Below are 144,179 nucleotides of genomic sequence, written 5' to 3' on the forward strand. Positions count from 1 at the left end.
AAATGTAACTAATTCAGTAGCAGTAACAATAGCGTTTTCTCTCAGTCAGGTGATTATTCATATCCATATGAGTGAAGCGGCCTGGATGACATGTTTATTTTTCAAACACAGTTATTATAGAGCGTCGCAGTCCCTCCCCATTTCAGAACGGCGAGTGGCCCAGGAAATGAAATGCAATGCATTCTGACCATAGGATTTTCTTTAAGTATTTATTTAAAGACGGTTACGCCGCGGACAAAGCCAACTCGGATCGTGACAAATCATGACAATGAACACAATATTTTGGGCCGATCAAATCATTAGAAAGAAGAAAATAAAGGCAGGAGACAACACTATTTGTTTTGTTTTTCTTCTTATAAATAAATATATAAATACATTTCCTGGGCCACTCGCCGTTCTGAAAGGGGGAGGGACTGCGACGCTCTATATGAGGCGATCTAAAATCCCCCTATGGGGATTACAATGCAAATAATAAGTACATGGACCCGTAGATTTGCACCCTCTACCGATATTGATGTCAGACTTCGGTGCTCTATTGTGATTTAGTCTCAGTCTTTGTCTTTTGAATAGCACACCATTTAGTTTTATAGACCTATTTTAGTCATCTGAAATTGCAATGTCTCATTCTAGTCTTAGTCAGCTAAATATCAAAATAAAAATGTTAATATTTAGTCGACTAAGACTAGAATATTAAGACTATTGTTAATTTTGACACTGACACTGTTCATTTCGACAGAAATGTATTAGTCTTAGTCTAATTTGAATAACACCATTTAGTTTGAGTCGACCAAATCAACTGTATATTTAGTCAACGGAAACTAGACCAACGCTGAAACATTTCAGATGACTGAGATGTGACTACAACTAAATGTAAATCTCATTCCAAAGACTAAAACGCTATAAACAATTAGCTGTCACAATCAACACTATAGCGAGATTGACTTGCCTGCATAGAGGATGCTCCACGTTACACACACAGTCCAAATCAGCTTCATGGTGGGTGGTGAGTAATGATGAGACAATTAATTATTATAAATTATTATTATAAATACCGTCAGGTAATGGCCTTAAATACCGTCAGCTATTGGCCTTAAATACTATCAGCTATTGGCATTAAATAATAAGCTAATGGGGCTTGTACTGGTGAGGAACTTTGTGTGTGTGTGTGTGTGTGTGTGTGTGTGTGTGTTAGTGTGTGTGTGTGTGTGTGTGTGTGTGAGGTTATAATAGTTAACTAAAACTAACTAAAACACAAAAACTAGAATAAAAAAAAACATTTTAGTTAACTGAAACTAATACAACATAAATATAAATTAAAAAACGATAACTAAACTGAAACTGTATTGTGTGTCGTCAAAACTAACTGAAATTATAGACAAAATACCCTTAGTTTTAGATTTATCAATATTTATATGCCTTTCGGATATTTATAATATAATAGGCGAGTGCACTCCCGGTGTGCAACTGTGGATTTCCCAAACGAACCCCGTTTGAAAAAAGTAGCCGGGGAGCTCGGACAAAAATGCTTTTTATTAAACAACGCGGGACGCAGCAATTCTAATCGCTGGCGCTGCTACTAACTAACACCCGTGGGACACTTTGTGAGTACTTTATATTTGAAATCTGAATGTTTATATACACGGAAATCTTGTAAATGCAGCGAGCGCAAAAAACAGGGCAAAGTTTCTGCATGACTGTCATGATAATCATCATGGCAGTCATGTTCCAGGGCTAGAATTTTACATTCCATAGGGCTGGACCACACATGGACCCCAAAGACGTGCCGGAAGGTGCCGGCACGTAGTGCACGTAGTGCACGAAGTGCTGGCAATAGGCGGAGAATGCATTCAATGAACTCACTCACCTCAGTTGTTTTTGGAAAATGCCCAGTGTTTTTTTCTCCAACCAAGTATTATTATTATTAATAAAGGCTGAGGGTATTTACACACTGACACACATTTCATCATCACGCACCAACATGAAGCTGATTTGGACTGTGTGTGTAACATGGAGCATCCTCAACTTTAGTTTTTTTCAACCACGGTTCATGTTTTAGGTTGTTATTAGAGAAACTAAAAGGTGAGTGTTAATTTTCTTTTATTTGCTGCATTCTTTCGTTTTGGGGATTTTAGCAGTTTTAGACAGGGGGGCGGGGCATTCGAGCATGGGGCTAAATATGTATTTTCTTTTACAAAATATTATGGCAATGTTTTTATTTATTATTTACTATAGTCCTAATAAACCCCAAGAAATTACATCTGGCCACAAAACATCACATGAATGTGACAAACTGACATATTGAGCCTATACACACAGTATAAGCCTTCCCCCAGTAGGCTACCTTCACATTCAGTAGATCCTGTGATCTTCAGGGGCCAGATGTAATTTCCTGCAGGGTTTATTAGGACTATAGTAAATAATAATATATAAAAAAAAAAATATATATAGAATGTCAATAGGACTCTAGGACACATTATATTGATCTTTAAATAAGTTTTAAGCTTTTGAAAAACACTGTTTGCCAATAATTATTCATCACCTCAAAAAATGCAGTCATTTAGTAAGTTACCACATACCAACTGTCAGGCAATCCCTGATCTAAACTTGGAATTAAAGTGAAGCTCAGGTACATTTTAAACGTGCTTAAAGGACAACTTTAGTTTTTTTCAACCAAGGTTCATGTTTTAGGTTGTCATTAGAGAAACTAAAAGGTGAGTGTTAATTTTCTTTCATTTGCTGCTTTCTTTCGTTTTAGGGATTTTAGCTCTTTTTGACAGGGGGGGCGGGGGCATTCGAGCATGGGGCTAAATATGTATTTTTTTTACCAAATTTGATGGTGATTTTTTATTTATTATTTACTATAGTCCTAATAAACCCCAGGAAATTACATCTGGCCACAGAAGATCACATGATCTACTGAATGTGAAGGTATAGCCTACTGGGGGAAGGCTTATACTGTGTGTATAGGCTCAATATGTCAGTTTGTCACATTCAATAGATCCTGTGATCTTTTGTGGCCAGATGTAATTTCTTGGGGTTTATTAGGACTATAGTAAATAATAAAAAAATAAATTGCCATAATATTTTGTAAAAGAATACATATTTAGCCCCATGCTCGAATGCCCCCGCCCCCCTGTCAAAAACTGCTAAAATCCCCAAAATGAAAGAAAGCAGCAAATGAAAGAAAATTTACACTCACCTTTTAGTTTCTCTAATAACAACCTAAAACATGAACCTTGGTTGAAAAAAACTAAAGTTGTCCTTTAAACACTATGACATGCTAAATTATGTTTTATTTTGCCGTTTCATTTCAGCTCCTAAGATCCCGTTTGGGCTTCAAATAAACGGTTTGAAGTGCTTCACCTGCCTTTCACCTTTTGACCTCGTATGTAACCAGTGTTGTGACTAACGCCCTTACATCGCGTTACGTTACATAACATAATTACTATTTGCAGTAACTTGTAACCTAACGCTTTACATTTCCCCATTCCATAACGGCCTTATAGTTATTGTGCGAGCGTTACCCGCGTTATGGTGTTATGTGATCAGTGAAAAAAGTCTCGCCATGCAGCTCCGTGAGTCTATCATACAAGCGTCTCTGTGCTGCTGAAGTGAAGGGGCCGGGGGCAAATAAAGTTGTGAATCGATATAATTCAACTAAACTGCGGGAGAAACACAGATGTACAAGCCCAACACGCTGGGCATTACGACGGTATAGATAACTTGTAGATCTGCTACTTCCAGCGCAGGAAGGGCACATGCTTTTGACGCTCTTTAACTATGCATTCAGCAGCCAGTGACAGACTCACAACACAGAAGTTGACAGAACACACGCGCACTGCAGCAGACACAAATTTATTGCACACATCTGTGCTTTGCCTTTCATCCACGCTTCCATAGCCTTTTAAATCTTATTTCCCATCCACGGGCACAAGCAACGTGATATCAGCAGCTGCAGCTTCCATCCGATCTGTGGTGGTGTTCTGCAGTGTTGACGAGGGAAGCTACTAGCTAGCATGGGAGCTAACGTTAGTTTCACTATGTACTTATCCATCCCCTTCCCCAACCCCTCAGTCACACTCGCTGCTGCGTTTACACGGGCAGACTGTATCGTTGCGTCTGCCCGTGTAATGGTCAGGGTTTCAGGCAGGTTTCAGGCAGACCTGTCAAAACGATGCACTTCCCAAAACAGACAAAAAGAGACATGCCACCACCTTAGAGTATAGGCCACCACCTATAAATTCAAACCCACCTCTGGAATATTGCTATCTCATTCCACAGTTTTTCTCTAATAAAGTTGTTTTTATTTGTTTTCTCATGTTCTCCTTGAAAAGTGTCTTTAGTACTCAGAGAAGCTTTATATAAATAATATTATCACTATTATTACTACTTGTTTTATTGCCTATGCTTATGGAGAAAAAAAGCTCACTGCTCAGGTCAAATAGGCCTATTGATATGCGATTAAAATGTGATTAATTGAGATGAAATCATCACAAAGCCTCCAATTAATTAGATGTTTTTTAATGAAGTCCCAAGTCTCCCAACCATATTCTTTATAGATCTAACTTCAAAACAAAAGTTCCTATATTCGTTTCGGCCGTTTTTTATATTATTATTTTTTAAAGTAAAGTAAAGTAAAGTAAAGTAAAGTAAAGTAGTTACTTTCATAATTTAATGTAAAGTAAAGTAACAAATTACTTTTTTAGATAAGTAACGATAAATATAATTCCTTACTTTTTAAAAGTAACTTCCCCAACACTGTATGTAACAGAATAAACATCTGCAGAGGACGGAGGACGCAGTGTGTAAACTCAACAGGTGAGTCCTAACAGTTTTGCAGAATTACAGTACATCTCAAGCACAACGTTAATTATAAATTGAGTGGGCAAAACCATACCTATATTAAATTAATTATAGGATCAATATAAGCAAAATAATATATGATAACCCTTTATCCTTATAATAAGGGTAGCTTTTTCCATGTTTTTCACTTTTGTAAAAGTAGGTCTACGTGATAGGTACAAATTGTATTCATAGTTATCACCATGAAACTTCCCCAGTTGATTACTTAAACAAAGACAACGATTTATTGTATTACACATTTTCTGAAATTGTACATTTAAATATGCAAATGAGCCTTTATGTAGGAAAATATGCAAAAATAAAATAAAAACTACTACCGTGGAAGGGTTATCATATATTAATTTACTTATATTGACAACTTAATATAGGTGTGTTTTTTTTAACTCAATTCATAATTAACATTCAAATTTTAGAGGTCTAAAGAACTGAACTGAACCGGTTCCCAACCGGTGGAAAAGGTGTCAAGAGTGTTGAGCATGCTTCTCTGCTGTGTGCGTTGCTCTGCGACGGACAGATTCCCGGAAATGCTCTCCTCCGCGGCAGTCAGCCGCGGGGGTGGAGCGTCTTTTCCATCCACCAGCTGTCTAAACACTCGGAAATGACGTAAAAGACAGCTTCTTCTGTCCGCGGCTGTCCACTAAAGTTTGTATGTGTGCAGCCTGCGTTGTGGCTGCCAGTGATATGTGACCCTCCCCTTCCCATTGACCAGAAGGCAGCTTTGCTGTTGGTTGGTGTCCCATTGGCCAGAGGAGCCAATCAGATCCGTCTAACTAGGTGGCGAAGTCGAACATGGGCGATATTAGATCAGGTTTCACCTGAAAATAGATAAAACCTATGTAAAGTATCAATACTGCAATGTAGAAATGCTCCGTTACAAGTCAAAGTTTGCATTAAAAAAATGTGCTAATGTTTTTTTGTGTGTGTGTGTGCGTGTGTGTGTGTGTGTGTGTGTGTGTGTGTGTGTGTGTGTAATAATCTGTAGTGATAGTGCCGGACGGGAGGATCCAGCAGGCTTTTGGCTGCGTCTCCCCGTCATGGTGCGACGGTAAGAACCTCCACCTGGCGTTCTTCAGCCCTCTGATCACGCTGTCCACGTTCATATCCGGACCTAGGTGCTGCAGCAACGCAGACTTCTGCAACGCCGACGCCTCCGTGCTGGCCCCTAATAACCCCCTGCTGTCGGTGAACCCCCAGCTCGCGGCGCCCCCGCCCAGCAGGGAGACCAATTAAATACCTTAAAAATGAGTGAGTAGCCCTTTAAATGACCATCACTGTACCAAAACATAGAAAGACCCCTTAAAACATGATTTGGAGGCAGATGAAATAAAGTTCGGAGAAAGTTTAAGGTTTAACCATTATTTTAGTATAGGTATAAAGTCAATTTACATAGAGAATGTGCTACATGGTTCAGAATATTATTACATCAATATAATTTAGAATAATCAATTGTTGATTCCAAAAAAACCCAAAGCTGAACTGAACTTCGGAACCGAACACCTCTCCACAGTATTGTTCCAGGCTAAATACTGCAGATCACGTCAGATTTGTTGATATAAAGTTCATTGGCTGGAGATGTTTCATGTCCGCAATGTCAGATGACAAGACCAGTGTTGGCGGTCTCTCATTAGTCCAACGCCTAGATGATGAGGATGGCGTTCATCTTCTCTGTCCCGCACATGGATGCCCATTGAGGCCTGGAGAGTGCCTAGGCAGGCGTTGCCAGGCAACCTGTAGATAACTTTCCCTGCACTGAACTTTCGGCAGAGAAAAACACTCCCTGACTCAGTGAGCAGCTTATCTCCCTAGGCCAAGGTCAAATACATGCAGTAGACCTCTCATTATTGCGGGTTTGTGGCTGGAGGCAGACAACATGGAGACTGAATAAGGAGTCAACCCGATATTAAATGGGACAGATGAAAACATATTATGGCCATAAACATCGGTGACATGACATTATGATGATGAGGAGAACAACAGGCAGTAGGTTAAGAGTAAAATGATGATATGAAGAATAAGGTGACAATATCAATGACCCGGCCTGGATCCACGTTCAGGAGGATATGGGACATTGGGTTCAGGTTCAGGTTTATTTGTCATTTGTATAGATACAGAGTATACATACAATGAAATATGATATGGGACATTGACCACTGGACATTAGTTTGTAAACAGATAAGACCCATTTATCTAACACACGATACTTTCAGTAAAGCATTAACTAGAATACCGTCACAACTGTGTGGACATCAGCTCATTACAATGTCAAGGACCCCCAAAAATATATGTAATTGGCCGCTCACACCCATTCAAAAATATGTTGATTTGTGTTAAGAACATTCGCTCTGAAAGAATATACTTTCAATGATTTGCGCCACATTTCCACATTTTTCAAAAATAGCAGATCTTCAAGCTCTTAGCGTGCTATGAGCTTGTAGCTTGTAGAGTTGTTCGTTCAGTTGTTTATTCATTCTCGGTCTGGTGAGTATAGTCAAACATTTTCTGTCTCTCTGTGGGTTGGCAGTTTGGCTATAGGGTTTAGAATTAAATGTCTTCTGGTCGAAAAGGAACAAGTAGTAGTTTGTCTGTTGACATAGGCGAGGCAACACACACAGATCCTGTTTCTCCCACCCTGGCAAATTTAGATTGTTTAACGAAAGTGGAATTGAGCCTGGTTGCCAAAGCCTTTAATATCCAGGTTCCAGCCGGTAGTAACAAAGCCGAGCTAAAGCGGAGTGTTGAGGTAAAACTCACCCAGAAAGCGCTCATGCAGATCGAGCAGCAGCAGCAGCAGCATGTTAGTACATCAGTACAGCCTAGCGGGGGTGCGGCCTCGCACGCCCCGGCATCATCTGACCAGGGAGATGGAGGGGAAGCCTCCACTCTCGGGAGTCCAACGGAAACTGACGCCGCTGCTGGGGGGGGTCCTCGGCACCCGGGGTCTCGAGCTCACGATCCGTCTGAGACAGCTGGAGCTTGACATGAAGGTTAGGGAGGTAGAGGCCCTTCACTTGCGCATCAGGGCGGCGGAGCTCGAGAGGGAACCACTCCCCCAGCGCAGCTCACTGCAGTCGGCAGGAGCTGCTGGAGCGTCTACTACCACCCAGAGTGCAACATCGACCTTCGACATCAGTAAGCATATTTCTCTTGTCCCTCCCTTCAGAGAAGCGGAGGTAGATTCGTATTTTGATGCATTTGAGCGCATTGCTACCACTGTGAATTGGCCTAAAAACATGTGGAGTCTGTTATTGCAATGCAAACTAGTGGGGAAGGCTCGGGATGTGTGTGCGGCCTTGTCTATCGATCAGAGTTTGGGTTATGGAGTGGTTAAAATGACCATATTACGCAGTTATGCCCTCATACCTGAGGCGTATAGACAGCGCTTTCGTTCGTCATGTGAGAAAACTGCCGATCAAACCTATGTAGAAATTGCCAGAGAGAAATCTGTGTTGTTTGACAAATGGTGCACGGCTACTAAAGCAGTGACTGCTCGCCAGATCTGTGAATTGATTTTGTTGGAGGAATTTAAATCCTGCCTATTTGATCGTAGTCTACTCTTGAGCAGAGAGTAGTTACGGTACTTAATGCGGCGTCCTGCGCTAATGAATTTATTTTGGCACATCGATCTCTGTGTTCTTCGCTCCCTTTGTCCGCTGTGACCCTATGGCGGCAGAGTGGGGAAAATTCGACATTTGCTGTGTTAAAGCCCACTTAGTTTTCGTTCTGTTACTGTCTGCTCGGAGGTGTGAGTGTTTTTATTGCCATTTTGAGGGTCTCCTCATTTCGATGTGTCCCGCTCTGCAGCACAAAGATGATCAGAAAAAAGAAAAGAAAAAAAAACTGTTGGGTTGTCCCTTTCTGAAAGGCATTGTTTTATTTGTATCTGTCAGGTTAGGTTGCTGATCACAATCCTATGCCATACGGGAGTTTACAATCTCGTCATAATGATGTGTTGCCTATTTCAGAGAAGTTCTATTTATTTTTTATTTTTTGTGATTGCTCTAGTGTTAGGAGTGGAAATGTGTTCGTTAACGCTCGGTTGCATTTCTGTGGTTTACGTTCGCCCTGGTCTCTGTTTTGTGCTGGTGGGTACTTGTGTGTGTGTTTACCAGATGGCAGCGTTATGTTTGATTTTCGGCAATGATCTAGCTGGGGTGAGATTGTTGGAAAATACTGTGATAAGTTTGGATCAGTCGCTGAGTATGGGTGCCATGGTTATTCTCTGCTTGCGCTTTGACCCGTGCCACGGGTAGGGAAAGGCTGTGGTGAAATGACCTTGAGTAATGCGTTCATGTGTTATGGTCAATCAGTAAATCCTTCTGCCACCAAGCCTAGACAAAAGGTTACTGATGTGCTGCCCATATAGGACTGATTTTGTGTGTGTGATGTGATGTTTGATAAAGAGGCTTTTTGTTCGCACCCGTTGTTGGCAATCTCGGGTGTAGTTCGTTCCAGCAGGTTGTGGTACCTCAATTTTGTTTTTCGTTGTGAAGTTCTGTGTTTTGAAACTTTGTCTGGCCATTTAGGCATTCATAAAATGTATTGTCACATTTTGTTTGTTTCTAGTATTAAGTTGTGGGTAAACCTAACCAGGTTATCCCTCTGATTCCTTTGTTAACTATCCCAGTCATGATAGGTCCATTTGAACATAACATTATTTTGTATGTCACTTCTCAAATTGAAGTCTGTTTGATTGTTGTTTTGGTCCCCTTTTCTCCACTCGAAATACCCTTATAGTGACCCCTTTTTTCCACTTGACATGTCCTTAGACTTAGTGATCTCCTCTTCTTTTCATATTTTTGTACATTTGTGTTAAATGCTTAAACTTTGCCTTAAATTCTAGTAATTCATTCATAAATGTGAAAGGGTATTTGGCATATCCCCACGTATTGTTGAATCTTGGTTACTTTGGTGGTTGATCTGTTTTGAGTATTTTCTCACACATGTAACTTGTCCGTTGTGAATATGAAGAGCCGATACTGTGAAAGCCAATACTGTGATTAAGTGACTAATTAATTAAGTGACTGAAGTGTGACTAATTTATTTCTCTGTTTTCGCCTTTCTGTTCTTTTTGCAGTTGTACGGAGGTACTAATTTCATTTCGATAACTGCTCCTGTGGTGTTCGTGTCTGTTGTGTTTTGTTCCCCAGAAAGTGGTTGCTGCATTCTAAGCTCTAGTAGCTCTAGCTTGCATGATTCTGAGTCTTTGAAAATTCTGTATTTGTTCTTTTGCAGCACCGGATTCCTTGGCCCAATAAGCAGACATGATTAGTTTGATTAGAAATAATGTCATTTTATTTTCAGATACACTGTCTCACACCATTGACCTATCCCTTGATGTGGACGTGGGTGTGAATTCTGCTTTTGGATGATGTGTTTTTATGGCATTTTGTTTAAAAGTGACTAATTTGTTCGTTAGAAAGTGGTCTGGTGGCCTTGTCTGCTGGTGCCAGAATCTAATGGCAGTCAGTGTTTTGCACAGGTTTCGAAGATGTGTTAATGTCACTAAACCTGTATCTTATGATTTGCCTCTTAGGGAGGATGGTGTAAAGTGTGTTGCTGCAAAAATGTGGTTTGTTGAAATTTGTTAAACTTTGTCTGCTCTAGATTGATAACTGGTATTGGCGGGTCCCTTTATCACCTGTGTGTCGGAGATTTCTGCTTTTGTGATTTTTGTTTCTGTTTCTTGATGACTTCTGTGATTCGTACCATACATAATGATACTGGGTTTTGTTTTGTGTGTAGTCCTGTGAAGTTCTCCTGTGTAGCTTGCCTGTCCCAAGTGTCCAGACGCCAGACTAGTTCGAGGCGGATGCCAGTGGCGGTTGGGCCACAGCTGTACTATTACCGAGAATAATGTGGAAACTTGGACCACGGTTACGGACCACGGTCCTTTTGATTATTTGTTATTTGTTTAAGTATAATTATTATTTATGGTGACTATTAAATTAGGATAATAATTATAAGTTTGGTATTTGTTATGATGTTTTATGGCATGTAACAAGTTGTATTTCTTTTACTACAGTACTCAAGTGAATTGACAGACATGGCTATGAGTGACAGGTCCCTGATTGGACCTGCCCAATCTGTCCCTTATTGGTTCTCCCTGACAACACCAGTTTCCTGTTGGCTGGGCACTCTTCCTGTCTCTGTATAAAGTGTCAGTTGAATTATTGCTCTGGAGGGGACAACAGCATTCAGCAGCAGAGAATCGATCCCTCTTGTCCTCTCTTGTGCCTGCCTTATTATTTTGTTTGTTTTGTTTCTGGTTCGTTATGCCGTAAGTTATGATTTGTTTTGTTTAGCCCAGTTTTGTTTTAAGTAATCTTTAAGTTGCCTGTGAGTCTGTAAACTATTATTTATCCTTAAATAAGAAGCCCTGTTCCTACCTCCACCATGTAGGGGTGCCAGGTCTTTTCTTTTGTTAACTAATTGTAATTTTGGTTAGTTAGGGTAGTTAGGGATTTAGTATTGTAATTTTGTTTAACCTTCTGTTAGGGCCTTTAGGTAGGGGTAAACTTTTGATTTCTAGTTAGATTCGTTTTGTTAGAATAGCACCTGCACTCTGAAGCTAAAAAAAGGGAGAATTGTGAACCAGAATAGTACAAATTGTCTCTGCAACTGAAAGAAAAGAGCCGCTCCAAATAAATTGAAGTTCTTTTCACCCTGTCTCCTCTCAAATTGTGTCATGTCCCTTCACCCTAGATGCAGGTCCATAACAGGCTAGTTCCTAACTATCATTTAGCTATGTAACTTTATTTCTATGCCGCCGATGGCCTCCACCTAATCAAGCTGGGTTGCAAAATGCTTGACCAAAATCTCTGTGACTCCGTGGCTCCACAGACACTGCCAAAAGATTTCACCCACGTGTTACCCGATCAAAATCACTGACTAGTATTGTTTACTACAGCTGGCTCTGGCCACGCTCCTGTATCTGCCACTTCCGGTCAGCCCATCCCCCAAGCTGCGTCATCCAGCTCACACAGCCACCAAACCACCTTACACAGCCACAACAGCCCCCCCCCCCCTTGTGGTCGGGAGGGCTTCCACCTCCCATTGCGCCTAGATCTCTGCCTGTCAACCATTTAGACCTAGAAGCTCCTCCAAACCCCATTTCAACTATTTTTAGAAGTAGGAAATATCACCCAAGTAAAAACGGCCTGAATCCTCCATCCTGTGAAAAACTGTTAAGACTGCACTACACAGTACAAACAATCTTAATCAGTTTAAAATTGGCTTCCTCAACATAATATCTCTAAATAGTAAATCCTCTCTAATTTATGATTGTATAATCGACCATAACCTGGACATGATGGGACTGTGTGAAACTCACAGCTAATGATGAACAGCCCCTAATCGCTCCATCTCCACCAAATGCTGTTTTCTCCCAATCAGCCCGCACCACAAAAAGAGGTGGCGGTATTGCACTGATCCATAACTCAAAGTATCCACTCAACCAAAAATCCAATATTATTTTTTTTCATCCTGAGTTGTTATTAATGTCTTCATCACTACCCAGTCAAAATGCCCTCCCCTTTAACATAGCCATCCTATACCGTCCCCCTGGTATACACCCTTTTTCTAGAGGAATTATCTCAATTCTTATCAGATTTTCTAAATCGTGCTGACCATTTGGCCATAATAGGAGATTTTAACTTACACTATAATGACAACTCCAACTCACTTAATAAAGCCTTTACATCACTCATCCCTGAATCCCTTGATTTTTCCCAAACCGTTACAGAACCCACACACAGAAATGGTAATACTATAGACCTTGTCGTGACGCGTGGCATCACGATCCAGAATATATCCGTCTCCATCTGCCCGATCTGTAACCGACCATTGCTTCATTGACCTTACCTTATGATCCCCTTACCCTCCATTAACCACTGCCCCTCAAAAAGCTGCTGCATTAAAGGAGAATTCCATACTAAAAGGCTTTCTTACCTTTCTTTGTAGTCGTTACGTCCCCACCAAAGAGGTCCAGGTGTTATTTTGTGCAAAAGCTCCTTATTGGCTATTTCCCCTACCATGAGCCCTACATGAATTGCATTTAATTGAATGGGAATTGAATGGGGCTATGGGGTGTTGTGCTAATTCGCTTATTTCCATTGCTCAAAATTATAATTTATTTGTATATATCCTCTCTTCATAATGTAAATAATATCCCAAGCGGCACACTTTACTACTTCTTTCGATGGAAATAAGTGAATTAGCATAACACCCCATAGCCCCATTAAATTCCCATTCAATGCAATGCAATTAATTGAGGGCTTATGGTAGGGGAAATAGCCAATAAGGAGTTATTGCACAAAAAAACACCTGGACCTCTTTGGTGGGGACGTAACAACTACAAAGATAGGTAAGAAAGATAAGAAAGCATTCTAGCATGGAATTCTCCTTTAACAATACAGCTAAAATAGCACTAGAACCTGCATTCCTTTCAATAACTACTCTGGATCTCTCGACAATTTCACAAATGGGTTTAATAATGTCCTACTTGATGTTATAGACTCCATCGCCCCATTCAAAACTAGAAAGTGCACATCACAAAATATCACACCATGGTTCAACGACAATACATGAGCCCTTAAACGAACATGTCGAAACCTAGATCAAAAGTGGCTTGAGGTTTTTCGCATGGCGTGGGATGAACTCGTACAAACGTGCTCTATAAGAAAAAAAACACATACTACTCCACATTAATTTAACGATTTACACTGGGCCCTCGTACAAACGTGCTCTATAAGAAAAAAAACACATACTACTCCACATTAATTTAACGATTTACACTGGGCCCACCACTTCTCCATATCATGGACACATGGGCCGACCGACTAACCCATGAGCCACCGGCCGACCCATGCGGCCGACCCATGGGCTGACCGGCCGACCGATGCGGCCGACAGAAAACTGTCAGGATTTACCATTTTGTAGTATCTGGCCTCAGTCCTAAATTGGTTATTCTACCGATGGGAATGGAGCGGTTTGCTGCCATTTGTGGATTTTTGAGAAGAAACGAACAAAAAAAGGGGCTCATCTCCATTCCTGTTGAAAATGGAAACGTAGGTGACCATATACTGTATGAGTATTTCCAAATTTCCATTTCAGGGGGAAATAGTGTTTTACTCTACTACAATTATTTGAAAACCTATAGGTAATAGTTACTTTGAAGATTATTATTATTATTATTATTATTATAAAACATACTGTACATTAACCACTTCAGCCCTATTTAAACTTTGGCTACTTTCAAAATATTGGTATACATTAATCATAACTTGAAATGACACATTTCTACATTTCTACATTTCTACTTTTACTCTGTGTACCTTAAGTACATTCCGATGCCAATACTTTTGTATTTTTGAGCAGAGTACACATTTGTGCAATTTGTGCTCTCAGTTGTCTTTGGAAAATGCCCAGTGTTTGTTTCTCCAACCACTTCAACCACTCCAAACATTATTTCCTCACCAGTAAAAGCCCGGTATTTAAGGCCATCAGCTGACGGTATTCAAAGACATTTTCTCATCATCACGCACCAACATGAAGCTGATTTGGACTGTGTGTGTAACGTGGAGCATCCTCTATGCAGGCAAGTCAAACTCGCTATAGTGTTGATTGTGACAGCTAATTGTTTATAGCGTTTTAGTCTTTGGAATGAGATTTACATTTAGTTTTTGTCACATCTCAGTCATCTGACATGTTTCTGCTTTGGTCTAGTTCAGGGGTTTTCAACTGGTTTTGACCCAGGGACCACCATTCTGACTAGGAGCAGCCTGGGGACCACCACTATTGTGTCGGGTGGGTTCATCGTAGATCTATGGACCCGCCTGACACAATAGTGGTGGGGCATTCATGCACCATGGGTTAAGATTGTTTTTGTTTTCTTCTTACTTGTTACTCACTAATCACACTATCACAGGCTACATTCATGAGCTGGACAAAAAAAAACTATGTTTCAAAATATTTTATCAAAAGTTTTACAAATGTGTTTTTTACTTGTACTAAGCGTGACTCAAAATAAGTATCAAAATAATAATCCATTTCAGTTACACACACACACACACACACACACACACACACACACACACACACACACACACACACACACACACACACACAGAAACAGAGTATATATTTTTCATCTTATTCTATTTTAATAATCTTCTCTTTATTTTAACCAACCTACAACCTGCACTACATTTTACTAGGGCCTTTAACAGTACCTTTCTAACAGACAGAGGGAACTGTTCATTGTGTACCGTCACTTTAAAAGCGTAATACATCATTGTATGACGGTGTCACGCACCAAAAATAGCCAATCTACAAGCTTACATCACACCTGGTTGCATCGCGTTGTGAGCTTGTAGCTCTGCCTTTTCGGCAACGATAGACTGAGAAGTTGCACCTTGAATAAGTCACGTATTACGTGAGACTATTCAATCGATCCGCGGCAGATATTATAACTCTATGGCAGGGAGATTTGACTTTCCCAAACGTATTATTATGAATTGGATGAATAACTTATGGCAACGTCTTACCGTGCTTGCCTTGGGCAGTAAGCACGGTAAGCACAACATGCGTTGGGTTGAAGAGCAGGATGGTTGTTCCGCTGCAGCAGCTGAGCTGACGGCTCCGTCAGCTGCTGCAGAAACAAATTCTGTGCGTGATATGTTTATATCGTGAGTTGAGTTGACTTTTTGAAATGTTAGATTCGACTTAAGTTATTATTATTCACAAACAAGTAAAAAGAGTGCAAATACGTTTTATATATTTAGAAAGGTAAAAAGGCAAAAATACAACTTTTCGGAATGCCTGCAGTACCTGGTGGTCCGCGGACCACCGGTTGAAAACCCCTGGTCTAGTTTCCGTTGACTAAATCTACAGATTTGGTCGACTAAAATGTAGGCCTATTTTGTAGGGATGTCCCGCCCGGTCTGATCACGTGATCAGAAATCGGGGGCCATCCCTAGTATCAATATTATATCCATATCATGATATTACACTGGGTATTGTCTGTGATTTGGGATATTGTTGCCTACTATTGTGATATGGCATGAACATGTTCTATACAAATATAAATATCAGATCGAGAAAAATCAGGAATCGGATCACGAGCCAAAAAGACGTGATGGGGACATCCCCAGTATTTAGCATGCACTTCCGTGCTGAAAATAGCAGATCTACAAGCTCACAATGCGTCGCAGCGTCTCGCATTGTGAGCTTGTAGATCTGCTATTTTCAGCAAGTTAGTTTTTATTTGTCGACAAAATTGTCAATATATGTTAGTCTTAGTTTTAGTAATGGAAGCTTATTTTTTTATTTAGTTTTCATTTAGTTTTCGTCAGTGAGAGGTAGTCAACAGACATTTTTCATCATGGTTTTAGTCGACGAAATCAACACTACAACTACAACAAATTTAATAACGGCTTATGCTGCGAGTAGGTCCGACATTTTAACCACTTTACAGTGTTAATTCTGTTGACTAAGACTAAAACTCAGATGACTAAACTATAGGACTCAAACTAAATGGTGTTATTCAAATTAGACTAAGACTAAATCATTTCTGTCGAAATGAACAGTATCAGTGTCAAAATTAACACTAGTCTTAATATTCTAGTCTTAGTCGACTAAATATTAAAATCTTAATTTTGATATTTAGCTGACTATCGGTAGAGGGTGCAAATCCACGGGTCCATTTGGTTCCATGTGTACACTCTCAGAGTTAAATTTAAGTCAAACATTGGGGGTCCCAGATATTATAAATGCCATTAAATGGGGGGTCTGTAGCCTAATGCATGTCAAACTGGGGGTCCTTGAAATTATGACGGGCTGAGAATCTCTGCTAATCTCTGCTTATTATTGGGGGGTGTGATGATCGGTGATCATTATGAGTGTATGGTTGTGAGAATATGAATAAAGAGTTCTCACATTGTTCTTGACTACACAGTACCAGGGTGGGGGGAGTGGTTGCCTGTGTTCTCCCTAATCCTCCGCAGGTGGACTGATTGATGATTGACACCTGAAGCTGGCCCGTCTGTCAGGGAGTGATCGGCCCTGACTGGCTGTCGGTCTAGAGTGGGAGTGCTCCTGATCATGGCTCTCCCTACTCAATACTATATGAGTCAGTCTGCTCCTGGAAGGCGCCGGGGAGACAGGCCGGAATCCTCTCTCTCCCAGCCGCCACACTAACTGTGGATTTTGCTTATAGTTATTCCTTAATTTGGTCCCTTCGGAAAGGAATTCGTTTGCTTTAGTTGTAGTGTTAATTTGTGTCTGTTTGCTAGGTTTTCTTTTGAGTTTTGATCTGTATTCTGTAAAACCATTCGTTACTTCATCATTTAATTCATCCTTATATAAATAAATGTTCGCATTTTGAAGCTGGTGTCCTGTCGGTCCATTACATGTTACACTTAATTACCCCTAGACTAATTGTGTCGTAACAGGGGGTCCCCTGGCAATGGCATACTGTATCTTTTAAAAAGGGAGGTCCGCGGGTGAATTATTGTCAATTTGGGGGTCCTTAACATGAAAAGGTTTGGGAACCACCGGTATAATGAAGCTCTATATTTTCCTTAATTCAGCTGAAGCTGTCACAGACCTGCAGTGTCATACGTGCGAAGATTTCTCAGACGCTCAATGCGCCGTCACGGTGCTAATGAACTGCACCAACGAGGATGACGTCTGCTTTTCGGGCGTAATCGAGTGTAACGTACAACTTTCTTTCTTTCTGCTACTTATTTGCTTCAAAAGATATACAATTTCTGACGTTTCCTTCCAAGATAAGTATTTTGTGGTTTTATTTTTTCCGTAGCGACGGTGGGTCCGAGGATTATCATCAGGCAGTGTATTCCCATCAACAGGTGCGGAAACAATACACTGAATACTCCATTCGCGCCTCTTCACACAAACATGGGTCCAGGAAACGGCCAGTTAACAGGGCTCTGTTGCAATACCTCATCCTGTAACTTTATGTTCTTTGACGGTACGTCAAATCCTTACCACAATGTTGTGTATTTCATAATTCTTCATACCAATGTTTTCAATTGTGATCAGTAAATTGTACTAAAAGTAGGTCCACTTTTAATTCATGTTCATCTTAGCCTTTTAATCATTATATTTTGTTTGACCAAATTGGGATTTAATTTAAAGGACAACTTTAGTTTTTTTCAACCACGGTTCATGTTTTAGGTTGTTATTAGAGAAACTAAAAGGTGAGTGTTAATTTTCTTTCATTTGCTGCTTTCTTTCGTTTTGGGGATTTTAGCAGTTTTTGACAGGGGGGCATTCGAGCATGGGGCTAAATATGTATTTTTTTTACAAAATATTATGGCAATGGAAATTACATCTGGCCACAAAAGATCACATGAATGTGACAAACTGACATATTGAGCCTATACACACAGTACAAGCCTTCCCCCAGTAGGCTACCTTCACATTCAGTAGATCCTGTGATCTTCTGTGGCCAGATGTAATTTCCTGCAGGGTTTATTAGGACTATAGTAAATAATACAAAAATAAATAAAAAATGTAATGTCAATAGGACACATTATATTGATCTTTAAATACGTTTTAAGCTTTTGTAAAACACTGTTTGCCAATAATTATTCATCACCTCAAAAATGCAGTCATTTAGTAAGTTACCACATACCAACTGTCAGGCAATCCCTGATCTAAACTTGGAATTAAAGTGAAGCTCAGGTACATTTTAAACGTGCTTAAACACTATGACATGCTAAACTATGTTTTATTTTGCCGTTTCATTTCAGCTCCTAAGATCCCGTTTGGGCTTCAAATAAACGGTTTGAAGTGCTTCACCTGCCTTTCACCTTTTGACCTCATATGTCACAGAATAAACACCTGCAGAGGACGGAGGACGCAGTGTGTAAACTCAACAGGTGAGTCCTAACAGTTTTGCAGAATTACAGTACATGACCCATTGACCAGAAGGCAGCTTTGCTGTTGGTTGGTGTCCCATTGGCCAGAGGAGCCAATCAGATCTGTCTAACTAGGTGGCGAATTGGAGGCGAAGTCGAACATGGGCGATATTAGGTCAGGTTTCACATGACAAAAAATAGATAAAACCTATGTAAAGTATCAATACTGCAATGTAGAAATGCTCCGTTACAAGTCAAAGTCTGCATTAAAAAAATGTGCTAAATGTTTTTTTGTGTGTGTGTGTGTGTGTGTAATAATCTGTAGTGATAGTGCCGGACGGGAGGATCCAGCGGGCTTTTGGCTGCGCCTCCCCGTCATGGTGCGACGGTAAGAACCTCCACCTGGCGTTCTTCAGCCCTCTGATCACGCTGTCCACGTTCATATCCGGACCTAATTGCTGCAGCAACGCGGACTTCTGCAACGGCAACGCCTCAGTGGTGGCCCCTAATAACCCCCTGCTGTCGGTGAACCCCCAGCTCGCGGGGCCCCCGATGCCCTCCCTTATCGCCGGCAGCACCGTCCCTCTGCTGAGCACACACCTCCTGAGTATCTTACCTCTGACGCTTCTGCTCTGCAGTTTGATCGTTTAACGGTTAAACGATCAAACTGCAGATTATACGAAGTATAATTAAATGATCACAGGCATTCTAGGTCTAGTTAGGAACCAAATGGACCCTTATGTGTCTGTAACTCAGAGATTGTACTCTTTTATAATTCAAATGTTTATTTATTTTCCAAAATGGTACATGTAAAAATCTTCAGGGGGTCTCCCTGGCATGTCATTTCACATAGGAGGGTCTGCGGGCTAATGAGTGTCAATTTGGGGTTTTTAACATGAGAAAAGGTGCATGTTGAAAACCCCACTTTATTTAATTCAGGACGGGAACCCCTTTTGGTGTTTCTAGCATTATGTTATACTTTAGCAATTGAAAAATAGGTACGTCTACAAGCTCATAGCACGCTAAGAGCTTGAAGATCTGCTATTTTTGAAAAATGTGGAAATGTGGCGCAAATCATTGAAAGTATATTCTTTCAGAGCGAATGTTCTTAACTCAAATCAACATATTTTCGAATGAGCGGCCAATTACATATATTTTTGGGGGTCCTTGACATTGTAATGAGCTGATGTCCACACAGTTGTGACGGTATTGTAGTTAATGCTTTACTGAAAGTATCGTGAACAGTACAGGCATAGAGCATACATTCTGTCAACAACTGTCAACAACTACCACTCGCTTGCCGGCTTCCTAATGATGTCATCGTTCCTCTTAAACCTGTACACTACATCCCTTCCTTTCTTTGACATAGATACATTGTTTTTTCAGAAAACTGTCAGGATTTATAAGGCATTTGTAGAATCGTCCTTGCAGGTCTAAATGGGTTAAAGTTTAAGAATGTATGCTCTATGCCTGTACTCAGTGATGGGCAAGCTACTTATTAACTATAGTTCAGTTCACAGTTCATTTTTTTTAAAGGAACTAATTCAGTTCATAATTCAACATTTTGAACTAAAGTTCATGGTTCCAAAAAATTAACGATTTTAGTTATTATTATAAATTTTTTTTAAATTATTATTATTGCCACAGCCTAGCCATTTGCGCACCAGCTGAGAGACAGGGATTTAGAGAATGCTAGTCTCTCAATTACAATTTACAATTTAGGCATTTAGCAGTATCCATAGCGATACAATAATCAAGAACAAAAGCATGGGAATACATCACAAAAGCATTTATCATAAAACATGCGTAAGCTAAGAAAGTAACAGTGGAATATCTATATTATGAGACTATACATATAAACTATATATATATACAGTACTACTATGCTATACATAAGTACTATGGTGTGCTATGACTATATACAATGCAATTATAGTGCCGTCTACATAACATGCTATAAGTCTGTATCAGATGCTATCTAAGTCTACAGAAATGCTATCTAAGGGGGTAGGGTAAGTGCTATGGGCCATGATGGAGTCTAAAAAGGTGGGTTTTCAGACTACGGCGGAAGATTGGGAGTGATGCTGCAGTTCTGACTGCAATGGGAAGTGCATTCCACAGTTTTGGAGCCAGAAGGGAGAAGAGTTTGGGACGTGTGGAGCGTTGTCCCGGCGTTTTTAGTGAGGGTACTTCCAGCTTCCCTGCGTTGGCTGATCTGAGTGCGCGGGAGGGTTTGTAGGGTTCAATCATACTTGCAAGATATGGGGGAGCCATACCTTTGGTTGCCTTGAATGCCAGCATCAGAGTTTTGTATTCTGTGTGGGCAGCGACCGGGAGCCAGTGGAGGGAGCGGAGCAGGGGGGAGACATGTGAGAATTTTGGCTGGTTGAAGACCAAGCGAGCTGCGGCATTTTGGATCAGCTGGAGAGGCTTAATTGCACATGCTCTCAAGACAGCCTGTTGCCTCGGGGAGGCACTGTTTTACCGAATATTTGAGGATGGGATACTCAGATTGAGAGAATGCTGACAGGCACTTAAATGAGATGTTAATGTCCTGTAGGTAGACTTAGAAATAAAACTAGTGTTGACTAATCAATACAAGTGGCTCTTATTTTGATGGGGCAGTTTCTGCACAAGAAGTCCGTTTGACTTGTAAACAAGCTACGATGAATGAGCTGTCAAAGTACTATAGTCGCTAAACCACGTTAGCGATCAAATTTACAATATGAAAATTTTCACTTAGACAATAATGTAGGTTACACACGCTGGAATTAAACATGGAACCTGCAGGCAGCATTAGGTGAGTAATTCATTGTGTTGTGCTAGAGATAAAAGGACAGCTGCTGCGTGGGATCCTCTTGCTGCTTAACAACATAACTGTGTCAGACTCTTCTTATAAACCAACCAATCATGGATTTTTTCCAGGGATTTCTTTCTCCCACAAAACTATATTTAACAGTCAATTTGTAACGTAGGCCTATAGCTTTTGTTGAAAGTTTGTTGAAAGTTACCCCACCCCCTTAGATAGCATTTCTGTAGACGTAGATAGCATTTGATACAGACTTATAGCATGTTAGGCTATATTTGTTGAAAGTTACCCCACCCCCTTAGATAGCATTTCTGTAGACGTAGATAGCATTTGATACAGACTTATAGCATGTTATGTAGACAGCACTATAATTGCATTGTATGTAGTCATAGCACACCATAGTACATAAGTATAGCATAGTAGTATAGATGTATAGTTTATATGTATAGTTTCATCATATAGATATTCCACTGTTACTTTCTTAGCTTACGCATGTTTCATGATAAATGTTCTTATGTGATGTATTCCCATGCTTTTTTGTTCTTGCTTAATGTAAGTCGCTCTGGATTAAGAGCGTCTGCTAAATGCCTAAATTGTAAATTGTAAATTGTTGAAAGCTACGTCACTACATGGGTCTAAAAATAGCTACACTACAAAAAACGCTACTTGGTTCAAAAGGAGCGACGCTACCATCAAGCTACTGATAAATGTAGTTAAGCTATGTAGCTTCGCTACTTGTAGCTAGCTACTGCCCAACACTGCCTGTACTGTTCACAGTGATGGAAATAAAATATAGGATCCATCTTTTAATATAGATAGTTTAGAAAGGGCTGTATAATTAAGAAACACTGTAAATCTATACCTTCAAATAACCCAGCAGGGAGACCAATTAAATACCGTGCTGTATTTACCTTAAAAATTAGTGAGTAGCCCTTTAACACTAGGAAGTCTGAAAAAATTTCACTACTACTCAGTCGGCTGAAAGGTCAGGGGGACCGTGTTTTTGGTGCGATTTGATTGGCCACTCATCATATATGTTTCTAAACACATGTTTTCACTCCTAAAATGTATAAAACTAATAAAACATGTGAAAAATATATATTTTGCCGTTGCCCGTTAGTGCTATAGGCTATTGCAACATAGCCATGGAAGAGTGTCGCGTTGCTGCCTTTTGTTGTTCTTTTTTTCCTTCCACCCAGCAAAGAGCCAAGATCACTCGTCTTTTCTCGTGTGTTATCGATGTAATTAATATATGTGACCCCACGCGATGTACAGACTGCTTGACTGTAAACATGACATAATTGTATTAATGTTTAAGTGTAATGATGTTATTGACCGGATTGTCCGATTCAGATTTTACAGAGGCCAGTTTCGAATTGCAGCCATCCGTAGGTGCCCTTTGAGAGCGGTTTTGAAGGAGTCAAGGGATTCACATGTCTTAATGACTGTTGGTAGGGCGTTCCACATTTTGGTGGCATAGGAGCGAAAATAATTTAGTCCCTTGTTTGTGCCGAATCTGGGTTGTACATGGTTTGTTGCACTCCCTCTGGTGTTGTGGGTGTGGACTTCGTTTACATTAAGGAAGTATTTAGACAGGTACATGGGTATCTTGGTGGTGTATCGAATCTTGTGGACCAGACCCATTGCAACATGCTGTACTCTGTCGTCGACCCTAAGCCATACAAGTCATACAAGCCATACAACTATACAAGTGAGCCGCGTTATATTTACCTAAATTACCAGCCAAAGTACATTCCAAATAAACAATTATTAGCCACGTTATGTTGTTATATCAGTTGAATTAATAAAAAACATTGCATTTCTTCTTCGTTGGTATAAGGGAAGATGTTGAAACACTTCCGCATTTCTTTGTCCCAACTACATGAACCACGTGACCGGGCTGATTTCTGCCCCCTCAATATCGCAACCCAAATATTTTATAAGATGGCTCTCCGCATCATAAGTGCATATTGCATAATACTTGTTTATTTGGAGTGAACATGACAATGACGAGTAAATAAATATTAACACAACTCCCGTCGATAAGTTATTTAGCCTGGACATTTCTGCATTTAGCTGAAAACGGGCTTAGTAGCCTACTATTATATTTGATTGATTGTGCCAAAGAATCGCGTCGGGTCAAACCGGCCATGCAAACGAAAAAGTTTGGGAGCTGATAAAACACTTTCCGACTTTGTTTTACTTTTGGGTAGGCAAGAATTGCGTGTGTGTGGGGGGGGAACTCTGCAGATGTATTTATTTTCCCCAGATGGTCTAAAAATGAGTTACTTTGACCAACGTATTACCAATCTTGTACACCATTTCTCACGAAAGCAACACCCTTGATCAAGCAGCCTAGTTCACATACATGACGAAATACAACATTAGAGTTATATATTGTCATTTTTATATAGAGGGGGAAACATTATAGGCTACGCGTGTTATCGATGTAATTAATATGTTGTATTCTCGTATAGAAATAAGTGCACGCAGACAAGTCAGCTTAATACCATGTTCACTTCTTTACTTCCTCTTTTCATCTCCTTTGACCTCATGACATCATCAATACAATACCATTCACCTTTTCACATTAGGGCCCCCTAGTCTACCTGAGTGCATTGCACTTTCAGACCATAGGCCTACACAGTATATCACATCTTCCCCTTTTTTAAGAGTATAACGACATCTATGCATAATGGTAATGTAACAGCATGGCATTTCAAATATGGAATAAATGTAACTGAATAGCAAAAATATGAAATACAAATAGCATACATATGAAAAAACAAGTGATTAGTAATCACTGGCACATTCTTAATGAAACAAATCAATTATTCTCTGGCACACGATACACATTCTTTATCAACATGTCTTAGTTTTCTTTTTCTTTTTTAACAAAAACAATATCAATAGCAAAGCTATATTAGCATGCAAAGTGTACCCTGTTTTCATAGTCTCTAAGTTACACAGTCCTTGAGCCAATACGGCTTGTTTCTCACCCTCTGAGGTCTGCCCTGGGCATGATCAGTTGGCTGTGTGTGTGCTCTTACTGTGGGCACAGGGTGTGAGTGATCAGCTGGTGCAGCACTGTTAGATGGGACAGGTTGGGTAATGTCACCTGGACAAGCGCTGTCATAGTTGGGTCATCTGAAGAAGTTCCGTGACCTTGGAGAGCAAACCTTTGTTTCGCAATGGATTTGTCATCTATGAAGGTATATAAAAAAAATTAGCGGGGGTGTACTTCGCAAAAAGGTGGGGAAAATCTTTGAGAGCCCCAAATTCAAAATGGCAGCCCTCAGCCATACTAAAAATTAACTTTTCAATGGTTTGGCCTACAATGCTGCACAGTACATGATTTCTGACATTAATTGGGTCAGGGAATTCATAATTGATGTCATTTTATTGATTTGACCAATTTTACACCTTCAAATTCAAGATGGCTGCCGATTTTTAGCTCCAAAAGGTCCATTTTTCAAAATCGTCAGAAACACTTTATTTTAGGCTTGAATGAAAGATATTCTCATGCTGAGTTAAGTTACAATTACAATAGGCCTAAGTAGGGGTCATCTCAGAGGTCTGGTTAATGAGAAACAAACTGTCATGTCCTGTCTGCTGCATACTTTTATTATGTAGTGATGTCCTAGTGTTTCCTTTTTGCCTAGTTTCTGCTGCCTGTCTTGTCTCACCTCCCTTTCATTAGTTTTGTTCTCCACCTGTGTGCTGTTAGTCTCTTAGCCAATTGTGTGTTAATTACCTTTTGTATTCACCTGTGTCCAGTTAAGCCTGTGTCTATTTAAGCCCTCAGTTCCTTGTTGGTTACTATCACATGTAGCATGGATCCACAGAGACAGAATAGTTAGGTCATCTGAAGACGTTCTGTTCTAGCATTCTACAAATGTCTTACAAGCATGAGCTTGTAGATCGGCTATTTTTCAACAGCAAAACCATTACAAATAATGGTTACAAAAATGTGGCTTGATAGCTATAACACTTAAAAGGTAGTCACCCCCCCCCCCACCCCCCAAGATCAAGCCTGCATGAATGCAGCATTAAAGAGAAAGCACAATGTCGTATCAATGTGTCCTGAAATGTGGCAAGCCTTGCAAGTCCTCTGATACTATCAGCCAAGATAAATGGGATGGCTTACAATTGAAAGCCAATAACTGGTCAGGACTTGACATGTTATCTGTCAATTTCCTCGACACGTTTGATTGAGCAAGCCAGACAACGAGCAAAAAAGCAAAGTGACATTGCTCAGAGCTCAAATTCTGAAATGCTAGACGAGACTCTGTGTAATGAACAGCCAGAGGGGCCATCACCAAAGCGCCTGCGTTCATCCGTGGGTGGGCGTCTACATGACAAATCAAAATGTGTGTGGTGCAATCAGGGTGTGGACATGAGGCATCCAGATAGAACAAATAACCTGTTGAGAATCAGTACACATTCAGGATGGTGCTCCTTCAAGCGCCACACAGTCCTCATAAAAGATGACGAGCTGAGAAACCGTCTCACACGACTCATTCAGTCAACGTCAGCACTGTCATGTACCACAAACCCTGTTGGATGAAGTATATCCACAATACAATCTTCAAGCCAGAATGTGTCCCTCTTCGAGGCAAAGAACCTCTTCTTTAGACATGTCGATTCTGTGAACGTGAGATCCGTTCACTGCAGTCCCTTTTATCAGACTACAAACGAATTATTAGTGAATTTATTTGGCTATGCAGTGGGCGATGTCAAATCATCTTATGTCAAGGGTCTGCTCATTAATGAGTATCAAGATAGAATTGGCTTCAAAGATAGAGCTCAACTTAATAAAAGTGAGTGGGTCTATGATGTTGGGGGAGGAGGTAACTACATTGAGGCTGCAGTGTCATCCCTTGGCATCAGCGATGAGCAGCTTCTACAGAACTTGGCACCACGGCTATCAAAGAAGATAAAAGACACTCCTATTGTCCCTTGGCCCCCGCGCATTGATCATCTTGAGGAAGGCGAACAGTTGTGCGAGATGCTGTTGAAGCTGTTGACTTGGCTAAAATTTGATGGGTTCAATGTACTGCATACTGTTACTGTGTTGAATTAAATTCAAGTGTAATTTGACAAACAATACTGGCACTATTGGCAATTGGTTTTAAGTGCATATGGTTATGGTTAAGTGTGTGAGCAGTTTGAAAAAGATGTCTGGCAAAAGTGAAGCCACAAGGGCATCTTTAAAGGGCCAGCACAACCCAAGGAACCAGCACAAAGGAAAAAGCCAGTTTAACCAAAGCAAATTAAGGAACTAGAGCAAAGTAAAGTTGCTGCAACACAAGTGTCGCTTTTTCATGGATATATCAGTTGATGACAGAATCCAATTTGTACAATATGAGAGATTATGTTTTGGCTGTTTAAATCCAGGTCATCAATCCAAGATGTGCAGGGACAGACTGTTCTGTGACACATGTTCAAGACGTCACCCCACCTGCCTGCACCGAGACCCTTCAAGTGAAAACCAAATTAAAGAGACAAGTTGCAATAAGGAAAGGAGGTCAACATAGACAACACAAGTACAAACGGTTACAGAAGAAATTACAGCCAATAGAATTGTGCAAGATGGTACTAATACCCAAATCTCTGCAATTGTACCTGTGTTTATTTCAAGTTCAGAAGAGCCAACAAAGGAAGTACTTGTTTATGCTTTATTGGATTCACAGAGTGATTGCTCATTCATTCCAGAACAAGTAGCAAATGTTTTGAAAGCACCTACAAATCCAGTACAACTGAAGTTGTCCACAATGTCATCAAAAGGAACTATTGTCAAATTTAAACGGCTAAAAGATGTACAAGTAAGAGGTTTATTCTCAACCAAAAGAATCACAATGCCAACAGTTTATTCAAGGGAATGCATACCTGCTAAACGGTCACAAATTCCAACACCAGAATCTGCCATGGCATGGCCACATTTAGAATGCCTTGCAGATAACCTTGCACCATTACAGGACTGTGAAATTGGTTTGTTAGTTGGTTGCAATTGCTTGCAAGCATTAATGCCTAAAGAAATCGTATGTGGAAAGGATAACCAACCTTTTGCTCAAAGGACAGATTTAGGTTGGAGCGTTATAGGTCATGGTGGGAGCTCATGTGAGTTAAAGGAAAGGAGCAGGCAAGAGGGTAAGAGGAAGCAAAAGGAGGCTCAAAGGGAGAGCATAAGCGCTTCAATTTCTTTCCAGCTCAACAAGAAGGCTGAATGGCCTGTCAAGCTACCTGTTGTCACCAAGGTCCCCAAGAGGGCAGCAGCGACCAAAGAGGCAACAAGGCCTGTGACAGTAAGGGCCCCAGCGACTAAGGGTCCCAAAGACGTAAGAGTGTTCAATGTGCAGGTGAATGCAAACAAGGAAATCAAAAAGAGGAGATGGTGTACTTCGTCACAGGAGCATGTGAATGCAAAGAAAATTTCAAAAGGAAAGAAGTGCTCTTGAGAGATGTCAAGGTGGGAGAGAGGAAAAATGGTAAAGAACCAGACAGATCAAAGGTCAACTTGAAAACTGGTCAAGGTTAAACTCAAAGGTTCTCAAACATGATTTCAGAGTTCAAAAGGTTGGGACAAATGAAGTCAAGTTTTTGTATACATTTAATTAAGGTGTGGTATAAAGGGTTCAACTGCTTGAAGCAGTATTGTGATTTATTGAATTGTGGTGAATTATTGAAAATTAACTTAAGCCTGAACGAAATCCCAAGATGTGATTTGGTGGGAGTTTGGCTGCCAGAAATATGTTTCTGTCATTATTTTGTTTTATTTCACATTATATTGGGAAAGGTAATTTGGAATTACGTCACGTCCGGTGCCATGTCCTTATTTGGTGTTGAACCAGCGATGGCTCACAACATTGTTTGTCAAGCCTCCGTGTAGACGGAAGGACATTAATTGTTTGAGAGAAGCGTGTCATTAACCAAGGTTTGTTTGTTTGTTTCTGAACAATGTTTTACGTTCTTTGTCAACATTTAAGGTGTATGTTTGATTTGTATGAGTTTAATTGATGCGATTTGTTTTTGTTACAGTTTGACGTTTGTTGTTGTTCATATGGGTTTCCTGTCATTCCATTCCCTTCATTCCCCTTATGCAGCCAGTGAGGTAAATCCATGTGTTCATCATGTATGCATTATATTGTCATGTTCGTTATGTTTATTTGCTTAAGTTTGTTCATGTACTGATCGTTGTTTATTCATTGTGTGTTCATCAGTTTTGACGTTGGTCTATTGAGAGTGAGAGCTCAATAAAATCATCAGTAAACAGAAACGACTGACTCGTTCATGGAGGGAGTGACAATCGACCATAACCTGGACATGATGGGACTGTGTGAAACTCACAGCTAATGATGAACAGCCCCTAATCGCTTCATCTCCACCAAATGCTGTTTTCTCCCAATCAGCCTGCACCACAAAAAGAGGTGGCGGTATTGCACTGATCCATAACTCAAAGTATCCACTCAACCAAAAATCCAATATTCATTTTTTTCATCCTGAGTTGTTATTAATGTCTTCATCACTACCCAGTCAAAATGCCCTCCCCTTTAACATAGCCATCCTATACCGTCCCCCTGGTATACACCCTTTTTCTAGAGGAATTATCTAAATTCTTATCAGATTTAATAAATCGTGCTGACCATTTGGCCATAATAGGAGATTTTAACTTAAACTATAATGAAAACTCCAACTCACTTAATAAAGCCTTTACATCACTCATCCCTGAATCCCTTGATTTTCCCCAAACCGTTACAGAACCCACACACAGAAATGGTAATACTATAGACCTTGTCGTGACGCGTGGCATCACGATCCAGAATATATCAGTGTCTCCATCTGCCCGATCTGTAACCGACCATTGCTTCATTGATCCCCTTACCCTCCATTAACCACTGCCCCTCAAAAAGCCGCTGCATTAACAATACAGCTAAAATAGCACTAGAACCTGCATTCCTTTCAATAACTACTCTGGGTCTCTCGACAATTTCACAAATGGGTTTAATAATGTCCTACTTGATGTTATAGACTCCATCGCCCCATTCAAAACTAGAAAGTGCACATCACAAAATATCACACCATGGTTCAACGACAATACATGAGCCCTTAAACGAACATGTCGAAACCTAGATCAAAAATGGCTTGAGGTTTTTCGCATGACGTGGGATGAACTCGTACAAACGTGCTCTATGAGAAAAAAAACACATACTACTCCACATTAATTTAACGATTTACACTGGGCCCACCACCACTCCATATCATGGATCGACTAACCCATGAGCCACCGGCCGACCCATGCGGCCGACCCATGGGCTGACTGGCCGACCGATGCGGCCGAAAGAAAACTGTCAGGATTTACCATTTTGTAGTATCTGGCCTCAGTCCTAAATTGGTTATTCTACCGATGGGAATGGAGCGGTTTGCTGCCATTTGTGGATTTTTGAGAAGAAACGAACAAAAAAAGGGGCTCATCTCCATTCCTGTTGAAAATGGAAACGTAGGTGACCATATACTGTATGAGTATTTCCAAATTTCCATTTCAGGGGGAAATAGTGTTTTACTCTACTACAATTATTTGAAAACGTATAGGTAATAGTTACTTTGTAGATTATTATTATTATTATTATTATTATTATTATTATTATAAAACATACTGTACATTAACCACTTCAGCCCTATTTAAACTTTGGCTATTTTCAAAATATTGGTATACATTAATGATAACTTGAAATGACACATTTCTACTTTTCTACATTTCTACTTTTACTCTGTGTACCTTAAGTACATTCCGATGCCAATACTTTTGTATTTTTGAGCAGAGTACACATTGTTGTCATTGGCAAATGACAGCAATTTGTGCTCTCAGTTGTCTTTGGAAAAATGCCCAGTGTTTGTTTCTCCAACCACGTAACATTATTTCCTCACCAGTAAAAGCCCGGTATTTAAGGCCATCAGCTGACGGTATTCACACACATTTTCTCATCATTACTCACCACCATGAAGCTGATTTGGACTGTGTGTGTAACGTGGAGCATCCTCTATGCAGGCAAGTCAAACTCGCTATAGTGTTGATTGTGACAGCTAATTGTTTATAGCGTTTTAGTCTTTGGAATGAGATTTACATTTAGTTTTTGTCACATCTCAGTCATCTGAAATGTTTCAGCGTTGGTCTAGTTTCCGTTGACTAAATCTACAGTTGATTTGGTCGACTAAAATGTAGGCCTATTTTGTAGGGATGTCCCGGTCTGATCACGTGATCAGAAATCGGGGGCCGATCACGTCAATTTCTAATGATCGGAATCGGATCGGGAGCAAAAAAACGTGATCGGGACATCCCTAGTATCAATATTATATCCATATCATGATATTACACTGGGTATTGTCTGTGATTAGGGATATTGTAGCCTACTATTGTGATATGGCATGAACATGTTCTATACAAATATAAATATCGGATCGAGAAAAATCAGGAATCGGATCACGAGCCAAAAAGACGTGATCGGGACATCCCCAGTATTTAGCATGCACTTCTGTGCTGAAAATAGCAGATCTACAAGCTCACAATGCGTCGCAGCGTCTCGCGTTGTGAGCTTGTAGATCTGCTATTTTCAGCAAGTTCGTTTTTATTTGTCGACAAAATTGTCAATATATTAGTTAGTCTTAGTTTTAGTAATGGAAGCTTATTTTTTTTATTTAGTTTTCATTTAGTTTTCGTCAGTGAGAGGTAGTCGACAGACGTTTTTCATCATGGTTTTAGTCGACGAAATCAACACTACAACAAATTTAATAACGACTTATGCTGCGAGTAGGTCCGACATTTTAACCACTTTACAGTGTTAATTCTGTTGACTAAGACTAAAAGATTGAGATATTTAGTTAGACTTAGTTATATTAGTTAGACTAAAGAATGCCAGATGACTAAACTATAGGACTCAAACTAAATGGTGTTATTCAAATTAAACTAAGACTAAATCATTTCTGTCAAAATGAACAGTGTCAGTGTCGAAATTAACACTAGTCTTAATATTCTAGTCTTAGTCGACTAAATATTAAAATCTTAATTTTGATATTTAGCTGACTAAGACTAGAATGAAACTAAACATTGCAATTTCAGATGACTAAAATAGGTTTATAAAACTAAATGGTGTGTTATTCAAAAGACGAAGACTGAGACTAAATCAGAATAGAGCACCGAAGTCTGACATCAATATCGGTAGAGGGCGCAAATCCACGGGTCCATTTGGTTCCATGTGTACACTCTCAGAGTTAAATTTAAGTCAAACATTGGGGGTCCCAGATATCATAAATGCCATTAAATGGGGGGTCTGTAGCCTAATGCATGTCTAACTGGGGGTCCTTGAAATTATGACGGGTTGAGAATCTCTGCTAGAGCCATACAAATCTTCTCTTATTATTGGGGGGTCCCCTGGCAATGGCATATCTTTTAAAAAGGGAGGTCCGCGGGCGAATTATTGTGAATTTGGGGGTCCTTAACATGAAAAGGTTTGGGAACCACCGGTATAATGAATCTCTATATTTTCCTTAATTCAGCTGAAGCTGTCACAGACCTGCAGTGTCATACGTGCGAAGATTTCTCAGACGCTCAATGCGCCGTCACGGTGCTAATGAACTGCACCAACGAGGATGACGTCTGCTTTTCGGGCGTAATCGAGTGTAACGTACAACTTTCTTTCTTTCTGCTACTTATTTGCTTCAAAAGATATACAATTTCTGACGTTTCCTTCCAAGATAAGTATTTTGTGGTTTTATTTTTTCCGTAGCGACGGTGGGTCCGAGGATCATCATCAGGCGGTGTATTCCCATCGCCAGGTGCGGAAACAATACAATGAATATTCCATTCGATCCTCTTCACACAAACGCGGGTCCAGGAAACGGCCAGTTAACAGGGCTCTGTTGCAATACCTCATCCTGTAACTTTATGTTCTTTGACGGTACGTCAAATCCTTACCACAATGTTGTGTATTTCATCATTCTTCATACCAATGTTTTCAATTGTGATCAGTAAATTGTACTAAAAGTAGGTTCACTTTTAATTCATGTTCATCTTAGCCTTTTAATCATTATATTTTGTTTGACCAAATTGGGATTTAATTTAAAGGACAACTTTAGTTTTTTCAACCACGGTACATGTTTTAGGTTGTTATTAGAGAAACTAAAAGGTGAGTGTTAATTTTCTTTTATTTGCTGCATTCTTTCGTTTTGGGGATTTTAGCAGTTTTTGACAGGGGGGCGGGGGCATTCGAGCATGGGGCTAAATATGTATTTTTCTTTACAAAATATTATGGCAATGTTTTTTTATTTATTATTTACTATAGTCCTAATAAACCCCAAGAAATTACATCTGGCCACAAAAGATCACATGAATGTGACAAAGTGACATATTGAGCCTATACACACAGTATAAGCCTTCCCCCAGTAGGCTACCTTCACATTCAGTAGATCCTGTGATCTTATGTGGCCAGATGTAATTTCCTGCAGGGTTTATTAGGACTATAGTAAATAATACAAAAATAAATAAAAAATAGAATGTCAATAGGACTCTAGGACACATTATATTGATCTTTGAAGCTTTTGAAAAACACTGTTTGCCAATAATTATTCATCACCTCAAAAATGCAGTCATTTAGTAAGTTACCACATACCAACTGTCAGGCAATCCCTGATCTAAACTTGGAATTAAAGTGAAGCTCAGGTACATTTTAAACGTGCTTAAACACTGACATGCTAAACTATGTTTTATTTTTCCGTTTCATTTCAGCTCCTAAGATCCCATTTTCGGTTCAAATAAACGGTTTGAAGTGCTTCACCTGCCAGTCACCTTTTGACCTCATATGTCACAGAATAAACGTCTGCAGAGGACGGAGGACGCAGTGTTTTAACTCAACAGGTGAGTCCCAACAGTTTTTCAGAATTACAGTACATCTCAAGCACAACGTTAATTATAAATTGAGTGGGCAAAACCATACCTATATTAAATTAATTAGGATCAATATAAGCAAAATAATATATGATAACCCGTTATCCTTATAATAAGGGTAGCTTTTTCCATATTTTTCACTTTTCTAATTTCCACCTACAGTAGGTCTACGTGATTCCCCAGTTGATTACTTAAACAAAGACAACGATTTATTGTATTACACATTTTCTGAAATTGTACATTTAAATATGCAAATTAGCCTTTATGTAGGAAAATATGCAAAAATAAAAATAAAACTACTTCCGTGGAAGGGTTATCATATACTAATTTACTTATATTGACAACTTAATATAGGTGTGTTTTTTCTAACTCAATTCATAATTCACTCATTCTTGAGATGAGGGACAAAAGTGGAAAAAACATGTCCCACACATAAGAGCCTTATTTATGTTAAAAGTTAATTAATTCATAAAAATAAAAGCACTTGCAAAGTTAAATGTAATACAGTTTATTATTATGCCATTAATTTCATTATAATTGTTTTCATATGCCATCTGAATTAGTTAAAAGCAGGCACTGTACCCCAAAAGTCCTGTATTTAGCCTGTCCCCAGCAAATGGTCACAATTTCAAACTGCCAAAAAAGTGTCTAATACTGTCACAATCACATAAATATACATACTAAATGAAACATAGCAAACAATATACACAGTTAATTTTAATTTATATTTTCCATTAAATATCTCATATCAAATGTGTGTCCCACGTCTCTGTCAACTCCGTCAGGTTTTTAAAAAGTCTTAAATTAATCCGAAAATATTGTCGACAGATTTAGCCTAGTGGAGCACCTGGTCTGACAAGCATTCAATTGTTTGATATTTTAAACAAACAATGTTGATATCAATGTGGTCATAGTTTTTACATGTCAAATCCGTCAGGACATTATTATAATCTTTGTTAAGAATTCCAAAATAATGTTTAGTGTTTTAGTTTAAGGGTTAGGTTTAGCTAACAACTGAAGAGAGCATGCCTTAGAGCATGCCTTAAGGAACATTTTTGGCTATAGGGCCATCACAGATTTGTCTCATTTTCCAAAATTGCCGCCACCTGATGTTATTTTACAATAACTCAAGTTCTACACCACCTAGGATCTTGATTCTGGTGACTAATCATACATTTTCAAGGATCTGGGATACATTGGTACTATTTAGATTTGTCCTGTGACCATGGCAGCCATTGATTTTCAAAATGGCCGCCACCTGCTGTTATTTTACAATAACTCAAGTTTTAGACCACCTAGGATCTTGATTCTGGCGACTAATAATACATTTTAAAAGATGAGGAATACAGTGGTACTATTTAGATTTGTCCTGTGACCATGGCAGCCATTGTTTTTTCAAAATGACCACCAACCTGCTGTTATTTTACCAATAACTCAAGTTTTAGACCACCAAGGATCTTGATTCTGGCGACTAATCATTAAATTTTCAAGGATGAACTTTCTCTGGGAGGGGTCAGGGCTTATTTCAAGTGCAGGTTGAGTTGCTACTGACGGGACATTAAAAAGAGGTGGGCTTTCTGGCCTTTGACTTGTCCCTTTCAGGTACAGACGCACAGTTTGACTTCACTGGCCACTGCAGTGTGGCGTTGTATCTTGGTGGCCTCCTGCCAGTGTTTCTCCATCCTTCTCATGAGCTCTGTGTTCTGGGGCTCTGGGGCACTTACATTGTCTTGGCTGGAGATTGCTTTCCTCCAGGGTCCAGCCCAGTCTTGTGCAGATGGCTGCTGGCCCACCTGGAGGCCCCAACCTCACTTGTTCGGTTGGTGTGATTAGGTGGGGTGGTCTTCCCCAATAAGGATGAAGGGTTTGACCCTTTCAAACGGCAGTCTGGACAAGTGTCTGTATTTAGTTGTGAGGCTAGATACAGGATACGATTGCTCACCCAGCCCCAGGTGACTTGAGGTGAAGGCTCCTTTGATTTGGTCTTCAGTCTTTCGCTCACTGTTCTGCTCACTGTTCACCTCAAGCAGGTCTTCAAGGTGTTTGCCTTTGCACAGGCTATATGGCTAGGACTCGTGCTTAACCACTCAGAGAACTCACACATGGTGTTGGTTGCTCCTGGGCCGCAGAGCATTGTGCGGCAGAATTCAGCTCTCATCTCTGGTGGCAGCTTGTTGAGGAGTCGTGATTCTGAATGCATTCCAAGCATTAGCTATGCACAAAGAACACTCCTTGGGCTGAAAACGGCCATAGCCATCATCACAAAATGAGGTCAGCACATTTGGGCACATTTGGGCAAGTGGATATATGGCCAAATTTAGCCCAAGGGGTTTGACCTCTAGTTTGGCCATAGACTCCCTAGTTTGGCCATAGCCACTTGGTATGGTACCCAACTTTCAGCAGCTGTCAAAAATTCCCCTAGGGTGGTTCAATAGAAAACAATGTGGGATATGTTAGTAGACACCTTTACAAACACATTGGTGAAGAAAATTCTTGGTAAGAAATGTATTCACAGATTTGACATTATTCTGATAATATTCCCTGACTAAGTTGGTAAAATAATAGCAGGTCCACCATTTTTGAAAATGGCTGCCATTGTCACAGGATAAATCTAAATAGTACAACTGTATTCCTCCTCCTTGAAAATGCATGATTAGTCACCAGAATCAAGATCCTAGGTGGTGTAGAACTTGAGTTATTGTAAAATAACAGCAGGTGGTGGCCATTTTGAAAATGGCTGCCATGGTCACAGGGCCAATATAAATAGTACCACTGTTTTCCTCATCCTTGAAAATGTGGGATTAGTCACCAGAATCAAGATCCTAGGTGGTCTAGAACCTAAATCAGTTCAACTTGTCAACTCCGTCAGATGTTCGTCAACTCCGTCAGACGTTGGTCCCGTGATGTTTTTGTTAATTTCCAAAGAAATAGACGATTCGATGTCAACTCCTTTGTGCTTATGTATTGAAACACCAACTGAAATGATACGTAATGATGATTCTTCTTTTTTTTTTACATGGTTTTCATGTTAGAATATTGAAAATAAAGGTTGAAATGACGGATTTGAGAAATTGGATATTTCATAATAGTGTGATATTGGAACAAAACAATATTAAAATAATTGTATCACTTAACTTGATTACTGAAAGCCATTATAAGATAACTGAGGACTTTATATTATTGTTGAAATTATCAAATTAAAATAAAATGGATTTTAGTGTGTCTGACGGAGTTGACATGAATCAGTGCATAAATGTGCATAAATGTCCCATTTTAGAAAGAAATGTTACGTGAAAAACCTGTTCCTTCTCAAGATTGGTAGTTGAGACCTGTGTATACAAATACATCCATTTGATTTGAATGTATCTTAAAAAAAGAAAAAATCTGATTTGAAAAAAGTTTTGTCCCTTATGAAGAATGGGTGATATAACATTCAAATTTTAGAGGTCTAAAGACTGGTTCTGAACTGAACCGGTTCCCAACCGGTGGAAAAGGGGACTGTGAGTGTTGAGCATGCTTCTCTGCTGTGTGCGTTGCTCTGCGACGGACAGATTCCCAGAAATGCTCTCCTCCGCGGCAGTCAGCCGCGGGGGTGGAGCGTCTTTTCCATCCACCAGCTGTCTGAACACTCGGAAATGACGTAAAAGACAGCTTCTTCTGTCCGCGGCTGTCCACTAAAGTGTGCCAGACGGTTTGTATGTATGCAGCCTGCGTTGTGGCTGCCAGTGATATGTGACCCTCCCCTTCCCATTGACCAGAAGGCAGCTTTGCTGTTGGTTGGTGTCCCATTGGCCAGAGGAGCCAATCAGATCCATCTAACTAGGTGGCAAATTGGAGGCGAAGTCGAACATGGGCGATATTAGATCAGGTTTCACCTGACAAAAAATAGATAAAACCTATGTAAAGTATCAATACTGCAATTTAGAAATGCTCCGTTACAAGTCAAAGTTTGCATTAAAAAAATTAGCTAATGTTTTTTTGTGTGTGCGTGCGTGCGTGTGTGCGTGCGTGCGTGTCTGTGTGTGTGTGTGTGTGTGTGTGTGTAATAATCTGTAGTGATAGTGCCGGACGGGAGGCTCCAGCGGGCTTATGGCTGCGTCTCCCCGTCATGGTGCGAGGGTAAGAACCTCCACCTGACGTTCTTCAGCCCTCTGATCACGCTGTCCACGTTCATATCCGGACCTAGGTGCTGCAGCAACGCGGACTTCTGCAACGCCAACGCTTCCGTGCTGGCCCCTACTAACCCCCTGCTGTCGTTGAACCCCCAGCTCGCGGGGCCCCCGAGGCCCTCCCTTATCGCCGGCAGCACCGTCCCTCTGCTGAGCACACACCTCCTGAGTATCTTACCTCTGACGCTTCTGCTCTGCAGTTTGATCGTTTAACCCATTTAGACCTGCAAGGACGATTCTACAAATGCCTTTAAATCCTGACAGTTTTCTGAAAAAACAATGTATCTATGTCAAAGAAAGGAAGGGATGTAGTGTACAGCTTTAATAGGAACGATGACGTCACTATGAAGCCGGCAAGCAAGTCGTAGTTGTTGACAGAATGTATGCTCTATGCCTGTACTGTTCATGATACTTTCAGTAAAGCATTAACTACAATACCGTCACAACTGTGTGGACATCAGCTCATTACAATGTCAAGGACCCCCAAAAATATATGTAATTGGCCGCTCACCCCCATTCGAAAATATGTTGATTTGAGTTAAGAACATTCGCTCTGAAAGAATATACTTTCAATGATTTGCGCCACATTTCCACATTTTTCAAAAATAGCAGATTTTCAAGCTCTTAGCGTGCTATGAGCTTGTAGACGTACCTATTTTTCAATTGCTAAAGTATAACATAATGCTAGAAACACCAAAAGGGGTTCCCGTCCTGAATTAAATAAAGTGGGGTTTTCAACATGCTCATGTTAAAAACCCCAAATTGACACTCATTAGCCCGCGGACCCTCCTATGTGAAATGACATGCCAGGGAGACCCCCATAAGAGAAGATTTTTACAGCATTTTCATTTCAAGGACCCCCAGGTCTGACCTGTATTAAGCTACAGTCCCCCATTTATATCTCTGGGACCCCGATGTATATTAATTTAACGTTAGTTTAACTATTTATTTAGGATACTGTATGAATCTTAAAACAACAAAAGAAGAAAAATAAAAACAAAGAAATCATGTGTTTCTTGGACTGGCTGTTCTTTTTTTTTTTTTTTGCTGCTGCCTGCCTTGTATTGTACTAAACTGATATGTACCATTTTGGAAAATAAATAAACATTTGAATTATAAAAGAGTACAATCTCTGAGTTACAGACACATAAGGGTCCATTTGGTTCCTAACTAGACCTAGAATGCCTGTGATCATTTAATTATACTTCGTACATTTTCATGTATCATATAGGCATAGATATGTCTCACTGAAATCCTGTTCGGGCTTAAAACCGGCGGCCTAAATGTGATAAATGCTCCATTTGTACTCACCCATTAAATAATTCTAAAGGACGTGGAGTGAAATATGCTCCTCTAGTTTTATATCCATGTGAAAGTTCTGGCACAAAACGTGTATTTAGTCAATTATCTCCACTTTTTCAAGAGATGCACACGGACATCTTTCTCTCCGGGCGAGGGGGGCCGGAATGATCGATAAACTGATTTTACAAATACGTCCTGTTTACCGCAGACGTCATCACCAATTGACCAGGGAAACACAAAAGTTAGGGTCACACAATTGGCAGGTGGTGTGATTAATTAACCAGCACCTATCGCAAGGCACCTGTGACCTGCCAATTGTGTGACCCAAACTTTTGTGTTTCCCTGGTCAATTGGTGATGGCTGGGACGGTGCATACGGACCCGGCGAAAATATTACTTGCGCGCTCTGCTTGCGCAAGTAATGAACACAGCGAACAGATGGTATGATAATGGCATGTCCTGGAGAAAAACTCCATTTATACGGACTCGGTTCAACATTTGTAAATCTGTCAAACTAAACTAAAGACAGAGCTGCTCATATAGCATTATTGGCTAGGTGAATAGCTAACCTATAAGTCTATTTATGTACAAAACGCACACATGCATGGATAATTTGTCCACCCTATGCATGAAAACAGCATAGTTGGGCATTTTATAAGCAGTCATTTAGTATTATTATCGTGATAACCCCATCACTTCTCGAAGGCTCATTAGCTGTAGCAAGTTATAGCAACCATAACAACAAGTACAGACAATAACAAACCCGCCTCTAGCTCTGCACTTCCGTCTCTTTGATTGACAAGCTAAACAACCAATGTCGAGGTGCTCTACAGAGCCTTTATTCCCCACCCCCACCCCTCTCCTCGACTGTATAAATCCGTCTGTGAACGACCAAACATGTGTGGGTTTCTCACGATCCTCGTCGATAACGGCAAGACCATCTATCGACATCCTTCCGACAATCAAGAGACGGCAGAAATCCGTCCCGAAGTAAAAACGTGAAGGAATCTCCGCAGTGTGGAGTTGGCTTTACACATACAGACATCTGACTGAGGGGGGATTGTGAAAATTAACAAAATAACCAAACACCTCCAACTCACCCACAGACACCCACCCACAGACACCTCCAACTCATCCACAGACACCCACCCACAGACACCTCCAACTCATCCACAGACACCCACCCACCCACAGACACCTCCAACTCACCCACAGACACCCACCCACAGACACCTCCAACTCACCCACAGACACCTCCAACTCATCCACAGACACCCACCCACCCACAGACACCTCCAACTCATCCACAGACACCCACCCACCCACAGACACCTCCAACTCACCCACAGACACCCACCCACAGACACCTCCAACTCATCCACAGACACCCACCCACCCACAGACACCTCCAACTCATCCACAGACACCCACCCACCCACAGACACCTCCAACTCACCCACAGACACCCACCCACAGACACCTCCAACTCATCCACAGACACGCACCCACCCACAGACACCTCCAACTCACCCACAGACACCCACCCACAGACATGTCCAACTCACCCACATACACCCAGCCACAAACACCTCCAACTCATCCACAGTCACCCACCCACAGACACCTCCAACTCATCCACAGACACCCACCCACCCACAGACACCTCCAACTCACCCACAGACACCCACCCACAGACACCTCCAACTCACCCACAGACACCTCCTGAGCAAAGGCCAGAGAGATGAGGAGCAGAGGAAGGCCCACAGCCACGCACGTCACCATCATGTCCACGGCCAGCTCCGTGCGCACGTTCCGGTAGCGCTTCTGGTTGGGCTCCTTCAGCAGGAAGTCGCTGAACACGTACTCCGTGGCCACGTGGGCGAGAGCCATCTCTGAGAGAACGATGTGAGCCTGCTGCTGGACTGGGCTGGGGGGGGGGAAACGCAAGACAACAGTTACATTATTTTACACTTTAACATGTAACCTTTACTTTCATGTTATGGTCCCTATTTCCGTCAGTGCCTGACTCTTATCCCTAAACTTCTTTGCCCTTTTTACTATTTTGAAAGACATTGTTGAATAGTTCAAATAGCCGATCTACAAGCTCACGTGTTGATGTAGAACAGCTAGTTGAACAATATTAATATATTAAAAAAAACACACACCCGTGTGAAGTGAGAGGCGCTCTTATCATCGTACATCATCATGACGTAACATGTCGATTTGCTCAGACAAGGATGACGTAAATTCTCCATTCATTGTCAATGGCATTTACGGTTTGTGTTGGGACAGAAATCTAATAGCTATAAATATAGGAAAAGGCAAAGACGTTAAGGGATAAGGGGTTTAGCAGTCCTTTTCATTTAACATTCATTTCATGGAACAAACTGACAGATATGATCACAAAAGAAAAAACTAAATCAAGTTCCAAGACACACACACACACACGCACGCACGCACGCACGCACACACACACACACACACACACACACACACACACACACACACACACACACACACAGAGTAATAAAACCCACAAACTGAGGGTGCACCCGTATACTTCACATAAGAACCCATGGTCAACAACATCCACTAGCTACAATATGCAGATGACTGTGCTCTCCTGGCCCACAGCCACCAGCACTGTTAAAAAAACAGTGCTGGTAACGTTTTGTTTTTAAGCAATATTACACGAGAGGGTGTTGTTTAACGTGATTATTGTCACGACAGGGATGCGGTCAGGAACGAGACGAAGTCGAGTTCCGCAAGCATCACTGAAGTGGCAATAATCACGTTAAACAACACCCTCAAGTGTAATATTGCAATTCTACAACAGTTACCCTTAAAACAAAGAAAATCGCTGAAAAATATATATTTTTAATGACAGATGTAGTCACTACGACCACAAATGTCCAAAGAAACTAGCTAGCCTAGCCACCGAGTTTGCTAGCGCTCTGGGAAAACAGAGCGGCTGAATTCTTTGTTTTGATTAGGTGGTGAACAGTAGTGGTTTGATCAACGGCTAGAAACCGTTTCAACCAATCAGATTGCTTCCTCTTAACGACCTGTTGTAGAATTAAGGATAGCACCATGCCACTTTATTTATTTATAGGTTGTGTGTGGTGTTGGTAACTTTTAACTTGTCCACATGAATTGCACGTCATCATACATAGCCTACTGGGGCTCTTTTTAAATGTTTGTCCATGTTTGGTTTTAGTTTTTAGCTTGTGTTTTTAAATAGGCTCTATGTTTTATGTTGCACTGCCAATAACTGAGGGGAAACGATATTCCATGTTCTTTTGTATGCAAGTACATAGGAAAATGACAAATAAAATGATTCTGATTCTGAACCTGCACCTGAAATAAGCGCTGACCCCTCCCAGAGAAAGTTCATCCTTGAAAATGTATGATTAGTCACCAGAATCAAGATCCTAGGTGGTGTAGAACTTGAGTTATTATAAAATAACAGCAGGTGGCGGACATTTAGAAAAATGGCTGCCATGGTCACAGGGAAAATCTAAATTGTACCACTGTATCCCTCATCCTTGAAAATGTAGTCTTAGTCACCAGAATCAAGATCCTAGGTGGTGTAGAACTTGAGTTATTGTAAGATAACATCAGGTGGCGGCAATTTTGGAAAATGGCTGCCATGGTCAACACGACACAAATCTGTGATGGCCCTATAGCCAAAAATGTTCCTTAAGGCATGCTCTAACTGTGTGCCAAATTAGAATACGTCCCATTATTCAAAAACTATAATTTTATTGTTTTAGGAACACTTTTGTCAACTCCGTCAGATACATGTCAACTCCGTGTGTGTGTGTGTGCGCGCGTGTGTGTGAGAGAGAAATTAATGCTTGACATAATTGTCTAATCTGTTTTGTACAATGTCTTACAGAGACATGCTCTTCCTCTTGGATGAGCATGTTCCTCTACCTCATGTATTTGGCCCTGGGGTCCACAGAAGCTGACTTGGCAGACCGCTTTGGGATCTGGTGCATGCTTTAGGTTAGATGCTATGTCTAACCAAAGGATGCCTCCCTTTGGGATCCACACATCTACGGTTAGCTGGATCATCACAACGTGGACCCACTACCTGCACTTCCTACTTGGCTCACTGACCATCTGGATGACTAACGAGCAAGTTCAGGCTGCGTTACCGAGGGAGTTCAGGCAGAGCCAATATGCAGACACACAGGTAAACATAATCACTCAAATACACTACGTGTTATATGTAATGCATTCAAAATAAACATAACTTATCACTCAACGTTAGGACATTGATGTGTGAAAAATACTTTGATGTTACTTGATTTGGTAGGTAGTTGTTGACTGCACCGAGCTGTGATGCTAACAGCCAGAAAGTCTGCCTCTGCAAAGTGAACTGTACTCCAACTACAAGTCTCATACCACCCTGAAGGGTCTGATGCCACCGCATGGAGCAGTCACATTTATATCTTCCCTGTATGCTGGCTCCATCAGTGACAAAGAGTGTTTAAGCAGGCAGGCCTCCAACGCCTATACTGACAGATTTCTGATAGAAGACATGTATCCCTGTATCGTCCACCCTTCCTCTCAAAACAGAGCCAGATGCCAGCGGAACAGGTGAAGAAAACACAGGAGACTGTGCACCGAGTCCATGCAGAAAGGCTAATTGATAGAATTAAATTGAACAAACTCTGCCACACTGACATCCCATGCAGTGTCTCAGATGGAAAACATAAACTCTGCGTGGATTGCATTGTTTTGTGTCATATTTTGCTTTGCATGTGTAATCAGCAGATTGTAACGGAAGAGAGATGGCTCACTCCATGTACTGTTACATGGTTACAATTAGCACTGGAAAAACTATGGTTAAGTGGATAAACACCCATAATTAATTGCAAAAAAACTCCAGAAATTAGTTGCCTAATGGCTAAATTGATTGGCAACTAATTAAATAATCGGTTAGATTATGATTAATCGTTTACCCATTTGTATTCTCATTTAAAAATAATACTCAAAATCAAATCCTACACATTTTAGACAGTTTGAACAAAAAACGGCTCTACCCCATGGGTTTTCAACGGGTGGTCCCTGGCCATGAATTTAGTATGTAGGAAAGTCTTATGTAGGCAAATTAAGATTTATACTCGACCACTAGTTGAGAAACAATGCAGTAAATTACCCCTTGATGTATGATGACCTCTACCGAGATTCTAACTTGTTACTGACAACATTGACACATTAACGCGTGTCAATGTTGTCAGTAACTGGGAAGGCGGACATCAAAAACGTACACAGAAAAGGGAGTTAGAATCTCAAGGGAAGCTTCCGGATTGCCTGGTTGAGTCACCAATATAAGAAAATGTGCCCACAATCAATCAATGTCATGCCTGCTTGCCCCTACATAATTTGCAATGAACAACATCATGAGTTTAATATGGAAGGTTAATTCCCCCCACACCACGCCCATATCCCCTCTCCTAACACAACGGTGGTCCCCAGGTTAATTCTTTGTCAAGTTGGTGGTCCCTAGTTCATAATCGGTTGAATTGTATAGCCAATTTCTGTATGGAAACAAAGCTGTTGTGTACAGCTCATGGCATCCAATCTAATATGCTCCATTATTATACTGTGCCACTCTTGCATGATATCCACTGAAGTCATGTTTTTCCGTGCACGTCAAAACATTATTTTGATGCACATTAATAATGTCAACACTAGAGGGGGCCATGGAAGTGATGCCGAGTTCAAGGTATGCATTTTGATGCACATTAATAATGTCAACACTAGAGGGGGCCATGGAAGTGATGCCGAGTTCAAGGTATGCATTTTGATGCACATTAATAATGTCAACACTAGGGGGGGCCATGGAGGTGATGCCTAGTTCAAGGTCTGCATTTTGATGCACATTAATAATGTCAACACTAGGGGGGGCCATGGAGGTGATGCCTAGTTCAAGGTCTGCATTTTGATGCACATTAAGGAAACTATGGAGGAAACTAGACTACTAGACTGGGAGAAAATAATGGGAAAGGACATGCATCTACTTCAAACCTTATCCACACTTTTCCTGGGCTGTGTGTGCTCCAGTTCCTGTCGATTTGATCCAATGAAACTGGTCAGATGACCAATGGTATCCAGTGAAATCAACAGGAACTGGAGCACACACAGCCCAGGAAAAGTGTGGATAGCTGCTGCACTACTACCACCAACACAAGTATCAATCATTCTTCATTGAGAATGTTAAGAGGGCCCACTTTTAAGCAGCTTTGTGGCAAAATAAATTTGATGCATTTAGATCTAAAAAATAATATATATTTTATGGGATTTGATCGAGGGTTTTCGGGCATGAAGGGGTTAAAATGTATGTATTAATAATGCATTATAAATGAAATACACTGCATCTCCACATTCATGAACACTGTAGAAAGCTAATTTGATGTATTTGTGAGCCGGTGGGAATCTAGATGTGTGTTTTGGTTTATGTTATTTTCGAGATTTGCTGTGTTTTATAATTTTGCATGCTGTAGAGTGAGATTATTGTTGAGTGATTTTGACTTTATTGTTTTGCTTATTTATTTGTGTTTGAGTGTTTCATGATTTTGTAAACTTATCTTTCCACTGACTCCCTAACCCACTGAGTGCATCAAGGACCGAGTGACTAATGACCTGCACCTGGGCATGTCCTGCACCTGGGCATGGGTGGGGCCGGTAATCAAGAGGCCTATATATTTGGGCTGGCAGAGAGAACACAAAAAAGAGAGACTGAGCAGAGTGTTTGGGAGAAGAAGTGGAGAGACAAAATACTATATATATATAGGCCTATAGTCGAAGTCCATAAATATATAATTCAGTGAACCTATAGCCCCGAGTTGTGGAGGGTGAGCTATAGTTCCAAACGGGGCTTAAACTTTAAGAGCACTTTCTCGAAATAGCGCATTTGTGCAATGAACACGCCAAACTAATCGGTGAGTGCGCTCCGGATTCGGTACGGTATGGAATTATATCCTACTAATCTACATGCTGTATTATGCGCCATGACATGTTGACATTACATTAAGTCTGTCTGTCTATCTGTCTGCATGCACTGTAGTGTCACGATTGCATGGCATGGCAATACCAATTTTTCTGAATGTGTTCTTCCATCACCATTTGAGACTGAGAGGAAGGCACATACCCTACAGGCCTACATGGTTGTAATGGATTGTATTTTGGGAAGTCATTCACTATTTAATTCATATTAACTTATTAATGTACAGCGGAGTACAGAAGGAGAACGTGGGAGCAGTGTAAGGTGAAACACAAACATCTTACAGAATGGTAAGTGCCTGCAGTCTCAATATAAAATGTACAATTGAAGGATAAATCACTTATTCACTTATATGCTGCTCACTTTTATAAAAAAGAATCCATCAAAAAGAGATGTGTGGCACGGGCGGTGGCCCTTCCACACAGGACTACACCCCAGCCGAGGACCTGGCCCTAGCCTTAAATAAAGGCAGGCCTGTGGTGGAAGGGATCCAGGGGGGGACATCCACAGACTGTGCCCCCTGAGCAGTCTACCTCTTTTGTAGCAGGTTGGTATATATATATCTTTGTTCAGTACCCTACTGCTGCACATGCAGAACATAATCAACACCATTCAGTGGTATTATGTGGACTGGCTGATGCAAAGGTCTGACATTATTGTCTTGCAGTGTCAGGAAGGGCCATGATACTTATTGAGCCTCCAGTGAGTATTAGAATTTAATGACACCTGTCAAGACTGTCAATACCCTAAATTCCACTGTTCTATTGAATGTGCAGATTGAGGGCATTTCTGAAGAGGATGACGAGGGGAGGGGCCCAGATGAGGAGACTGTGTCGGTGGTGGAGGTATCATGTCAAATTGTCAATCATCTACTAAATAAATATATTTATTTAGTGTATATTGGCTAAGAAGTCAGTGATGTGGTTGTCATATAAAATATAATTTCCTAACGGGAGGAACCATGCCTTTTATGCTGGACAGAGCCAGCCACATGACAGCCAGTGTGCCAATGCAGTGAGTTGGCCTATATAACTTAAGGACATTCACCTCCAATTCCTGCTGCATGCTGTACTAATTGATATGTGTTTAACAGACTTCAGAGACTGTGAGGAAAAACACCCCAGAACTCAAATTAAATTGGCTGAGGTCAACATTGCATATCGCATGAGGAAGTTGGACCTCGAAATGGAGACAATGGAGAAAGCAAGTATGGCCATCATTTCAATGCACACTGTAACCATGACTGTAACACAATGTATTTAATCATATTTTCCCCTCTCTCCTATAGGACCCAACAGCGCCAACTAAATAAAATAAAATTAATAAATGCATGTCATCTCTCTCAGTATTTATTGGTGCCAAATAAGGATAACATAAAAAAAATATCATAGAAAATATCCATGTGCAATTGGTTCCCTGACAACTGTCCCCTCAGGGTTGTCAGGGTGTCCTCCACCGCTGTGGGAACCCCCTCTTTCCTTCTTGCAATATTGTGGAGGACGGAGCATGCTATAATTATGTCACATGTCCTGTCCGGGGTGATTCTGAGGTGGGTGGGTGAATGAAACCGGGCCTTCAGCACCCCAAAGGTCATTTAAATTTGTGCCCTTGTTTTGGCGTGTGCATAATTATATCTCCGTTCTGTAGGGGTCTGAGGTATAGGTTCACAAGGATAGCCCTTATCTCCTACCTAGGAGGTAGCCTGGGAATTCACCTGAGAACAAAAATGCAATAATTAGGACTGCATATATAGCAGGATAAAACGTTGGAAACTAATTGTGTGACGTAGGCCTACTATATACCTAGTTCAAGTCTCTGTCCCAGAGTGCAGGATCTAAATATCCTAAATATCCTGGCGCCGACCCTGGCCACAGTGCCACAACATTGCTGATTATAAGGTCTGCATCACATAATCTGAAACGGTAAAATAAGATGTGTTAATTGAATGTATAGCCCATGCAATTCATGTATATTTAACATGAACAATGAGTCATTCTTACTTGAACATTGATGCTGTGGTACCACTTGCGATTTACAAAATCCCTCTCATGGACACCTGCAAGCTTTTTTATTTTGAGTCTATAGCCCCAATGACATTTGGAAAGTCTGCAAAATTATATAAAATAAATGGTTAATTTAGAAAGTTACACATACACATCATTATAGCCTACAAGAGTATCTGGAATTGTTACTGCCAATTTGGTAGAAGTCCTCCTTAATGATGTTGAGGTTTCTATGGCCAGGGAAGGTGATGCGCAAAGATATGCGCAAAATGAGCTTTTCTGCATCACCAACTGTGTACAGGAACGAACCACTTGCAAAGAACCTCATAGCGATACACACCATCTGTGGCACTGTCAAGGCTTGTCTCCTAGCAGTGCGGTGAGAAATTTGGGGGGCGAGCAGTTTACAAATGTAACGTAGCCCGTCCCCCGGAAATCTGTATCGCTCATATAACCTGTCATCATTGAAAGCAAAGGGTCAGACCTGTCAAGAAACACCCTTTTCCTTCTCAGTGCCCTATGTAAGATCAGTGCCTCTTTGTCTTGAACGTCCAGCAAAAAAGGACATGCCATCCTGAAGCTCTAGAAGAATCAAGCCTACACAGGCTTTTATTTTACTCTCCTCGGAGTCCTCGCTAACTTAATTGAAAACACCCTTGCAACCTTGTCAGCCATTTTTTATAATATCAAGAATAACAATGACATGACATATGAGTCATTCTGAAACAATTATGATTCATGGTCATACACTATTTTCAGTAATATAATTACATTCATTATCTTATTGTATTGATTTCATTTTATTTGAATGCAGTGTAATCAAAATGAGTCTATATACAAACATATGTGTTGAATTAACTGTGGAAAACAATGGCTACGTTTACATGGACGGGTAATCCCCTTTTCATTCAGAATAAAAGTTAAATCCTATTAAGTTGTCATGTAAACGCCTACAAAAACTTAAATCGGAATGAAAATGGCCAATCTGATTTCAACTTAGATCTGATGTAACTGACCTGTTTATTCCATTTTTAAATCCTATTGAAACAATTGTGGACTCATGTAAACACTCATTCGGATTTAAGTTCATTCTGGTCTTTCTGTGCATGCTTGTTTCCATGTAATTGGTATGGCTATATTATGCTCTTGTTTTGCGATTAATTATAAGAAACTAGAGCAACCTCTCATAGGCTACAGGATACATCAAATATAAAGTACAATGGCATAAAAGGTGTTTTATTATTTTGTTTTACCTGAAATGTAGTGGAGTAATAGTATTGGAAATTGGAAATACTCAAGTAAAGTAGAAATGCCTCAAATTTTTACTTTAGTAGAGTACTAAAGTAAATGTACCACTGGACGTAAACATATCCACCCCGCCCCCTATCCAATCAGAAGCCTTCCCAGCCCCATGTGGAATGAAATAATGGGATTTAAAAGTATTGTCCATGTAAACACTCATTCGGAATGTCCATTTCCCATGTAAACATGCAGCAAAAAACATACTTCTGAATTAATTAATTCTGAAGTTTTCATTCTGAATGAAAAAGCCCTCATGTAAGTGCAGCCAATGTCACCTATTTTTTGGACAATCGCAACCATTCTGTACTGTACAGCCCCCATGAAGAATTTGTAACACCTCTTTTGTCCGGACAAAACAGTTTGTAGAATTACAGTACATTTCAAGCACAAACTCAATACAAAGACTGATAACTGTGAGTGGATGACCCAATTAAGCATTACACTTGTTTACAACAGGGTCCACATTGTTCAATTCATCAAAACATTTAGAGACATACAAATAGACACTTCTATGTAGCTAAAGAACAGAACTGGAATTCATCATATAGGAAGCAAAAAGGGAAAAGATACATATAGTGTCCAGGGTCTCTGATGTCATGGACACTGGGCTCACTTAATGATTTCATTACGTCAGGCATGTCACTGGCCATAAGCCAGACTTAACTTCCTGGACTATACATGTATCAGTAAGACAGCAGTAAAACATTATGGGGATTGTAGTCCAGGAAGGAAGTGAGCCCATGCAGTGTCCATGACATCAGAGACACTGGGCTCACTGCTAAAATCTAAAATATCTAAAACCACCCATTACACACATAAAGACCACCAGGAAAGTGTTCTAAATCTTCTAAACATCATTAACATTATTATTTTTTTTGCAAAAAGGGTGAAGTGTCCCTTCTAAAGTCTAAACTAATGCTTGTCACTGGCTGTCCTGCAATGCGTCACAGGAATCGCTTACACACTGGTTCGTGCTCCACAAACCAGTGGGTCGAGGGCAGGGGTCCTCTTGGCCGAACCCCTAGACAGCAGGCTGTGGCGGGTGGTGGGCGTGGTGTCGCGAGAGGTGACGTGCGAGAGCGGGGGGGTCAGCCTCTGGGTGGCGTCCGCTCTGGCGGCGTCCGCCGCCAGACGTCTGCGACAGGCACAGAGGTACCTCCGCAGGTGAGCGCGCACTTTGCTGTGCAGCGAGGCGTAGATGAAAGGGTTGTAGCAGGCAGAGCTCATGGCCACCAGGTGGCAGCACACCTGCAACACGTTGATGTAGCGCTTCCCTAAGATGCGGAAGTCTGGGTCCACGTCCAGTATCAGGTTCAGCACCTGTACACGAAGGCAAAAAAGGGAATACTAGATGGGTACTTCATTGCATATATTAGGGGTGCCACGGTTATTTGAATCGATTTCTCCGATTATGACAAAGAATCCCTTTCTTTTTCTTTTTGATTTGTTTTGGGGCTTTATATGCCTTTATTGATAGTGACAGATGGGGAGTGACACGCGGCAAAGGCGTCGGGCTTGGGAGTCGAACCCACGGAACGCCGTCTGGCTGGTTTGGCATGCCTATAGGTGCCCAGACGGTTGAGTTAACTGTCCACGCCGAACAAAGAATCCTTTTCAATGAAATAATCGATTCAACTAGTTCATTCTCAAGCTCACCTTTCACTATGCGACATTGCGACGGGTTGTGAACATGTACTGTAGGTCGTCATTCTTTGTAATTGTATGACACCGTTGTATGACAAAGGATACTGTTGGAATATGATCTTTATTGTATATATATATTTTATTATTAACTCTTATTGTGAAGTAACCCCGACCGGAAGGGCTTGTTGTCTATGTGTATATAAACCGGGGTAAATAAATATGTCAGTGACGTGTCGTACTGATCCAGCAACACTACAGCTGATGCCTCCTGGTGTATTGATTATTTACTCTTCAGTGTTATTCCTCCGTCAGTATATTCTTCACTTCTTATTTCTGGTACAACACAGCTGTGAAACTCAACAGGTTATGGGCCCAGAGAGACCGGATTTATTTACGAGGTGAAAAGTTTGTTGTCGGCGTGCTTTGCCAAGCTAGTCTCGAGTTAGGCTAACAACAGAAGAACAGAACCATGCGGGCTGCTTCGAGTGGTCAGACTCATTGGTCAAGATTGTGTTTCGACGGAGATGCGGAGAGATATGTACTGTGGGAGACGAGGATGTTGGGACATCTGAGACTACAGGGGTTGAAGGATATCGTCCTAAAAGATCTCGAGCCACCCGTCGAGGGTGAAGAAGTTGATGCATATAGAGAGATTGTCCAGTTTTTGGATACATAGCTAAATTGTGCGATCGCCAGGAGTGGTGCGAATACTGTCGACGTTCTACACACCGGTACGCGGTCTGCAGAAGGAGGAGACAACAGCGGCGAGATGAGGCACGGAGAGTGTCTGAGAAGAACAACAGCGAGCACGAGTACTCATTCGGGGTGAGAGACTGTGATGCCGAAGTTCAACAAGTGAGAGCCGAACGAGGACATTGTGATCGTGAGAGACAGACGGGTCTGATGGTCGACACGGGAGCGACTTCCAATATCATCACAGACATCACAAAGTTCACAAGTTTCGACGGCAGTTTCCAGCCTAAAGAACACTGTATGGAGTTGGCTGACGGTACGAGATGTCATGGAGTGGCGGAACGCAGAGGAGATGCAAAAGTGATTCTGATCGACAGCAGGGGGCAGCGCCACACAACTACCCTGAGATATGCGTTGTACATTCCTACATATCCACAGGACATGTTTTCGGTGCAAGCAGCAACCACCAGAGGTGCCACTGTCATTTTCCAGAAAGGTAAAAATGTTCTGAAGTGCAGAGATGGTACGAGGTTCAAAATATATTTGTACAACAGAATGTATTATTTGAACACTGTGAACGACCAGAAATGTATGGCTAATGGTAATGGTAAAGTGCAGACGACAGGTTGAAGTGTGTGACCCCACCCATTGTAGAGCAACAGACACAGACTGAAAGGCCTGTTGTTAATGACGATGATGATGATTATTTTGATTTGCCGAGATGGAGGAGTAGGTCTAAGAGAAATACTCCACTCCTACCACGAGGGCAGGTTCAGCAGCAGGTGCACGAGGCTGTAGTAGCTACACCTCAGGCAAACCAGACTGTGCAGTCAGATGAGGGCCAGGCTAAAAATGAGGCTAAACAGCAGACACGTTACCCTCCCAGAGTGAGGATGAAGCCAGCCTATTTGAGTGACTATGTAACTGTCAGTGCAGAAAAGGTCCAGACGAACATGGACTATTCCTACAGGTTACGAGTCAGACAGCCAGAGGGCAAGAAAACAGTGGGGGAAGCAAGCAAGAAAGCAGTGGGGGACAGAAACGGGATGGTGCATGATTATTGGACTAAAAATCACACTAGTACTCAAAACCCAGCTATGCAGAAGAAGATGAGAACACAAAAGAAACCAAAGAGAAAGAAATGTTCATTTGTGTTTGAGTGATCTGATTTTGTGATTTATTTAATCTGCTATTTATTATTGAGTATATGGAAAGAAAATATGCATTTGAAGAAGAGTAACATGTGTATTTAAGTTGATTATTGAAATGAGTAATGACAGAATGCTTAAAGATTTGTTTGAAGAGACATGCATTTTGTATTATATTGTGAAAAGAAGAGAGGGGAGAAAATGTGTATATAAGAGATTTATGAAAAAGAAAATATATCCAATGTGTGATCAAGTGGGGGTGTTGGAATATGATCTTTATTGTATATACATATTTTATTATTAACTCTTATTGTGAAGTAACCCCGACCGGAAGGGCTTGTTGTCTATGTGTATATAAACCGGGGTAAATAAATATGTCAGTGACGTGTGTCGTACTGATCCAGCAACACTACAGCTGATGCCTCCTGGTGTATTGATTATTTACTCTTCAGTGTTATTCCTCCGTCAGTATATTCTTCACTTCTTATTTCTGGTACAACACGCTATTACAGCTGTGAAACTCAACAGATACAATACATTATGGCTTCTTAAGTGGTTAATCCGACTAACTTAATTAATCAAATCACTAAAAAACAATTTGGCATGGCATGGGTCATAGCCAGGATGTGTAGTTTGCAGGAATTGCACTATAGTAAAGCAACACATTTAAATTAGTCCAGCTGCTGTAGAACTCAACCCAAAGGGAGGATTAGGCCCGGGGCCCCTGAGCTAGGGGGGGGGCTGAGCTAGGGGGGCCCCTGAGCTAGGGGGGGCCCTGAGCTTGAGCATCTGCATGACCGCAAAGAGGCTCAAGCTCAGGGGCCCCCCAAAAAGGGGTAACAGTGAATAACAGTGACACACACGGTCCTTGTCACTGTTATTAACAATGGGCTTATTCATTTGTGTCAATAAAATAACCCTAAAAGTCCTAAACCATGATACGGTACATTATTAAGTGTTTAAACCCTCAGTTTGCATTTATTTGGCTAAGTTTTTGGCTGTTTATTATTTTTAAGCAATCCCTTGCTGTAAATTCTGAATATCGCAGGCCTATATGTCATAATTGTTATGTGTATACTGTCGTGTGCATGACGGGGACCCATCATTTCTAGATCCGCCTATGACTCAACCTACTGTATTTGTTTCTCATCTCTATTTCCATAAAAACATTGCTATTATGATGATCAATTCCTAATCTTCTCCACCTCATTGCATCTCCACGGTCTATTAGGGCCCTATAACAATTCGTGTACACACAGATGCCACACACATTTGCAATCATTTGCATAATAATGATTCTATCATTCCATGCTTTCCATGAGTTAATTAATTAAGTCCCTGGACTGTCCAGAAATGTTCCTGTAACCATGTGGTTTTAAATAACTCTAATCAAATTAACTTGTTTATTTGCATGACTATATTTTCTTCGAAGATGATGTACAGTTCCAGCCAAGAAAATGTTCTGTAACACGTCCCCTGATTCTTTGGGCGCCTTATCTCCTCATCTCCATCTCCATCTGTGCACATTATGGGCTCCATTTTCGTCACCGCTAAACCCGCTATCCCTAAACTTCTTCTTCTTTTTACTATTTTGCAAAACATTTTTTAATAGTTAAAATGGCCAGTCTACAAGCTCACAACGTGGCAATGTAGATAGGCTAGTTGAACTATTAAAAAATGTTTTGCAAAATAGTAACAAAGGCAAAGAAGTTTAGGGATAAGGGGTTTAACGGTGACGAAAATGGAGCCCTATATCTATCTATACAGTAAATAGCGGGGCAGATGAAGTGCAAATTACATTGAGAAACGTTCACTTGCGGATACAAGCACCACATTTGGCACACATACTCCTTAGGGGTTGCTCTTTTGATAAAACCATGTGGCCAAATAAATGTTGTCCTATTTGAATGACCTTGGTGTCAAATCAAAAAAAATTCACTATGTAGAATCTAAATTTGGACCCATGGACTTTCTCACTGGCTTCCTTGTACCATCAGCAGGGTTGTGAAGGTTACTTTTAAAAAGTTATCCCCTACAGTTACAAGTTCCTTGCTAAAAATTGTAGTCAGTAACGTAATCCGAGTACCACAATTTAAAAAGTAGGGGGTTACTTTCAGTTATTTTGGATTACTTTTAAGCAAAACTCTATTTAATTAGATAAAACACGTTTTACTATTGATAACCAGACAAGAGTGTAGTTCCAACCTTATTATGATTCATGTTAAATATATTCGGCTAGGCAAGGCACGTGTTCACACAAAAGGCAAATTCATTCCAAAACATAATAATATATACAAATATAAATAATATTGACCCTAGCCAAAGTCATGCTGTAGGGCACTGTCGACTACAAAATGATATTGATAAAAAAAATAAGGAAAAAAAAACTAACACTAAGTTGTCACAGACACACACACGCAGACACGCAGGCAGGCAGGCAGGCAGGCAGGCAGACAGACAGACAGACAGACAGACTCGCGCGCACACACACAGACACAGCTTTCTAGCGCAACGGAGCTGATGAGTTTCAGACTGTTTCACTTTGCAATGCGCAAGGCATCTGATCTATCTATTGGTCACAGCTGAAATGAATCGCAGATTTAATTACAACTGATTCCACTGAAACTCTTTGGATTTGTATGCCGTTTGATGCTATGTCCACATGATACCACCACCACCACCACACTGTGAAGCTGTTGAGGGCTGCATGATTACACCCCGCTGCCGCTGCATGTTATTATTATGTCCATAGAGTTATGTTTTTTAGCAAGCCTACTACTACAGAGTTAAAGTGTCCTTTGAACGGTGTCTTTTATCATTGCGAACGCAGTGATTGCGAACACAGTGAGCACTAACTATGAGACCCTGCAGATCATGTCTGTGTGTGTGTCTGTGTGTCTGTCTGTCCCGCTGTGACACCACCCGCCTGCCACCAGAGGGCGCAGCTGTAGCACACACACACACACACACACACACACACAAACAACCACACACACACACACAGTAGAAAACTTAAAAAAAATTACTAACTAAAAAGAAAAAAAAAAGTACGTAATTTATTCTAATTGTTGTTTTTGCAATTTACGAGCTGCGTTTGCTTCCCGCGTTTGTGCGTCTTACTTGTTTATCATTTTTCCACTCCCCGTCAAAATCTCACCCAGAGCACTCCAGTCAGTCCACCCCGCCTCCTCTCACTGTCCAGTACAGTAGCCTACAGATCATTCTCCGCTGGTTACAGATCACAGCACTATATAATGAAATATAATAAAATATAATATAATATAATGGGTCGGGACTGGGGAGTCTGACGGCGGGGAAAACCACTGCCTGGGACCGATATTGCTCGTGTTGTAGCCGAGCCGCGCGAGCCTGTGTTCATTGCGCAGTGGGCAGCAACACACACAGCGCATCATGTGCCATCATGTACTATTATTTTATTGTTTGGTGTTTTAACTTATTTGTAGCCCTAAAATAATTGATGAGGGGAAGGGGAGATTGTAATCAAGCCAGTAACCCTCGTTACTATGTACGCCCGTTACTGTAATCCAGATTACACATTTTAAAATGTACCCTAATTTGGAATATGGGAACATAGCAAAGAAGAATTCCAGGAATTTATTGATGTTCTAAATAGCCATCATAGATCCATAACGATAAAATTTGTGACACACTGAAAGGATTGACTTTCTTGATGTAACAATCTTCAAGGGCCCAAACTTTAACACAAATGGGAAACTAGACTTAAAAGTATTTTTTAAAGAAACAGACACCCACGCCCTATTACACAAAATGTCATTCCACCCGACACACTCCTACACAGGGATAGTCAAATCACAACTACTAAGATTCCATAGGATATTCCATAGGATACGCAAATAAGTGATTTCAAAATAGCTTGTAAAACACTATTTAAGGCCCTCAGACTAAGAGGATACACTAGGACATTCCTCCGGAAAGCTCAAAATACCTTCGTAGAAATAAGAGTGCGGGATCCAGGCCCTAAATTGGCCCTGATAACCAGTTATTCAACACAGAGCACACTAGCCAACAACAGAATAAAAAGGAATTTTGAGAATCTTCTAAAAGATTATAAAATTATATCGGCCTACAGAAAAAACAAAAACCTTAAAGATTATCTAGTACACAGTAAGCTAAAATAAATCAACACACCAGCACGCCAGGGACCAGAATACTTCAAACCCAAACAATTAGTCAAAAATAGAACTACAAAACGCGTGTTAGAGATTAAACAACAAATAACAGCCAGTACCAGCAACTGCATTTACTTAATCACATGTGAAAAATGTGGTTTACAATATGTCGGAGAAACGGGTAAAGGTACAAGGCTGGGACAACACAGATACAATATTAACAATGGAAAAAAGACAACCACAAGGTTTGTGCAACATTTCATGGCTCACGGCATTGAAGCTCTAAAATGCGCTGGACTTCAACACAATCCCAACTGGACAGTAGGACAAAGACGTTTTAATGAAAAACAGTGGATTAAGAACCTCAACACGGATTTTCCTGGAGGCTTAAACATGCCTAAAATCAGATCTTGAACACAACAAAACTTAAACTCAGGATTAAACTGGAGAAATCTAAAAATGATTGGATCAGACTTCCTTCGGATACATGGCGAATGCATTTATTCCTTGCACAGTGCACTGAAGTTTTTTAATCCCCCCCAGCTCTCTCGCTCTCTCACTATACACATGCAGCCACGCCACGCACTTTTGGGCATGGAGGCACAGCACTGAGCACACGGATATAACAGACTGTCAGCAGCGCAAAATGTTTACAAGTTTATCGAGATGAAAGTCCCTGCTCCCCAGTCCCCACACAGTGACAGCACTCCATGTTTACGGCACAGACAGACAGAATATTCTGTAGGCTATAATCAGTGTTGGCAAGTAACTTAAGTAATATACTACTTTCAGTAATATTATTACTTTTTTCCAGTAATATGTAACTATATATATATATATATATATATATATATATATATATATATATATATATATATATATATATATATATTATTACTATTTTCACGAGCCTTGGTGGAACTGTGGGTTTGAGTGTTTATTTATAATGGTAGACTGGGTTGAAGTCAAGTTGCTTTGCAGCTGATCCGCTCTAGATCTAGACTCTAGAGCGGATACGGAAACGATGCACACTCGTCGGTACGTATGTGTGAAGTATCGGATGCAGAAGGGCGGGCCTTAAACCGTCCGGAACACGGAACAACAACCTAAACTAGTGTGTGTAACTCGTTAGACTGCACTGTTAGAGAGAAGAGATGTAAATAAACTAACAATGGAGGAGGTGGAGGAGACAGAAACACCGGCACAACAAAGCGTTATAACATTCAATACTTGGAAGTATTCGCATTATTTTGAGTATGTCCGTGATCAAGACGAGATGAACATTATTGTCCGCTGCAAGTTGTGCATACGGAAGAAGCTATATTCCACGTCGAAATCTACTTCTAATCTATGTGTACAAATGGATCCATCATCATGAGTTAAATAAACACTGCAGAATAGGGGAGGGGGGACTGCTAATGTTGAAAATGCAAAGTAAGACTTTTGGGGACAAAATATGCAATTACTGGGGGCGAGAGAAAAGAAAAGTAAAGTAATAAGTAACTAGTTACTTTTCTCAGGGAGTAATAAGTAGTGTAACTTTATTACTTTTTTTAAAAGTAATAAGTAATAAGTAGTATATTAGTGTTAAAGTAATATTTTGCCAACACTGGCTATAATACACTGCAGTGTTTTTATGTGTTTTCTTAAGCAATTGATTAATGTACTCGTCCTCATTTCGATCAGGGCTTCAGTCTCCTCATTCGACCACGTCTAGTATCCAGTATCCACGGTAATGGGACATCTTTGCGCTGCGTAAAATATGCCTTCTCCGTCTCCAACTGTGTTCAGCGCCTCACCCGCCACATTGTTTGCTTCATTTCCTTTATTTACTGCGGATTGCATTCACACCTGCACCGAATCGTAATCAAGTGCGATTGGAAGCGAAGCAAAACCCCCGTTTTTGCTCGGAGTAAAATGCGGTTCTTTGATACGCATTAGGATTCGAATGAGCCTTCACACCTGCCAAATGAAGTGCACTTTCTGAAAATGCACAGCAGGATTCGTTTTAATCACAGCAAAGCTCTCTGGTGTGAATGTGACCTAAGTTATAGTTAGGTTAGGTATACTACTCAAACCTCATCATCATACATGCTTTAACCTGCCCTGTATTTTGGTTACCGGTGGAAAAGAGATTATTTTAGATTAAGATAGGGCTAACCTTTAAAATAATGAATGGCACACTTATGTTAGTCAAGGGGTGAGTGGATATTCACGAATACTCCACTAGAGGCAGCCAGACTGGTGTAATTCCGTAGACTCGAGGAGTTAACGGAGCAGCATTATTATTTCTTCTATACGTTTGATGGAACTTTCCATCTACTGAAAAGCACAAGCCACATAAAGAGGCTTTAAAAAGATGGTTACAGTAGCTCCTGATTCTATTTGCTTCACATAACAGCTTGAAGTCTCAGTGTGGGCAGACGTTGGCTAGAGGCTGTACAATTTTTTTCATGTGTATGTATGATCAATCAGTCAATCAATCAACCAGTCAAGAAAAAAATAATAGTTTAGGTAAACAGCATAAAACAGGGTGTCCCAGTACTGTGTTAAACTCTTGGGATAATTTTTTTGGCTCACCTGCAGGGGAAGCCAACAGAGGGCAAAGGCCAGCACAGATGTCACTAGCAGGGAAAAGGTCTTCTTTCTCTTTTGGCTCCAGCGGCGCAGGTTTTGGGATGACGGTTCTCCGGGCAGGGAAAGGCGTTTAAGGCTCACGGTGATGGCAAAGTATGAAATGCTGACAGACAGCAATGGGATCATATAGGAGGCTACGAGGACGAAACAGGAGTAGAGCAGTCGCAGGTTGCCTCTTTCGGGCCAGAATTCCTCACACACGACCAGGTCTATGCCACTAGGCCGTAGATCCAAATAGTTAGTGAACAGAGAAGGAGGGGCAGCCAGAACCAAAGAAGAGAGCCAGACACCCAGAGCCACTGCGCCACAGCCCCATACCGAGATCCTCCTCCGCACCGGGTGGGCTGAGACAACCAGAGAAGGAAGATACAGACAAATACAATTATTCGCAGAAAGAAACTTTTTTCCCCCGCAACATTGCAAACATAATTGCATTCAGTCCTGTTGCCAAGATACATGCATATGCATATTTACAGAATACATATCCACACTTCGTATTCTCATTTTATAATTGGTTAAATCTATTCATGAGTTTCTGACTGAACTATGTAATTCTTGTGAAATAATAATTGTCTCCAACAGGCCGAAGGCATGCAGGAGAGAGTATGTTTTGCACTCCGTCCGTGTGTGTGTTTGTGTGTGTGTGTCCGTGTGTGTGTGTTCTGTGTATGTCTGTCCATCTGTGTACAGCTAATCTCCGGCACCGTTAACCTGGTCGATGCCAAATTTTGCACACACACTCCCTGGATGCCAACGATGAACCTCTGCCCCAGATTTTCCAGAACGGCCCGTTATAGCATAGGAGGTAGTGCTATTACTCCTCCAGATCCTGTCCAAAAATCCCGCAAATCGTTACACACAATCTCTATAGTCATGTGTTCAAGCCGGATCTGTCCGATATTTCATATTCCATTTTATTTTAACAAAAAGCCTCAAATCATGAAGGCAGCGTGCAATTTACGTCAAATCTTTCACTGACTTTCCTACTATACTATACTATACTATACTATACTATACTATACTATACTATACTATACTATACTATACTAGGCTGAGGAATATATCCCACCCTTTTCACATTGGCCTGTTATAGCGCCACCAACAGGTGGATTTGTGCAAAACACATTTTTGGAAACTCAAATCATCCAATTGCCATCCAAGGCGTGAGAAGAAATGGCACCCTTTTCACAACCTGCCCTGCCCTGTTGGAGACCTGTGCCCCGAGGGGCACTTTATCTAGTTGCTCATGTGATCTTTTACAGTATTAGCCAACTGCAATGCTGCTTCTCTTTCTCTCCGGCTCATGGGATGTAGTCAATACAAGCATGTAATACGCTGGTGTTTAAATAGGCTATCCGATTTGACTTCGAAAAACGAAATTATAGTTTTTCTTTGAACAAGATTTCATGCTATTTACCCTGATGATAGTTATTTTCTGTAACCCCAAAAGTCAATTTCCTTTTCTGATTGGACATTATACTTTCCAATAGACAGGAGTGACACCATGTAATATAAATGGCAAGACAGAGCTAATCAAGCACTTTCTAGTATTATAAACTCATGAATTACAAGTGTGCAAATGGCTTCCCACATGAAAAAGAATGAATACATGAAGAATTTAAGACGGAATTCATTTCTTTACTCTACTTTTTGAAAAGCCTATGAGGAAAATGTATGGGGAATTATTTCCTGCATGGGCCACTCGTCGTTCTGAAAGGAGACGGGACACTATTAGGTGTGTACGTGCCAATATATCAATATCGCGATTGCGATACGTACTCCCACGATGTATACATTGTATCGTCTTCCCAATGTTGTGATATTGATTAAAAAAGTCCGTAATAGGATGGGATTGTGTCCCATATTCTGTGATTGGATCGTTCCCAATTTCCAGAAAAGCCATAGAGAAAAGCAAGCAACACGAAATTTTCCCATCTTTGCACACATGCGCACATCGGTGTCAAATGTACTAGAGTCCGCCATTACAATCTCTCTGCACTGGCTTTAGAATCAACTGGACAGGGCGATAACGCTGCATGTGTTAACTTTGGACTGGAACCTCACGCTTCTGCATTGTCGTTGGTGCATTAACTACATTAGTTAATTAATGAAATGTATTTATTTAATTATTACATCAACATTACGGTACCTCTGGTGTAACTTGGGTGCCCAGTTCTCCCGCGTGACAAGTTGGGCACATAAGTGTTTTATTAAAAAATACATTGATAGGTTCAGACTATATTTAGATAGCATTTATTATATCTGCAGGTCTGTGTGTTTGTGTCGTGTCCGCAGGGTTGGGAAGTAACGGATGTAATCCGTTACTGTAATCAGAGTAAAAAAATTACGTAACTGTAACGTCTTAGTAGTACAGCGGCTAACAGCCATATTGTGAGAGAACCTTTCACTTGGTGATACAAGCGTGAAATTTGGCATGAACATGCCTCTGGGTCACCTCTTTAACTTTTTTAACCGAGCCAGCGAAAAATCCAATATGGCGGTCATTTTTCAAGATGGACAACCATGGGTGCGGCCGACTCGAGACCGGGCACTGCACTCCCTGTGGGTGTGTGGAACGTGTGTCGAATTTGAAGTCGGTGGGGCGAACGGTTCTCGGGTTACGTGGATTACAGATGTACACACGCACACAAAATTTGTGTCGGACGACGTGACGTGCGGACAAGTTAACGTTCAGTCCTTCTCAGATCGCAGGTCTGCGGAGGAGCAAAGTAAGCACACACTCTCTAAAGCCCCCTCTATCTAACTACAGGAGACCACAGGTGTAGTCTCCCCTCCTGCTATGACTAATGACAGCTAGCTGGCGGCGTCACAAGCAAAGACTCCGGGGGAGGGTCCGCCACCACGGCGAGTTAAGTACCCAGAGAAAGAGACACTGTATTGTTTATTGCCGTATGGATGCACTGATTATATAAAGAGACACTGTATTGTTTATTGCCGTATGGATGCACTGATTATATAAAGAGACACTGTATATTGTTTATTGCCGTATGGATGCACTGATTATATAAAGAGACACTGTATATTGTTTATTGCCGTATGGATGCACTGATTATATAAAGAGACACTGTATTGTTTATTGCCGTATGGATGCACTGATTATATAAAGAGACACTGTATTGTGTATTGCCTGTATATGCACTGATTATTTAAGAGACATTGTATTTATATAGACCTGGAGTTTATACTTGGTTTTAATAGGGGGTTAATGTTGATATACTGTCATTCATACTTATTCTGCATACTATTCTATGTACTTGTCGAGCATTATAATAAAGGTCGCTCATTTGTACCTTGTTGTCTGTGGTGCTTCCAGGCCTTTTATTTACCCTACAGTTGTAGGACGATAGAACCCACATTTATTACAATATCATATACCGGAGCTATTAGGCTGTTAGGCTCCTTCAAAATCACTCTCAAAGGGCACCCACGGACAGCTGAAATTCGAAAATGGCCCCCGTAACATCTGAATCCCCCACTCACCCCTTTTTCCCCTCACTGTAGTTTTTCGTCCAGTTTTACCTCCTTTATAATGATTTCCTGTTTTTGGCTATATAGAAGTGTATTTGTACGTCTCTAAATGTTATGATGAATTGAAAACGGTGGACCCACTAGGTCTGGATTTTGGGACAATCCCAAAAGATATGGAATGGCCCACGGAGCTAGTGGATTATCAGCGGCAGCAGACCAGGTGGAGGTGCGGTCGAGCTCCTGGCTACAGCGGTGGCATCGCCATGGGCACAGCGCGGGTCCCCACAGTGGAGCTCCGTGGTGAATAAAGGCCGGAATATGTCAGGGTCCCTGAGAGCAGCTGGGCCACTGAAACCCCACAACAAACTAGGGTATAATTAGAACAGGTTCTGAAAGCAGAATTGGGAGTGGTAAAAACCAAACTGGTGAACGTGTACTCCACCAGGTTCTCTCCCATGCTGGAGACACGCAGAGTGTTTCTTTGTCTGAGAAACTGGACAATAAAAACACGGTGAAGTGTCGGAAGATGGAGTCTACTAACTAAGGTACGGTTCGTTCAATATTACTTCTGAATGTGACAATGTTGCCGTATGACCCAAAGCTCTGGCCTGCTGGGACATACAGGAGGGGGACCAAGCAGTCCTGAAAGGACTTGGTCCTTTATGGTTATTGTTAGTTTTTTAATACTAATAATAATATATTTTGCATCTGCCCGTGTGGGCAGCATAACATTGTGAGTAGAAACGTCATTTCATTATCCCCACATAATGAAGTGACATTATTCATTATTCATAATGAAGTGACATTATGACATTATTCCGGTACAGTGTGTCAGCCCTTCGGTCGCCCGTTTTAATTATTTTACTATGAACATTTCACTTATTGTGTCTTACAATGCACGTCACGAGGGCTGCGTGTTGGCCAGTGAAAGTGGCAAATCTCGCTGTGTTGTTGTGTCAAGCTACTTGACAGATGTGACATCCTGTGTGTACAGGAGACATTCCTGTACCAATACCATGTGGAGCGGCTAAATACTGTTCATGGGGACTTCCATTGGGTGTGTGAACCTATTCACCTTTGGCTGAACTTCAGTTCAGGCACTTCAGTGATGCTTGCGGAACTCGACTACGTCTCGTTCCTGACTGCATCACTGTCGTGGCAATAATCACGTTAAACCACACCCTCTCGTGTAATATTGCTTAAGTAAAGTAAATGCCAGAGGATAGCTTTTCCTATATGTAAGCGAGGCTTGGCACTCCACCTCGTGGCTTGATCAACTGCCTTTGTACAGTAGCCTATAGATGCCCAGGATTCCATAAAGAGTATAAAGATAGATTATGAGCTAGCAACCAGTGACCACATGCCCTTGTCCATGGTGCTAAACACAGGCAATCTCCCTGCATGTGCTATTGCCTGTGGATAATGTCACTGGTGTTAGAAAAATTGATTGAAAACTGTCAAAGATGGAGATTAGTAAGTATGCCAATACTACTGATGTACTACTGCTGGAAAACATTTACATTCCTAAAGATGCATGCTTTACTGTGCCGTGATGTAGGACAATAAGGAACTGTTCTCTCTGTACACAATAGTGGAATCTCTCTGTTGTGCGAGCAGTGTTGTTTTTGGCAGAACATTTTGATTTTAGTTTTCATTTGGTTTTAGTCACATTTTAGTCACCCGGAATGTTTTAGTGTTTAGTCTAGTTTCAGTCGACTAAATATCATGAGATTTTAGTTGACTAAATCTAGTTGATTTAGTTGACTAAAATGCATTTTGGTGGGCCTTGATGCTGTCGTAATGACTGTTTTTACACCTGCTGAAAATAGCCGATCTACAAGCTCACAATGTGTCACAGTGGGGCGCGTTGTGAGCTTGTAGATCGGCTATTTTCTTGTCCACTAGTCCCTTCCTAACATTTTAGTCTAAAGTTTTTATTTTCTGATGAAATTGTCAATATATTTAGTCTTAGTTTTAGTCATCATAGCTTAGTTTTTATTTAGTTTCCATTTAGATTTCGTCAGTGGAAAAAGGTAGTTGACGGACATTTTTGGTCTTAGTTTCAGTCGACAAAATCAACACTGTGTTCAAGTAAATCGTACAAAGTAAAATACGTAATGCAAAGCCAGGATGGAATGCACATGTGGAAAGCTCCATGTGGAGGCCCGAGTGGCATTCAAGAAGTGGGCCAAGTTTGGCAAACCGAGGGCAAGGCCCTCTGTTTGAGGATACTGTACTGTACTGTACTGTACTGTACTGTACTAGCCCTCCTCCCTGGCCTGTGTGTGTCTGTGTTAGGCTGTGCAACAGTGACACTTGGTGGTGAACAAAGGCAAAAAACTATTTTCATGCTCGGACACATTTCCGTGCTTGGACCCACACACACACACACACACTTTATTTACTTGAAAATATATCTCGGCGAGAATGCATATGAGCATGTAAAGAAAAAGTACGTTTCTAGTGCATTCCTGTCAGAAGTTAAGAAATCTCTCCTTGTTCTGCTGTGCACATTCATTTGGTGATTGGAGACTGACGCGTCTCTCTCTCTCTCTCTCTCACACACACACACACACACACACACACACACACACACACACACACACACATGCCAGCATGATCGCTGATAGGGGGAACTGTTCTTACTTACTAGTAGCAGCCATAATATATTAGCATATATGCTCTCTAGCATGATAGCATCACAAAAGGAGTGAACTCTGATCATTGTTAAGCAAAACGGTCACGGAGGATCTGCTTTTTCCCTGTGCCCACTTCTTCTGAAGCCGCATTCATACACAGGTGGAACAAATGAACGAGGAACAGCTAACGAGCAACGCGCAGATCAGCTGTTTTCGTGGTGTGTGTGTGTGTGTGTGTGTGTGTGTGTTGTGAGAGACGAGAGAGATTTATAAAGAGCGGGGGAGAGTGCTGCGCTTTGATCGAGACGGATATCTCAATGGTTATTTTTTTAATTAATTAGAAAAGTGTGTGTGTGTGTGTGTGTGTGTGTGTGTGTGTGTGTGTGTGTGTGTTGGGAGGGACGAGAGAAGAGCGGGGGAGACGCGCTGTGCGCTCTGATCGAGACGTTTTTTTTTTAATTAATTAGAAACAAATGGTCCGAATGTTCACTCGGAAATTCCTGCCGAAGTTCGAGTCCTAAAATAAGGTCTAGGGTACAGCCTTAACACACACACACACACACACACACACACACACACACACACACACACACACACACACACACACACACACACACACACACACACACACACAGTTGTCTTTAGGAGTGGTTGCACCACTCAAAAATGTACTAACTCTAATTTTAAGTGTGCACTTTGTTACATACAGTACAAGACATGACAACATGCTGAGGTCAGACTCCCTGGCAAATAAGCTATACAGTATAACAATATAAATGTCTTCTGAAAAGAGATCAAGAATATTGGACTCCAAAACACCTCTCCCGGTAGATGGTAGTAATAGATGGTGTATGTGGTCCAGATGTGGAACTGTGTGTGGTACAGCTGCCGAGCAACAAAGTTGAAATATACACAATCAAAACTAAAATGAGTAGGCCTACATGAGATGCATTCATTTCGAGCTACACTGCTGCAGTGCGCACACAAACCAAACGAGTGAAGTGAACCGGTCCGAGACAGATAGTGTGTCATGTCACGCAAAGGAATGTGATTGTAAGTGTTATACTGTTCATTCAAATAATTTGTTACGACTCACACAGGAAAGAGGGACGTCGACGTCATCTCTCTCTCTCTCTCTCTCTCTCTCTCTCATAACGAGTGACCTGCGCTGGATCTTTCATGAAGTAGCCTATAGTCCAGTGTTATTTCACAATTTCCGACCACACAAACTTTCTGACTGACTGAGGAATGCGATTATGCGATCCTTAATATTAATAACGGCAGGGTCGTGCAGAGGGAATTTGAAGGGCAGGGGCTGGAATTCGAAAAGACACCTTTATTTTTCGTTTACATTTCTACCCAGATTTAGAGGAATATTTCATTTTAAACACTAGGAAATGACCCAACCAGTCTGCCCTGTAGCCCATACTGGTTATCACAACGTTTGTCCCTGTTCAAAAATGAGTCTTGGTGTGTGTGACCCACTACCTGTATATGGTACTATGAACACATTACCCGCCCAGGACCTCACGCCAAAGGTCTTTTATAGTGTTTATGATCAAGTCGTTATGCTACTTGCGTGATGATGTCAACAGTCACAAGTTTGGGCTTTTCAAAATGAGCGTAAAACGGGGGAAATCCTTTGCAGTACGAGGTGAATTAATTAATGCTGGCGGTTAATGTGTTTAATTGGCTGGGTGCCTTTGGGCGTGTGTTTTTCTTTCTTTTTTTTAAACAAGAAAATGTTGAATTGAACTGCTAAAGATTTTATTTTTAATTGCACTGTTGCTTGAATCTGAAGAAAATAAATACAAATAAACATGTTGTATTTGGATACTCTGTAAATTGTACAGAGAATATCCTATGTAAATCTACAGAATTTTCTATTTTAGGATTAACGTAAGTGTCCGTAAAAGGAACGGACTAAGTCCCGTAACAGTACGTAATTGTCCGTAAAAGGAAGAGACTAAGGCCCTCATTTATCAACCGTGCGTACGCCAAAATATGGGTGCACGCCAAAATTACCAACATTTTCGGCATTTACCATTTCCGCCAAAGCTTGAAATTGAACTTGAGTAGGACAAAAAGTCACGTCTGGTCGGGAGCTGTCGTACACTTTGTCCTTGGCTGTTTTTCTGTCGTACACAAGCGGAGCAGCATTGTCTGAACTGCTGACAGGCTTATAAACATAGACAAATGTAGAAATAATAAGAACTATTAAAAAAAAGTTGAATGGAATTCCTGTCTCCGTGTCTCATTTCCACGTTTGAATCAGTATAGAATAGATACAATACAATATAGAAATCCATAATCATGGATTACAATAATAATAATAATAATAATAATAAAAATAAATAAAAACTTTCTGGTTTGGAGCTGACAGCAGGTGGGCGTGGTCTAGCGCCTAGTAGATCATAAACATCGGACGCAGCTTCTCCAACATCCGTTTGATCAGAATCAACTGCATGCTTTTCTTTTCTTGCTTTAAGCTGAAGCTCCTCCAAGTCCAGAGCATATTTATCATCAAGACATGCAGCTCTGGCTAATAGGGCAGCACATTCTGAAACAAATTGAAATATGGGCACCTATAAAGCTCGATGTAAAATCAAGGCCTGTATAGCAAAAAAGACCCTCGTTTAATAAATACTCTTTGCACAATGTTTACTCCCAAAAAGTTTTATTTGTTCTGCAGTTGCCTGCCGACCTTATCCACACTCGCCATCAGATTTATAATTGATGCATGTATGTCCCTCAGGGCCTGTACAATATCACGCTGCCCGGCCAGGATCGTGTCAGCTAAGCACCAGGGCTCGTTCCAGAGCCTGTCGTGGGTTGACCTGCAGAGGAAGGGCGAGCGCTCTCACCGCGAGCCACCCCTCCCGCACTGCTGGATGGAACTGGAGGGTTGTGCGCTGGGGAGGATGGATGCACTCTGCCACCGTGCTCCCCCCCCCTCCCGCACTGCTGGCTGGCTCTGGAGGGTTGTGCGCTGGGGAGGATGGACGCACTCTGCCACCGTGCCCCCCCCCCTCCTCCCGCACTGCTGGCTGGCTCTGGAGGGTTGTGCGCTGGGGAGGATGGACGCACTCTGCCACCGTTTGCCCACCACCCCCCCCTCCCGCACTGCTGGCTGGATATGGAGGGTTGTGAGCTGGGGAGGATCCCGCACCGCTGCTGTGAGCTGGTGTCTCAGCTATAGGTTGCTCTGCAATGACAATGGATAGGCCTAATAAATAAATATTTCAACCCGTATTTGAATGTGTGAATATTGTACTCATTTTCTATATGGTCCAATGATAGGTTTTGGTTACTGGTATATGATATAGGCAGGCTACTTAGTTTAGTTTACTTACGTTCATCGGACACGGCAGTGTCGCCGCCGGGCACATCCAGTCTGTCAATGGACTCAGAGCCAATAATGCCAATAATTATTTTCTCCACCTCTGTAAGGTCTGGGGTGAGGTCTGGATCAGTCTAGTCAGAGGATCACAATGGAAATATATTAAGCTCCTGATGTTTAAGCAATTACATTTAATCAACCCGTTAATTTTGTCTCAAGTAAACAATCAACAATGTCATATAACATACCTGACCACCACCAGTCAGCAGCTGAGCCTGGCGGATCTGGGACGCTTTTTTTCTGTCCACATTTCAATGTCGGACCACTTCTTCTTGATCTAATGAACGGTATAAATTAGCGCTTTTCCAACGCGCTTTTCCGAGTCCACACCTTCGTTTTAATTTAATTTCCGACACCACTGTTGGCCCCGGCGAATAAAACCTTTCGGTTTGATTCCACCTCAGTGGTGAGGACGTCAATCTCCGCCTCGGAGTAGTTGCGTTTCTTTGCCGTCTTCCGTTCAGCCATTGCTGCAAAACCGAGGGCGCATGGCTTGATTTTATAGGGCGTGCCAGATTGATTTCAGCCGTCACATTTATTAACGTCGGAACGAAATTAAGGAAGGATCAGCTGTTTCCGATCACTTTATAAATGCCGTGGCGACGTGGGTGTACTACGAAACCTGCGTTCGAATCTGTGGCAGATTTTACACTCGATTGATAAATGAGGGCCATAGTAGCATAATAGTACGGAATTGTCCGTAAAAAGGACAGACTAAGTACCATAACAGTATGGAATTGGAAAAGATTGGACTAAGTATTGTAAAAATACAGAATTTTCCGTATTAGAATGACGGAAGTGTCCGTGAAAGGAACAGACTTAGTCCCGTGAAAGTACGGAATTATCCGTTATAGGGTTGACGGAAGTGTCCGTAGACCAACGGTACAATGTATTGGCAGCAAATTACCGGAACTTTTCTCCGTTTTTCAACAGAGATAGTTAGTTAAGTACTAGTAGTAGTACAGTAGGTCAGGGGTTCTCAACCCGTGGGTCGCGACCCCTTGAGGGGTCGCCAAATTATTTTAAATTATTTTCCCTAATGTATATCTGATTTCAGTATTTATTTATGGTGTATTGTCTCTATTATTACGGTTATTGTAGCAGTCAATTTATATTGGGGGTCAGGAGGGGGCGGTGCAGAGGTCCCGAGACATTGCCAAAGCATTTCCGGGGGTCCCCGGCCAAAAACGTTGAGAACCCCTGCAGTAGGCTACCCATTGTTGTGGACAAGTTGCAAAGTTGCAGTCAGTATTTTACTGTTTGGAGGAGGCAAGATTCATGTACTTATTAGCCAGTTTGTGAAAAAAATCGTGTAAGATTTTGGAATAGTAAATAAATAATTCCAGATTTTTGCATTTTTATGGTTATATTTTCAGTTTCGGTTATTACAGATATCGTGATATATCATTGATGAAATCTCTTGCAATTATATTGAATATCGCAATATATCAAATATCGTGATATCATCATCGAGGGCCTATAATATCGCCACAGGGTATTTCTTGCTACTCGAAGAGGGCGGTCGAATTTTTTCTTCTCTCTCCCTCTCTCCCCCTACCTGTCTGTATTCCCTGCTAATCATCTCTCATCAGCTCTCATCTAAATCTCTGGCTAAAACATGGAACTGGTCCTTGAGTGCTTTCGACAAAAACATTTCAGACAGACATTCTGGTGCTGGGGAGCCGATTTGCCCACAGGGCTCTTTTCCTGCGGGTTATATCAGGGACCCTTCAGAATTGGGGTATGTTGTGCCTCAGCGTCTTAAACATAGAAGACAAAGAAGATATTTGGATAATTGGATTCATGGTGGCAGGCTGGATGCTATCAGGCCTAGGCGGCGGACTAATCTACCGGAAGATTTCGAGAGGAGCAGTCGAAACTGTCAAAACTGTCGAAAGTGATCCCAAGCTGCTCACCGTGGTAAACAAACTGTGCAGAACGACGGGGAACCTGTCTGGGGCTATAGCTGAGCTTAATCGGAAGCTGTACACCAACTTGGAAAAACTTTCTGAAAGACTCAATGCCCTCGAGCGGCGAATGGAAATCAGCTTGGAACCCCCCTACACAGTCAACTGAGGGTGCTTTTCGTCTGGGAACCAAGGCTGCGCCGTCTGCACAGCCTGCTGTTTATTCCTCTCACTATCTGGACTCTGAGACAAGGCGACCTTGGGACCCAAATCCGGGGGCTGCTCATGTTTACACAAACATAAACAATTAACTAATCAAAACACTTCACACACACTTAGTCCTACACCACACGCCACCTTCACCCGCCCCTCCCCAACCCCTATCCGCTGCTGTTCCGGCTGTGCTTCCACTTTTTTCCTACACGCACGCAGCCCCTCCAACCTGAAGGGTGGCGTGAGGGTAGTGTTTTTTTTTAAATGTTGCCCAGACCTTCAACCCGCCCTGGCCCCCACCCAAGAACATTCTGTGCCTGCACGATACAATGAAAATTGTAATGTGATGTGATGTATGCCCCCCTTCCCTCTCTGTCAATACCCCCACACCAAGTCGCCCCCCCCCCCCCCCCCCCATCCTTTTTCCTTTTTTTTCCTGATACAAGGAAGCTAAGGGCAGCGCCGAAATAATGGCTGCAGCTGTGTAGTTCAAATTGTTGTCTCTATCCCCCGTTACTGCAATGAATGTCACTGAAACAAATTCCAAATTCTCTGTTGACATGGCAATAAAATAATCTTGAGATAGCCTATATCGTATCCTGAGGTATACCAATTGAGGACCAATTATATAAAGACGGCTTGAAAAGTGGTCCGTTAACTTGAAGCCGTTAACTCATACCCACAACTATGTAGCGGTCCACGGCCATGGCGGTAAGGGACAGCACCGATGCGAAGACCGTGGCACACTGCAGCAGCGGGACCAGGTGGCACAGTGACCTTCCGAAAGCCCAGCCGTGCTTGTCGAAGGCATAGGACGCCGTCAGCGGCCCGCAGCTCAGACACATCAGCAGGTCGCCGGCCGCGAGGTTCCCGATGAAGAAGTTGGTGGCGTTGTGGAGCTTCTTGTCGGCCAGAATGCAGGCGAGCAGGAAGGAGTTGCCGACGCCGGCCACCGACACCAGGAGGCAGTAGAGGGGCAGGAAGAGTGGCTTAAAGCGAAGGAGAAGCTCCATGCCGGAGAACATGTCCAGGGGGTCGCTGCCGTTGAGTCCTCCTCCTCCGCTGCCCCCACTGTCTTCTAGTCTGACCTTATCGTGGCTGCTGTACGTTGTCCTGTTCTCCTCGCTCATGACGAGATCCATGGTCCTGCAGACACACCAGACAAACACACACAGCTCGGTTCTTTCTTGCATTGGTGAAAACAAGCAAAAGTCCTATATTTCCCTGCCAAGGACAACATTGGACGACTTTAATTTATTTCATGATCACAAGCAAAAGTCCTATATTTCCCTGCCAAGGACAACATTGGACGACTTTTATATATATTTATTTTATGATCACAAGCAAAAGTCCTATATTTCCCTGCCTAGGACGACATTGGACGAAAACAGGCTTTTATACTGATATTCTTTTTCTTTGCATATGTGAACGCACCGGTTATATTCCATCCAGGTCCCGGCCTAGAGCCGATTGAAAAAACTCTTTGCATTGGAATTGAGCTCAGATTGAGTTGAAACATGGATGTTTTTGGAGCTCAATAAAAACATTTGGTGACTGCGCTGGACCGTTTCAGCTGTTGTGATCACTGACCATGTATCTAGGGTGCACCCCTGAAATGCTTCCGTGTTCCCGGAAGTGCATACATTTTGTCGGTCTCGCTTCTTTAAGGAGCCGTGCGGGCTGAGAACCGTGGCAGTCTGAGCAATTTAGCACCATCTTAAAAAAATTAATATACATTGGCATCAAAATTTGCTTAAAGTAAAAGTGATGTTCAACGTTTGTCAATTTCGTAAAAACATTGCCAATCTACAGCTCAGAGCGTTGTGTTGTATGCTTGCAGATTGGTTATTCTTTAATGGCTTAAGTATATAGGGCTTAACTGGTTGAAGTATGTTTTATAATAATAATCATCTAAGTAACCAGTAATTCAAATAATTGTAGTGGAATTGGAGTAAAAAGTACAATATTTGCCTCTGAGAACTACAATCTGTGGTAGGAGACCATGTGTAGGATTTGTGTAACCTTTCGCCTCTAGTGGCTCCAACCGGGATCGATTTTCTTCAGTATATTAACAATCTTTCATACACAAAATGGTGTCAGATCCCCCATGCTGTTATTAGGCATGTGACCAGATTTGACTGAGAGACTGCCATCGCGCAAATCCAGCTTTTCCACAGGAGAAAAACTTTTTTTAATATTTTTTCCCAAAATGAGTTTATAGCACAGACTCTTCACATACTAGAGCATGTCTGAAATAAGTGCCAGAGCTGAAATGTAAATATGAAATAAATCCTTGTTTCAAGCCTGTTTTCTCAACTCGCTGTTTTCTGCAAGCCATATCTCCAAAACTGGTGGGCCAAACTGAACAACCAATATGTCAATTTGAAGCTATGATTCCTTGCTTTCATATGGCATGAAACAACAAAAATTAAAAAAAATCCAATGGCAGTCCCTCAGTCAAATTAAGTCACATATGCTGTATGTCTAACAGTAGAGACAGGGAAAGTAGAGTGTGGCGCCGGGTAGAGAGAGACAAGACGAGGAGAAATGAGGGGCAAGCGGAAGCACCACCACCACCGCCCCAGGCCCCAAGCAGCATAGAGAAGCCACAGCGGACGGATGCCGCATCGAGGTATACATTCGGCAACTTCAGTTCACTTGAGTGATTATTATAATGACGTGCGATCTTGACAGTTAATGTATTGCAAGCGAAAACACCAGTGTCCTTATTAGGACGGACACATTTTGATTTATAGTTTGGCCTAATAAAAGTCAATTTTGGGGTCCACGACAGAAACCCTGGCCTAATTAACAATATAGATCATGGCAACAATTGCCTCCCTGGGAGATTTGGTAAGAGCCGGCAAAGCTGCAGCAACAATTGTGCGATTAGAATTAAACTCCCCGGTCCACACCATAATCATTAATTACCCATTTTGATTGCCATATATCTAATTAATAACGGACCCGTTTGTGTATTCAATATTCAGGCCTGACAGTGTTTACTTCTGATGCATGCCCTTGGAGATTCATCAATGCCTGCCAAGGACTTTCTGGCTCATCCAGCCTCAGCAGCACTTCTCTGAAGTTAGGGGTGTAACAATATAGTAACTGCATCGAAAAATCCATTAATTTCAAGAATCGAAGTATATCGAAATGAAAACAGCAACATTGACTGTATCGTTTTGCTATGCAAATAATCGATTGTATCAATACTACTATTTTTGTGCGTGGTATTTAGCAATTTTTAGAAGAAAAAGAAAAAGAGGGGTTTAATTACTTATTTTAAATAGTTAGCCTACTGTATCGATTTCAAATCATTGTATCGTATCGGATCGCCATAGTGAACTAACATCGTCCATGTATCGTATCGTCAACCATGTATCGTATCGCTGTTATAATGTATCGTTACATCCCTATCTGAAGTCTCTGGTGTTTGCCTCCTCCTCCCATCTTTCTTTGCAACTCCAACCCCCCCCCCCCACACACACACACACGCCTCCGCCAGGATTTCCTCCCCCTTCTGCAAATGATATAACCCTGAATCCGTGATCATTGCTTGCTTCATTGTTGACATACCCCGTCTCTCTGTCAGCTCTGTGTGCTTGTCAGCCGCCCTTGCCAACCCAACCCACCTGTGTGCACACACACGCGCGTGCATGCGCACGCGCACACACACATAGATGACGTACATACGTTTCCCTTCCTTAATGATCTTCTGGCTCGAGCTCAAAGTGTCATTAGACGCTGCGAGGTGTGCCACCTGCCCACTGTCACCGAACAATTGAATTCCAGAAATAATCTCAATTAAATGTGAATACAAATCCTGATTTAGTTTGAGCGCAAAATTAATGGCTCCTCTGTGCAGTGTATAACAATCATCTATGTTGATGAATGTAATTCTCTCCCACTAGCTGCCTCTCACATGCTGAGAAATCGGAGCCACTGCATGCTGTGCTTACATGCAGCTTCTGTAGCAATTTTAAGAAACGAACGAACGCACGCACACACACAAACGCACGCACTCACGCATGCACTCACGCACACCTACTATGGCATACTATGATCCGACGGAGCATGCTCCGAGGTGCGCTGGGGGTCGGGGGAGGGTTGCGGTTAGGTTTAGGTGTCTGCCCCGGGGGAGGTTAGGGTTAGGGTGAGGGTTTGAGGTAGGTTGTCGTTAGGGACCAATGCTCCGTCGGATCAAAGTACTGCACTCCGCACGCACTCACTCACTCACTCACTCACGCACTCACTCACTCACTCACTCACTCTCAGTTTCGCAGTTGAAGAATCACAAGTTTAAACAATTATTATAATAGTAATTGAAAACTAATAAACTAATAAACTAACACAAATTCCTACTTTCTGGTTTAAGCTACGTTCAAAATCAAAAACACATTTCCGAATAGAAAGAGATATTATCCTACCTTTGCTTTATACTATAGGCTCAGGCACTTTTCTTCACTCCGTTGTTTTCAGTAGCACATTTTAAATCTCAGGTCGTGTTGGTCAGCCTATAGCCTTAATTGCAGTAAGGAATTCAGAAAGGGGATTCAGACCTCCCTCAATCTCACTCTGCTGTGTTTGTGAGCGGAGGGAGAAAGAGAGAGAGGGGGGGGGGGGGGGTAGAGAGAAGGAGAGAGATATGGATTGGTGCATGATTGGGCACTGGAAAGAGAGAAGAAGGGTACAACCTCTCTCACTTGCGTGTTCACATTGGGTCCTCACCCTTGCTCTACATCATTCTTCATCTTTATCTGCACACACACACACACACACACACACACACACACACACACACACACTTCATCTTGTCTCTCTGTGTACAAGCGAGTGCTTTCGGTATTCAGACTTCAGAGCACTTCATTTACTTCCACTTTCACAACGGCGGAAACGAATAAAGAATTCGATAAAGCATTTAGACATGGCATACGTAGTAAGTTGAACGAACAAAGACCAGAGGTGGTATAAAAGGTCAGAACAAACAAACAGGGTAGGCAAAAAGTTATTCTGAGACCAGAGATGGTACAGTATAATTTATAAAAGGTCAGAACAAACAAAGGGTATAGGCAAAAATGAATCTGAGACCAGAGTGAGGCTCAGAATACTTGCAAAAACACATAGAATAGAAGGTACTAGGCTTGTTCAGACCAAAACAATCTGCTATGAGATGAGGTGAAACCTGCAGGGCAATCCCGCCCAAAAAAATGCGGTTTTGGTTGTGCTGAACATAGTAGTAGTATCAACTTAACACATAAACCAACTAAATGGAAAAAGTGGCACTCCAAAATAAAGGATGCAAGACTGGCTCAGATGCAAATTCTCATGTTTATTTGAGAACGATGACGCGTTTCGGCAGTAGTTCTGTGTTTGACATAGAAACATACTGTAGGTTTTTCAGAAAACTGTCAGACTATTTTGTAGAATCTAGCTCATGTCTAAATGGGTTAAAAAGTCCTTTTTAGTCTGCTCTGAAGATGGCTACTGCCGAAACGCGTCAGCGTTCTCAAATAAACATGAGAAATTGCATCTGAGCCAGTCTTGCATCTTTTAGTGCTGCTTTTTCCATATTTCAGTTGGTTTATGAGTTAAGTTATTTTCATAGCTGAGCACTCACTGCCTTAAACAAGTGGCACTTATTTCCTGAGGAATTTTTCTTTCTGTAGTAGTAGCAACTATTAGCACCATCCAGGTGAATTATTGTTATTGTCATGAACTGTGTACTTTTATTGTGTAGCTGTGTTCCTAGTGTTTCCTGTCTGCTCCATTTGTCTCACCTACCTAGATTGCTAATTTGAGTCCACCTGTGTCATGTTAAGTTCTCAGCCAATCATGTGGTGTTTGTAGTTATGTTTCACCTGTGTGTAGTTAGCCTGTCTATTTAAGGCCCAGGCTACACGTATATGAATCTTTTGCTAAACGCACATTTCTTTGTGCGTTTGGGCCTTTCAGCCACGCGCAAACGGCGTTTTCGGCAACTCAAACGGAGGTTTTTGGAAACGGATAAATAAGTGAAGAGTTTTCATCAAACAATGTCACCGCTTATTAGCGCATATCATTTTTACTATAATTAGGTGAGAAATGCAGCTTGTGCCTGCATGGAAACTACAAGGATATCTATCCGATTGTTCATGTTTATATATCACCGTTAACAACTTTAAAACTTGAGGCATTCTGTCACCTAATATAAGAGCTGTCTAAAACCCTAATGTAAATGATATAATGGCTCCTCTGTACACAGTGTATAACAGTCATCTATGTTGATGAATGTCATTCTCTCACACTGCCTCTCACATGCTGAGAAATCGGAGCCACTGCTGTGCTTACGTGCAGCTTCTGTAGCAATTTTAATTAACACGCACGCACTGCTCTCTCTCTCTCTCTCTCTCTCTCTCTCTCTCTCTCTCTCTCTCTCTCTCTCTCTCTCTCTCTCTCTCTCTCTCTCAGTTTCGCAGTTGAAGAATCACAAGTTTAAACAATTATTTATAATACTAATTGAAATACTCATTAAACTAATAAACTAACACAAATTCCTACTTTCTGGTTTAAGCTACGTTAAAAATCTAAAACACATTTCCGAATAGAAAGAGATATTATCCTACCTGCTGTGATGATTTTTAGAAATGCGATATAGAAGGGAAATTCCTCTGTGATGCTTCTTGCTTTACACTTGCGGCTCAGGCACTTTTCTTCAATCCGTTGTTTTCAAGTAGCACATTTTAAATCTCAGGTCGTGTTGGTCAGCCTGTATAGCCTTAATTTCAGAAAGGGGATTCAGACCTCCCTCAATCTCACTCTGCTGTGTTTGTGAGCGGAGAGAGAAAGAGAGAGAGGGGGGGTAGAGAGAGAAGGAGAGCAATATGGATTGGTGCATGATTGGGCACTGGAAAGAGAGAAGAAGGGTACAACCCTCTCTCTCCTGCGTGTTCACAGTGGGTCCTCACCCTTGCTCTACATCACTCTTCATCTTTATCTACACACACACACACACACACACACACACACACACTTCATCTTGTCTCTCTGTGTACAAGCGAGTGCTTTCGGTATTCAGACAGAACAAACAGCACAGCACAGCACTTAATTTTATTCCACTTTCACAACAGCGGAAACAAATAAAGAATTTGATAAAGCATTTAGACAGGCATATACGTAGTATGAACGAACAAAGACCAGAGGTGGTATAAAAGGTCAGAACAAACAAATAGGGTAGGCAAAAAGTTATTCTGAGACCAGAGGTGGTACAGTATAATTTATAAAAGGTCAGAACAAACAAAGGGTATAGGCAAAAATGAATCTGAGACCAGAGTGAGGCTCAGAATACTTGCAAAAACACATAGAATAGAAGGTACTAGGCTTGTTCAGACCAAAACAATCTGCTATGAGATGAGTTGAAACCTGCAGGGCAATCCCGCCCAAAAAAACGTGGTTTGGGTTGTGCTGAATATCCCAAAGTTGTAGTATCAACTTAACTCATAAACCAACTAAATGGAAAAAGCGGCGCTCCAAAATAAAGGGAGTGAAGTACTTTGATCCGACGGAGCATTGGTCCGAACGACAACCTACCTCAAACCCTCACCCTAACCCTATCCTCCCCCGGGGCAGACACCTAAACCTAACCGCAACCCTCTCCCGACCCCCAGCGCACCTCGGACCATTCCGTCGGATCATAGTAGGCCTATGCCTCCCAAATAAAGGATGCAAGACTGGCTCAGATGCAATTTCTCATGTTTATTTGAGAACGCTGACGCGTTTCGGCAGAAGTTCTGGGTTTGAGCACAACTGACATCAGAAAACTGTCATGATTTAGAAGACATTTTGTAGAATCTAGCTCAGGTCTAAATGGGTTAAAAAGGTCCTTTTTAGTCTGCTCTGAAGAAGGCTACTGCCGAAACGTGTCAGCGTTCTCAAATAAATTTGAAATTGCACCTGAGCCAGTCTTGCATCTTTTATTTTGGAGTGCAGCTTTTTCCATATTTCAGTTGGTTTATGAGTTAAGTTATTTTCATAGCTGAGCACTCACTGCCTTAAACAAATGGCACTTATTTCCAGAGGAAGTACACCTGTTTTTTCTTTCTTTAGTAGTAGCAACTATTAGCACCATCCAGGTGAATTATTGTTATTGTCATGAACTGTGTACTTTTATTGTGTAGCTGTGTTCCTAGTGTTTCCTGTCTGCTCCATTTGTCTCACCTACCCTGATTGCTAACTTGAGTCCACCTGTGTCATGTTAAGTTCTCAGCCAATCATGTGGTGTTTGTAGTTATGTTTCACCTGTGTGTAGTTAGCCTGTCTATTTCAGGCCCAGGCCACACTTTTGCAAAACGGATATTTTCGTCCTCCATTTTAGAAAAAAATCCCTGGCCGAGATATCTATGTCCACACACAAACGCAGAAACGCATTGAACACAGGATAAAATCACTGCAGTAGCAGGTTTCAATTGTAGGCTATATTATATTTGATTTTATATTTACACAATTTACACTTTTTAATGAAGGAATTGTACCGCATTTTAAAAGCCCGCTAAATTGTGAGTGGAAGTGGAACATTCTCTCATTGTCTGTCAGCATGTCACACTATGTGCGTAAATCTCCAAATCCCGACTCTCGACTTTTCTCTCCATATAGCCTAATTTTAAAAGTATAGACACTTTACCATTGCTCTGGCGACTTGGCAAGTCCTGCACAGTAGCAGAGTCAGACCTATAGAAGTCCACAACCACTTGTGAGCTTGTAGAGTGGCTATATTTTCGAGGTGTATAATAAATGTCACTTTATAATGCAATAAAAGTTCACACGCATTGTCGGCATGCAGACACAGTGACAAATGCAGTCAAGGGTGCGCCCTTTATTACCTACACAGGAGAGCCATGTGCGCAGCAGCGCACGGGGACCCACTGTATTTTCTCTCCCTCTCTCTCTCTCTCTTTCTCTCTCTCTCTTCACCAGTCCGCACTGGACTATAGCTGATATAATTATTATTGGATGCAGCAGAGCAGAGCGTTTGCTCGCTACAGTTGATGCAACATGATACGTTTTAAAGTTGTTAACAGTGATATATAAACATGAACAATCGGATTGATATCCGTAGTTTCCATGCAGGCACAAGCTGCATTTATCACCTAATTATAGTAAAAATTATATGCGGTTTCGCAAAAGCTCCGTTTCGCATGACTACACAGCAGTGTTGTTCTCGTCAACGAAAACAAAATGTGTTCGTCAACGCCCATTTTTCACCAGACGAAAACTAGACTAGACTAGACAAAAAACATGTGTATAAACAATGACTGAGACTAAATTATTATGCAATTTCGTTGACTAATAAAGACTAGACGAAAATGTAGTTCACGAAATAAAGACTCTGCTAAAATCTATGGTCATTTTAGTCCACGAACAAAGACGATACGAAATATATTATTATAATGATCGTATCACTTCCTCCTGTCTCTTTGCTATGAAGCACACGTGCGTTCGGAAATGCTCGCCGGGACTGCCCGGGAGCACAGTCGCCTATCACTTTGTATTAGCATTGTGGTCAGTGTGCCTATAACCGAACACACCCTTGCCCCACACTCACACAACACGCCTCCTTTTGAATTTGCAGCGGGCACCGCACACTACACACCGAGTCGATACTTTTTTTTAATAAAACATTAAAATGCTTTGCACGGGGATCGGGAGAAAGAGAAGAGAAGATATATGGAAAAAAAATGTGGATAATAAAACAGAATGCTTGATTTTAACCGAAGGAGAGCAATGTGTCCACAAGATAAAAGGAAAAAACCCAACAAACTTGAAGAGACACATCAGCATTTACCACAAAGAACTCAAAACAGAAAGTATCCTGCTGGTTGTTTACAAGTAGAACGTAACATTAAATCAACGTTTTGTTGTTGAGAGTACTGTCGGCTTAATGTTTTCTGCCCCCTCAATATCCCAACTCTTCTACCCTATAACTTACGTTAGCTTCTTAGCATGTAGCGACCGTAGCCACTTGTTTAGAACTTAGAGAAATGCGTGTGCTGTGAACTTGTGAAGTTGAATGAATTGAAGATACATTATACTGGTGGGTCAACTATGGTTTCAGTTTGATTGCAAGTTTAGCCTATTTAAACTAAGTGTAGTGGGTTGAGCTTCACGAGTTGCCCCTAGCAACGCAATGCCCACATCCTCGTCAGGCTAATTAATAGGAGCCGTGAGCGGCTGGCATGTAGCTGGCATTGTTTGTCTGTCTGTGCAGGGGTTGTATGCAAGAGCGTCTCGTGATTAAGGTATAGTACCTGCGCTTGGGTGTGCTCAATGTTTATCGCTGCTAGCGTCCCTTTAAACTTACTATAGTACTACCCTAACTCTACAGGTGCTCTCTGCAAACCCCTGCTTACCGGTCTGTCTCGCCAACGGAGGCATTCAGTCCTCTCGTGCCGTGGGCACGTCTGCCCTAAGTGTATGTACTGTTAACGGAGGTAAGGCAAAGTTATTAATTATATGTTTTTGTCTTGTTAGGCGAAGCCCTGGTTTGCCTTGCTGCTGCTGTTTTTGTCCTCGTTAATTTGTTTATGATTTCGTTTAGTTTAGTTTAGTTTTGTTTAAGTTTACTTTGGTGCAAACCATCTCACTAGCAGTTGATGAATATAGAACTATATATATTATAGTATTAGGCTCTGGCTATACCAGCATTGCCCGTAGCTGGGAGGGCTAGGGTTGTAGTCCCGACAGGTGGTGGGTCACGTGGTACTAGAGGCTGTAGGGGATTTTACTTGCATGTTATGCTTCTATACGGTGGCTTGCCTTTTTATTGTGAAACCAGTGTTGTGTGTGTGTATCTAATTCCTTTTCTGTTTCCATTTAAACTAAGTGTAGTGGGTTGAGCTTCACGAGTTGCCCCTAGCAACGCAATGCCCACATCCTCGTCAGGCTAATTAATAGGAGCCGTGAGCGGCTGGCATGTAGCTGGCATTGTTTGTCTGTCTGTGCAGGGGTTGTATGCAAGAGCGTCTCGTGATTAAGGTATAGTACCTGCGCTTGGGTGTGCTCAATGTTTATCGCTGCTAGCGTCCCTTTAAACTTACTATAGTACTACCCTAACTCTACAGGTGCTCTCTGCAAACCCCTGCTTACCGGTCTGTCTCGCCAACGGAGGCATTCAGTCCTCTCGTGCCGTGGGCACGTCTGCCCTAAGTGTATGTACTGTTAACGGAGGTAAGGCAAAGTTATTAATTATATGTTTTTGTCTTGTTAGGCGAAGCCCTGGTTTGCCTTGCTGCTGCTGTTTTTGTCCTCGTTAATTTGTTTATGATTTCGTTTAGTTTAGTTTAGTTTTGTTTAAGTTTACTTTGGTGCAAACCATCTCACTAGCAGTTGATGAATATAGAACTATATATATTATAGTATTAGGCTCTGGCTATACCAGCATTGCCCGTAGCTGGGAGGGCTAGGGTTGTAGTCCCGACAGGTGGTGGGTCACGTGGTACTAGAGGCTGTAGGGGATTTTACTTGCATGTTATGCTTCTATACGGTGGCTTGCCTTTTTATTGTGAAACCAGTGTTGTGTGTGTGTATCTAATTCCTTTTCTGTTTTCTTGCAGTGTGAAGTGTGTGCGTCCTTGGTGGCGGTGATTCTTTCCCCTCACTCCCTCACTCCCTGCCTTCCCCCTGTCTGTAAGGACACCCCTGGTACCCCCCCGGCTACTGGTATCTATTGTAGGCTATTGTCATTTTAGACTCCTTTTTGATATTGACCTTATGATTAAAGTCTCTTTTAAGTAACCCTTTTGTATTCAACATAATAAAACAATATACATTTTTGTACTGGAACTACACGTCTCTGCTCCCTCTTCTTATCATTGCCCAGTGGGCTATTGTACATTATTCTCTGGGTGAAATTCCCAGAGTGGCGTAGTCTGGTGTTCTGTGCCCGGGCCTTAGTGCCCTGGCCACATAAGCATATAGAAGTATGAGCTAATAGCACTACAGCAAGCAAAGCAGTTATAGTAACTTGCAAACAACCAGTGTTGGCAAGTAACTTAAGTAATATACTACTTTCAGTAATATTATTACTTTTTTCCAGTAATATGTAACTTAACTAGTTACTTTCACATTTTGAGTAATAATATTACATTTACTTTTTTTCAAAAGTAATATTATTACTATTTTCACAAGCCTTGGTGGAACTGTGGGTTTGAGTGTTTATTTATAATGGTAGACTGGGTTGAAGTCAAGTTGCTTTGCAGACTGCTGATCCGCTCTAGATCTAGACTCTAGAGCGGATACGGAAACGATGCACACTCGTCGGTACGTATGTGTGAAGTATCGGATGCAGAAGGGCGGGCCTTAAACCGAACACGGAACAACAACCTAAACTAGTGTGTGTAACTCGTTAGACTGCACTGTTAGAGAGAAGAGATGTAAATAAACTAACAATGGAGGAGGTGGAGGAGACAGAAACACCGGCACAACAAAGCGTTATAACATTCAATACTTGGAAGTATTCTCATTATTTTGAGTATGTCCGTGATCAAGACGAGATGAACATTATTGTCCGCTGCAAGTTGTGCATAAGGAAGAAGCTATATTCCACGTCGAAATCTACTTCTAATCTATGTGTACAAATGGATCCATCATCATGAGTTAAATAAACACTGCAGAATAGGGGAGGGGGGACTGCTAATGTTGAAAATGCAAAGTAAGACTTTTGGGGACAAAATATGCAATTACTGGGGGCGAGAGGAAAAAGTAATAAGTAAAGTAATAAGTAACTAGTTACTTTTCTCAGGGAGTAATAAGTAGTGTAACTTTATTACTTTTTTTAAAAGTAATAAGTAATAAGTAGTATATTAGTGTTAAAGTAATATTTTGCCAACACTGCAAACAACCCAGTCAGTGTGCACAAAACACATGGGAAGCTATATACATGGATGCAAACAACATGTTTGCAATGCATCTTGCCTGCAAAAACACAACTAAAAGTGTCTGCAGAGTCAGACTCTGCAATTATATTTCTGCTTAAAGTAGGATAGTTTACATATGCTATCTTTTTAGTATGATTTTGGATTGGAATGACATTGGCATTTTGTTTTTACAGATACTGTTTTAATTAAGTAAAATAATAATAAATGCTTTACTTAGCCTATATCCTATAGTTTCCTATTTTATCTTGTGCAATGTGTGTATCTGTCCTGACATTGTATTTACTCCTGTCCCAGATTCCAGATCCACTGGCTACAACCACCAACCAACCACCCAGAAAGGACAACAGCAGGCCAGCTATACAAGGGTCTTTACTGGCCCACACCAAATACAAAGCTGGCTCTATAGAGACCAACAGTTCAAAGAGGAAGGTGTAGCACTGTGGATAGCCCGTACAGGCCTCCCTTCACGCCTAGTGGAAGATGAGGATTTTGTCAAAATGATTGAGAGGATGGATAGAAGAGTCACTGTGCCAAAAAGAAAATAAATTACACTTTTTTCCCCATCCATTGTCTTAGTTCTAGCAAGCTCTGCCTTGTTTCATCTTTAATAACTACATGCCATGTGAACTATATTTGCTATATGCACTTTTGTGAGTGAGACACAGTGAGTGAGTGTTGAGCTCTGGCTCCAATAATTTAGGCACTTTAATTAATTAATTAATGTTTGACTTGTATTATTGAACATGGGTCCTGCTGTTTTCATCATTCTGGACAAAAAGAAAATAATTTACGTTTATTTGCTAATTTGTTTTCATTTACAAAACAATAGACACGCTTTATCATTTTCTTAGCAAGCTCTGCCTTGTTTCACTTGCCATGTGAACTAGTTTGCTAGAGACAGCACTTTTGTTACATCTATGCAAGGGATTTATTTTTATTTGAACAACATGATGGTGAGTGAGACAGTGGGTGAGTGTTGAGCTCTGGCTGACTAATTGAACAAAGGTCCAGCCGTTTTTATCTGCACAGGGGGAAAAAGGGGTCTGCAGAGTGCAGACCTTTGAAAACATGCTGCCCCAGCTAACATTTCCCCGCTAGCTATACCGCCTCCCACTGTCTATTTCACAGCGTAGCACGCCCGGGCTGGCTTGGTCTTCCCCCGCTGTTCACGTCAAACGATCTCGCCTCAGTAAGATTTTCATTCCTCTGTGCAACAGCTGCATTTACAGCCCTGAAGCTTGCCCCCCCCCCCCCCCGCCCCTCTCTTCCTCTCTCTCTCTTCCTCTCTCACTCTCTCTCTCTCTCTCTCTCTGACAAGGATGTGCATCTTATGTATAAATAAATCAATAATAATAATATTATATTTTGTAGGATTATTATGATTTTTTTTTAACTATTATTGAATATAATTAAGTGGATTCTTCTTCTACTTCTTGTTTATTTTTTATTTTTATTAATAATAATATGTACCTGCAGACTATAGTAATATATATAGTAACACTTTACTGTGGTCGTGGGGTAAATTCACCCGGCATATCTAAGCCTGGGACCATAGAGTATTTTTCTCCGGAGAAATTCAGTTGAAAGGTCAGTGTATTTTTATATCTGATATATACTGTGTGTAGTGTAATTGCACGTGTTAGAATCGTTTCGATCTTTATCTGTGCACGTAACCCTAACGCTAGCTAGAGGGAATAGATTAGCTAGCTAGCAGCTAGCTAGCTAGCTAATCTATTGTTTGGACGGGGGTTAGCAAACGTATAATTCATGCTATTTTAACAGGCTTAAAAACATCTACCATCATGACATTTTAAATGACTGAGGTGTAGAAGGGAGATGGATTTGTATTAAACTAGTGGATGTACAGGCAATTATGTTTTGCAGAAAAAGTTGACTGCACTTTTTTCATTGTATTTTTTTTACTTTGCAGATGCAGTCATGAAATTCGACCATGAAGCAAGAGAGGGTGACCGTAGACACAGCAGGCACTCAGGACTCATTGTGGGGGATCTTGGACTTCAGTGTTGGCAGTGACGGGAACCTGGGGACAGAGAGCCGGAGACATTGGACAGGGCGCCTTCTGGAACTTCTGCTGGCGGCCACCACCAGTCAGGCTTCATAAAGGAAGGAAATGGCCAGGCACGGCAGTCAGCTCATCAAACGTTGGTCCGTGGCTCAAATGCTGAATAACCTTGGCATGAAAATGGTTTAAACCCACCGCTATAGGGGTTTCCAAATGGACTCTTGAATGTATGCTGCACGATTTATTGCTCAAAGGTGAATCTCGATTTCCCTCCAAGAATTGAGATCACGATTCTCATATGATTATACATTACCACCTTCAAAATGTCATGCCATTTTGAAAGTAGCTCTCAAGTAAAAGTGTGGGCACTCCTGCACCAGAGACTCAGCCTGGCCTGCACCCATCGGAGTCTCAGGCCTGCTATACCGGGATAAAAGTTTGGTTTTGAAATGTGAATGGAGTCTAAGTTATTACTTTTTTTCCCCCCTGAAAGGTTTAACAAATATAGCGTGCCTATTATGTGTTCTGTTTATTGCTGTGTAACTGTTATTGCAACATAACATTTTCACAAATAGCAAATCTACAAGCTCGTGAGCTTGTAGATCTGTCAACAATCTAACAGCTTTTAAAATTATGGTTAAAGTGTTTAAATGGTATGACTGTTTTCTGAAAAACCTAGATGTTTCTGTATCATTGGTGTTCAAACGATTTACTCCAATCTGAAAATATGTTGTTCCAGGGACCGCGCTACGAGCTTGTAGGCTATGCTATTTTGTTTTATCCTGAAAATGTGCAAATCTTCATAATATACCTGGGATCCTTGACAATGATTAATACAGTGTGGAATTGTGGACACAATCTTATCCAACAACATGTTCTGGTGGTTTCAGGGAAGTTGGTGTTTTACTGTTTTATAGATTTTAGAAGTCAGTGGTTCTCAAAGAGTGGTCCTAAAGTGCATTTTCAGCAAACTGACATAAAAATCAACCACTTGGTTGTTTAAATATTTCCATGTTTTATGTGACTATTTCTTTAATGGCTGTTTAAATGTTTTCATTGTAACTTTTGTTTTCCTAATAAAGAAACAATTAAGTATACATTTGCTGCTTTATTATGTTTCTATAAATATGTGGGAGGGAAGTGAGCATGGGGGAGGATCGAGGGGTGCGGGGTCGCTGTCCTGCTGCTGCCGTCGGTAGCTCACGTTCGAGTCGCGGCAGAGAAGCGGGGCGCCGGCTACACGCGCGACGGCCGGCGCGGCCCAGGCTGATCAAGAACGACGCGCCTACGTCGTGTCACACGCCCGGCGGAGGACACGATCGGCAGCGCGCGGGGACCGCCTCAAGCCGGCGGCGCGCCATGACTTGCTAGCTGGGGCAGTTCGTACAGTATTTGTGGGTGCTGGCGGCGTGTTTCCTCCTCCGCGTCATCAGTGCCCATACCCGAAGGCCGGGTTGGCGAAAGGGCCTTTCTGTGTGGAGTTTGCATGTTCTCCCCGTGTCCCCTAGGGTAGGTACCCTCACAAAAACATGCAGTAATCCTGGTCTCTAAACTGCCTCCCCCTGGCCAGCCGGGACGCCTGATGGAGGGGAAAGGAACTGGTTGGAATAACGTGTTCCTTCCACGCGCTACGTCCAACCAGGGAAACTCCCCCCTGTCAGGTGTAAAGGAGCAACTTGGACACTCAAGCAGGAAGGAAGCATGAGTTAAGTCCGTTGCTCTCCCTAGGTTGGCGGAGGTTGTGTAGAGCCCAGGATCACATCACAGGATGATTGACACAGGGGTGAAAAATGGGTTACAAAATCGTGGGACAAAAAATATAAATTATAAAAAAAGAACAGGCACTTTATTTTATTTTACATTTTCATCTCGGATGTATTTATTTTAATGCAAGCATCAATGTGTCTGAATTGATGATTCCAAATGAATGTGCAAATTCATGTCAATTAATGTTCCCTTTCTGGATGTATTCCTTAAAATTGTTTATCAAAAGATGAGAAAATGCTATGTGAAATATGTTTAGATTCGATCTGCTGACAAAAAAGTAAATGGCTAAAATAATTTGTCGGACTAAAACTAGACTAATGTGTCAGACTAAAACTAGACTAAATTGTCAGACTAAAACTAAACTAAAATGTCAATAGTTTTTGTTGACTAAAACTAGACTAATAAATTCACGGTTTCATGGACTAAGATAAAGACTAAAATGCTCGACTTTTAGTCGACTAAAACTAGACTAAATAAAAAAAGGATGAGTTCGACTAAATATGATAAAAACTAACCACGGTGATTGAAACTAGACTAAGACTGAGACTAAATTAAAAAATAGCCGACAAAAACAACACTGCTACACAGCTCCACTGATCCGGATATTTTCGAAAGTCTTCACTTATTTATCAGTTTCCAAAAACCTCTGTTGGAGTGGCCGAAAACGCTGCATATCATTTTTACTATAATTAAGTGAGAAATGCAGCTTGAGCCATATATGCGCCGTGCACATATATGGCTCTCTCCTGTTTAGTTAATAAAGGGCGCACCCTTGACTGCATTTGTCACTCTGCCAGTCTGCCTGCATGCCGACAATGTGCAATGTGTGTGTGGACTCAGATATCGTATGTCGTATGGGCAGGGATTCTTTCTAAAACGGAGGACGAAAATATCCGTTTAGCAAAAGATCCATATTTGTGTAGCCTGGCCTAAGCCTCCCTGTGTTCAGTGTTCCCTTGCCAGATTATAAGTCAATAGTTTCCATTAAGCTTGTTATGACTCGGTGTGGTGTGACTGGGGGGGGGGGGGGGGGGGGAGTTAGATGAATATAATTCTCCAAAACACCTCGGAACAGACGAGGGAGACTACTAAAATACGCTATTATTGCTATAATATCCATAGAGAATGCATCACCACCAATTATAAGGATGCTTTTAAACTGGTATAAATTGCCTGGCCATTCCATATCTAGGCTAGAATTCCTTGCATTGCAAGCAATGATGAAACAACGAACGGCTTCGCCGCTTGTAGCCTATTGAAGAGTTACGTACACTGTACCAGCTGCAATGATGTGTGTGTGTGTGTGTGTGTGTGTGTGTGTGTGTGTGTGTCACTATGTTTATTCAATGGTTAGAGGATGAGGAGACAACATGTCTGTCTGAGAGCAATCACTCAGAAGTACCCTGTAGAAAAAGCCATTGTCTCAAAGCCCTTTGAAACTTGCCTCAGATGTGAACCAAAACACACAGTGAGACAGCGGTCTGCACTATCTGCTATCTCCTATATGCCATAATGTTGATTTGAAGTAACTCCACCCTTCCTGTATTCACCTCTGTCTATGTAAAACGTATATCTTGTCATTTTGTCAATGAAATTATGTGTTTTATGTACCAGGTATTATTATAGTGGTGTGTCGAAACCTGTTGCCTTTGGTGTGACCTCTTTTGCGCCAGGCGAAAAGAACCAGCGGACTTTTGGACAATTCAGTTTGATTTTCGGCAACCGCCGTTCAGTCTACACCGGGCCCAAGTGGTCTTCCCTTCGGTGAGGGAGCGGCCCTCCAGGACGGCGCATCTATAGGCGACCTGCTTCTCGGGCGGAGAACAGCGGGCCCCGACGGCGTCTCTGGCCCGAGGGAGGCGTTCTACACGGCCTTCACCCGAGCGGCGGTCCGGGAGCGTTCGTCAGCAGACCATGCACCGGGAGGAGATCACCCAGCTCGACTCAATTCAACTCGACGGCGAGGTGGCCACAGACGGCGTATTCATTCTTCTCAATACGGCGGATCTGCAAGTTCGTACTGCATCACGTCTGTGTTTCGACCATGCTGCGCGGCGTTCATATTTCTCTTTACAGACGTGATATGATATTGATCTTGTCTGTAAGGGGGAGATGGGTTCTGTTCAGATGGGCGAGAGAGGACATTGGAAACAAACAAAGCGACGTGCGGTGCGTACCAGGGACGAATTATTTTCCCAATCCTCAAGGATTGGAAATTCTGACACGCTTTGATGTTGTGGACATCTGGCTAGGTGAAAACAAAAGAAACCTGATTAGAATTTGAGTAGCCTACTTGGGTGGCTGCACCCAACACTTTTAACACCTCTTGGACGGCCGGCGGAGAGGTCCAAAACGTTCGGAATTCCCAGAAAATCTGTAATGTAAAATCTTCACGGGGGCCCAGGGGGGCCCTGATAATCTTCATGGGGGCCCTGGCCCTCTGGCCCCCACAGACTCGACGTCCCTGGTGCGTACAGGTATTGCAACTTCATGCAGCCTGTTTGACCCAAACTGGCTGAAACGGACACGAGGTGAGACACTGAGAAGAGCAACATTATGAAAAGTTTTATTAATAACAGATGAAGAGATTCAAAGTCTTTATCTGTATTCAAAAAGTGTGTTTAATGTAAGTTTATTCAGCATATAATGTAGGCATATGTTGATGTCTGTTTTGTCTAAATTAAATTAGTTAAAAAGTTGATTCAAGTTGATTAGGTGGCTTTCAGGCAGTCTGTGTATAATATGTTTGTATAGCCTAAAAGAAAGAATGTCATATAACACTACTGGCAAAATAGTGCCACCTACTGCTTATTTCATGAACTTATTTTGTATCTCCCAAGAGTCGCATTATATCAGTGGATGGAAACGACCGACCAGGCCTGGAATTTCATCCTTTTAGGGGCAAGGTCACTTGGCCTTTAGTGTGGTCAACTTTTTGAGGGCACAAAGGCCGAGTGTCAGGGCATGAAGGCCATCAATTAAAACAATGATTTTAAGTCCCCATAATTATTTTAGCTTAAAGATTAAGAATGATTTTAAAAAAAATGTTTTCAAGGCGAACATTGGTTCAGAACAGTGCTTCTTAAATAAATAATCACAGCTTTAAATAACAAAATATAAGTATGTTGTAAAATATTCGAAACATGTCTGTAACATGTATTGGGGTCCCAGTCCAGAGATGAAAATGATAATGAAATGGCCTAGGACTCTGTCACCCTAGGTAAATTCATATACATTTAATTTGGGGGTCCTTGAAATTAAAATGGCTGAGGATCACTGGGTTAAACTGTGAGTTAATTCACAGAAAATACAATGACATGCAGCCTATACATAACTTTTGAATGAGGGCTTGGTTTAGAAAAGCCTATATTTTGTGATAAAGTAATACATTGAATGACATGGCATTGTAGAGAGGTTAGTGACATATGAGATTATTTCTCCATTGTGGGGCTGTAGGACTGAGGACTCTGGAGATAAGTCAACAGTGAAAGTGCAGCTTCAGATCAGTTTTTTTTATCTTACCTGTAGTACATGCATTATCTGCGCTGTGCACAGTTAGTTTAATTATATCCATGGTATTTTTCTGTCGCTATCCATATGCGACGCAAAAGTATATTTATGTTTGTTTTGGTGGGCTAAATAGATAGATCATCTCTCCTCCTCCTTTAATGGACAGCCGCGCTGTTTGCGCGTGCATGCGTGCGTGCATGTGACTTAAGTAATAAGTATAAAGTCAGCTTTATTCCTCTTTCTCTCTTCTTCACAGTGGATTCTGTGGGAAGAGGAACTCCTGTTGTGCCGCAAAGGTCTGCAGTGTGGGTCAAATTGAAAAGAAGACAAAAGAGGGGTTCAAGGTCCTTTATTATTTGTCTCCCGAGGAAGAAATCTGTCTTAGACAAAGGGCCCGCATAAGCGTAGCCCTTATGCCCATGTCGCCGCAGCGCCAGTACATCTTTCTTAAAGAAAGAAAGGGGGAGATCAATATGTTCATGCTTTCTACACCGTGTAGCCACAGTGGGTTCTTTTGTGGGATTTGAAAGGATAATTGACTGCTGATTGATTTTGTCTTCATGGGCACAATCAGATATGTGCAAGTTGAGTTATTTATACAAATATGCCCCCCCCCCCCCCCATGCACGTATAATGGTGAATTCATTGATTAATCCTGGCGGGAAATGTGTGAACAAGAATGGGTAAATCTCTCGGCAGGACGGTGGATTGGGAGATTTTGAATTCATGAAATGGGAATGATGAAATCCCAGATCAACATTGAAGCCACCCTGTTCCCGTGTACATTATTCTGGTGTCTAAGCGCCCTCAGCAGCCGATCCCATGGGCCTGGAAGTCCACCCACCGCTGCTCCGACAGGCACGCACGCATGCAGGCACACACACACACACACACACACACACACACACACACACACACACACACACACACACACAGAGACAGAGAGACAGTTTGCATGTGGTGAGTAAATCACATTCTAAATTGCTAAAGGTTTGAAAAAACTTTACCTCAAATGTAGCAATGCACTTATTGTTACATTATGTGTTAAATAGATTCATGGTAATTAAGCTCCTATGGCTGTAGGTTGAAAAGCTTTTAAGCTTACACAGGCGCTCTGCATGTCTCAAGGTGGCTATATCATTACAACATATTGTTTCTGTAAGTGGCAGCGTGCCTCTGGTTTGAGCAAGTACGTGCATTTTGATGGCCTGTGTGGATGTGCGTGGGTCTCATAAGTGAATGCATGTCATTTGCAATCACCATGGTGATTGTTGAGGTGCACTCAACCTGCCGCTGTGCATGTGTGTGTATATTAAACGGACGTTTTGAGCATTTCCATGTGTGTATACCAGGGAATGTGGGAGCAGTCTGTAACCACCTGCGAATCAAATGTTATCGAAGCGACGATCACCAATATGTCCCTTATCAGACCATGGAATGGAGAAATATCCTGAGTACCGCCAGACGCCAGTAGGCGACTAGGAAACTAAGAAGTGAAATGACTGCCGCCGAAGCGAAAACAATGTGTTAAATTGCTAAACCAGGGGTTCTCAACGTTTGTGGCTGCATGGGACCCCAGGAAATGCTTTGGCCATGTCTCGGGAACCCCGACCCGCCCCCAATACAAACTGACTGCAAAAATAACCTTAATATTAGAGAAAATATATCATACACAAATACTGAACCCAGATATAATCATTGAGGAAAGTGTATGCATGTACTCTGTGTAGCCTACTATGTAAACTCTTCATTTCCATTTTCTAGCCATTCACTTGCAAATAAAGAAAGAAAGAGGGCGACTGTGGCTCAAGAGGTAGAGCAGGTCGTCCAATGATCCTTGGGTCGGCGGTTCGAATCCCGGCTCCTCCTGTCTACATGTCGAAGTGTCCTTGGGCAAGACACTGAACCGGAAAATTGCTCCCGATGTGCTGGTTGGTACCTTGCATGGCTTCCGCCGCAATCGGTGTATGAATGTGTGTGTGAATGGGTGAATGTAATGCACAATCTATGTAAAGCACAATTTACCAAAGAAAATAAACTTTTTTTTTTTATAATTCGGGGAGCCCCCAAAATAATTTGGCGACTCCCCCCCCTAGGGGTCGCGACCCACAGGTTGACGACCCCTGCGCTAAACAACAACTCCGCTTTATGTTTACTTACATGGCTGGTTAAAACTGAGCCCCCCACACCACATACGTATAAAATGTGCTTTTAGGCCAGAAAGGGATCTTTCTTTTAAACGAAAAAAAACAACAACTTTTCGTTACACCACTAACAGTTACACCATTGGCATTATGAGCAAATGCATGACTATAAGGCCGCGGAACCTGTACCTCCACTACTGACAGCGCCTGACTGACAGGTCTGTAAAATTACCTCTCATAGCCTACAGTCAATATAATGTGCAATTTGAAACCTTTGCGCCTTTCAGATGTCAGAGGAGAGTGGAAAGAAAATGTGTGTCTGCACTTGCAATCCCACATCTCTTAATGCTGCAGTAGCTTTCCATGGCTGGCATTTTCTACAAAGACTCCATGCTGTGGCACTGCAGAAAATTACTTTGATATAATATATCAAAGTAATTTAATTAATTCTCGGCTGGCAGAACATCACTGAGGATTACATGATACAAGCTAAATAAATATTTAATTATGAATATTATTCTTTAATTATAAGCTTGTATCATTTAATGTCCACAGTACACCACATGTTCAACAAAGAATGACAAGATTTTCTACACTGCAGGGCTCGAAATTGCGACCATTTTGGTGCCTGCGCCTGAATTTTAATCTGTGCGATCTAAAAATATAACTGGGAGCACCAGTGCCACTGCATATAATTGCTGTAGTGCGACCAAAACGATCGCGACCAAAACTGTTGCGGGCCGGTTCCGTCCCGCGAGATGATTTAATCCAACTTGTAGAGCATAAATATCTGAGCATGTCAAAAAAAGTTATGATCCAGAGTTATGATTTTTTAAAGAAATATCTCCTTGGCTTGTTCTGCTCTCCCTCTAACCTCTCATCGTCAGTCCGTCGACATTAAGTGGGTGATTATTGATTAACATCAGCTGGGTGATCAGACCTAAAGTCAGCTGTGAGAGACAACAAAAGGGTTCAATTAAATGGAATGTGTGGAGGCAACACACACACACACACACACACACACACACACACACAAACACACACACACACACACACACTTTTCCTAGACATGCAAATTAATGATGTTATGAAAATAACTCATATATATATAAATATATATATATATATATATATATATATATATATATATATATATATATATATATATTAGAGCTGGGACTCAATTAAACATTCATTTTAATCTAATTAAAAGCTTTGTAATGAATTAATCTTGATTAATCACATTTTAATCGCATATCAATATTCAACCCGAGGACAGCGAGAAACCCTTTTTTTCAAATGTTTTTTGTTATCCCAGTGAATCAATGAATAGTGACTACAGGATACCACTCATTTTCAACATTTTACTGTCATTAATATACCCTGCACTATTATAGCCAATAACTATACAACACATCATATCCCAACTAATTGTGAGATTATAGATCAGCTATTTATAACGTGCAACAAGTATACATTGTCATCAAGCTTTACTTGTCCCATGACAACAGACAAATAACTGTTGCTAAGATGGTTGACCTTGCTTAGACATAATCGCAGTTGTTCGAATTCAAACTCGGCACGTGCATCGGCAAAGACTTAAGTGCGGTGCCCACCACCGAGTCGTTCGCTTACGCAGTTGTCCATCTCATTTCAAATCAGAATATCTAATTGGATTCTCCATATATGAACACTTAAAAATGACACTTCAGTCTAGTTTCTACATTGTTTAGTAAGAAATACAGGCGTTTTATTATGTTTCAGCATAGTGGTGGCCGTATTTAAATGGTCCATTTTGAGGGCTTAGCAGCTATTGTTGAGCTTGGCATACAGCAGATTTGGATTCAGCACCCTAAAAAACATGTATGCCATAAACATGATTTGCCTTCATCACTTAAAATAAGCACATTTTCTGACATCCTGCCTTGATTAGGCGCTAAAGTGAAAATATATGAATAAATTGGATCGCCCTGATGTGTACCAGTAAGTAATTACTTGCGCAAGCAGAGCGTGCAAGTACTGCAATCGGCTGGGTATGTATGTTTGTCGGTGTTGTCTACCTTACCTTTTGGTAAGGTGACCATTTTTATTTTGATTAATTGATTTTGTTTCAACTGGGAGCAGAGATGGGTCTATAAAAGGAGACTGTTATGATTTGTCCATGTACATCTAATTGGGAACTACCCATAGATCCGAAGTCCCGTTAGTCCGAACATGCACTGCTCCTCGGCTTGCGGTTAGGTTTAGGTTTGCTCCCATGCTTGCGGTTAGGTTTAGGTTAGGGTTAGAGATAGGGATAGTAATTTCGGAACAATGAACCTTCTGACTAATGACACGGCACCCATCTAATTCAGTCTATGTATTTGAACTTGTAGATACAGTGTTGTGAACTTACTGTCTCTGTGTCGCATTCTTGTTCTCACGGGCCCGCGCCGGCTTACCTTCAACTGAATTGTCACACACCACCCAGCCTGTTAGAGCCAGACCGAGGACTAGTCCAGGCATTCTAGCTCATTTTGGACTTAAAAGTGAAAGTAATTGTAACTAAAGTTTTTTTTTCACAGACCATGAGGTCTCCAGAACAACATATCAAAAGTCCCAAGAAATCGTAGTTGCAGAAATAGGTTAAATTGTCATCAATCCAAAATAGCCGCCAATTGGGACTATTATGAGATTTATCTTGGAATAAATTCCTGACCAGGTATGAGTTAATTGTAACAGATTTCTTTTTCACAGACCATTTCTAGGAAGTCTCCAGAACAACATTAAAAGTCCCAAGAAATCCTAGTTGCGGAAATATTTTTAATTGGCATCAATCCAAGATGTCCGCCAATAAGATATTCTCAGAAAAATGCATGGCCAATTACCAATATTGGAATAAATTCCTTACCAATAAGTAATTGAAACAGTGTAGTTGTAGAAATATGTTAAATTAGCATCAATCCAAAATGTATGGAGCCGAATCCATGCCAATATTATCTGTGTGTTCGTAAAAGAAAATGCGTAAAAAAGAAAGCTGTAAAAGAAAAATGCGTATAAAAACAATCCGTAAAAAGAAAATGCGTAAAAAAACAATCTGTAAAAGAAAAATGCGTAAAAAAAACAATCTGTAAAAGAAAAATGCGTAAAAAAACAATCCGTAAAAAGAAAATGCGTAAAAAAACAATCCGTAAAATAAAAATGCGTAAAAAAACAATGTGTAAAAGAAAAATGCGTAAAAAAACAATCTGTAAAAGAAAAATGTGTAATAAAACAATCTGTAAAAAGAAAATGCGTAATATATATGGATAGTGTTTTTTTGTGTTTGGACTTACGAACAGAAAAAATGCCAACCTCAGTTACAGATGGTTTTCTTGGTTCCCCAGTGAAATAACTGCCAAAAATCACATGACGGCTGAGAACCAATCACGTGAGGCCTTTTCCTCTACCCAATCAAAAAGCTCCATAAGTCTGCCTGGCAACTGAGGTTGCCATGTTTGTCTGGGGCTACGTTATAAGTATAAGTTTATGAGTTACAAGTTTAGCTATATATCTTGTCTTAAAACAACCACTCAATGGCCAATTGACTAATTCATTATTTTAGTAGCCTATATTAAATAGGGGGGTCTCAAGGTTCGGGGACCCCCCGGGACCCCCCCGGGGACCCCCAAATGGTAACTCTGTCATTTCTCAACCGTTTTTGACGGGGGTGGGCTCGTTGTGATTGTGTCGCCCCCCTGGGGGCGTCTTTGGGGGTCTCAAGGTTCGGGGACCCCTGGGGACCCCCCAGGGACCCCCAAATGGTAACTCTGTCATTTCTCAACTGTTTTGGATGGGGGTGGGCTCGTTGGAATCTTGTCGCCCCCCCTGGGGGCGTCTTTGGGGGTCTCAAGGTTCAGGGACCCCCAGGGACCCCCCGGGACCCCCCAGGGACCCCCAAATGGTAACTCTGTCATTTCTCAACTGTTTTGGACGGGGGTGGGCTCGTTGGAATCTTGTCACCCCCCTGTGGGCGTCTTTGGGGTCTCAAGGTTCAGGGACCCCCCGGGACCCCCCAGGGACCCCAAAATGGTAACTCTGTCATTTCTCAACCGTTTTGGACGGGGGTGGGCTCGTTGGAATCGTGTCGCCCCCCTATATTTATGGGGGGAAATTGTCCATACAATGGGTAAGGACTAGTATATATAACAGGATCATTTACTGCCTTAATGGTATGAATGAAAGGTTTTTTGAGCAAGGAGAAGGAGGCCGAAATTATGTTTTCTTCTGCTCTGGTAATTAAAGCTTTTTTAGTGAGCTTTTAAAACGTTGTGCAGACTTTCTCCTTTTTCAGTTTATTTATTTTGTTCGAGCTCCCGTTGAATTTACTGGGATGTGCGTGTAGCTATACCTCCTGACCACTAAGGTGTTTTGAGCTCCCATCCATTAGCTGTCTTTGGAGGAAGATGGAGAAGAAAAAAACTAAAACATACGAGCTAATGGATGCATTAGGTGAGTCATTTATTTGGACATAACAACATCCACTCAAGAGAGCCAAGACCCAGAAATAACTAAAACTGTGATAGAGGAAATGCACTCAGAGCTTTATGTTGATGTGCCACTGACGCAAGCTTGCTCACTCGCTCCATGACTAACATTGTCCAATTTGTCCCCAACCCTAACCGCACGCAATGCCACATGTCGGACCCATGTGGCATCGAAATTATGAGTGGATCCACTATGGAGCCGAATCCATGCCAATATTATCTGTGTGTTCGTAAAAAAACAATCTGTAAAAGAAAAATGTGGGAGCCCCCAGGGGTCCCCGAACCTCCAAAACCCTGATAATGCGCCCAGAGAGGCAACACGATTCCAACAAGCCCACCCCCGTCCAAAACGGTTGAGAAATGACAGAGTTAGCATTTGGGGGTCCCTGGGGGGTCACGGGGGGTCCCCGAACCTCCAAACCCCTGATTACGCCCCCAGGGAGGCGACACGATTCCAACGAGCCCACCCCCGTCCAAAACAGTTGAGAAATGACAGAGTTGCCATTTGGGGGTCCCGGGGGGTCCCCAAACCTCAAACCCTGAGAACGCCCCCAGAGGGGGCGACACGATTCCAACGAGCCCACCCCCGTCCAAAACGGTTGAGAAATGACAGAGTTACCATTTTAGGGTCCCTGGGGGGTCCCTGGGGGGTCCCAGGGGGTCCCTGGGGGTCCCTGAACCTTTCAGACCCCAAAGACGCCCCCAGGATTCCAACGAGCCCACCCCCGTCCAAAACGGTTGAGAAATGACAGAGTTACCATTTGGGGGTCCCTGGGGGGTCCCGGGGGGGGTCCACGAACCTCCAAAACCCTAAGAACGCCCCCAGAGGGGGCAACACGATTCCAACGAGCCCACCCCCGTCCAAAACGGTTGAGAAATGACAGAGTTACCATTTTGGGGTCCTTGGGGGGTCACGGGGGGGAATACCGGAAGACTCGACCCGGTGCTTGCCTGTTTTTCCTCCCGGAATTTTCCCCAGTGAGGGGGATAACTTTGTAATGTGCTATTGGCTGTTTGTATTCTTTTTGGAAAAATATAAAAAGATACTCCTGTAGAAAGGCTATATTATTTTACTTATATTGGTCCCTGAACCTTGAGACCCCCAAAGACGCCCCCAGGGGGGCGACAAGATTCCAACGAGCCCACCCCCGTACAAAACAATTGAGAAATGACAGAGTTACCATTTGGGGGTCACTGGGGGGTCCCCAGGGGTCCCCGAACCTTGAGACCCCCAAAGACGCCCCCAGGGGGGCGACACAATCACAACGAGCCCACCCCCGTCAAAAACGGTTGAGAAATGACAGAGTTACCATTTGGGGGTCCCGGGGGGGGGGGGGGTCCCGGGGGGTCCCTGGGGGTCCCCGAACCTTGAGACCCCCCTATTTAATATAGGCTACTAAAATAATGAATTAGTCAATTGGCCATTGAGTGGTTGTTTTAAGACAAGATATGGATATATAGCTAAACTTGTAACTCATAAACTTATACTTATACTTATAACGTAGCCCCAGACAAACATGGCAACCTCAGTTGCCAGGCAGACTTATGGAGCTTTTTGATTGGGTAGAGGAAAAGGCCTCACGTGATTGGTTCTCAGCCGTCATGTGATTTTTGGCAGTGATTTCACTGAGGAACCAAAAAAACCATCTGTAACTGAGGTTGGCATTTTTTCTGTTCGTAAGTCCAAACACAAAAAAACACTATCCGTATATATTACGCATTTTCTTTTTACAGATTGTTTTATTACACATTTTTCTTTTACAGATTGTTTTTTTACGCATTTTTCTTTTACACATTGTTTTTTTACGCATTTTTATTTTACATATTGTTTTTTTACGCATTTTCTTTTTACGGATTGTTTTTTTACGCATTTTTCTTTTACAGATTGTTTTTTTACGCATTTTTCTTTTACAGATTGTTTTTTTACGCATTTTTCTTTTACAGATTTATTTTTTACGCATTTTCTTTTACGAACACACAGATAATATTCGGCTCCATAAAAATGGCCACTAACTGGGACTATTATCAGGAAATAATGCCATATAAATTCCTGACCAAGAGGTCATAATTTCCTTCAGTCATCAGAACACCATACTAAAAGTCCTAGGAAGTCCTAGCTGTGGAAATATGTATAATTGGCGTCAATCCATGCAGGATGTCTGCCAATTAGTGGCTCAGCAGCAGTGGCACGTTTTAAAAGCTCCCAAAACAATTCATTGACAACAGAGCGGAAAATAATAGAACGTTTCGGTGTCGGGGGCCTTCGTCAGCTATACCGAAACAGCGTGTCTTAAGTGCTGGCATTCTTCTGGACGTTTGTGTATGTGCGTGCACCTCATTATTATCTTCTGGAGATCACAACAGAAACCAGCGAGGACTCACTGTCTTATTTTTTTTTTAATGAGAAATAGTTCCTATGATATAAACGTGGTATAACTCCGTGATTTAACTTATGGCTGATGAGGGGTGCCAGCAATGTGCTGTATGTTTTGTAAAATGTCCACGCTAAACCTGGCCTGCAGAGGGGCGTTGTATTGCGGCATTGACTAGTGCAGCCTAACATCTATAACTCTGCTATTGCTTTCATCCAATGTAACTTATCGATTGCACCCTGGCTGGATGTACTAATGTAGCTTTAATTAAAGGTCACAACAGAATTCCTCAAAACAAATTGTTCATGACACGCAGGGAATAGAACGATTGTGGGGATCTGACCTCTGATGTTTAGACGACAATGTTCTGTGGCATTCTCACATTTTATTCTGCGTTTAGACGGAGGCGCAACAGTGATTTAACACGCTGTACAGTGGCGTGCACAGACATTTAGAGGGGCAGATGTTCAAATGAAGGGCCGGTTGCCTTAATAGTGTGAGATTTATAGATTTTGGGGCATAAATAATATATTAGAAGCTTTTTTATCAAGAATTGATTAATGTCACCATATGTCCACATACTGTACAGTAGGCCTACACTACAGTATGTGGACCATGGTGAGTGTATATAGATAGATAGATACAAATTCAGTTTAGAGCTTCACCACTGGCATCAAATAAATAACCATACTGTACAATAACCCAAGTGCAATAGTGCTGGTGCAATGTAATAGTGCAAAGTTCAAAGTAGTCCAAAGTTCAGTGCAAGACCAAGTCCATTTTCATACCCTTTTAATACTATAGAGGGGGCTCGGCGATGGGGGGGCGGGGGTAGGTTGTTCATTCATTCATATACCCCCCCCCCCCCCCCCCCCCCTATATCTAGGTGTGCCCTGGGATATTTTGGCAATGAAAAATGTGCCATGGCAGAAAAAAGGTTGGGAAACACTGCTGTACAGTACTAAGGCTTTCTTATCTTTATTTGTAGTTGTCACAAAATAACACCTGGACCAGGTCTTATTTTGTGCAAAAAACACATTATTGACCATTTACCATAAGCCCTCAATGGGGCATTGGGTTTTAGTCTAATTCGCTAATTTCCATCAAAATAAGTAGTAAAGTGTGACGCTTCGGATACTATTTACATTATGAAGAGAGGATATATACAAAACAAAATGATTTTTGAGCGATGGAAATATGCAAAGTAGCACTAAAACCGCCCCATTGAGGGCTTATGGTAGGGGAAATAGCCAATAATGCGTTATTGCACAAAATAACACCTGGACCTCTTTGGTGGGGGGACGTAACAACTACAAATAAAGGTAAGAAAGCCTTCAAGTCCGAAATTCTCATTTAAAAGATAATAACATAAGTTTAAGTTGACAAATTAATTCATGAAGAAAAACAATATTCATCGGCACACCCAGGGTGTCTGCTTGCAGGAGGAGGTTTGGCTGCCGTCATGCGGTGTTTCTAATCCTATCTAATGTCCGTGCGCGCCAGCAATCAAGCACACCGCCATCCGGAGGATTAAAGTGTGTTACACAAGTGTCCCCCGGTGCGCTGTTGAATCTCGGGCAATGTGAATCATGGTCATCGGGGACCAGGCAACCGTATTTCGGAAACGGTTTCAATTAAACGGATTCAGTCCGTTCTCAGTGTGAATCGCCAATAAAACTCGCTGCACGACCCATTTCTGACCTGAGATCAGTTTATTTTTAAAGGTCTTCTACATCCTGACAGTTTTCTGAAAAAGCTCTTGCACCCCCTAGTGTCTATCTGTGCACGCCACTGACGCTGTAGCGTGCCAGGCCTAGGTGGCAGTGTGACATGCGCTGCCAGGAAGACCATGCAGTCACACATGCATATAGAAGCACTTCCTCCTACCAATGCTTGCAATGTTTGTTCACAGGGGAAACTTTGACAGAAAAAGACTCACTCACCGTATAGAAACTAGAAGTAAAAAGTAAAAACTCCTTCGACTATTTTTTCCTTTATTTTATCATCCTCATAAAGTGCTCTGTGCTCAAAGTGCAATTATGCAATTATGCAATTATTATGATTTTGCCCTTTTTTAATGTCGATTTGGCCTGTTTTAACGATTTCATATTTAGACTAATAGCTTGACCTCCCTTGTGCGCCCTCTCTGCATAGTGATTGGCATGGGGGGCATTAGTTGGTTGGCACCAGGCCTACCAACTCTCACGCAATCGGCGTGAGACATACAGAGCACCAGTAGTGTGTGTTCAGGATTCCTCTAGTAATGAAGGGCCATGTTTTGGTCCACTCGTCCTTAAAGCTGCATCTGTAGGTAAGTAAAAGTAAATGGTATTTGTGGAGCACCTTTCACAGACAGTGACACGGACAGTCAAAAAGTTCTTAGCCAGTTTCAAAATACACAATAGCCCACCTGTATGTTGCAGCTCCACTCAAGGCTTTGCCTTTCCGCTCCTGTCCTGGCTGTTGGCGTTCTGCCTCTTGTTCTGATTCAAGAAGGTTTATTTGTCACTACTTATACAAGTGGTAAAATGCAACTGTGTGAGGTGTAAAAAAAACATAACAACAACAACCCGGCAACAAACACCACAACAGTAACATAACAATAATAAAAGTAAGGCTCATGTTTTTCTATAGTATCAGTGCAATGCAATAGGTGCAAAATAAGGCATAACTGTACGGATGGTATATAGAGATGCGCCGATTGATCGGCCACCGATCATGATCGGCCGATCATGCCTGGATCGGATCGGATCGGATTCTCAAAATAAATCAAAATTGCCGATCAAAATGCCCGATCAAAACAGACAGTGGGACAGTGCCAAGTCTCCTTTAAGGGGGCGTGAAAAAGTTGCGAAAAAGTGACTCTCAGAAAGGTAGGCGGGATTATCGGGATAGCCCGCGCGCGGGAGAGAGAGAGAACAGAGGAGGAAGAAAAAAAAGGAAAACAAAAGCATTGAAAATGGCGTCGCCGGTTTGGAAGTGGTTTACTGTGTCAGAAAAGGACACCAAACTCGCAGTTTGCAACATGTGTGAAAAGGACGTACCTCGAGGAGGAGCGCTACAAAATAATTTCAACACAACGAACCTGATAAGACATTTAACCAACATACACCCCAAGGAGCATGCAGAGTATAAAAAGTTGGCGAGCGCCGCCGCTGCTGCTAAGGCAGAGAGAGTGAAGGAACGTGCAGCAACCCAAACCCCTCTCACTCAACTGAGTGTAACAGATACATAAACGACACCTGCCCTACAGCAACGACGGAAAGAAAAAAAAAGAAATTCATAAAAAGGTAATGGAATTCATATGCCTTGATCATCAGCCGCTGTCTGTAGTGGAAGACATAGGTTTCAAACGCCTTGTTAACTGCCTGGATCCCCGATACACACTCCCAGGTCGTAAATATTTCACTGACGTATGCCTTCCCGAGTTGTACCAAACTCTACACAAGCACATCGAAAGCCTTATGCAGGACGACAAGACAGTGTCAATTAGCTTTACGAGTGACATTTGGAGTTCCAGTGTAAGCCCATGTCCATGCTGAGCCTAACCGCGCAGTTTATTGATGAAAGTTTCGAGCTGAAGAGAGTTGTGCCTCACTTCCCCGGGTCTCACACTGCGGAGAATATTGCGAACACCTTCACATCCATGTTCTTAACATGGGGCATCCCGAATGGAAAGGTACATGCTATTCTACGGGATAACGCTAGGAACATGGAGAAGGCTATGAGGGATGCAGGTTTCCCAAGCCTACCGTGCATGGCGCACACACTCCAACTCGCTGTGCATGAGGGGGTTTTGTCACAGCGTGCCGTCACTGATATCATCGCAATTGGGCGACGCATCGTTGGACATTTTAAACATTCTAATCTTGCCTACTCCCGACTGTTCGATATTCAGAGAGAAGTGAACCCCCCGGAGCAGCAGCTCAAACGCCTGCAGCAGGACGTCCCCACACGGTGGAACAGCACGGTTGCCATGTTAAGGAGTGTGCTGGAACAGAAACGTGCCCTCGTTGCTTATGCAACCGACTATGACCTGCCTGCCGAGTACACCAACAACCAGTGGAGATTGGTTGAAAATCTGATTTCACTGCTTAACCCCTTTGATGAGCTCACAAAAGACATATGCAAATCAACTTCTTCGGCTGCAGATGTGATTCCATCCATCAAAGCTTTGATTCGTCTTATGGAGCAAGAAAAAGAGACTGACAATGGTGTGAAAACAGTCAAAGCCACGCTCTTGGAATCTGTCAAGAAGAGATTCAGTGCCATTGAATCTGAGAGCCTGTACACAATCTCAACACTGCTCGATCCAAGGTGAGAACTAGCCTAGGCCTACTTCACGTGTGTGTGTGTGTGTGTGTGTGTGTGTGTGTGTGTGTGTGTGTGTGTGATTCATTTTTATTAGTTTGATATATGGGGCTATACTTAATTAAAGATAACTGTTAACATTACAATAGTGTTGTGGCTATACTGTAGTGTAGGATGGTTTGCATCTCCCTCATTTTCCATTTGAAAATGTACAGTTAATAATAGAAACTAGAATAAAAAGTAAACTCATTTGGAATTTTGGAATATGCTAGTATGAGGCCAGGCAAGCCCATGACTAATCAAAACCTATGAAATTAATCCATCATGAATGAATTAATGTTTATTTATTTCTATTGTTCTCTTCTAATATTTTTCAACGCCGCACTCAAGCTACAGATCTGTGGGCCGGGCCCCTGCTGAGGTGCAACAGGTTGGTGAGGGCAGTTCAGCAGCAAGCAGCTCTGAGCCCCCACAGAAGGTACCATGGACTGGCTTGCATGCTATGTATGATGAACTGTTGGCTGAGGATGGGCAAAATGAAGCTGACGGCAACGACGCAATATCATCACAGATTGCTCTTTACCTATCAGAGGCAGTTGTAAAAATAGATAAAACAACCAAACAACCCACAATCATGCCACTTGATTATTGGAAGGCCAATGCAGGTCGCTTTCCTGCTCTCGCACAAGCAGCACGAGCCTATCTCAGTGCACCTTGCACAAGCGTAGATAGTGAGCACCTTTTCAGTACAGCAGGTCTTATTATTGATGAGAAGAGGAACAGGTTAACTGCAAAAAATGCTGAGATGCTTATATTTTGCAAGGCAAACCTGCCATTCATGCTGCTTAATCAGAAGCAAGCTGACCTAACCGCTCCCCCACCTGCCCCATCTTCCTAAAAGTCTACAGTAATGTCTCAGCTGAAATGATGACAGGAGATATAGCCAGGCCTACAGATTGAGCTGCAATGTTTTTTTGTTTTTCTTAAAAAGTATTTACTGTGCACTTTACTTTATTGCTCACGGCTCTCTCCCTACTCCTCTAAAGGCCACAGACAGGAACTACCTCAGCTGAAATAGATAGGCCTACTTAAGATTGTTGCATTCATGTTTGTTTTTTTTCTATTTTATTTTGGCTGCCTGTAACCTGTTGCAGTTAGATTTTTGACAGGAAAGCTGCCTACAGTATAATTGAATATAAGCTCAAAGCTGTACTGTCTCCAAGACAGTGTCTCTAGAGAGAATGTTGCACTAGTAGAGACTACCAGAGAGAATGTTGCAATTGTACATGTGACAGCTAGTGTACAGTTATTTTTGTTATTTATTTGTACTTATTCTCATTGGGGTTTTATTTTGTTAATTGCTAATGCTGTGAACTTTGCATACTTATCCTGTCTTATCCTACATGCAGATAAATAACCTTGAAACTATTTTATTTTGGTTTGGCTGCCTGTAACCTGTTGCAGTAATACACAGGAAAGCTACAGTATAATTAAATATAAGCTCCAAGTTGTCTCCAAGACAGTGTCGCTAGAGAGAATGTTGCACTAGTAGAGACAACTAGATGTTGCAGTTGCACATGTGAGAGTCACAGTATACACAGTTCTTATTCTCGTTGTTGTTTTTGTAATTTGTGTATTGCTAATGCTGTGAACTTTGCATACTTAGAGTGTCTCTAGAGAGAATGTTGCACTAGTAGAGAGAATGTTGCAGTTGCACATGTGACAGTGCACAGTTCTTATTCTCATTGTTTTTCTCAGTATGACTTTATTCTTTCCATACAAAAGCTTGTAGCTAAACTCCAAATTGTCTCTAAGAGAGTCTAGAGTGAAATATTGCATGTTGCCTCAGCCTGCAATAAACGGTTGTCAATTCATGATACTTTCTCATCTCCTAATTTTTATACTTGCAATGTGAATGATGTGTAAGAAGAGTCATTCATTAAATAGAGTAAGTATATATGCTACACAATGGGAAAATGTATGGATTTCACGACGCTGTGATCGGTATCGGCAATATCGGTATCGGCCTATACTGTTTTCAGTGATCGGTGATCGGTGATCGGCCCCAAAAAACCTGATCGGAGCATCTCTAATGGTATACCTTCTTGCTGATCCTCTGCCTGTTCTTCTTCCTGATCCGATTGTGCTGCATGTTCTTTATGGATGTAAGGAGACAAAGCCTCATCAAGAATTATAGCAGCATATTACAACCGGTGGTAAAAGTGAAGTTTGTTCTATTATTGGCCTTTTATAGGCTCTTTTGTCACCTAACCTTTAAATAAAGAAACACTGGCTTGCTTAGCAAACTCAGAAAGTAAAGGTTACAAAATGAAAGCTGCTTTAACATGGCTATACACTGACTCACCTATCAAAAAGGTGGCATTTACAATAAGCAGGAATATATGCATATATGTAACAGCAGTAACAATAAGACATGGCATAACCAAATTAACCATTATGTACAGGCACTGTACCTTCTGATTGTTCTGGCTCTTGGTCAACACCCACATGTTGCCGTTCTGGCTGTTCTGCTGTATGTAAGAAAACAAAGGCTCATCACTAGCAAGCAACAACAGTGCAGTACAATAGAAAAAGTGCAAAAAGAATGCATTACCATTACAGTCAGATATCATACCTTCTGAATCGGAATCTGAAGTTAACATCACAGGCTCATCATCTTCATGTTCCACCTGGTGCTGTTCTGGATTGTAAGAAGCAAGCCTGACATTAATAATGTATATAGGAGCAGTAGCAACATCAGTACAACATTGCTTGGGAAAAAAGGCTAATAAGATCAAATGTACAGATATGGGCACTTTTCTTGGGTTGTGGAGAAAAGAAAGACAACAGGCTCCATTTCTGCCCTGCTGCTGGGACAGCCTTTCTTTTTGATGGCATACCTTGTGGATTCAAATTAAGATGTGTATTAGCTAATGTTGGCCAAAAATATCAGCCTTGCCTTAAGTTGTACCGTTTATTGTGATCACAGATAAAAGAACAGATGGCTTGTCTGAAAAGAGTGCAATTTGTGCAAACTAACCACAAAAATATGTATTTATAGAAATGTATAGAATGCATGCAGTTGACAACAATTGGCAGTTGTTACAGTTGGACTATTGAATAATGTCACATTTACAACAGAAGGTTCTAGTGGGTTTTATTTTGGTGTAGATTAGAACAAATTATTAGGCTATTTTGTCAACATCATGGCGAGTTGATGAAGGCACAGTGGCACACGTGTGTCGAGGCTGTCTTCACTCGCCACCAGCAATAACAACGACTAGTAGTTCAACTGTTCAAGACTGCTGAATTGCATGCTTGCTGATACATAATAGTCTAGAATAGATACTCACTTGACACTTATTGTGTAGTCTGTCTTCTCTTCCATCAAAATAATGTGATGTTTATTTATAATATACCTCCTCCCACTTGGCTCAATATTCCGCAAACACAACATCAATTTCCACTGTTACGCGGACGACACCCAGCTCTATGTCTCCTCCACACCTACCTCCACCCTCCCTCTGCGCCTGTCTTCACGAAATCAAAGACTGGTTCACCTCATCCCTCCTCAAACTAAATGGCAATAAAACCGAGTTAACCCTCATTGGCACCAAATCCTCACTCACCAAGCAGCCCAGTTTTACACTCACCATGGACAACTCCTCGGTTTCCCCTTCCCCCCAGGTCAAGAGTCTGGGTGTCGTCCTCGACAGCACCCTATCTTTTCATACCCACATCAATAACACCATCCGGTCAGCCTACTTTCACCTCCGCAACATCAACCGCCTCCGCCCTTCACTCACCCCCAACAACACTGCCATCCTAGTCCTTTCTCTGGTCATCTCCCGCCTCGATTACTGTAACTCCCTTCTCTTCGGTCTCCCCCACAAACTCCTCCATAAAATCCAACTGGTCCAGAACGCTGCAGCCCGCATCATCACCAAAACCCCTGCCATCTCCCACATCACCCCCGTTCTTCACAGACTCCACTGGCTACCCATCAAATAGCGCATAGATTACAAGATCCTCCTCAACAAATTCAATGCCATCCATAACCTCTCCCCCCATACCTGTCTGATCTCATCCATATCAACACCCCAGCTCGTTTGTCCACCATGGGGGGTAGAGCTTTCAGCCGCTCTGCCCCTCGCCTATGGAACAGCCTTCCCCCCGACAGTCGAAACATGGACTCACTCCCCACCTTCAAATCCCACCTCAAAACTCACCTATTCAGACAAGCCTACTCCCACCTTGAGTAGAAGTCTGCTGCAGGCCTTTTTGTGTGTATTTTAAACTTGCTGTATTTTAAACTTGCTTTATTGTATTGTATTTTTCTGTTTTGTTAGGCGACCTTGAGTGACCTGAAAGGCGCCATATAAAATAAATAAAAAAGTATTATTATTTAGTCCGGACCTCTTCTCTTCTCTGCGTGCCTCTGCTGCTGCTGCTTGGTGCTCAGTCACTGTGTAGTTTACTTCCTACTTTTAAGCATACATTTTCGCGCCTCCAAGCGATCCAATTTGACGCTCTCAGCATAAGCGACAGGAAAGGACGGTCCTTTCCCCCCATTCAGCCAATCAGATGCAGATAGGGCGGGTGCTTGGCCCATTTCCTAGAACCATGCGCGACAGTGCGTGAGAAATGGTGGGTGTGGCGTGAGTGCGTGTGAAAGACGTAGACAGTGCGTGAGAAATGGTGGGTGTGGCGTGAGTGCGTGTGAAAGACGTCTCATGCGTGAGTCTCACGCTGATTGCGTGAGAGTTGGTAGGCCTGATGGTAGGGCGTGGACAATGTTTGTTCACATACTGTACATCAATGCAGCGTGGCTCTGCGACTCGCTATTGTGAGCAGATGACGTAAGCCATAACATCACATGTTTTGCATATTCCCCCGTGTTGCTTGTTTACACGTTTTCAATCATTTCCACTCTGGAAGGTGGTTTCACTTTGTGATAATGCAGCTGTCGTCTAAACGGACAGCACATCTGATATTATATTTTGCCCTTTTCTCTAGAGACCGCTGTCGTCTAAATGCAGGGTCCAGTGTCGGCAGTACGCCGAGACCATATTGGTTTGACAAAATCCCTGATACAATAGCCTACATATACTCATCAAACTCTGCAATGGGTGCTAAATATTTTAAGTTTCCTATACCTATAAGTTTGAAACTCACATTTTTTACGTCATCCACAAATGTCGGTGTACACATACATAGTTATGTCATCAGCCAATCCCTGATTGGCCGAACGACGCCACCAACATACGGAGCCAATCCAATTGGCAGAGGGGGCCACCGACATACGCAGCAACATACGCAGCAAGCTGCCAACTTGCCCTCTGATTAGTCGAGTGATGCCACCGAAAGTACACAAATCCCTAGCATGGATTGGCCGAGTGACTCCACCAACAATACACATCGATACAGTAACTATTTAAAATACATTGACATTATTTTAAATTAAGTAATTAAACCCCTCGTTTCATTTTTCTTCTAAACATTACTAAATACCACTCCCAAAAATGTATACAATAGATTAATTGCATAGCAAAACGATTCGATACCGATTATTTCCATTGCAAAACGATACGATAAATAGTCAATGTTGCTGTTTTCATTTCGATATACAGTACTTCGATTCTTATTGAAATTGATTGCAGTTACTATATCGTTACACCCCTACTAAGAGGGCAACCAGACTATAGTAATTTAATTGCCTGACTTTATTGATAGTATAGACTAGAGCAACCCCAAAAGGTTTTAGCTTTGCCTCTTATGATATTGTACAGTACTTAGCAACCTTGCAATTTCCCAGAATTTGAATTGTTGAGCCCTGATGCCCTGATTTTCCCATGCCCTGTTGGACTCATTACACATAATGAGTCCAGTTTTATAGGAAGCAGGGTGATTGCAGAAGTGTTCTCAGGTGTGGAATGGGCTGCATGGCACTGTTGGGCTGAAGAGGGGGTGGAAATAGGTGTGTGACAAGGACTGAGAGAGGGAATGGAGAGTGGGAGCGGCTGATGTGGAGACATGGTCTGTAGAGCGACAGACCATGACAACCTCGCATCTAAATATTGTACTTTTACTCTGCTACATTTATTTGACAGCTTTAGTTACTAGTTACTTTAATTTGTAAACTTTAATTTGTTCTAATTCAATTTAATAATGAAAGGGTCACTGGAGGATTTTGAATTGCTGAAATCGTTTTCCCTTTAGCCTCGACAAAATCACTTGAATCACGCAAATGATTAAACAAGCTCAATGCTTCACCAGCCATGCATGACCGCCGTTAAGCGGATTTGTTTTAGGTGGATCTTAAATTATATGTCATTATATGTAATTTTCTTTCTTTTTACTCATAATGAAACATAATGAAACCTGTCAGGCTTGTATCTGCTACGTAGGTGCTTTCATAACGGATTTGTTTTAGGTGGATCTTAAATTATATGTAATTATATGTCATTTTCTTTCTTTTTACTCATAATGAACCTCTCAGGCTTGTATCTGTCTAGACAGAGCAATGCTAAGTATGCTATGAAGGACAGGCACAACAACACATCAGGTAAGATTCAGGGTTAACTCCGACCACTTTGGGCACATTTTCCAGCCTACGTGAGTTTAACGCGTATAACGCCAGTCTGTAGTTGTTATGTTTGCTTGTCGGTGCGACGCTGGTTTGTAGACTGCCACAAACTGACAGTGACCATCAGCCAAATCGAATATTCGACAGCTCTGCCGATATGTATCGATTAATCAACCTTTCTTTACTGGAACGCACCTTAAAGTTTGCATGTACATGCACAAAATGGCTCTATAAAAACTATAAACCACCATCAGCCTATACATTGGCAGAATTTAAATCAATTCAATAGGCCTACTTCACATTTGTGTGCTGGCAGCACTATAAACTAAAGGCAGGCACAACAGAAGCCTATAGCGTCCATTGGGCCACTCGAACACAGGCCCAGTCAATTGGGATCTTGCCCAGTCTAGCTTCTGAAAGACGGGGGGCGGAAAAAATAAGAAAACAGTAACCTCGCATCAAGAGACTTCATTTCCACCTCCGAGGAAGCAGCTGCAAATTCCTGTCGTAGCCAACCATAGCAAGCTGTCTTAAAATTGTTTTAAATTGCCCCGATTAGCAAGTCGGCAGAAACAATTTCAACTGTCGGCCGGAGCAGCAAGCTCTCGTTTATGAACGGCTGTAATCATTTTGTGTGCCTCAGCCTCTGCCTCCTGTCTTCACGTTGTGGTGTTCAGAGTATTCACTTCAATTTTCAAGTCAATTCTATTTAAGTGTCAAATCACAACAAAAAACTTTAGGAAGAAAGGTCAGGCAGAACCCGACTCTACGGTGGGCGGCCATCTGCCTCGACCGTGTCGAGGGAGGAATAGAAATTAAGAAAATATAGAAAGAAAGAAAGAAAGAAAGATAGACAGGGAAAGAGATGCAAGAAAAAACAAGTAGTATCAATAACAACATTTAATGTAATAGTGTAGGATAATATAATATGGTATAGCAATGTTGTCGGATAATAATAATAATAATAATATATAACGTATAAGAATATTAAGATATATAGTGTAGTGGTGTAATGATATGATAGCAGTCCATGGTCGTGCTCTGTGAGGAGGCCGGGTCCACGGTCACACTTTGTGTGGGTTCCGTGGAGGGGCCTGGTCCACGTCAGGTCTGTGTGTAGTGGTGTAATAATATGATAGCAGTCCGTGGTCGTGCTCTGTGAGGAGGATGGGTCCACGGTCACACTTTGTGTGGGCTCCGTGGAGGGGCCTGGTCCACGTCAGGTCCAGGTCGTGATCTGTGAAGAGGCCTGGTCCACGGTCACACTTCTGATGGGCTCCATGAAGAGGCCTGGTCCACGGTCACACTCGGCAGTATGGGTTTTATGCCATTCAGACTATGGGTATAAGTGAATAGTCTGCCATTGGCTTAGAAGGCAGCACTATAGGGGTACTGTATACAGTAGATCAACATGTTGTGCAGCCACTTTGCAAGTAGCTGGCAAAATCAAACAAACTTGCATTCATTCAAACAAGGTTGGTCCAGCTATAGGCCCGAGGCTGGATACCAGCCTGACAGTGTGTCGCTGGTTCAAGTCCCGATCCCGACGACCTCTCCTGCATGTCTTTCCCCCCCATCTCTCTCCCCCTTTCCTGTCAAACTACTGTAATCTATCAATAAAGGCAAAAAGCCCCAATAAATATCTTAAAAAGATAAAGAAAAAAAAGTTTTTTCCTTGGCATATAGGGACTGTCCACAGATCGGTGCAGTTATAGGTAAATACACAAATCAGCCTGTCACCATGAGACTGACTTAAAAATTGTCAAGTGTCATTTCTTCTTCGGCATAGTGGGAATGTGCACGCATGCGCTCGCACACGCACACAACCAGTGATTTGCTTGTTTTTAAAGTATTCCTCACATGAGTGTGCTGTGGAAGGTGAATTTACCCATTATGTGTTCCAAAGGTGGGTGGCACCAGATCATTATTCACACTCCCTCAAGTGATATGTCTGTGTGAATTGCTCACCTTTTTGAGGTAATCAGTCAAGTAAATGGGCACTAAGGGCATGGATGACAGAGCTGCATTTACAATCTTGAATGTCAGTCCCATTTTCAGTTGCTTGACTCTGTCTTCTATACCCCGAGCCAACCGATGCTATCAAATTGCGTTGCATAAAGGTGAGTCATATGGGCCCTAAGCTTAGAAGGAGTCGGATTAGTTGGTTTTGGGACGTCTGGAGCTAAAAAAAAATGTGATTTGTTACTGCTTATTGTCATTGTTTGTGTTGTTGCACCTGAGCACCCCCTCAATATTTGATTAATAATATTCTCCGCTAAATATAACATTCTCTGCTAAATTAAGTTCTCTCTGCTGGAGGTGACTGACACCTAAAGGGCGACGCATAGGGGTGGGACCCTCGGGACCACGCAGGTACCGAACTGAACATGCATGTGTACCAATTACAATAATTACATTTCGGTTCTTACAGACGTGCACGTGCCTGCACACGTCTGTAGGAATCGAAATGTAATTATTGTAATTGTTAGGTTTTAAGTAGGGAGTGTGAGTGTCTCTCTCTCTCTCTCTCTCTCTCTCTCTCTCAAGCTGTACCAGAGAGCCGTGGAAGATCCCTGTCACTCTCTCTCTCTCTCTCTCTATGGAGCATTGACGGGGGACATGGGGGTGGGGGATCGGTTGGGGATAATGTTTGCGGGTCAACCAGTCAATCAGTGAGACAATAGCACACAGCTGAGTGATCAGCGAACGGCCGTGCACATCACGGCTGTACAGAGTTGCTACTTTGGATCCTCTGACTGCACTCCCAATGCACGCATTCGTGCACTGTCCGTGACATGGAAAAGGAAATAATCACTTCTGTCCGTGACAATAACCAACCTTACAGATTTAATTGTATACTGTATACACACAGTCAGATAGGCTTTATTTTGTTGTGTTATTGGGTTAATGTGTTATTGTCACTTATACCATTTGGGAACCGAAATAGGAAACCGTTAGGAACCGGAATCGATAAGCAGAACCGGAACCGGATTCACAAAACTCCCAACGATACCCATCCCTAGCGACGCATACTCCAGTTTTTAGGCGACAAACTGCTCACCACGGTGGTTGGGAAAACTACAACGTGACGTCACTGAGCCGAATCGTCTGCTGGTATACTCACACTCACACATGCACAGTTTGTCACCCTCGAGCTGCAGGTCATACAGAGGTAGAGTTCTCAACAGGCCTTAAAATGCTGGGTTCTGTATGAATGCCGGTGTGAGTAACAGGACACTATTAAGAGACGATTTGTGAACATTTGTTTTAAGAGCTGCTAAAATACCCGCTGTGGTGTCTCGCCCCCCCCCCCCCCCCCCCCCCCCCCCCCCCGGAAAGAGGGAGAGCGTGGGAGGCGGAGTAAAGCACGCTAGGCTGGGCCAGAGCCATCTAATAGAAGAGTTACGATATTGAGAGGGCGGAAACCGAGCTCATGCAGCCTGAACTGAGACAAGCTAGAGTTGGAAAATACATTGTTTTCAACGAGGGCGGCGCAAATAAGAGCTATTCTCAGCATGTGTGTGAGGCGGGTGGTATTGGATAAGGTAGCCAACTACGCCACCTGGGGAATTGCACCCCAGGAGATATTTTACTAAGAATACTGAACCCGGAGCACTGAATGACTCCCCAACACAGATTGGCAAGGCAGAAACGTGTGTAACCAATATACAAAATACTTTATTAAAGAATTGGTCAGCAATATATATATATATATATATATATATATATATAATTAATTAAAACACGGCATCAAGCAAGAATACATTTCATTAATCAATATGACAATAGCAATATCCAACAGGGTTAAAGTGCAAGTGGCTATAAAGTGCCTAAAGTTAGGGATATCACACCCCTACAAGCCACCACAACAAAACAAAACACAACACAGCAACTCAAAATAAATCACAAAGGAAAAGTAAACTAAGGGAAAAGGGCATTACCAGACACTGAGGGAATACAATATAATATAGGAATGGAATTAAACGATATGGGTGGAACCAGGCCCAGACTCAGGCGAGCAGCAATCCAACTGCGGGGACCATTCGTGGCTGTGTGATTGTTCTCAAACTCGGTGGTACATGAGAGTGGGTGGAATGGAAAATATCAGCAAAGCAGCAGATGTAGTGCTGGCCCTGATACACAAACGGCCGTATTAAGATACTACTTAACCCTAGTGTACCCCCCCCCCCCCCCCCAGTGCAAGAACAGAGAGGCGCACAATGGGACTCACCAGCTTTGATGAGGCCAACGCATACTGCCGTTGTGCTTCACCGCAGCGGTAGCCATGCAGGTACTGTAGATAAGAGGAACTGTAAACAACAAAAGCCCATGTTTATATTCCCCCTGGCATCATATACACCAAATGAATATACATGAGGAGAACCACCAATAACGTACCGGGGTGGCGTCGTGCCAGTTCACCACACCGAACTCCAGAAAGAGATATGCAATGTGTAGCCCCGAGGCTATAGAAACAAAACAAGCGGTCACAGTCTCGTTCAACTTTTAAGGCAGGCGCTAGAATACACAGCAATGTGGAGAAACGTATACCTTCACAGATGTGCCAACTAAACACGCTGTTCCCCCGACAGAACAGCAGTTTTAGAATGACCACCTCAGTGGAAGAGGAACATCTCCCAACCGTGGAGAGCGTGGTGTCGCACTCCAAAGCAGAGTGGAGGAGAGACAGACAGCTAATGCACGCGGAAGACGCTGCCGCCTTATAACGCCACCGTGCTACAAATCAAGCCATTAAACAGTGGGCAGAGCACGGGCCGTGACAGCGTGGGGAACGCTCACGCCCATCCTGCCACATGTGCATCATGCCAACTTTTGTACAGTGAGAACAAAAGTCTCTGTAATGTTGTTTATGTTGTACTATTACTATACAAAACAATCTAAAATAAAAGGGATTTAAGATCATTAAAGCTGGGCTGTTGGCTGAGTCCAATGCATTTCTGCCTACTTCCGGTCCAGGACTTTTCTCAGTTGGTTGTCCCCATTCTCAATAGAAGTCTAGGTAGGAGAACCGCCATTGGACTGAAGCCCCATGAAGTGAACGCAGTGTGCTTAACTCTGTCTATATCTAAGGCTCTGGGCTGGGCCATGTACTGAATGGGCGGTACTTTCCCATCTACCTGTTTCGAGCACCGCTGATGAGAACACCTGCGCAACCATCCCAAACAGTATAAAAGCCTTCTTTTAGTCTGTCCGCACTTGCCGTCCGCTCTCTCTCCGACACAGGTTGGCGTGCACTTTTGTTCATGATATCTGTTAGTTTAACAGTTTGGCTCAGCACCAAGATCGGAGGATGTGCGCTGTTTTATCTTATTATAGCTTATGAATATTATATTATATTATAACTTTAGTTACAAATTATTTATTAACAATTACAAATGTATATAAAATGGCTTATTTATGAATAGTTTACTACTTACTACTTATTTACTAATAACATAAATGAGGTTTAACCATAGTTATAAATGTTTAGTTAAACATTTACAGATGTTAACAAACAGTCTGTTCATGATTACTCATCTACAAACTGCTTATACATGTTTACATGGCTGAGGGAAGTAGGGGTGCTGGGTGGGCTGGAGCACCCTCTCCGCCCATGCACAGCCCCTCAGACAGGAGGGGGGGAAATAATAATAATTTTTATCAAAACAGATTTCTGTTAATGGACTAATAAATATGCTGTATCACAGTATCGGCGCCTTATCCTGGTTAATTGGCTGTGTCAGTTTGCTCATGCGTGGGGAGAGGGAAAGTAAAAGCCTGCACTTTTCTGTGTGAAAATGCGCGTGCACAAGGCGCGTGCACGCATATTTTGCTGCGCGCGATAATGCCTGCGCACCCCCTACTAAGTGTTCAGCACCCCCTACATCTTCCCACGGCCATGCATGTTTATAAATGCTACGCTATGGGGTTGATGCATGCTTTCTTGTTGTTCTTTTGCTTTTTGGGCGAGGGCTAACTAACTTGTTTGCATGCAGCTGTTTGTGGTGGCTAGACTGAGAGAACAAGTCATTGAAGTGAACAAACAAACACCGGGAGGTAGAGCAAGACTAATGAGGATCTCCAGGATTTGTGTGTGTGTGTGTGTGTGTGTGCGCGTGTGTATCGAGACGATATGCATATGCATTAGGAGCAGATGCTAAGCTCTTAGCATCTGCTGAAGGCGGTCGCATTCTTTTTTTCTCTCTCCAACCCTCTCAAACATGGAACTAATTAGCTGGTCCTTGAGCGCTTTCGACAAAATTCTTACGGACAATGAACTCCATACACACGGTCCGCTCCTCGGACCGTGAACTTTGAGTATCTTGTCAATATCATGTCAGTATAATGTCAGTATCATGGTCAGTATAATGTCAGTATCATTGTATAGTATCATGTCTAGTAACATGTCAGTATCTTGTCAGCAGAATCATGTCAGTAGTATCTTGTCTAGTATCTTCTCAGTATCATGTCTAGTAGTATCATCAGCTCCGTTAAATTGAAACCTCTATATCTACGCTGATACGCTTTAGCCTCAGTTTCATTGTTGCCTATGTGCCTAAGTTAAGTTTATGTCGCGGTCCGCTGACTTTGACTTTGACTTTGACTGTCCTTTTTTTTAGATTGGACTTTAATATGTATTTCTGTCATTTCACTGATTTCAGTATGTTTTGTATGTATTTGCTCATGTGTTCCTGACTGTTCTCTTTGGTTTTGGTTTTGTGTTTCTTATTTTGTAGTATTTGTGCCTCTTGTGTTCCTGCCTTGTAATTTGTCAGTGTTTCCACCTGTGTCCTTTTAGTCCCCCAGCCTACCCTAATGTTGATTGTATTTTGGTTCCAACTGTGCCCTGTTATCCTGTGTGTATTTAAGTCCTGTGTTTGCATATTGTTCTTGTTGGTTCGTAGTTCCCTGTGGTGTGAGTTCCTGTATGGTTTCTGTGTTTTTGTCCTACCTTCTTTGCCCTGTTTATGGAAGAACCTCAGTTTGTTTAATAAATCCTTTAAAGTTATATTGCTCTGCCTACTGTCGCCTGCATTTGGGTCCTCATCCGTACTCACTCGTAACAGTAAAGAGAAGTTTGTGGCGGCGCGACCCATGTTGCTGCGGCCCGTGCACTCAGCACATCGCAATCTCGTTTTTTCTGCTGTTACAGTTGTAAAAAATGACAAATAAAGCAATCTTGAATCTTGAAGTATGATTGCGCCAGGCTATGCAAATCCACCCACATAAAAGCAGATCCATAGACAGACTTATGATGATGTGGATTGGGAAATCATTTTAGAGAGGGCTCAGAGGGTTCTGATTTCCACCAAACATAGACAGATGCAATTTAACATAATGTCACATAACTTAATTTACCCCGCTCAGATTACACAATTGATAGGAGCATTTCCCCTATGTACCAAAGATGTAAGATATTGCCGGTACATATGTTATGGAGCTTCCCACTTCTGATTGATTACTGGAAGTTCATCTCTTATATCATAGAGGTTGAAATACCACATGATCCATGGATTTGATTACTGGGTGACGTTATACTCGCCAGTACAGCTGCGAAGAAAATCATCTTGGTTAATTGGAAATCTGAAAGCTCACCTTCACAGAGACACTGGCTGAATGAGCTTTCATCATACTGTACTCATGAAAAGATACTGTACAATGTAAGGAGAAAGCCTGCTACTTTTGAAAAGATATGGGGTAGGTTCTGAGGTTCTACCTTCAATATCTCCTCTGGGTTGATTTTGCTTTAGTTTTATTTATATTGTTATTTTTATTTATTTATCCGAGTTGATGTTGTCAAGTGGTGTTATGTACAATACAGAGTAATGAGAGCGGTGTAGTTTACCATGGGGTTGGGGGGGGGGGGGGTTTGATTTTGCTGTTTTGTCTTCTTTTTTTAGTTTGTCTTGTCTTGTTTAAAAAAAAATTGTGATTCTGTAACTCACTGTTTTAAATTAAATAAATCTAAAAAAATAAAAAAGCAGATACAGAACAACAGGTATAGAAGCTGGGGTGGTGGAGGGTGAGCAGTAGATGAACAGACAGCAGTAAACAGCAGCAAACAAGGAATGAGCAATATGCACCCATCTCCAAGGCATAGGGTTATAAGGCCTATAAGTCACATAAACACATACAGGCATAAAGAGACACGATTTTAACACTTTTGAAAGCTATATCTCACGGTATATAGGCTACTTAACACATTGATTGCTAACTTTTGAAATTCTACTCAGGATTGCTTCTGCTAAGCGATTAACATTGGACTTTTTAACTTTTTAGGGGCCCACAGCGAGGGGCCTCTTATAGCACATCGCACATTGCATAAATCAAAAGGAAGCCAAACTAGTCCACTTCAATTTAAAAAAAAAAATATGATTCTACCATCTTCCATTCTGGAGATATTGACCTTTTTCTAAAACCTGCTTTTCACTGCACGCTGCTCTTTTGAAAAAACAGCAGAGATATGGAAGGTTGAAGTTGACAGACATTGACAGACAGATATAAAAATGAACACAAATAATATCATATACATACTACACACTGAATGAAAGCCCTGAATGTCTACTTTTAGGAGGAAAACAAATACACATGGTCCCATGTATAGTTTGTCAGTAATTGGCTGTTGAATGCAGCTTGCGCCCACCAGAGAGGATTTCAGAAAATGCATGGACCTGAAGAACCATTATTCACAAAATAAGGCCTATAGCGACATGTACATACTATATACCGTATGAAACAGAAGACTCTCTGCTTTCATAAGAAAAATACTTCTACTGTAATAATAATACAAATCACACCCCTGTGAAGTGAGCAGTGCAACTGCTCAATTTTTCTTATGAAAGCAGAGAGTCTTCTGTTTCATACGGTATATAGTATGTACATGTCGCTATAGGCCTTATTTTGTGAATAATGGTTCTTCAGGTCCATGCATTTTCTGAAATCCTCAGAGTATTTTAGACAAGACAAGGAACTGACAACTAAATATTCACAAAATAAGGCCTATACATACTATATACCGTATGAAACAGAAGACTCTCTGCTTTCATAAGAAAAATACTTCTACTGTAATAATAATGAAAATCACACCCCTGTGAAGTGAGCAGTGCAATGTTGCACTGCTCACTTCACAACATTGCACTGCTCACTTCACATGGGTGTGATTTTTATTATTATTACAGTATTAGTTTTTTTCTTATGAAAGCAGAGAGTCTTCTGTTTCATACGGTATATAGTATGTACATGTCGCTATATGCCTTATTTTGTGAATAATAGTTCTATAGGTCCATGCTTTCTCTAATCAGACCAGTGTGTGTCCAGTGGAAACCTCGTATGAATCTGATCTCAGGTCAGAATGGGCTAAAGTTCTCTCTGAAAAAGAGAATTTTATAAATGAAATGGATTCAATAGTCTAGTATTGACAAACAGTATATGGGATATGTGTATTTTATTTGTTTTCCTCCTAAAATTAGACATTTAGGGCTTTCATTCAGTGTGTAGTATGTATATGATAATTTATTTATGTTTATATCTGCCTGTCATGATAACGTCATGATGATGATGATTCTATGCACATATGTGATCATTGTCTCAGTAAACAAAATCAACAGATCGTTTGATAGCATAACAGTGACTTGAGAGGTTGACATGTCTGGACATGAACCACAGGAGCGACTCAACTCGCAGTGGGGGGGGGGTTCCACGACATGTCTGGACATGAACCACAGGAGCGATAAGCGTAGCCCGGCTGGCTGTGATTTCGACAAAATGACAGACAACACGATGGCTTCCGCAGCTTAGGATTGTATTAGTTATCCATTACAAACGGGTCGATTACGTCCCAGACGCCTTATCACTGCAATTGGCTGGCGAAGGCGCTATGGCGATTATGGTGATCAACTGCCGAGAATCTTTTTTCCGAGAATGAGAGTAGCATTGCAAACTGCAAAACGATCGATCGCAACTCGCAGTGTGGGGGGGGTTCCACGGTGTGATATCTGCTAGCCTAGTATACTGCTTCTTTGTCCAAACATGGCTGACGCGACGGCGAAAAAAAGACAGTTGGTCAGATGTATACTGCTTCTCCTATGGCGGTCCTTCGAGAATACGTCATTCGTTTCGCGTATACCTGTCCGTGTGCGTGAAATGGCGATCGACCGTTGGAGATTATTCTTGGTTTATATACGGGTTTATATTTCCGAGAATGAGGCGGCAGACCGGTGAGTTGTCGTTGGAAAGAATTAGAGAGGGCTGTGTCGAGTGGATCTGTGTGAATGAGTGGGGGGGGGGGAAGAAACTGTAATGCGATGGAGAGATGCCTCGGGAGAAACCATGTAGAAACAGGAGGGGAAGGGTAATCGAGTGTATTCACAAATTTCACACACACTAGAAAATGGGTAGCTCCATTTTAGATCCCCTGATCTGCGTTGGTCTATGCCGTGTGCAGGACGGCGATGCCGCCTCCCCAGTACGTCGTAATGGATACGGCATGCCTGGAATGTGGTTAGACCAGGCCTCTTTTCAGGAGGTGGGGGGCTTTAAACTCCCGGATCTCACAGCGGATCTTTCTGGAGATGATCAGTGTTACATTATGTGTTGTCCGGGCGTCAGAGAAGTTGATGTACAGTATACAGTAAAAACACCAATAAAACGCTTTAGAGCGTGATGCGCAGACGGCGCTCGAGATTAATAAAACGCTTTAGAGCGTTTTGCGCAATCGATGAGTTAACAAAAGCTGGTCTATCCTGCTGGAGTGTAGCCTGACACACCTGAACATAAATTTTTAATGTGGCTAGCGATTCAGGGGCTGGAGCCAGGCTAGCTGGAGTGCACAATTACCGGTAAATGCACAAGCTTAATTATTTTCCTTCTTTTTCTCTTCTTTTCTAAATGATAAGGACTTGGTGCCAGAGCCTTACAAGTAGTACTTTAGAAATGAAAGGAAACTTGAGCAGCAATCACCAGAGCACTCTTCTGGTTGAATGCCTTGTTCACTCTGAATGTACACCCGCCGAATGTACAACGACTTTAAGCACATTTAGCTGGAATTGGACAAGATGTTCAAACTGTCAAAAGATAATTAAGGACATTTTAAAAATGCATTTACTTGGCAATCAAGAATCAAGAATCACTTAATTTGTTAATTTCCCTATATACTTAAAGTATAGATCAAGGTTCAAGGTTCTTTATTATTTGTCTCCCGAGGAAGAACTTTGTCTTAGACAAAGGGCCCGCATGCAAGCGTAGCCCTTATGCCCATGTCAGCGCCAACAAAGAAGAAATACCGTTCCTTCTCAGCTAGTCCGGGAGCCGAAGGCAGATTTTTGGCTGAACGTGTTTTCGTCAGTAAATGTTTGATTCTTGTAGCTTGGGGTCACCTCTTAAGCATGGCGCCAGCCACTATAGGCGCAATTGTGGAGGGAAGATACATACCTTGTTACCTATACTTGATCAGCTGGAATGCACCGCACCTGCGTTCACCTGCTAGGAAGGACCCACCCACAGTATAAAACCATCTCTCTCTGCCTCAGTACAGATCCATTCTCTGGGAGGTGAGGAATGCGCGCATACCGGGCATGTTGGGCGGTAGGTCAAACACCACTGTATTTCACGTCACATTCTATGCAACTATAAGTGAAATATAAATACTCATCCTGTTGTCCTCTCATCCTCCTAGGCATCCACCAGGTATAAACTGCACGACATGTTCAAGCGGACGTGTAACCTGTGAAAGGAACAAATGCTTAATGACATGGAAATGGAGGGCAACCTACTGGAGTACACACGTATGGAAAAGGAGTATTAACACTGCCCCAGTACACAGCTACCGGGCGACAAGTCGGGACCCGCAGGCTGAGTAGAAATACTTACGGTGTCACTGCCTTCCCTTCCTTATGACAAGAAAGAACTGTTTATTCACCAGCTGACTGTTATACCTACCGACTCCTTTAAAGGGGGGGGGGGGGGGGAGAAATCCTATTCTAGACACCTTACTCACCTGTCTATATATATTGCTAATACCACCTACCTGAGTAAAAATACCTACCGTTGAAGTCCCGCGACGAGGTCCAGCGAGACGACTCCCCCACTCCATTTGCTGGGGAAGGAAAAGCATGAACTTTGTGTTGATCCACCTATGGAAAAGTTGAAATCTGAAAGAGAAGAAAGAGAAACCTTATTATTTGTCCAAACAAGCGGTGAATAAACATTTATTATTTCTGCATTCAATTATGTCTTCTGGGTTGTGTGTACCAGTCGCCACAATATGCATATGAACGTATTTGATTTATGATTAATGCATGAAATGCATGAAAATAAAACTGAAATCATGATCTTTGACCACCATTCCACCACATCCTCCTGTGGAGGTGTCATTTTTGATACATTTAATAAACAAATAAGCTCCAACTTCGGTCGCTAAGATCGCTAAGATCAAGTCGTACCTCCCCCCAAACAGCTGGAGATGGTCATCCACGCTTTCATTTCCACACGAATTGATTACTGCAATTCTCTGTACACTGGCTCTGTACACATCGACCAGGCGTCACTTAGGCGCTTGCAGTTAGTGCAGAACGCAGCTTTTATTTGTTTTTGAATCACTTCACGGCCTCTTACCCTCCTACCTCTCTGACCTAATTGTGCCCTACGTCCCATCTAGAGCATTAAGGTCTGCGGACAAGCTGCATGCTGGTCGAGTTCCCGACTAGTAAGAGGAGCAGGGGTGATATCGTGCTTTTGCGGCTGCGGTCCCCGAACTCTGGAACATGCTGCCCCTCCTTATTAGATCTGCAGAGTCAATTGAGGCTTTTAAATCCCTCCTTCAAAACTCATCTGTTCTCCCTTGCCTATAACTGCACCTGATTTACCTGTATATTGATTTCCTGCTCTGTGCTATTGTATGCTCTGTTTTATATTATAAAAATTATATTATCTTGTTTTACTCTGTAGCACTTTGGTCAGCATTGGCTGTTGTAAATGTGCTATACAAATAAAGTTTGATTTGATTTGATTGATTTGACTATTAATTAATGTTTATTAACCCCTTCATGCCCCTTATTTCCAGGTGGTTGCATATTAACCCTTTCAGGCCATCAATCTTGAGCATCTTGCGTCCGACCATCCACCGAACATTTTCCCACAAAAATAGGGTTATTATGAGATTTCATGCAAAGATACTTAAATCAAAACCATCAAACCATCAAAGTCATCAAAATTCCAAGATGTATTCAAACATTTGATCATGTTCAATGTTTTGAATTGACAGAGTACTTTAACCCCATTAAGTAATACAGGTCTATAGAGCACAAATACTATTCCACCAAAATTAATAAACATAGTCAGCTGCTGAAGTAGCATTTGTTTAAAAGCAGCTATGAATATTATCACTTCATTGCCGTAGATTACAGATTATAACCCAATTCATATGTAACGTCTTCCTGCTATGCATGGAAAAAATGAACGCGAGCAATCATGGAGCGATACTATTGAAACGAGAGACAGGTATAACAAAATACATACATAAATTGATGCACCTGGGACTTATCCTCAGTGATGTATCCCAAGGTCATCGGGGTTTCGGGTCTCCTAACATACCCCTCACTCAGGTGACCCAGCCGGGGTGATCAAGTCCAGACTTACGTCCCAGTAGCTACCCTCGATAAGTCCCATTAGGGAAAAACCAGGGCCACACAATCCGTTCCTCCTGAACTACTCTGCCGGGACTGGGAGGTACCATTCTGGCGCATGGAAGGACTAGGCTCTGTGGGTTGACTCCTGTCCGGGCCCCTCCTACGTCTCACCAGGTCCACTCCTGCTCTCACCAGGTCAGGCCCTGTGCATTGCACCAGACTCCCAGCAACAGGCACTTTATTCAGGAATGGTGGATTCTCGAGCCGCAACGGTAAGAAAGCAAAAATATGTCTCCGGTTTCTTTCTGGAATGGAAGGGGGGGCTTTACAGAGTAAAAGCAGCCATATCTTCCAGGCACCCCGAGCTTCTATTTTGTAGGAATCCCCGGCGCTGATTGTGTTTTAAGCAGCTTTGTAGCAAAATGTCGATGAGCACCTTCCACCAGCATGGGACCCAGAGTATAGTTTGGATGGAAAAGATCTATCGGGCCACTGAGTCCTGAGTCCTGAGGCGGTGGCTCAGGGGTAGAGTGCCTGGAACCGGAAGGTTGCCAGTTCGAACCCGGGCTCCCCCAGAGTTACTGTCGAACTGTCCTTGAGCAAGACACTGAACCCCTAATTGCTCCCGATGTGCTAGTTGGTGCCTTGCATGGTTTCCACTGCCATCGGTGTATGAATGTGTGTGTGAATGGGTGAATGTAATGCACAATCTCTGTAAAGCGCCTTGGATAAAGGCGCTATATAAATGCACCATTTACCATTTAGTCCTACCAATCTACCTTGTTGCCACGACAACGGGAAGCAACACGATGTCATGGCATTAAGAAGGTGATTCATAACGAATATAATTAGTAACACCATAATGTCAACCCTCAAGGTGCCATATATAGCCCCACGGCACCTCAGGTTCATAATTAAGACCCATTGGAAGTCAACCTGCCCCAGATGACATTGTGCAACTATAAAGTGTGGCTGTAAGTAAGAGTGAAAGCCTTTACGTTGTGTATTATGGTTTGTCATGCACATAATGCTCTGTTGATGTTTTGGTGTAGAATGCTCACTAAGCCTTATTCTGCAATGCAAATGTGTTGCACTTGCACGGTGTATTGTATTTTCTGGGATTTTGCTGTTTTAAGCATGAAGGGGGTTAATTGCGGACCAAAGGTCGTATTTACTATGAAATCCATGTGTCTCGCGTCCGTCCGTCACACCACTATATATGGTTGCCAATCCATCATGCCTCGTGATATCACGTGACACCATGGATACCCTTAAGGCCTCCATATGGTCACGCCTCATTACATCACGCCTTGTGACACGTCATGCCACCATATATGGCCATCATATGAAGAGCACGACACTGACCTCATCTAACTTATGGATAACCATATACATGGATCATCACCTAGTTCTGCATGGAGCCGGCCAGCAACTCGTTGATCTGACTGTGATAGAGCAGCCTCTGTCAGAGTAATGTAATGTACAATATACATTCATTGTATTGTTGCTGTAAATTGCTGTATATATATATATATATATATATATATATATATATATATAACTGGTTGATTCTCAGTCCCACAGAAGGTGCACATTCTGCTGTGACATGTGAATTAATACTTGTGTTTATCTATGCAGATGCTGTAGTTGGGAAGCTGCCTTGATGGCCTGAAGAGAGCTCTGATTGCTTGTGTTGTTAAATGCCTTGTGATTCGCTGACTGCTTAGCCAGGGGTGGAGTCAGGAGTCTATATAGAGGGGAAATGGCTCAGTAGTGTTTGTGCTGCCATGGGGAGAGGTTGACACCAGTACCTCTCTGTTCTCAGTTAAGTTGTGTTATGTTGTTTGAGTTGTTTTGAGTTCTTTCTTTTCTTTATTATTCACTATGTTGTCCAGGCCTGGAACTTATTAAAACTTATCTTCACCTGCAAGTCTGCCTCATGTCCAAATATGTCATTTTAAAGGTTTTATTACTGACAAACAGCCGATCCACAATCCCACTTGGTAACACTGACCTCATCACACCCTGTACACTCAAGACACGCTCCATATATGGCCAGTACATAATTAATTCCAAATGTTGATCTGACCCCCCCATGCCAAAGCGCTAGCGCTCGCCCAGCAGTCTGCCGTCACCCAGGGGGATGCCTGCACGCAACCTCTCCCTTTAGGGCGATGTCGCTTCTCACCCTCAGTGCGTCTTATTGGTATCTAAGAATGCCATATTCTGAAGTCATATCCACATTCATGGATAGACACTCTAGAAAGCAATTTTTATGCATTTAATATCTCAAAAGATATATTTTATGGGATTTGGGGGTTTTCAGGCATGAAGGGGTTAATATGCAGTAATTAATCATTAAACACATACATTGTGCATATCCACAATCATAAACACTCAACTCAACTTTATTTATATAGCACATTTAACATGACCAGGTACAGGTTAGAAGAAGCAAGGAACAAACAATACAATAATATAAACAACCATTTAAAACAATGAAAACAAACAGGCATTTAGAAAAAAATGAAAACAAAACGATACAATATAAGCATGCTTTAGCAGGCAATATAAAGGCACAAACAAAGCAGACTAATGAGGGGAACAGGGCTACCTCAGCTGGCACTAAAGGAGAATAAGTGGGTCTTAAAGCAAAGATTTAAAAGTCATGATGGACTGACTGGGCAGCTCTGATGGGCAAATTATTCCAGGGCCTGAGGGCAGCCGCCGCGAAGGCTCGATCAACCTTAGATCTTTTGTTGGTCACTAACACATCCAGCTTTAGCTGGTCAGCCGACCTAAACGCACTAGGTGGGTTGTACTCTGAGATGAGGTCTGCAAGGGATGAGGGTGCTAACCCACTTCGAATTTTAAAAATCACCCCCGTGTGAAGTGAGGGGCGCTCTTATCATCTTACAACATCGCAGAGGGATATTCGGTATACCTCCATTAATCTAACTCTAATATATGAATCATAGCAACTCATTGCTATGATTAGGCGATGTAATGATGATATAAAACAAACGGTGTCAAAACAAACATTAATTAAATTAAATTAAATTAATGCCAAGAGTTTCCATTTAAACCAGAACGTGAATCCTTTACATATCTCGGTATAAAGATCACTAGCTCATTTAAAGCACTCTATAGTCAAAACTTTAAACCCCTCCTTGACAACACAAAGAGCGACTTGGAACGTTGGACAAAACTTCCATTCTCCCTTGTAGGCCGTATTAATTCAATAAAAATGAATATATTACCTAGATTCTCATACCTGTTCCAAATGATCCCTGTGTATCTTCCAAAATCATTCTTTATCCAGCTCGACCGTATCATTTCTACTTTCATTTGGAATAAAGCCCCTTCTCGTATAAAAAAGACCAGCCTTGAAAGATCCAAAACCAAGGGCGGATTAGGCCTCCCTAGTTTCATGTTCTATTACTGGTCAGCCAACATTGCGAAACTGGTATACTGGACAGACGCGTTTGCCACAAATAGAGGACCACTTTGGTCAAATATGGAACTACAATCTAGTCTCCCAGTCTCCCCAGTCTCTTTGCTGGCGGCCCCACTGCCCATTAAACTGCAAACCTTTAATCTAAATCCAGTGATCCAAAGTTCAATTAAAATGTGGACTCAATTTAGGAAGCATTTCAAGCTACAACAAATTAGCGGTCTCCTACCCGTGACTTTCAATCACCTATTTCTGCCCTCACACTTAGATCTAGCTTTCAAGCTGTGGAGTAATATTCTGTGCGGACCTTTTCGATCGAGAGACATTCAAATCCTTCGGCTCACTGACTCAGGAATTTAACATCCCAAGAAACCATTACTTCCGTTACCTACAGATACGCAGTTTCATTATGGGAAATTTCCCCACCTACCCATACCCCCCGCAGAACGACCTAATACACACAATTCTCAAAATTGACCCCCCTGTTAAGGGACTAATCTCAAAATGGTATAGTACAATACAGGACATTTGTGCTCCTACCTGGAACAATAACAGATTAGCATGGGAATTAGATCTTGGAGTGGAAATTCCAGAGGAAATTTGGAATTCAAGTATCTCCATAATTAACTCTGCATCATTCTGTGTACGACAAAACCTGATACAATTCAAAGTATTCCATAGACTGCACTACTCCCCTGAAAAATTAGCCAAGATGTACCCGACGACCCGTTTGAACTGCCCAAGATGGCACTATCCTTCAGCATCTCTCGGCCACATGTTCTGGTCCTGTCTATTACTGAGAGACCTCTGGTCCGGAGTCTTTGATTGTTTCTCATCAATGGGGGAACTGACACTAAGTCCCAACCCACATACTGCCATCCTGGGGGTGTTTCCAAAAGAACTGAGCTCCTCGGACCAGTTGAGAAGTGCGATTGCTTTCGCCTCACTGCTGGCCCGAAGGCTCATTTTAAAGAACTGGAAGGCAGATAAACCGCCCTCTGTGGCTCAATGGATCCAAGAAGTCCTGTCTATGCTAAAGCTAGAAAGAATTAGGTATAATGTCCATGTCTCACGAGAGAAGTTTGACAGAACCTGGTCTACGTTTATCTCATATGTTGAAAACTTCACATTCCCTTAGGGGACAGATGAATACACCGGTAACCAGACCCCATGTTCTAACCCCCTAGTGGGGACTGGGGTCGATGTGGCCGGAACATACCTCCCTCCCGGGATTACGATTGCTGGTGGCAGTTATTTTTACATTATTCATTTTATTTTATTTCCATTTTTTTACTTTTACTTTTTACTTTTATATACATTCCTTACTATTACAGTCTTTGTACCTTTATTGCCCTTGTTTATGTTTTCTGTTTTTGTATTCTGTATATGTGTGTGCTACCATTTCTCTATATACACTTTGCACATATACTATATCCTTGCACCTGTCTGCTGTCTGGATGGGGGGAGAGGGGAGGGGTACAGGGGAGAAGGGGGGGGGGGGGGAAGAAAAATTAACTGTTGTGACTGTATCGCCTGTCTACCTGTATTTGACCTGTAATAAGGAATAAAAACAAAGTAAACACAAAAACAAACATTAAATTATCTTTGCAGAGGCAAGGAAGCAACCAGGTGCTCAGGAGGTGTGCAGGTATTAAACATGTAAAAAGAGTAAAAAGGTGCTCCTGGGATCAATCGGGATAACACATATATATAGAACAAAGTGGAGAACCGGGCACACTTAATGTTAAAAAGGAGGAAAACTTTATTCAACCGACATGTTTCGACCTATACGGTCATTCATCAGGGCTAACAAAACACAGAGCATGAACAAACTCATTAAATAGGGCTGGAGACAGGTGGGGACCAGTCCAGCTATTGCAATTAACCACTTAAAAGCAGATCACGTGGTTCAACTCATTACATTGTTATTACACAAGAACAATCAGGCAATCATTAAGTAGAAAAAAGGGAAACGTGTGATTAAATGAAAATATCAATTGAACTCTATTCTGAGTGGCCAAAGAGCATTGATCACGCCTCCAGGTCTTTAGTTTACTCAGGTTAGGTAATAAGACCTGGTACTTAAGACACGCAAAATACAGCCCTTAGCGTGATACAGTCTCATGTCCCGTTATTTGTTCTCCCGGGCCCGTCGCCGCAGTCGTCGTACCAAAGGAATAATTCAACTGGATTGTCACACACCACCCAGCCTGCACACACACTACCTACCGGTCTGCCAGAACCAGACGAGGGTCCAATTGGAATTCTACGACAGCGCTGAGAGGGATATTGGATTGTACTCCATCCCTGGATGACGTAGGGATGGAGCAGGGGCATGGGCAATGCAGGTATGGGCTGACCTGAGGGTTGTGATTTTATAGATGGCAACGCTCACAGAGAGTGGATGATGGCAAAAAAAGAGTGCAGTGCAGGGATTTGTAAGGGAGTCGAATGCATTAAAAATAAATTGGGGTTTCTGACAGCTTTCTGATAATCCAAAAGGCAACCCTATAAAATGTCAAGTGAGATATGCAGCTTTAATATCAGAAAGCCATTTCCTTTCGGCTCGCCTGCATGCACGTCTGAGAGCACGGGTTGAGTCGTTGAGCCGCATGGTGTGGTCCTGAGGGGAGCAACAAGGTTCAAAACACTGTAGAAAGGGTTGAGTCGTTGAGCCGCATGGTGTGGTCCTGAGGGGAGCAACAAGGTTCAAAACACTGTAGAAAGCACATTTGATGCATTTGCATTAAATAGTAGTACATCTGCATTAAATACCATATAGCTTTATTTTCAGCGATTTGTTAGTGTTTCGGGCATTAAGGGGTTAATAAATAAAAATGCCCAAGGGTACCCTCTTGAATTCTTAAGAGGTGACCCCAAGCTACAAGAATCAGTTGAGAAACCACGTTCACCCCCACGGCTCCAGGACTAAGCCACTTGCAGTGCAACATAACATAACATAACATCCATCCATCTATCCATCTTCAACCACTTATCCGTAGTTGGTTCGCGAGGGCGAAAGCTCCACCAGAGACCTCCAGACTTCCCTCTCCAGAGCAACATTGGTAACTTCCTCCTGGGGGATCCCGAGACGTTCCAATGCCAGTGAGAAGATGTGATTCCTCCATCTGCGCCTTGGTCTGCCCCGGGGGTCTTCTCCCAGTGGGACGTGCCTCAAGGACCTCCCTAGGGAGACACCTGAGAGCAATAGCAATTCTGTTATTTGTGTAATGAAGACGGCTGCGCTAGGTGATTAACTTGTGACAGGAGGAGGACTGGAGGCGGGGGGCGCATGCAGCGGCTCAGTCAGAACAACAGCACGCACTGCAGGCAGCACAGTATGAGAAGTGAACATGTGTGAGACTTGCTTGTTTAAAAACGTGGACTGAATATCAAAAAGGCCATTATATTTTATGAAACAGCAAGATAAAAAAATAGGATGCATTAATGAGTTAGAATACATGCACATTTGTAGCTTTTCAATATAAGCAATGTCTAAAAGCACAATACATTAGTATAGCACACATTAGTATAATGGCATCATTCACATACTGTATCTAAAAGCACACATTAGTATAATGGCATCATTCACATACTGTATCTAAAAGCACACATTAGTATAATGGCATCATTCACATACTGTATCTAAAAGCACACATTAGTATAATGGCATCATTCACATACTGTATCTAAAAGCACACATTAGTATAATGGCATCATTCACATACTGTATCTAAAAGCACACATTAGTATAATGGCATCATTCACATACTGTATCTAAAAGCACAAACATCCCCAACAGCGTCAACATGAATACAGTAACAGATGACCTGTTAAGGAGAGCAGAGTCAGTATAGGGGAGGGGAGCTGATAAGTCTCCACTACCAGATTTCTCACTAAAAACCAAACAGGGGAATGTGTAATTTAAGGCACCACAAAGCAGCAAAGTAGCATTTCCCTTACCTGAAAATGCAAGGGGTTAACAATGGATGTAATTATATGTATTGAATATAAGATGAGCAATATATTTATTATGGTTTGGCGATGTATTGGATCTGCTTTTTAGGTACTCAGATCAAGCGCATCAGTCCCGTCCATAGGGACTCCGAATCCCCCGTACCTAAACAGTAGATCCAAAACGACAGGTGGTAGCTGGGGTGGAGGTGGGTGAGCAGCAGGTTTGTATACAGCAGCGCGCTGATACAGCAGCAGCAAGCAAGCAGGGAAGCAGAGGAGGAATGCAAACCTCCGGTTACAGTAGCCGGTATGAAGATGGAGTGAGTGTGTGATTGGCTGAGTGAATCATGTGAATGAGAGTGTGATGCTGATGCGGCCCAATTAACGGCCGCAGCAACTGCACTGAGGTTCCCTGACTGAACTTGCTCTGCGCATGTCTACGACAGGCACAAATGCTCATAGTGCTGATTGGTTGCCTCCGCCTCCTCTCCTGCACCTGTCTCCACTCCTATAGAGCACCGAAGTCCTGACGTAACTCGCTCATCCCGACGATTCCCCTGGTTCGCGGAAGTAATTTCTCTATGGAGAATAACATGGGGTGACCTTAATATCATCTACTATAAGCGTTGTGGTCCAAAAATAAACAAGCTGTCTCAGCGTTATTGTTAGGGAGTTGTCTCTGTATCGCAACAGTCAGTCACTCATATATGATACAGTCTGCTTCTAGCGAAAATCTAACTAATTCAGCAGCAGTAGCATTAGCGTTTTCTCTCAGTCAGTTGATTCTTCATATCCATTATGAGTGAAGCGGCCGGGGTGACATGTTTATTTTTCAAACACAGTTGTTATACGAGGCGATCTAAAATCACCTCAATGGGGATTTCAATGCAACTAAACAAATACATGAACCTGGGGACTGACGCCCTCTACTGAAAGTGACGTCAGACTTCGGTGCTCTATAATTAGATAGATAGAATTAGAAAGAAGGGGAAGGAAGCAGAAGTAGGTGTGGCAGGCATGACACCATTGGCTAGACTCAGGCACCATTGCCGTTGCTTATTGTCCCATTGGCTAGAAGCAGACAATCACGACTAGGTGGCGACGGTGGCTAACTTTCGTCTACATTTCATGGGTAGATGTTAGTCAGGTTTTCACCTGACAAAAAAAAGATTCAGTGCCTATTTACAAAGCAAGCAAGGCACACGCTCAAAGTGTTAAGTAGCCAAATGTGCCGGGGACCCCAAACGCAAAGACACTGAGACAGGAGTGAACAAAAGGACATTTATTTCAAACTTTGTTTGTTAGGAGCATGAGGGGAGTCCTGGAAGGAGGGGTGGAGCTGGGAGACACTGGGTTTGTGGAGGGAGCCTGGAACAAAACAGAGGAACAAAGTTAGAACAAAAACAGCAGATCTACCACAAGAAAAACTCTCAAAAACAAAAATAGAAGATCTACAATATGCACAACGCTAAGGTACGCTAGGAACTGGTTCTAAACGGCAGGTAACACTAACCACAGTAGGCAACGTCCAAGCATCGGGCGCCGGCTCTCAGCAGCTTATATTGGCAGTCTCTGATGGTGATTGTGGAGCAGCTGGGCTGATTGGAATCAGCCCCACCTGTGCTGGCTGCTGGCTGAGGAGGAGCTTGTGGCACAACACTATAGCTAAATTCCAATAGCGCAACTTTCACACTTGCTCACTCTCCTCGCGTCCTCCACTCGCTCCTCGGCTCCGCCCCCAGCGAGGAGGAGAGGAGGAGAGGATTCTATGCGAGGACAGAGTGGTGGTCGAATTTTCCTCTGGAATCGGAATGTACTACGCTGTCATTTATTGGCATGGGAAAACATACGTTAACATTGCCAAAGCGAAAGTGGTGTCACACAGCTGGATAACTGGAACTCCGAACAGAGCCGTACAGTCTACAGAATAGACAATTCATCATTTTTGTCCGAGGCCAATGTGTATGTATTGGTAACATGTGCAAGGCAAGGCTATTTATTCCTGAAATAGTGAATAAGCGCCAGGATGCGCACACGTATAAATCACCCCCCCCCCCCCCCCCCCTCCTCCGACAGTCAGTCCTCCTCCGCGGTCTTTGCAAATAACGGACACTATAACAGGAATACATTTTTTATTCATAGCAGTCTGTGCATTCAGGCATGCACAGAGATAAATTAACTATAGCTTTTGAGGTGCGCACAATATAGCCGGCCTAATTTATATATCCTACTTTTATTATGCTTATATCACACAACGCAATAAAGCCAGTGGCTTGTTGTGGTCCTTTCACTTTCACATAAGTAGGCTAGATAGGCTACTTTATCATTCTGAAGCTCTATTCATTCAGCGAAAATGTGTCTCTTCAACAAACAGTTGAACAGTGCGTACGGTGCATGTGTGTGTGGCCGTTGGGTCAGCGACTTCAGCCAGTCAGCCGGCCGGCAGCTAGTGGATGGGGGGGGGGGGGGGGGGTTGCACAGTATCGGGTTTCATCAGTGTTTTCTGTGCCACATGTGGAGGAGGCGGACTTATGTCACTGGAGAAGGAAAAAAAACATGTACACGTGATGCGGAAATCCGCTGCGAGGAGACAAAATACCCCACCGAGCCTGCACCTGATGTACACTCGCTCTATGCAGTCTCGGAGAGCCCACTCGGCTCCTCCACTCGACTCCACTCTCCTCCTCGATGGAGCACTTTAACAAATGGAACGTTAACCATTTCCGGGTCACGCTGGAATGACCCCGAGTGACCGAGTGGGAGTGAGCGAGTGGCCGAGATTTTGGGTATTGGAATTTAGCTCAACTCTCCTTTGATCCATTCAGGACCATGGACAGCGCCACGCACGCACGCATGCACCGTGCACGCACGCACGCACGCACGCACACACACACACACACACACACACACACACACACACACACACACACACACTTACACCTCTCATACAGTGTGCTGTTTTCAATCGCTTTCTGCATTTCCCTTGGTGCTGCAGAGGAATCCATACAAATCAGTGAAAGTGTCCAGCTGTGAAAATGTCTCTGTTGTGCTGGACAGCCAGCCAGTGGGAGAAAGACATCACGCTTGTACCCCATCCTCGGGTGTCATCTGTGGGCGATCATCTGTCCCTCCATAGTCAATCATTTCCCTCTTATTTTGCTGTCTCTTTTCTGGAAATTGAAACGTTAGTTCCACTGTGGCAATCGCCTGCAATGGCTCTTGGGTCTGTGCGCGCAGACATGAAGCCGTTCTCTCTAAATCCTTCCAGAAACTGTATCACACAGCACGGGATTATTTTGTCAGTGTTTCCATGGACACTGTAGTACTTTGCTCACTTTATTAATATGAAACAAAATGTCGTACCACACAACTATACTCATAATAAATGGCCCCGATATTATCTCTTTGGCCAGGCCTTTGGCCTCGGTTGCTGTAATGCCTATATCTCTTTTTGAGTGGTGCAACCACTCCAAGGAACAGCAATGTCCGTGTTCACCTATGTGTTGGTTCACCTATGTGACGTTAATGAGCACCAGTATGACTCCTACCAGTAGGGGCGCTGTTGTGCCAGAAACAGAGAGAGAGAGACAGTGCTGCACTGTTGCCTGCTAATGAGAGAGAGAGAGAGAGAGAGAGAGAGGAGAGGGGGGGTGGGGAGAGAGAGAGAGGGGAGTTGCAACACTCAGTTCACACAGGTGTGATTCTTTTCTAGTGAATGGTTCGCCAGCGCTCCCAGTGCACCATGAACCTCCTCAGGCTGATAGCGTAACACCGTCACCTTCACACTGTCTATGTGGGGATTCCCAGCGGGTGTCTGAGAGGGGTTTGACAGTCAGCCCGTCGACATTATCCTTCAGTATTGCCCAGCGAGCAGTGGAAGAGCTAAAGAGGACGTATACACTCTTTGAAGGATTCCAAAAGAATAGTGACAGACATGCACAGAGGATTTGGCAGCATCAGAAACAACCAAATTTAATGTGTGGTTGCCACACAGCATGTAGAGCGCTTTTGATTGATATCGAGGATTCGTACATTTTCACTAGGCTACTTAAAGCAGTTTTACAGTAAAACATGAATACAGAATGTGTTGCTTCGAGTGATTGTCCATACTTGGGTATAGGCATGCACAAAAGTTCATTCTTCAATTAAGTTTTTATAATGAATTTATACTTTATACACTTAAAGCAGTTTTACAGTAAAACATGAATACATAATGTGTTGCTTCAGTGATTTTCCATACTTGGGTATAGGCATGCACAAAAGTTCATTTTTCAATTAAGTTTATTTATACTTTATACACTTCTAGGCTAGGTTAAATCCCGATGCTCTGCGATCTCCCTTGCACTCCCTCTCAGTGCTCTTCTTCCTTATACAGAGGCGGTATTGAGCATTGCTACCACATGATTTACACCATACAGCATGCCAGAGTGATTTCCATAATAACAAAGAATCTCGCAAATCAAGTGGCAAATAACTACCTAGAGATCTTCATTTTCAAACAAAGTTTTACTTGAAAAAAGCAATTAAAATGAGTCAAGCTAAAACAATGTATATTCATTTTCCAAATGTCCCCATAGGCTCTATTTCTTTCAATCAACCTTTTCCCCCATGAAGGTCTCATTGTGTGACTCATTTTCTCTTCGCTACTTAAAGCAGTTTTACAGTAGAACATGAATACAGAGTGTGTCGCTTTAGTGATTTTCCATACGTTTGTATAGTACAAATGCACAAAAAGGTCACAATAGGTTTCCTTATCCTGAGGCGTTAGAGAATACTAATAGCACCTAATCTGTCTTCTGTTCTCCTATCATATCAGTTTAACACTTGACTGAGCCTCAAAGGGACTTTGAGACAATGGGGTACGTACGTGCCTCATGTAAATTACTGTTCCTGCAGGGTGCTGAAACCACTGAGGTGACTGCTCTAGACCAGATATGTCTTCACCATCGAATAAGCACAGTGACAGAAATGTAGTTGAACAGTATTGAAATATAGCATATGATTATTGCAAATAGAACACCTAAATCATTGTTCGACCGCAGTCGAGATCATGGATTTCACAATGCCATGCCAGACTTCCAGGTTCTTCATGGCCATCCCCAGTTCCTGCTTACTGATGCATGTGTCCGTCCCTACTATTGATCAGGGAACGACAGTTTCTACCTCTGGTCTGGTTTGAGGCAGAACTCCAGAGAAGGGAAGATATAACCTCATTGTCAGCTCTGTAGCAGTGGCCGGCAAACTGTGTTCTTCTGGATCGGACTAGTGAAGAAACACGGGAAAGGTTGGCGTATATTAGATTAGTCGATGGTGGCTCTTCCAAGTGTGACGGCCCCCTGGGCCTTTAGTCTACTATGGGGTTCTGTGTGTGTGTGTCTGTGCCTTTAAGTCCATTGCAGTGCTGGATTGGAGGGCGGAGCCAGAGAGGATGAGTGGAAGGGGAGACACCTGGCCAGTGTCCTCCCCAAACACTATTTAAGAGACCTGCTCTCACAGCACTTCAGATCTGCATTTCTCCACAGGCTGCAGGGGCGGCTGCAGGAGAGCACCCTTGTTCTTTTGTTTGTTGTTTGGTTCTAAGTTTTGGGCAGCATGTTTCCCTGCCAATTTCAGTTGGAAACTTCAATTATTTAATTACTATTATTATAGTATGAAATAAAACACTTATTTTTGGATTGTCCTCCGGTGTCGTTTCCCCTTTTTCGTGATGGCCCCAGAGCCAGCCATAACACAAGACAGATTCTGCACTCTCATTAGAAGGCGGGTGTAAGTGCCATCCAACCGTTTCTCTAGTTTCTTTGAAAGTGTCCATGTCTCGGAGCCATAGAGTAGAACGGTCGTCCTAAATATAGAACACCTACTACGGTAACTTCCTTAGTGACCACACCTAATATGGAGATGTTCACCACTTGGTTCAGGGGGGTTGAGAACCCGAGCCGTTTCGCCTTTGTTGTCTCTGTGTTGTAACTATAGCCTACAGTATATAAGAAGTCAAACTGTCTGCATTTTTGTGTTGTACGTTCGGGAGCCGTGAGGCTGCCGGCTGGCTTGACCATGATGGCTAGAGTTGTTCCGATACCATGTTTTTCAGAGTAACCACTTATTCGACCCCCTTTGTCTCATAGATGCAGATGGTTCTCCGATCTACACTTTTGTACTTGTCATTTATGCTTGTAGATCGGCTGTTTCTGGCGATTTGCTTCAGTGTTGGGTCAGACTTGCTCCCGTTGCATTTGTTCAGCCTATAGTGTCAATTGGATGTTTTGGTACTCGGGTCAGAGTATCAGGGCCTGTTCTGAGTACAGAGTACGAGTACTTGAGGCCCGAGTACCCGATACCAGTATCGGAAACAGAACAACTCTAAATCTCTAATGATGGCTGTTGTGTTTGTACTCTGAAAATACTGTAAATGGAACTGAACCAAGAAAGATCTCCGCCTGATTCTGCCTCAGAACTTTTCTCCGTAGTTTAGTATTTTCAAGTCTGCATGTTTGTGCAGTATAGAGAGAAAACACACATCTCTCTATAGTTCTATTTACAACAATCACTTGCTCTGGGCCTCTTTTAACGAGCTCAGCTGTCCTGACCGAGTCAGTGATTGGGTTTGGCTATAATTCTTTCTTCCTCTTTTCTTTTTTTTCTGATGCAAGAAAGCTGAGGGCAGCGCCGAAATATGGCTGCAGCTGTGTAGCTCTGATTGTTGTCTCTATCCCCGTAACTGCAATGAGTGCCTGCACAACAAGAATTTCACCCATGTTACTTGTAATGTGTTGTGACAATAAAGTTTGATTGATTGATTGATCAGATAACCCATTCTGTACGGGAACCCCTTTTGGTGTTTTAAGCATTATGTTATACTTTAGCTATTGAAAAATAGCAGATCTACAAGCTTGTAGAGTGGCACTCGGTACTCAGCTTGTAGATCTGCTATGTTTTGAAAAATCGTGAAAATGTGGCGCAAATCTTTTAATATTATATTCTTTCAGAGCGCTCATTTTTAACTCAAATCTTTGCTTCTGGGGGGGGGGACTACATATTTTCAGATTGGGGTCGGCAGCCAATTACATATAGTTTTGGGGGTCCTTCACATGAAAAAGGTTGAGCATCAATGACATACAGTAGGAACATTGGTTTTTCAGAAAACTGTCAGGATTTAGAAGACATTTGTGGAATCATCGAAGATTACAATTGGTAGGCCTCACTCACACCTATACATCTAGCATACAACAATGTTGCATGGTAGATGTAAACAAAGGGTAAGTGTCACGGCCACCCCAATGGTTGACACAACATTTTTGTTGTACGGCTTTCGGCTGTGTTTCGACTGCCCCCCTCACGCTCATACAACAAAAATGTTGTGTCAAACCATGTGACTCACATTGGAAATGAATTGCGAGCTTGCAACAGTCAACAAGTCTAATGCATCAGCTATACAACAATCTGTTGTGCAGGTGTGAGTGAAGCCTAAGGCTTCACATATAGCATAATTATGTAACCCAGGTGAAAATAGCAAAGTCAATAAAATAAGGATTGCAACTTTAATGGTTAAACCAGGTTAAAATAAAGTAAACAATCTTTAAATAATGATCAAACTAAATAGGATTTGTCTAAAACTATTTTACTATACAGAGTACAATGTAGGGGTTTATATTTATTCTGTATTCACATTCATCTACTTGTGTGTCTTTGAGAGAGCTGCATGTGCAATGCTCTGAACAAGCCAATGAACCAAGCAATGAGGTCTCTCAATAAAGACTGCTCTTTGGAGAATCACCAGCCCAGGTGATGTGGCTCAGCTAATTACATGCTGCAGAGCACAGAATGTTCTGGAGAGAACAGTAGAAGGATCGAAGACACGATTTAATGAATGTGAACAGATTGTTTTAATTTAAAGATAGTTTTGATTGATCCAGTCTCTTTTTGAGAGAAGAGTGCTGATCTTTTTGAGAAGTTTGATCCTGTTAATTGTGTGAACTTTGTGAACACTGACTTAGGGAGTTGAACTGTACTGTGTTTGTGACTGCATGCATGCAGCAGTAGCCATGTTACACTCTGTCTAACTTTCATGGTAACAGTTTTGATTTAATTGTATATCCAGCTAATTGTAAATGTACAGTAGTTGAACTAAGATGATAGACAATGTTTTATTTTTGTTTTCTAAACTGTGATCCTAATTTGTAATTATATGACCTGTTTTATAAACAGGTCAGCTAGGTCTTTTGCTTTGATTGGATTGATTCGAGTGATATTGGCATATCACTCTGGCGAGCTACCCAAGATTCACCGGATCAAGATCCTCAACACAGCTGTCCCTTAACTCAGATAAGAGATTGAGCCTTTGGTAGTGTGGTGTGGTAGAAGTTAGAACTCAACACTATTACCACTGCAGCACACAGTGTCTGGATTTTCGGTGGTTAGGTGACCACCGAACTACAACATGACGTCACGAGCCGCAGTGAAGAGCAAACCACCGCCACCGCTCCAGCCTTTCTCTCTGTTTTTAGTCAGTCACCACCGCTCAACGTTATTTCAGCTACGGTGGTCAGCTCACCACTGGAGCGGTGGTCACCTCACCACCGAAAATCCAGACTATGAATAGGCCTTGAGACTCTCAGTGTGCTAGCCATTTGTAGTGCACCTCATACACATTGCACACACCTACCATACCTGGATGGACATACAGTGAACTTTACAGTCACAATATACACTGAACATACTTAGGGCCGATTCATACTCCTATTTTACCGCTGTTTCGGCGCTGTAGTGCCGAAATGATTTCGGCTCGTCAGACATTTTCAGTGGCACCGCAGAGCCGACTTTAGGACGGTACCCCCCCGAACCTCAAATGACGTCAAATTGTAGGCTCTACAGCACCGAACCGACTTTTATTCGGCTATAAAATAGGAGTATGAATCGGCCCTTACACTCAGACGGACTCTCAGTGAACTCTTCAGTTACACACATTTCTACTCATTATCACTGCCCCTCACAGTGGGAAGTTCATTGGACTATAATACCTTAAAGGAGATGTATGCGGCTATTATTACTTTTATGTGATTATTTGATGTTGTGTTCAAGTGATTAAGTGAAATTGATTATGCTTTACTTTGAATAGTTTAAAGCTGAAACAAGAAGGTAATTTGATGAATAACAAAGTATTTTGATTGCATAAAAATACATTTCATTGGTTAAAAACTAATACTTACCGTGAACCTAAAAGAGGAATAATACCTTAAAAACAACTTAACTTAGTTACTTACCTTAAATAGATTTAAAGCCTAAAAAAAGAAACTAAAATAGATAGTGAATAAATAGGACTAAAATAGAGACTAAAATAGAATAAAAAGTATTTACCTGGATCATAGGGTTAATATAGGAGGTACTTATTTTGTTTCTCACAACTGTCTAAGTACAGTTGTTTTGTTTTATTTGTTTTGTATGAGAATTATCATTGTGTATCTGCCATTCTATTTTTATTCTGTTGTCAATACAAGCCATCGGGCTATTACTAAACCTTACCCATTGTCTGTGGTCTAAACAGAAATGTAATTTTTATGTTCCATGTTAAATGGAAAAACACAATAAAATTGTTAATCGCAGTTATTTTGATAACAAAAGATAAAGTGCCCCTCGGGGCACAGGTCTCTCCATGTCAATATATTCAATCAACCTATTTTTAAGAGTGCCATTTTGCTGAGAAGTTAATACATACGCTGCCAGTCAGTAAAGTCATATAACAGCTTCTATATAATATACAAAGAAGCCATTATATATTATTCTAAAAACCCTTACATCGTATACTTCGCTGTTGGTCAATGGCAAACAATCTACAAGCTTTCTGTTCTTGATTTTTTTTAAAGAATAAAAAACATACGTTTCATTATTTTATTTTTCTGAATGTGGACACCACAGCTCCTCTTTGGATTTCATACAAGTATGCATCTTTCCATGCAGGGTTTCCCTTAGAACTGTAGTAGTCTTCTTCTTTCCCTTTCTTCTAAAAATTATAATGTCAATGGCGTTCTGGTTCACGGTCGCCACATGACTGCAGGGGAGGGAAATGGATTGAGAATTAGTTACAGCAAAAATGAAAGGTGCCGAACTAGCTCATTAGTTAATTTATTTTTGAGGGGTGATTTCTGTTTCTGTTCATGTGAAACCAAACACAATCATCACATTTGTTGAAAGCACTATTACTCACAGCCTAATATCCTTGTACGATTTATTGTGTTCGACACAGTCGAAGATGTGGCCCATCATCTTTCGACCTAGAACGAGGGTAGTGACAGTTTTTCAAATAAAACCCATGATTCATTTCAAGTGAACTCCACTGTGAAGTACTGCTATAACTGTATGTGTACTATGTGGTACTGAACACCATACCGATGCCTTCTTTATGGTATTTCTGCTTGCGGGCTATTGCCAACACATAAATGCTGTGCTTCTTGACAACGCAGTAGCACACCCCTCCAATCAACTCCTCTTCGTCTTCACCGTTCTCTTTCCTGTAGACTAAAGTACAAACAAGGTAGAAGGTGAAGATTAGCTAAATTATTCTCCCTGCTTACTGCTCCTCCGAATATCAGGAGGACTTTTTGCAATTTGGATTTAGTTGCCTTGTGCAAAATGAAACTGACTATCCGCAATGAGTGTTGTGCTCACACATTCTGGCTAACGAAAGCCTCGAGCCAGTCAAAATGAAGAGGCATTTATTTACAAAACATCCTGAATGCAGTGATCAACCGGTGGAGTCTTTCCAACGTAAACAGTTAGCGCTGCAGTCCCAAAAGACTGCAGTGCGAAGCCATACTATACCCGCCAAAGCCACGTTGGCCTCATACGAAGTGGCATATCAAATAGCTAAATTAAAAATGCCACACACAATAGCTGAAACCTTGATCCGCCCTTCAGCAATTGCCATGAATAGAGCTACTGTATACATGGTGAAACAAAAGCACATCAATGTATAGGCTGAAGTGGTTAATAGTGTTTTGTCTGTAATAAATATACGGTAATAAAGTACTCTGAGAAAACACCTGCGTAGGCTACTCTGAGAAAACACAGGAGAAAACTTTCCCACTATAAACAATGATACAAACAAACAAATATAGACTTTGTTATATAATTAACTTGAATTAGAGATAATATATCCGTAACAGACAATGCATAATTAAACACCTTATATAAACAGACAGAGGACAATTAGCCCAGGGGGAATTTATACCAACGTGCCTCAAGCCTGGAACGGCTGTTCCGCTGCAGAAGTGCGATATTATTGGGCTTGTTTTGGCTTGTTTTTCGAGGGAAGATTTGGCTTATTTCTCTCGCTAAGAGTTGGCTTGTTTTGGGCTTGTTTTTGGTGGTGGGCTTATTTCTCTCACAAGAGTTGGCAACACTGTGCAGAACAAGGACAACAGCAGATGCAGCTATTGAAAAAGTGAGTGGCGCACTATTGAGCTTGTTGGTCTGCTATTTTCGTGAAATCGTGAAAATGTGGCACACATTTGGAATATATATTCTGTCAGAGCGAACGTTTTTAACTCAAATGTTTGCTTCCTTATCTATTATTTTCACTGTTATTTTTATTATTTTGTTGTCATGTTTTAAATAAACATTGTCAAAGATATATTTTCTAACATTTTTCATTTTTTCAAAGGAACCAGTGCCCAGTCAGAACCAACTTCAAGCCTAAGTGGGTTTGGCAAGCCCACTTGGATCCCACATCTATCCCATATGGGAAAAAGGCAGGTCCCACAGAATTACCAAGGTGGGCCCACCTCAGGTCCAGGTAGAACCCACTGAAAGCCCACATG

The 144,179-nt window shown here is 42.0% G+C and overlaps 2 protein-coding genes and 1 long non-coding RNA gene across 3 annotated transcripts; 2 read left to right on the plus strand and 1 right to left on the minus strand.

The window, feature by feature from the left end:
- Positions 1-17,470: 17,470 nt before the first annotated feature.
- LOC310864406 (phospholipase A2 inhibitor and Ly6/PLAUR domain-containing protein-like) lies at positions 17,471-20,483 on the plus strand. The gene is made up of 4 exons (XM_083773097.1): positions 17,471-17,573; positions 17,681-17,851; positions 18,636-18,764; positions 19,069-20,483. Exons 1-4 carry the CDS (start codon positions 17,525-17,527, stop codon positions 19,392-19,394), a joined length of 675 nt encoding a protein of 224 aa, XP_083629223.1. The 5' UTR covers positions 17,471-17,524; the 3' UTR covers positions 19,395-20,483.
- Positions 20,484-32,350: 11,867 nt separating this feature from the next.
- On the plus strand, positions 32,351-38,160 carry LOC310865105. The gene is made up of 3 exons (XR_014569798.1): positions 32,351-32,504; positions 33,332-33,460; positions 37,547-38,160. It is a non-coding gene; the product is annotated as an uncharacterized lncRNA (long non-coding RNA).
- Positions 38,161-38,431: 271 nt separating this feature from the next.
- LOC310864427 (prolactin-releasing peptide receptor) lies at positions 38,432-72,247 on the minus strand (the record flags this gene model as incomplete). The annotated part of the gene is made up of 6 exons (XM_083773117.1): positions 71,881-72,247; positions 59,497-59,897; positions 50,265-50,600; positions 45,621-45,682; positions 40,670-40,887; positions 38,432-38,448 (listed from the first exon to the last, which is right to left on the minus strand). Exons 1-6 carry the CDS (start codon positions 72,224-72,226, stop codon positions 38,432-38,434), a joined length of 1,380 nt encoding a protein of 459 aa, XP_083629243.1. The 5' UTR covers positions 72,227-72,247.
- Positions 72,248-144,179: the final 71,932 nt, after the last annotated feature.

This window comes from Protomyctophum parallelum (assembly GCF_964188405.1).
Source record: "Protomyctophum parallelum genome assembly, chromosome: 9".
Classification (NCBI taxonomy): Eukaryota; Metazoa; Chordata; class Actinopteri; order Myctophiformes; family Myctophidae; genus Protomyctophum; species Protomyctophum parallelum.

What these genes read in the sequence shown, in the direction of transcription:
- LOC310864406 (XM_083773097.1), top strand. Translation starts at nt 17,525, where the DNA reads ATGAACTGCACCAACGAGGATGACGTCTGCTTTTCGGGCGTAATCGAG. An exon ending in CTTTTCGGGCGTAATCGAGT is followed by an intron (nt 17,574 to 17,680) that starts GTAACGTACAAC and finishes TTTTTTCCGTAG; the next exon opens with CGACGGTGGGTCCGAGGATT. An exon ending in TAACTTTATGTTCTTTGACG is followed by an intron (nt 17,852 to 18,635) that starts GTACGTCAAATC and finishes GTTTCATTTCAG; the next exon opens with CTCCTAAGATCCCGTTTGGG.